Below are 104845 nucleotides of genomic sequence, written 5' to 3'. Positions count from 1 at the left end.
TGACCCTCTAATTCCCTTTGCTTTGTGCTAGTACATGGTGCAGAATCCGAACAGTACCAGATTGGGATTTTGAGCAGTATTTTCTCTTTTTCATTTTCAATAAATTTGGAAATGCTATAAGTAGGCAGAGATAGAGACTGTTGGAATCTTGTTTGAACAAGCAGTTCTGTGACTAACAGAATAAGGTCTGGTTTTATCTCCCATCTCCCTTGCATCCCCTCCACCTTCCCCACTGGGGTACTTAAACTGTTCCTGACCTGCACTGGTGTTTTCTTGATGACTGGACAGGGAACCTTGTGCTCTGGAGCTCATGAGGGTCTCCACGCACCTTTTTATATACCGGAATACTGAGCATAAGTGCTTAAAATGAGATTAAGATGAGATTAAAAAATGAACTAGATCCTCACCTTAAGCTTCAACTATATTGTTAGATTTTTATATATTTTTAAAAATTTATTTTAAAATGTTGCTTTGACTGAAGTGGTGTTGTTTTCATGTTTCCTTCAGTTACTCATTTAGTTCTGGCAAAATACTCTTTCAGATTCTGGCTGATACTTGTATTTTTAATCTCCCTTGCTTAAATAGTACAAATTCAATTTTTTTGTTAATATTAAAATGATTGGTTTCTATCTGGCAGCTAGATACTTCTCTTGTATACATAGGTAGTATCAATTATTTAAGTTTTAATTCTTTAACTTTAGAGATCAGTTCAAACTTCTTGACATCTGTAGTCTGTCATTTGACTTCCAAATTCGTAAAACTCCTTTTTAATTTTTGCTGTTTTAAGTAATGGCCAGATGGGATTTTAGAATCATATCTAAATTGATAATTGCATTGGTTTAAACAGGCTCAGCTTAATGTCCAATGGCTCAATTTAGTCAAATTGTTTTGGTCTGTTCCTCCCTATCTGAAATCGATATAAACAGACATTTCAGTACAAGAACGAGTTGTCTCCATATTTACAGATAATGATCATATCTTTTGCTGCTTACCTTAGGATTCTGGTGATGGGCTGTCAAGGGTTTCTTGTAATGTCAAATAGACTGTTGTAAAAATGCAAAAGTAAATAGTCTAGTCTAAAAATGTACCCAAGTTATCTTCTTTCAGTACTTCCAAAAATATGTTGAAGCTCAAATCTTGATGGCTGGGTCACGGAACAACTGAATAACTAGAACAGTTTATAATTTTTAGTGGATTTTTTTTTTACCATAGTAACAAATTTTATTATGGGAAATGATGAGAGTATGAAGACCATAAAGCAGTTAGATATCCCAGTAAAGGGAAAAAGCTGCAAGGAGTCTCCAGTTAAAGAAAAATTTCTACTTGTTTCCAGAAAACAGCAAAGAAAATATGCTGAAGCTTGCACCTATTTTACTATTTTCTGATGAATTTTATTAAATGCTTCCAACAAGACTGAAGGGATTCCTTGAAACAGAATTGCTGTATAAGGATCAGCTTGGGGAAGGCAATACAATGAGCTGTTAATTAACAATAAAATAAGCATTTTATAAAAGATATTGAAATATAGTGCAAAACTGAAGGGCTGTTATCTTGAGAGAGGAAGGGGAAGAGCCTTTCAACATATTTTAACAAATCAGTAAAATATTCTGTCCAGTATTTTATGTGAGGAAATGGGGGAGGGAGGGGACGGATGCAGCTGGGGCGATGGGAGCTGCTGGGTGCTTCCTTTTCCCTCTTTTCCTCCAGGCCATTTCTGTCTGTGCCTGGCTGCTTGCAGGTGCTGGACCAGCGGCTTCCATCCTCACAGCCCACACAGGAAAGGCAATTAGCTGAAGCACATATTTGAGATCAACAGAGCTTTGTGTTGCCCAGCAGCTCCAGCAGGTTTCCTCCAGCTCCAGGAAGCTTGACCACTGGGCAGGGAATGCAGCAGGGCCAGGGCCAGGGTGAAGGTGAGGGCCCCTGGGAATGGCGGGCAGAGGGGCATTAGCCAGCCTTCCCGTTGGAATGGGCAGCACCAGCAGGAGAAACAGCCCCTGTGAATGATTCCCCCTCCGGCGGCCATAGGAATGATACTGGGTATCATTCTTGTGGATACTTTCAGAAGAAGTGCTGAAGGACAACTCCAGCGCTTGGGATTCAGGGTTTATTTACAGCTTTAGGACTCAGTACAGAAGGGAAAAGTACCCTTCTGGAGGCTTCAGGCTTTTAGCACATGGTCGTGCTTGTGGTGAGGGGCTGCATGTCTGATCTGAACCACTTGTTGCAGCAAATAACTGTGGAATAATCTGAAATCTCTAGAATCCAGAGGTTGTGTGCGGCAATTTGAAATCACTGAAAGATTTTTTTTTCCTGTACACTTCATGCTCAGCTTCTTCAGTATCTTAACAAAATTGCTAGTGCAGGGAAGATCATTTTGATCCAGCAGTGTGACAGTTGTGCTCTGCTTTAAAACAGTGTTAAAATATCTCATCTTAGTATTTTTTTAATTAGGCAATTAATAGTATGCCTACCACATTATGGCATTACTGGCCAATTATGCTTTGGGGAAGCATCTCGGGATACTTGTCTTTTCTGCAGAGGACACAGTGCAGCACAAGTCAGCAGTTATTAATGGGGACAGAAGGAGTCTGTAGGGTAGGACAAGACGTTTGTCTTGGGTTCACCATGCGTTGTGAGACTGCAACACATAAGCAGTGGTACTGCCATCTGACTGTGCTAAATACTAACCAGGGATCAGCCTTAAAATTATACAATTTTAAGAGAGAGAAATACTGCTTTTTGAGTCTGTGGTTCACCTGATTCTGTGTCCTGTCAGACATTGCTGGTTACAGGAAGTGACCTTGAGGTTCTCTGAAGAAGGTTGCAGAGGGGCCTCCATGTGCCCACATTTCAAAATCAGCATGTTGTAGATGTTGAACTACTGATATGTGCAAACAATTGTTTCTAGAGAATTGGCTTTATGGAGGACCACAGTGCTTTGCCAAATTACATTGTGTTTGGCTGAACAGTTTGAACAAATTGATTCTTTTGGAATTATGACCAAAATAAATGGCATATTTAACAAAAGAGTTAAAGACACAATTTGTGCAAGACAAAGCACGTGACCAATTTCTGTGCTTTGCTTTAAACAAAAAAGTCTATATCATGTTGCTAAGAGACAAGTTGGAATCTGATAGCCAACGACAAAATATTATGTTTTATCCACCTAATATGTCTTAGTAGGTATCTGATTGTTCATTTTATTCAAGAATCATGTTCTCTGAGTGTTACATTCTGTGGGGTTTTTTTCTGAAAAGATCTGTTTAGGATAGTTATAGCCTAATAAGTCCAATTATAAATAGTAAATCGGCACAAATATATGTTATAAAAAGCAATAATATTTAATTTTCTATGTGTTCAGTACTATTTCTTATCTAAATTTTTTTGATAATAAGTCTAGTGTCACAACATTTTCCCTTTTCTCCCTTTTTTTTCCAAGTGCATCTGGGTTACAAAAACATAAGCATTGCTTTGAAGCCCAATTGTGGTTCATTAATGTTAACATGAAGTTCTAATTGTGGAAAACTGGCATAGTTACAGCTTGTGAAGAAAGTTCCAATTGCTAGCAGCACTCACGTTACTGGTGAAGTTCTCTCCATAGTTCCTGACCTTGAGACATAATTAGATGTTTTATTTTAGTTTGTAATACATTCTAACTGTACCCGGTTCCTGAAGGCATTACAGCTAACTGATAGACATGGGAAAGTGGTGTTAGGAGTATTAATACCCCTCACCATTAACACAGAGGCAGGAGAGCCCAGATGCCACCTCTGCCTCATGCTCACAGAATGTACTTCCACTGTGGGGAAAACCATCCTTGAAAGAAAGGGCGTGTGGAAAAAGGTGCTCAAATTGTGACCTCTGCAACACAAAAAGTGATCATTTGCTATTTGTAATTTTAACAAAGTATGCTTTCTTCTACTGACTTTATATTGCATCTTTATTCAACAATTAGGGTTTTTTTAATTTTAAAAGCTTGAGTAAGTTCTGTTAATCATACAAAAGATAAAATGTCTTTTTGATATGTTTGTATAAATTTTGAAATTCTTACTTGTACTGCTAGACTTTTCTGTTCCAGAGCTTTATCTTCTTCTCTTTTCTCTTTTTGCAATCTTCAACAAATATCCTTGCATAGTTTTTATCTAATCTGGGTTTCCGTCTATGTGAATTACAGTTTACAGAAAATAGGAACCTTTCTGATTAGGGTTCTTCTCCTCCCCTGAGAAATATGTTTCTATTCTGTTACAAAGAAATCCTGGAAAATCTTTAAAGATTTGGTGTCAGTCCATTCCTGCATTAGGTGGTAATAGGGATAAGGGGTAAGTATTATAGTGGAGAGTTGGTTTACAGCAAGTATTATTTATTTAGGCGGCTAATCAATATTCAGACTTGAAACCACACAATCAAAGGATGGAAGAAGTAGATGTTTGGCTTTGCAACAATCTAGGTTAGTAAAGACCTAAATAGAAGTTTGCAATCTTAGAAACCCAAATCTATCGAAGACCTTCCTGTCAATGCATTCCTCCCGAAACAGCAGGAAGTGATGCCCAGGGCGTTTTCCTGAACATCCTAGGTCACCATTCTAAATGCAGACACCGGAGAGCTCTGTGGACTAGGGGAGTGCTGCATTGCCTACCAGGATTTCAGTTAGAAGGGAGTAATGAGAGAGAAGCAAGGAAGTTGCAGACATCAGAGTAAGTGCAAATTTTCTCAGGCTGGATGGTAACCTATGTGTTCACTCAAAGTCAGAAAAAACCTGTCTAAGACCTTGGCCACCTTGGCTTTGAAAGAAATCACACACACAGCAGTGTTAGGCACTAACTTGCAAGCAAGTAATGGAATATATTGCCAGAAAACTTATTCCTACTACTAGACTTTGGATAAGGGAAGGGCCAAGATGGTATATTGTACAAATAAACTTGTTTTGTATACACTAGATCTTTACACAATATTCTAGAACATGAGACTAGGAAAAGTGAAAATGCTGTTTCCAGAGAAAAGACAGAGAATGTAAGGATTAGGGTTAAGTTAACCTAGCAATCTGGGCAAAGAAAACCCAAGTATCCTCTTGTGTGGTATCTACAATAGTAATTCATAATGTTAGAGGCTTGACACTTTTATCTAGTTCGTCAGATTTTTCCTGGTCTCTGCAAAATGATGAAATTCTACCCCTGAGGTTTGTAATTTTTTTTTTTTTTTTAAGTAAACTATGGAGGGTTTTTTTAATACAAAGAGCAAGAATCTTTGTAAGTTCCATCTTGGCCCATTCAGATGAAATGTTTTGTTTTCCGTGAATAATGAACTTTGTATATTATTATATGTATTTGTGTTTTCCTAGTTTAAAAGCTTGAACTGTAATTCTCACAGTTATTCTGTGTTTTCAATGCAAGGCTACTGTTCTTCTTGCTAGGCAATTCTGAACATTATTATAAAATCTCAGTTCAGTCTGTTTTATTTTTATAAAGGAAAGTACCACCTTTTTTTTCAGCAGCACAAACACATGCAATGTAAAATGTTATAGAAGAAATAGCCCTTCATAGATAGAGATGTTTTGTTCACAGATTCCAAACAGTTTAATGAAAAATATTCTGAGTTGAACTGGCTTTTTTAGTCCTCTTTTGTAGAATTTACTGTAGATCTCTCAGAAAACTGGGCACAACCCAATGAAATGTTTTTCATGCAAATGTAAGCCATCTTTTCAGTTTTCTCTAGATGGAAGTTTTGTTCCTTCTTACAAAACACCATGGTGAGATTATTAAATGATAAGTGCAGGATAAATTACTCTTTCCTGACTTCAGTCCAGACATTTAAACAGAGATGGTTACTGATACTGTTCAGGAAATTTTTCCAATGCAATCAGGTCAGTGCTGTGCACTCTGCTTTTGGTGGGACCAGGCCATTCAAAGGCAGGGCTATTATGGAACAGAAATGTTCTTTCAAGACTCAGTGCTTTATTAAGATATTAGTGAGGACTAATGATAGGCATTTAAGCTTTTTATTTCTTCCATAATGTAATATATTTTAAATTTTCACTAGCCCATTTATTTCACTGTGAGGTTTTCAGGCTGTGAGATCAGTTAGACGTAAAAAAGGGAAGTTGATAGCATTTAAGAAGTACACCACTCATTCTTTTCAGCTTAAAACTCTCAGGACAAGGCAACCACCCTACCTTAAGGAACAACACCCACTGCCATAGTTTGTGGTTTACTGCAATCTCTCTCCAGTAACTCTTTATATGTGTCACGTCTACCTCAAGCCTTTATAGTTCAGAAGCCATTAGCAACATACAAGGTGACTTGTAAGGTCCCTGCTAACCCAACCCGTTCTATGATTCTATGAACCTAATTTTTTGCATCGTGTTTCTTGAGCTTGTCTCTTTTTACAGATTACAGAGATACCAAGATAGAGAGGCTTGTTCTGGAGTGACGTGGAATCTTTCAGTATTGAATGATCACAGACACTAATTCCAGGGGAAGAGGAACACTGCTGGTGTTAGCACAGACAATCCCCCTAGGAACACATCTTAGGAACCAAATACTCTTCTGAGACTCTCTTTAGTCATTTTAGTTCTGAAGATATTCTCTGAAATTGCTTCTGTGTAAACATGAAGGCAGATGCTAAAACATTAGAAAAAGTTTACCCATTGCTACTGGATGTGCATTCCAGCTCCTTCATGCTGTGAGCAGTTACCTGTATGGGTGTTTTCTAGTTATATCAGTAAGGCCTAAAAGGTATTTTTATTCCTGTGTCCCAAGAACATGAATAAAGAAGGCATCAGGGGCACTGTTAATTGGTCATTTCCTAATGGACAAGAGACAGAAGATACTCTCTCTCTTTTTCCTGAAAGTTGATTTGCCTCTCCTCTCCATGTTTGAAAAGCTTCAGATCTTAGACACTTATTTTAGTAAGAAATTAACAACCTGAAGTTCCCACTACTCTCTATTGATTCTAAAGGGGTTAAGAGTTGACTTTCTCTGATTTAGACTTTTAGTTGAGCCCTTCTCCACATTTCCTATTAACTACCATGAACAGTTTAGAAAGAACTGCTCAAACTCATTAAGTAGAAGATAAAAAATATGACCTGTCCCATACAAGTCATATCAGAAAACTGACAAACTTCACTGAATGCAGAACTTTTTTGTCCCACCCTAACCAAAACTGTCACAATTTCATAATGAAGGCAGATAAAGAAATAAAAAAAAAGTCCAGATCCAAGGAAGATCATGAAAACTTGTTCAACTCCAGTGTTCAAAAGGAAGCTTAGCACATTGCACACAACCTTGGAAGTACCACAACCTGCAAAACAAGCAAGAAAAAAATTAACTATGTGTACTCTTTCTGAAAATGTAAGCCATGGATGAAATTTTACTCTTTTTTTATTTTTGTGAGAAATACAGCTGTTTGTACTAAGTCATAACACCAGAAGCCCAAGGTTGTGTTCTGACAGTAGGAAAATGGCCTGTATCCAATGACCTTGTGACTGAGGATGTGGTCTCCGATGCTTTCTCTCTATTACCCAACTCAAAACATATAAAAATTGAGGCAAAGACAATATACCTGTTACTTGATTTTTTTCAGTAGTGGTTTCCATGTCTCCTTCAACTTTCTAGGTAACTTGAGACCAGCTTTCTGTGCCTCTGCAGAATGATCTTATTTATCAGATTCTGTGTCACTCACAGTACCTGGCAGTGGAATGCCACAGATCTGAAGAGCTCCTGTTTACAGGATGTGCAACTTGGCTGCAGAAATTCCAGGAAACAGTCTGCTTGCTGTGACCTCAGAGCAGCCATTTCAATTTGCCACAAACCATCTGACAATAGAATTGTATTTACATGATACACATGTTCACTAGGCTTTTTATTACCCTCTGTTAGTCACAGATCATGAGAATATAATCTCCCATTCACCGAAGCTCTGGCCTCTGATTGAGTGATTGCTCATTCCACTTTTCAATCAACAGCTTCTAAAACTATCAAAACCACACTTGAAGTAAAAGCTTTTGCCACTTTCTTCTTGCTTCTTCAGAAGGTCATAAATAGTCTTTGTTCTCATCCCGAATATTGTCTTAAAGGGACAAATAATTTCCATTATAAATAATTAATCTGACAGCATTTTTCTGACCATGCTCATTCAGGTAAAGAGCAGCTCTATATATTATGAATTAAGCCTTTATTTAGACAATAAAAATATTCTGAAAGTTACTACTCACATTATTTTTAATGCAACAGTTACTTTATAGACACTGAGAAGATTAAAACTGATCCCCAGAATGCCTCTACCAGCCTGAATAGGCAGACTCCATCCTGACAGGTCCTGTTACAAGTGAGTAGGAACTATTTTCTCTGAGAGAAAACATACCCAAACATGTCCCAGGAGGCACTCTTCAATACTTGCTGCATGCACAAGAATGTGCTAAATTACTCTGTCCAAATTATACTTTTTAAATTGTGGGGTTTATTCTATTTTTTTTTCACACTGTTGATCAGTATGCTTGTTATAAGATAAAAAATAGTCATGTGCAGTAGTGACTCTCACCACCTCCTGATTGTGCTTTTCCTTGTTTCCTGTCTAGCAGGAAGGGAGGGAATGAGACACAAAGCACTGACTGTCTCTGGTTAGGTAATGGTGGATTTAGAGATTTGCTGAGATTCAGGGAAAGTGAAAGAAAGATTATGTACATACTGGGACCTTTTTTTTTCATTTGGTGGTAAAATGCTCTGTTCTCCATTCCCTCTAGGATAGCCTTTTTTGGTGAGTCACGTTTATAGCTCTCAATTCTGTGTTGAAATAGGTTGAATTCTCACCTTGCTTGAAAACTGAAAAAGATAGCCAGCAATTTAACATTGCTGTTCATGAAACATTGGGGATAGTTACACTGATCATTTAAAGACAGTTTGAACTACAAATGAACACATTATGATTTTACTGTGAATGCAAAATTACCACAATAAAAGTCTTCTTGAAATTTAATAAGATGTCTGGACTTTTACAGTCTGGCAATCAATTTTGGCAAAACCAGTTGTAGTGTTGTATGTTCTGAGTAGACCAGATTATGAACTCTGTCACATCACGATCTCCAGGTCTGTCCCTTGGTAGTTTTTAACATATTTCTTATCACCTAAATCTGTAATGTAATTCATTTCTACAACCATTTTTCTGTTGTTCCAAATGGTCTTTAGCTGTCAAAATATGTAACAACCCATCACTTTGTTGTAATCTGACAAGCCAAAATATTCAAGATAGCAAAATCCTTCCCTACTCCTGCACCACCAGTAAGATTGTGTCCTGGCAAGCTGTTTGGCTTCTACTACAGATTCCAGAAATCAAAGTGCTGCCTGAAATATTTTATTCACTCATTCTGCTATTGTTTTCCTTCAGACTTGGTATCTCCGGATGTGCCTCCAGATCTTGTGTAAACAGATTGAGTCTTTGTTTATTTTTGATATAAACAGAATCCAACCACAGTCTGCCTAGCCAACATCTTCTAACTGGAATGGCATCTTTGTTCTCATAAAGAACTCAACAATTTGAGAAAAGGATAAGCAAAGTTTCCATGCAAATACAAGACTCAGCTGCAATGAACACTTGCTGAACATTGAGTGTTCCAAAACTTCTTTTATATTTGTCTTTACTCTGTAAGTGTTAAAGAAAAAAAAATCCTCTGCATTGCCTGTGACAATGCTGACTGAAAAGAATCTCTCATATTAGGAAACTTAATAAAAAAGTTCTTTGCAGATCTGCACCTCTGGTTTGCCCTTAATGACTGCCTCTTCTTTCTTATTGAAAGAGATTTTGTCCTTTTTGCAGCATTTTAGCCTATTACCAGGTAATTTGCTCATTTGAGGGATATCTAGACTCGTGGTCTTTGATAAGAAGATCCTAAGGGCTAATACTCCCATCAGATAAGGAAGATGTTTCCCTGACTTCCATTCTCTAAGTTCCAATTTTCTTATTGGACTGAGATAACATCTAAGATCCATAGTCTCTGAGTCCATTAACAGCTGGAAATACAGGACCACTTAAAATACTTCATATAGTTTCCTCTTGAACTAACTATTTTCCCTCCCCAAAATACACACTTCAGTAATCCAGAAACAACTGAGAAGGGGTTCCTGAACTCTCATCTTGGCAAATACAAATCTTATAAAATTCCACCTTCATTTGATATTTTATCAGCACATGAAATCTGAGAACTAGAGAGTTTTATGATTTGGGTGCATATAGGAGTAACTTCTCTAGTCAAGAAAAGATATTTGAATTTTAATCTCAAGCCTGTTCAAAAAGGAATGTTTCTTTTCACAGCACTAATAGAATCAAATGTTTCTTGGACAATTTACCAATAATCTGATGGTCATTATCTTATCTGAATTTGAACTTATTGTAAGTTTGTGTTTGCATTGTTTTTTAATTAAAAAAAAAAAAGTTATTGTATTAATTTCTGAGTCTTCTTTCCTGTAAGGTGACCTTGTAGCATTTTTTTGAGCTTGTGCTTTGTTTCTGTTTTCCCTACCAGGTTTCTTTCTCATCTGTTATTATTAGTCCGGTTCATTTTTCCTCATCAGTCGTCTCATCTACCCAAAGCATTCACAGCTTGTAGTTTGGAGAGACTGAAAATAGCACCAAAGAGCAGAAAAACCCCCTTTTTCCCTTTATTCTACTGTTCAAACCTGCTTCAGGGTTATTACAGGGCTGGCTGAATGTATGTATTGGAAAGAACTGTTGGCATTAAACAATTCTGAAGATTATTTCCTCTCCCTTTTTCTGTTCAGATAAATTGATGTGGTGATTAAGGCTAGGTGAATGATAAAATTGCTAACAGAAAAGGCAACTCAAAGCAGTTAATAAACACTAATAAAAAGGAAAAAAAGCTTTCTGCTCTGAAGATCAATGGAAGAATGCAGGTCAGGACTCAAAAAAAAAACCTCTCAGGTTATCTATACAGCAAAGACCACTCACAAAATTCGACCAAGACTGTAGGAGTCCATTAATACTCACCTGGATTCGTGAGAGAAGGTAACATAAATAGCTGAACCCTTAGGCTTCGAGACCAGTTTGCTCCCTGCAAAAAAATAAACGTAGGCAGTTGTGGGAAATGCTGTTGCAACATTCTATCAACAACGTAGCACATGCCAGTGCCAGACCTTCTTCGGGAAATGTGGTTGTATTTAGAGCAGACCTTGAAACAAAGCAACTTTATAACTCTTGCTCACACTCTCAGGGTGTTCCCACGCTCCAGAGCACCGGGAACATGCGCCCCTGTGAAGCCCATACAGTGGCCGTGGTGACCAGGCTGCCCATCCGCCACAGTGGTGCCTCTGTCCAGACATTGTTGGGTCCAGCATCCATGGCAATTACACAGGAGAGAAGTGATAGCAGCTGTGAAGTTCTCATCATGTCTCCTGGGTTTCTCTAAGCTGGCAACAAGGCACAGATTTTGGATATGCCTCTTTGTAGCCTTTAGCAGCTGACAGTGATCAGCATCTCCATCCTATCTCACCTCTGTGAGTCATCAGGATTTCTTCATTGCTCTTTTTCTCCAGAACTGGGTATCTTGTAAAACTGCACACAGATGTGCTGGGTTGGGTAATTTGGATGCCGTTAGCATAGTCCATGCTGAGAACTCTTTTGCTGCTGTGTGCTTCATCCAGCGACCCCATGCCCAGACATTACCATTCATTCTCCATTCACAACAAATTCCAGCCTTTCTCTTACAACTGTCCACAACTAGAGGCAGAGAAAACATTCTAAATTGCAAGCATACCCAAGAACCACACAGCTCTGCTGATGAATGGAGCAAATCACAAGTGATGAAGAACTGTGAAAAGGCTGAGACACTCAAAGCCCTCTTTCCCTTGTTCTTTACTAGCAAGGTCAGCCCTCAGAGCTCACAGAGCTCTATGCCTAGTTTGGCAAGGTTTGGAGGAGGAGACTTCGACTAACTGTAGAGGAAGGTTGAACTGAGGATTCTTTAGCAAATTAGATGTTTCCAAGTCCTTAGGGCTGGACAGGAGCTGCTTGTAAAGGTGCTGAGGAAGTTAAGTAACACCATTGTGCTGCTTCCTATCACCTTCTAAAGGCTGTAGCAATCAGATGGGATTTCCAGTTAGTGTAAAAAAGCAAATGTCACATCCAACATCAAAGCAAGGTGCAGGAAACTGCAGAACAGTCATCCTCACCAAGTATCTCTCTCAGGGGAGATCATGAAGCAAATCTTTCTGGAAGCCATTTCTGGGATGACAAAGGACAAGTCAATTCAGAAAAACCAGCCCAGTTCCACCAACACAATTGCCTTCAGTCATGAGATAGTTGGCTCTATGACTGAAGTGATAAGAGCAGCACACATTGACTTTAGCTAGGGTCTTGCTGTGACATCCACAGCATCTCTGTAGTCCAGTGGGGGCTGGGTAAGTGGATGAGGTGGATGGCAGTCTGAACCACTCTACCTAAAAAGTAGTGGTCACCAGTCTGAAATGAAACTGGCATGTGCTTATGAGTGATGTTCATTAGGGTTGAGTAGGGGGGTTAGACTACATGAACTCTAGAGGTCAGACATTTTTCTCTGATTCTGTGATGAAGCCTTGCAGGGCACTCTGTAGAATTTGGGTCCTCATATTGAAACCACAAATTATTTAGGTTTCAGTGGATTAATGGGTTAGGCTGCAGCCTTTCCTTGATTCTGAGCTCATGCAGCTGATTCTGCATGATATGAAGTGGCAGTGCTTTATGAGGCATTTCCAGCTAAGAAGCTTCTCACTGCGAGATCTTCTGCTATGGTGTGCTGACCAGCAGTAATGTCCCCCGAACTCCAGAACATTGCTTTGAAACACTGCTTGAAAACAATCCATTCCGTGCTTCGTGATTTGGAGACTTGTAGTTGAAAGCAGGAGGTGAAAATGAACCAGTATTGAAAAAGGATTTTTAGTAAGGATCGTGTCTCTTTTAGGCCCATAGCGTTTTCTTGGACTGTCCCCATCTCACAGCTATTCTAATGCAGAATAGGCTTTTCTTTACAGTACTTGTGCAGTCCTGTGCAGTCTGGATCTTTTGACTCCAGTAATTCTCAGTTAAAACAGTTCCCACTTGTCCAGAAAACTTGCCTCTTTCATGTACCCTTTATGCATTCCTCTCTCTTTGTAATGTAACATTAACTAATTAATTAAATTAACAGCTGGTTTCTTTGTTTCCATCTGGGAAATTTACTCTGCTCCAGCTCCCCTCCCTAAAGTTAAACAACACTGAACAAGCTTTCTTAGGATACAGGCTTTTCATTGTTTTCTTTGCACAAGATCTGGTCAGATACTGTTGGTCTTTAAAGGCTGTTGTATTCACCAGCAGAAATGATAAGGCTATGCACAGACTTCACAATTCAGAGTTCATTAGGTTTAGACACATTTTCCAAATCTTCATATGCTATACGAGTACTTTAAAGTTTTGGGGTTTTTTTCAATAAAAGTACGTTTCATCTGGGATGGAGTTTGCATGCCAACTATGTCACTAGGGAAATTGTTTCCTGCTGCATTTAATAGTACTGTAATGATTTCACAGTTAGCTTTCCAGTTAGCTTTCTGCTGACCCGCAGAAGCAGCTTGTACAACTCCATTTTGTGCTCCTGTCTCCTGTAGGGTCTACAGAGCAGGCAAAGGCTTTTCTCAAGACTCTTTCAACCCCTCTTCTGTTATTTCTTAGGTAACTACAATAGTTAATAGGAAAGGTAATATTTATATAGCTTTTAGCATCCGTGCTGCATTATTTTCTCATGTGTTGTGTATCTAAGATAGATTGAATTTGGTCTTTAAAGGCTGTGTTATTTTCGTTAGATGGCTCTAAACAGAATGCTGGAACATACCACAGGTTTGGACAGGACAAAGCACAGACTTTACTGCCATTCAGTGGCTTGATGGAAACATCATAAGCAAAAGTGGTTTTTTTTGGTCAAGAATTGAAGCATAATGAAATCGCGGTTCCGTCTTTGTTAAGACTTAGTGTTCCTGGTTTCAGTTGTGTGAGATCAGACTTGAAACTCTTCCTTTTCTCGTTTTGTTTATGTTTTGAGAGGGCTGTAGTACACACCGAGCCGAAACTTCAGAAAGCTCTCCTCAGGTGTCTGCATTAGTGGTGCGATAGGGGCAAGTGTAACAAAGTCCGAGGTCTCGGGGTTTTGCCCTGTAGCTAAAATATCTTATTTTCACGTTGTCCCTTTCCTGAATCCGGCTCAGCCGGTCTGGATCTAAGGGGTTCTGGGACACGCCTGGCGGCCCGGGAGAGCCGGCGCTCCGCAGGTGCCGGCATGGGCTGGCGGGGAGCAGGGCGGAGAGCCGGGCGGGCCCCCCGAGGGCCGCCGCGGGACTGCTGCTGCCCGCACCGGACAGAAGCTCCCCGGTAGGAGCGGCTGGGCTGGGCTGGGCTGGGCTGGGCCGGGCCGCGCTGCGGGGGGATGGGGATGGGGATGGGGATCGGGATCGGGATCGGGATCGGGACCGGGGCCGGGGCCGCGCGGCACTCACCGCCCCTCCCGGTGACGTCACCGCGCGGTGACGTGTCGCCCGGCCGCGCGGGGGCCGCCGGAAGCGCCGGGAGGCGGCGCGGGGCCGGTGCGGGGCCGGTGCGGAGTGGGTTCGTGCCGCCGGAGCGGCAGCGGCGCAGAGCTCAGCCCCTGCCTTCCTTCCTTTCTTCCGTCCTTGTGTTCCTGCCTTTGCTCCGCGGCAGCGTCGGTACCGATGAGCGGGCTCCGAGCACCCGGCGTGCGGCCGGTGCCAACCTGCCTGCTTCTGCTGGGGCTGCTCCTGCCCGCCGCGGGCGCGGGGTGCGAGCTGGAGGCTGCGGACGGCGGCGGCGGCCGGCGGGGAGGACGGGGAGGCGCGGCCGCCTCTGCGGCGGAGCCGGTGACAGGTAACGGCCCCCGCGTGTCGGTGCAGGGGTGGGACGCTGTTCTCCCGGGGTCCGCGGCACTCCCGGGCGCCTCCGTCCGCCTCCCGCCGCCGCGGGGCCGGGCGCGGTGCGGCTCTGCAGAGGGCGCCGGGCCGGTCTGCAGGGGGTCCAGCTGCGGCGGCGGCACTGCGGTACTGCCCGGCGCGGCCCTTCCCGGGAAGGAGCCCGCCGCAGGATGTGTGCAGGATCCTGTTGAATAGCGATATTGTTGAGATCCGGAGCCGCCGCTTCCGCGTCGACTCCCGCGGTGCCGCCCGTGCGAGTGTCCGGGGCGCCGCCAGCCGCGGCCGAGAACCCCCGAGCGCGCCCGCCCCGGCGCCGCACCCGCGGGCGGCCTCCGGCGGGGACGGGGCTGCGGCGGGGACGGGCGAGGGACCCGCCACAGCCAACTCGCGGGTCCTGCTGCATCGCAGCACAGCTCCTGCAAAGGCAGAGGTGTCCATCCCTGCCCCCAGGGGGGTTTAATTCTCCAGGAAAGTGGAAAGCATTCCAGCCTTCACTTAATTCTTCAAAGAAAAGTCGCATTACTGTACTTAGGGCAATTGGTAGTTCCTGCAATTAAAACCAGCGGTTTTACCGAAACATTTAAAATAATCTAATTTAAGCAGGCTTTGATGGCTCTGAATTGCTTATACGTATTCTGAATCTATCTTGTAAGGAGCAGGAGGAAGCATTATCGCCTTTAGACAGTTCACTTAAGAAAATGGGATTTGTATCTTAGGAAATTCTCGGAAACATTTAGAAGTTTGTCCTGTCTCATAATGTGCTTTTCAGAAAGCTCTGTAATTGGAAGGAAGAACATGGAAGGTGGACGAAACAAGAAAAACCCATATCTCTTTCGAATCAAAGTAGTGTGCTTTTCTTATCAGAGAAAAATTTCTGATGATGTTTGGAATACTATTGACACCCTGAGCTGAAAGTACTGAACTTCAGCTGATGACACATACCTGGGTTTCTGCTCAGCCCAACACCTTAAAGACATGAATTTTAATTATAATTAATGAAATGTCAGCAGTGGTCAAGAAATAACTCCAAGATAGAGATGCAAGGCTACGTGATCTAGCGGTCCTGTTAGAGGACACGACATTTCTGAAATCTGAATTGTCCAATCTGTTGGCTTGCTGTGTAAACTGAGGAAGTTGGAACATCCGCAGTCTGTGAAGCAGCAGTTGTACCTCCCAAGGGTGTTGTGGAAATGCTGTATCAGAACAGCTTTCTCTTTTTTTTTTGATTGTGATTAATCTGGTTGTAGGTGGTATTAAACAATTCTTACTATGAATAGTACTGACACTGTCTACATTTTGTGCTTAATCAATTTGGATGTGTCAGTCTGTATGGAAAAAAACAAATTTTTTAAATGTTTTATGGACTGTAAAGGTACCGAGATGCCTATCAACTGTGTTCTCTCCCTCATAGCAGTGACTCTGGTGAAGAAGAAATACAATTATTTGAGAAATCTAATGTGCTATGAGTGGATTTATTGTGTTACATGACAGTATGGTCTGGAAAATACATATGGTTGAAAGCCACCTTGGAAACAGTGTTAAATTTTCGGGGGTTTCAACGTAGTTCCATGTTCATCCAGTTAATAAATACGTGTTTCAATTTGTCATGGAAGTTGTTTGCCTATCTAACTAACTCCCAAGTAGTTTTAAGTTACTTTTTGCGGAGCTGGAATAACTCCTGAAGGTTTGGAAAGAACCAGATGACTTTTTCAGGGGGTGATTTTAGCTATATTATCTATCATTTTCCTAAAAGATAAAAGTTGCAAATGTCCTGTTGAGTTAGGAGAGAGTGCCAACACTCGTCTGGAGAAGAATAGAATAAACTTTTAATTCAGTAGTTTTGACAGGTTTGAGAAGTACAACGCAGAAGATAAAAAGCTGCTAAATATAAAATGCTGTGCTAGGAAGAGGCTATGGGATGCTCAAATTGAGATGTTCGGGAAACAGAGCTGTAGGAAATAATTCATGACTCCTAGTCACAAATTGGTCCGAATGAGCAACATGCAGCTGGCAAAAGTAGATGCCATCCTTGGATATGCTGATCCAGTGTAAATTACAGAAGGCTTTTATTTTTTCTTTTTGATTGCACTTTTGTCTCTAGTTTTGAGTATTAAATCAAAAAAATACAGAGGACTGTAGCGATGTGGCTTGAGAGGCTCAGAACCTATGAATTAATTTTTTTTTTTTTCATCAAAGTATTGCATTATTTTGATGTGGTGGAAAAGGCTGTGCGATGGGTATGTATGCAAGAAATGGTTCACAGAAGCATTGGGGGTTTTTTTAAGCTTTTTTTTTCTTTTTTTTTTTTTCCTGTGGTTGAGATGTAGGCAAAGAGGAAGTAAATTTTAGGGGGTGTGATTTAGATTAAGTAAAGGCTGGAAAGTTTTTACCTATAACAGTCAAATTATGTAGATTGTTAAACAGGTTCCCATTATTAGAGGTCTTTATTGGTTTAGAGAAGAAACTGGCAAAGATAATCTAGACACTTGACAGAAGAGGGATGTACGATGAGTTTTAGGACTAGGGAAGTGCCTAAGATTCTATTTTTGCCATATTTCATCAGATATTCAGGTATTTACTTAATTTTTTATATAGATTATCATTACTGTTGTCTGTGTATATGTGCCTTTTTAACAGTATTTTTGAATGACAGCTGAATAGGTAACATATGACACTGTGCTTGAAGGTTTTTAGTCATGATTATGAAAATTGGACCAATAAAACTGTGTCTCCATTGGAGGGAACATTATGAGGCTGTTTGCTATTCACTCCAGCTCTGCTTGTTTACTACTTAGTTTGGTAGAAGGTTTTAAGGAACCTTCTGTTCTAAGCTTAAAGATAACACTTTTTCGCATTTTCATAGTCACCCAATTTTAAGTTGCTTTGTAATTCTGGATAATTGTGGATTCTTTTCCTGTTTCAATTATCCATGATCATGGATTAACATGTCTGCCTTTGGATGTGACAGAGAACCTGCACCTGTAGTTGGCTAATAAATTTCTCTCAAATTATGTCTTATAATATTTGAGACCAGTTTTAACTACAGCACTACACTGTATTTACTGAAGAAACAATAGGCAACATAATGTAACCTTTTTCTTAGTAATTCAAAGATTTTTCTTTTAATTGCACTCTGTTCTGGAACTTAGCCATCATCTTAACACTCTGAGCTCTTAAAATTAATCAGACTTTGGCATTTCAGAAGTGAAGGTTTCTGGAAAATGTGTTCTTAGCTGCAATTTTACAATTGGCTTAAGCTGTTCTAATGTGGGTGGCTGTTTAAGTGGGGCTTTTTTCTCTGGAGTTGTCTCCAGCTGGCCATGCACACAATATTGTTACCACAAGAGAGCTAGTAGGAGTAGGCATGCTCATCCCACTGCTGGAAAACCACAAGGAGGGAAGGAGTTTCATGCTCCCTTTCTGCTTTGTACCACTGGACTTGCCCTAATGTTGTGATGGGCACTGTCTGTTGCTTTGGCTTGCAGGAACGTGACAAGAAACACAGGGACCAGGAAAAACTTTAAAGTTCTTACCAGACTCTTTCCTGACTTGCTTTAAGCCTAGCACCAGTGCAGAGAAGAGGGAGAACCATGGGGTCAAGAGAGGGGAACAAGGATGGTCTGCTTCCTGTGATGGCACCTAGAGATAGTCAGAACAGAGCTGTTCATAGAGTTTCATCACTAAGGTGACTGTGAAACTGCATCAGTGAGTTTTTTGGGTCTTGAATAATGTATTTGGACTTTGGTGGTTGTGCGTGAGACTTTGTGTATGGTGAACTAATACAAAGAGGATGGTGAATTTGGTCACATAGCAAAATGCTTTTGCATGGCTATTTTGGCATGCACTGGTCTTAAAAGTTTGTGAGCTATGAGACTTCTGTTGCCTTCTTAGTAAACTGCTAGTAGATTTCTCTAGTGATGAAGACTCAGCATTACAGGTTTGCTTTTTTTTTTTTTTTTTTGCAATTCCATTACTTCTGGTTGTCTTTAGTAAAGCTCCTTGTAATCTGGTTTTACCATTGCTGGTAGGAGGACAGAAATTTCAAGTCCTGTCTCCTCTAAAGCATGTTGACTTCGAGCTGTTGTTTATTTTTTGATAGCATCTCAATGCAGTTGTTTGTCTCTGTAATAGAATTAGTTTCTCAGTTGAATTAAGTTTTTAATTTCTTAGCATGTTTTTTATTTTTAGTGATGAAGAATAGGAGAAATGCAGGTGTGATCTCTGTTTTGATAGCTCAGTCAGCAGTTGCATTGTCATAACTATGAGATACAGTTAAAAAAGCTGTGAATGGCTGGATTTGTAGACAGTTTTGAAACAAATATTAAAAAACAATTAACCAGGAAAAATCATGGCCTTTATGTAGCTGAGTGGGTTTGGACTCCCACTCAGAGATAAGATATCAAGCATTTGTAACTTCCTCTGCCTTTAGCTGAGTTTTTTTACCTTACAGCATTCCAGGGTTTGGATTGTAACTCTTCAGTTCTTCTGCTAGTGTGTTCTGCACCTTCTGGTGTTCTGTGAGCTTTTTACCTTCACCTCTTCTGAAGATTCAGTCTTAGTGTTGTGATTTAGAAAGGTTATTTAGCTGGTTTTTTTTTTTTTTTTTTGTGTTAAGAGTAGTAGTGTGTAGCGGACCCTTTGTTAAAACCCCTAGTGTTGGTCCCTGAAATGTTTGAACTCTGTCATCTCTCCTTCAGCAGGTTTTTGCGTTGCCCTTTCAGCTATAAGCTTTCTGAAGACAGCTCTGCTTTTCTGAGGACCTCCTACCAGATTCTGACAAGCTGGTCCCACGCAACTTGGGCATGACTCATTTTCTTCTGCTTAACTCCAGGGATACTGATCTATCATAACTAGATTGAGCTGCCATATATTTGTCAAAAGAGGACTGTACCCAATGACAGGAGCTGTTGATCATGATTAGATTTCCCATGATGATACTATTACTATGAAAATCACCTAAAAATACATATTTTTTTTAGCATTTGTATGAAGTAAGCAGTTTGATAGCTTTCTAATTGGTTTTTAGTTTGTGTTCTCTAACTTGTACATCTTTTTTGTATTTAGTATTCATTCTCAATCAGCATTTAGGGAGAGGAGTGTACAGCAAAGAGCTGTGATGTGGGAAAGCTAAGAAAATTACTGGTGCTCTTTTTTTTTTTTTTTTTTTTGAGTTTTTAGTGCATGGTCAAAGACTCTTCAGAAGTCAAAAGTGTATTATTTTACATAAGCATTGACTAATTTACTGCAGAAATCCTGCTGTATGGGAAGACTTCATTGGGATTAGTCTGTTAAATCCTGTCTGTGAAACTGGCGTTTTAAAATACAGGAACTTGAGATGTTTATCTTGAGCACATAAGAGAGTGTGAAAAAATAAATAACCACAATGTTTGTTGTCCTAAAATAAGCACATATACATTTTTAGAAACCAAGGTGAGTTTCAAGTTATTACATAAGTTATAGTTATTCTGCCTTTGGTTACTACTAAGTATCTTCAGTTACTATGGAAACTGTCTGCATATCTGAAAGGGGAGGACTGAATAAAATTATAATGCATTGTTAAAATTTAGGATCAGCACAGAGTATGATGATTGTCAGAAAATTTGCACTTGTTTACTTGATTTCTCTGAGCAATTCAAACTTAACTGAAGAGAGTTTATCTATACCTTTCTTCCCCTTGCCCCTTTTTTCTGGATCTTGCTCATTTTCCTTCAAATCCAAAAAATCCATGGTATTTTTCGAAGACCTGGTAGAGGCGGGTGTCTTTAAATCTGTATAATGAGATGTATTCTAGAATTTTAACTAAAATTCATCTTGGAAATTGAAGATAATGTGCTTGTCAGAACAATTCAGAATTTGAGCGTACAGCACTCAGAGCTGTTGACTCATTTGATTAAACAGAATTCAAATTAACAGGTAAGAACCACTGACCTTTTTAATCTCGTTCCTGTGGTCTCTTGCCAAGATTTTAAGTATATCAGGAGATTTTCTCTCTATGCAGACAGTGTTACGCTACTGCAGGTGAATCTTGCTTCTCTAGTGATTCCTAGATGTTGGGATGGGAAGGGAACCCATCACTGAGTTACTGCAGCTTGTATTGCAAACCACAAGCAGCACCACAGAAGCTTGTGTAAATTGGAATTGTTGTTGAGGCTACTTGGATTGTGTGAAGCTTTAACTTCTGCAGTAGCTCGGAATTTATAGGAATTCAAAGATAGCTTTGATCCTTTTCTTCCAGGCAGCACTTTCTGTTTCCTACCTTTTCTTGTACCTCATGAATGATTTAAAAATTGTCAGCAGCCCAGCCCTCTGATACTGTCTCCACCTAAAATTTTAATACCTGATTGATTTTTTTTTTTTTGGTGTATACTGTGTTTCTGTAGTTATTGTAAGAAATGGTCATGTGCTCAGCTTCTAGAATTGAGATGAGTAGTTTACTAAAAACAGTAGTTTAGCTGAACCTATTTAAAGCTGTGTTTAAAAGCAAGCAAACCTTGTGTAGAGTATGAATTTAAGTAAGGTTTTGTTGAATAAAAATTTGCTGAAGACATTTTGGTTTTCTTGGCTCTGTGTACTTTCTCCTTAAAAGGAGAAACTTTCCACACATGAAGGTGTGGTCTGAATGCTCCTTTGGAAGGGGTTAATTGTATGCTATTATTAAACATGTAATAGTGTTACAGATAAAGGAACAGTTTTTTTCAGTTCCATCTAGTGTCTCTGTGAACTGAATTACTTAAATTCAGAGTTTTCTGCAGGTTAAATATATTACTTAGAAAGGAAATTTTCACACAAATGTTATTTTATTTCTAATAGTAAATAACTCGTTGTGGCTCCTCTGGAGGTGTGTCAAGAATATCAAGAATAACTCCTGAATGTGTTGTTTTTTTTTTTTTTTTTTAATAGTTGTAGCATTTGACAAATGAGTGAATGGCTCAATAAACGATTATTTTTTAGATTTACTCTGTTTTCATGTACAAGTATGTTCAGTGAGCTTTGCTAGGAAATTATAAGCTTTGACTAATAACTTTTGTCAATCTGCTGAATTTTTTTTTGTACCAGACACAGGCTTTTACTTGAAATGCCTTCCCCCCTCCTGCCCTCACTAGATGCATTTAGCAGGTGGGTCTTCTGTTTTTATGCCTAGATCTAAAGCATATAAAAAGAATCGTATGTTGTTTCTCTCTAGCAGTCTGGAAACGACAAGCTTGATCAGTTTTTCCTCATTTTGAAATTCTACACAGTATTTTCATTTGAAGAACAGCAAGCAAGAAACATTATACTGTTAACAAATAAAAAGCTTAAGCAAATCAGATGTTCTGTGATGATTTTGAAACAAATATGAAAGGTAGTTTTTCTGAGTAGGAGTCTTCCTTCTACCGTAGTTTTAATTCTAGATTGCTATATATAGAAGGTTGCAAGGTAACTTCTTGCTGTAACATTGTATTTCTATGTGAAAATACCGCTGGCTTTAGTTATTTTCATTGCCTGAAGTATTAAAAATTGTTTGGAAGCGAAAATGAAATTGCCTTTTTTTTAGTGCCAAATACTTTTTACTGTTTTGCTAAATATGAAGATTAGATTATATAATATCATATAGTTCCAAAATTTGTATTGTTATGTGTCAAGAAGGACAAATATAAATATATCTTTTCCTACTTGTGGTTTTTAGTTGCAAATGAAATGCATAGAGACAGTTCTGTCTTTCCCACAGTACATTTTAAATTTTTATTTGAAGAACTTAACTCTGCCAGTATTTTTTTGGAACCTGGCTGCCTCAGTCTCTTGTTCATACCTGGTTCAAGTTCCCTGAATATGGTTATCAGTGCCGTAGAGGGTATTCTAGTTACTTTGGAAACAGCACGGTAATATGTCAGTCTAAAATACAGATAAGAGCCACTGAAAAGGATTCCATTGACTTCAGTGTATGAACCTGTATTATGTATTCACTGGGATTTCATTCTAAGACTGCATTTAAAGTAAAGTAGTATTTTGGCTTTGGTCTTGTATACCTCCGCTGCCAGTAACTGGTTTTACAGTGATAGTGTTGCAGGCAAGGGTTGGGGACCTGTAGCTCTGCAGCTTTAGAAGATGTTAACCTTGTGACTGGTTTAACTTGACCTTGAAATGGGCTGTTTCTGCAGGAAAGTGTGCTCCTCCTTTGTGCTTGTTGCTTTCTCTCCCTCCCCGTCTATTTTGTGTGTTCCAGCTGCTCACTTATCATGTCTGGAGGTGGACTGCTTGGGGGAATTGATTGAGCTGAAATCTCGGGGTTCTTTTCGTGAGGATCAGGTCTTTGCTTCAGTTCAGTGCACAGCTGCACTACAGTGTCTTGTGAAGAGATAAAAGTGCTGGAGGAAAGTATTATTAACCATTTTAGTGTAAGCCCACACATGCCAGGTAAATAGAAATTGAGAGAGTTGGGTAAAGGGAGACTTAGGTACTCACAAAAAGCTACGTTTTACCCAGATGTTACCAACTGTGAATCTGAAAAATGACATTCAAAATTGGTAAGGAAATACTTCAGCTATCCATAGCACTTGTGGAGAGGGGCTTTTAGATTAGCAGTAGAGCCATGATTTTAGCAGAGCTTCTTAAAGCGATCAGTTACTGTAGAGTATAGTAGCTTATAGAAAAATGGATGGTTTGGAGTGAAACCTTTGTTTTGGGAGTTAATTTGGTTTTTGCCTATTGGTTTATTGTAAGAGAGTTTATTTCTCAAAATTGAAATTGCTCGCCCAGGCATAATTATTTACTTCTATAAATTAAAACTGATGAAATATGATTTTATTAATACAGGATAATAAGAACATGTCCCATTCTGATTTGGCTGTGGATGTTTGAAAGCTAAAAAACCCACCTATCTGAACTCTAAATACATCCAATTGACTACTTTTAAACACTGTTATAAAAGAATCCAAGTAAAATTAGTTTGTTTTGCTTATTAAGTAAACATCCTAAGAAACTATGCATCTGTGATGTGTTATTCTTTTGTCTCTGAAGCACTCGGAAGCTTGTTTTATGTTGCCTCATGTCTGTTTATAGTATCCTATGAACAGTAGTCAAGGCTCTAATTTCTCTTGATGTTGATGACTGGTAAGATTTCCTTATTCCAACAAAGTGGAAGCTCTGTATGCAACCTGGTCTGTGATCAGGTTCACAGAAATCACTGTTTTCTTACAAAACAGTGATGAACAATCACTGGTATCGTGTCTTAATGGAAGGAAAAGGGATGCATTTGCGCAGTACTAGATGGTTACAAATGGAGGATCAGAAATAAATGGAAGTTTGGTGTGTGGTGGGGTGATGAGCTGGGACTCATTAATGTAAGCTGCTGTTGCATGCAGAAGTCTCTGAAAGTATTTCATGATATTGTGTGACAGGGAGATGAGATGGTAGTGTTGACATGCAAAAGAGTGGTGCAGGGAGAAAAAAGAGGAAGGAGCTTGCTTTAATGAGTACGTTCGTACCATTAAGTGTATTCTCAGAATTGATTTAACTGATTAAATGGATCTCTGATTAGCTGTTATAGTTGAGATTTTTGGGAATAATAGTGGATTCTTCTTTGGAAAAAGCCTGCTTGTTGGTCAGGAGGAAATACTACAAAGTATGAAGACAGAGAAATAGAATACTGATCACTGTCACTTGAAAGGATGTGTAAAACTAGAAAATACACAGAAACACACAGAGAATATTCTGAGTTAGAAGGGATCTGCAGGGATCATCGAGTCCTACTCCTATGTAAATGGCCCATGCTTCGACTGAGCCCACAACCTCAGCGTTACTAGAGCCATGCTCCAACCGAGCTAAGATGCTTGAATCAAGCTTGCCAGTGCTTTTATATGCATATTTTTGTGTAAGATAAGCAAGTAGGACTTCTTGGTGTTAAAAGACCTGCCCTGTGGCTGTAGTTCTTCAGAAGCTAAAGGCAGTTGTGGTTTAGGCCTTCAGCCTGTCTTCTTCCTCATGCTGAGCTGTTTCAATTTAATAGGTTCATTTTTTGCTGGAATAATATGCTGAAATTATCTAAGCAAAGGTTGAATGAACACTGGGCTGGAAGCAAGGAAGGCCAAGAAGGTGGAGGGAGGGATGGAAAAGCACCGTGTCAGCCAGATGGGTTTCGAGTCTTAGGAGGGAGATAGCAAGGGTGTGGTAGGCCTCTTTGAAATAATGACTATTATAAAGCAGGTAACTGAAGGAAGACTGGTACTTATTTTCATGCTATGAGGCCTGGAGGCATTAATCGCAAAATCAGCAGAATGTTTGAAAATAGATATATCCCTGCCCCCTTTCCCAGTTTCTAGGGTGAAGTGGGAGAACATGTCTGCATGAACAGGTACAATTGAGCTAGAAATCTCATTACAGTGGACTGTTCTGTAAAAGAAAAATGTGTTGTTTTGGGGAAAAATTTTTGTTGCCATCAGCCTCTGTGCTGCACCATTTGCTGCTAGATGGTCCTTGGCAAGATTGAATTGGGTGGACACCTTTGAGTAAGTGTGGCCATTTCATATGTTTTTGCTAATCTTCTGTGAAACTGCAAGGTTTGGTTGTGTCACTTGAGACTAAACAATTTGACCATATAGTTGCCACTTCCATTAGCATTTCATTTTTTCTTTTTGTAAAAATGTTTAAAGTGATTGCTAAAGTAGAAAGAATAAGAGTAAAATGCTTAAAGGAGAATGTCATAATGATGTAGTAAGCTGCACCATAATTTGTGTGGTTAGTTTTTGGGAGGCGTAACTAATTGGGTGTTTTCAGTTTGAAGACTGGCAAAATTTTTGCTGGCCTTGACTCACTTTTAAAATTGATTTTATTGAACTGTGTTTCTGCTCTTGATTTGTATTGGTTTGCAGTCTCCTAACACTGAAATTTCTTTCATGCCAGAAGTTAGCAGAATTACAATGATTTTTTTGGTTTTGATTTTCTTTTATCATACTTAGTTTTCTGTGCCCAAAAGGTTGTCAGCAGCAGATTAACATTCTTACAAAAGCCAAAGAACAAGACAGCCATTGCTTTGTTGCCCAAATAATTCTTTTTATTCTTTAAATATGAATATATTAGTTGATTATTCATTCAAATAGGTGCTTTTTATGCTTTAGTAGAAATGTTTTAAGAAGTGCTTCTTTAATTCTGGTCATATGTTGTTTTGATGCTGCGTTTTTGGGGTCTGTGAAGTGTTGGAGAAGACTTGAGGCAGAGGACTAAGCATAACAACCGAATATACAGAGTTTTCAGAATACAGTAATAGTGTAACTGCTTAAAGACTAGATATTGTCTTGCTGTCTGTCTTTGGTCTTTTACCTTCAGATCTGACTGTGGGTGGAGATTTTAGGCAGCTGTAGGGTTTTAGGTGATAGTGAAGATTTTGCAGGTTAATCAACTAATTTTTGAAGATCATTCATCCAAATTGCTTTGGAAAGTGGGCATTTACTCTGTAGTTACTACAAGGCCACTCTTATTTGTAGGATATTGAGGGAAAATAACTAACTTCTTGGACTTTGTGGCCTCCTGTATTTTTTTTTCAGTCCACCACCTGCCCCACCCCCAAAGATTTATAAGGGTTGTTGGAATGAAAAGAATTGTTTCACTCCTTCTCATGTGATTGTGAGTACTTGAAGTGAAACTATCTGGTCTTGTCTTGGGTTCTGCTCTGAAAACTGACCTCAGAAATGTTTCATGTATGTGTCTAGTTCAGGTTGCCTTCTTCAAAATTTTGTTGGTGTACACAATTAAAACAAAAGTGGAAGTGAAACACTGCTGGTAACAAGGACTTTTTGCGCATGAAAATTAAGGGAAATATGGTGTTGAAAGGAGTGAAAATTGAGTTTGCTTTTTCAGGTCTGTGCTGTAGTTTCAATGACCATAAAGGATGAACTTAATTCTCCTATGTTAATTGGGAATGTAGTAAGAGACTAGTTAGAAGCTGGAAAGGAGCATGTATTTAACTATCAAGACAGAGCTATAGTTATTTTTCTTGGCAAGTTTTGCATTCAGAATTTTGAAGAAGACTGACTTAAATATGAAATTCTGTATTGCTTACTGCACACAGTTGAGAATTGGAAAAATCAACAGTATACTGCTATGGAAAACAACATCTTATGTCCCGGGATCAACACAGAGGCTGCCATTTATACAACTGCTTGTATATTTCAAAGAGCTCCTTTTGTTTGGCTAGGTAGTGAATTTGACATCAGCACTTAACTACAGAACAGTCTGTATTGTGTGGAGCTAAAGCGTATAAGACATTTCCCTAAAGTATTCTGCTTAACCCCAGGGTTGTTTGATACCTAGTGGAGAGGATAGTTCCTGAGTCTTTTCTTAGTGTTGGCATGTGAAGCAGGTGTAAATTAGAGACATAGGAAAGGGTGAATTACGGTGTTCATAGTGGTGGTGTCAAGTACCAACACCAATAACGAGGTTCTCTATTGCAGACGTGCTAGGGCAAGGTAAGTGCTGTTCTTCTCCTGTGCATCTTGCCCAGGAGCTTTAAGTAGCCTGTAATATTTGCATGAAAAATGAGCCATTGGCTCTGACATGTTCACGTATTTTATGAAGTAGCCTCACCTGATGGTTTTGGATTTCTCACTTAGAAATATTTTGAAACCTGCTACTTCTTTGGTCTATCTCAAACTGCTGCTAAACAGAGAATACTTCAAAGTAGAAGTTGGAGCTGGTTTGTTTGTTTAATAGGCAAAATCCCTTGATTTTACAGATTGTCATTTTCTGTTAGCAATTGAAATGGATATGAGGTTTAATTGTAATGAAAACAAGTTCAATATTTCATTCCTAACCTAGAAGATTTTAAAGACAATGGGTATAACTAAATATATATGAATATAGTTTAAATATTTCTATCAGAAATTATATTTTATTTTTGTTAAGGTATCACCATCCAAAGGATGGCTTTCAGGCATCTTCCGGTTCTTACTCGGTTGTTGTTCCTTTCAGAGGAAATAGGGAAATAATGATTTGCATTTGGCAGGGCAGGCAGAAAGCTTTGTTTTTGCAGTGCTGGGTGAAGCATTTGTGATGGTTGCTGGTGGGGTACAGGGCCCAGAGCAGAGGAAAGCAGCCAGACCAGTAGCAGCTGTTACTTCCCACACTGGAAACATCCAGCAGTGAGACTGCTTCCTTCTTGGCTTTTCTGAATGGCTGTTGCTCATGCCAAGGCTGTTGTTGTTATACCAGACTTAGAGAATGCAGCGTCATCTGGAAGCTGGTGTTTCAGACCATGCAAACTTCAAGGATGTAGTTGGAAAAGCATATTTGGGTAGCATTTACTATGCAGTTTCCTGCTTCACCTATTCATATTATTTTAATTTGTTGTTTAACATTGTTGAGTTTGTAGGGCGCAGAGGTGTTGAAGTGGATACACACGGTGTTACTGATCTGAATCTTTGAGGATAGGATTCATTTCACATCTCTTGAGGTGTCAGCATCTGGGCTCCTTCTATAATAGACTAAACTTGTTTTGTCATGACATAGAAAATGCTGTTTGGACATATGGACCTTGCCACTAAGTGCTCACTGTGTCAGATTTCTGTTGAGTGTGAAGAGGACACTTAGTTCAGATACAGGGGAAAAAACATTGCTCTCCTTGCTTTATATGAGGACTGTTCTAAAAGCAGTGCTTTATTCTGTTTAAGGATATATGTTTATATGTAAACTTAAATGCTTTTTGAGTCAGGTATTTTTGCCATATTTCTTTAATGTCTTTAAGTTTTTTGAATGCTACAGAATTAATTATTAATTTGATATTTATGTTTGCAGTGCACTTGCTTACTAAGTGCACTTAAGTTTTGTTTTCTATTTATTTAGCTTTAAAATGTTGCAGGATAAGGTGTCAGCCAATCAGTAACACTACCTAGGAAGCTATAATTAATATGTTATCCAGGGGAAGGGAGGTGGTGTTAACTCCTTCTCCTCATCTTTGATAGCCTTGTTAGCAATAATTTATTACTTTCAGAAGGTTTGAGACTTCCTAGTAGATGGTTTATTTACTAGAGAAGATCTATGCTTGAATTCACTTCAGCTTTTAACTGTTTTACAAACTTCATCTGAGTGTAACAGAATTTTTTAGGATGCAATGTTTCATATGATATTTGGTAAATTCTTTTTAAAATGTCTTACCTGTTGCATTTGTCTTGCCTTGCCTTCTTCACCCCAACAAATCCTGTACATATTTTATATGTTCTGATTGTGTACCTCAAGCATCCTTAACAGACCTTCTCAACTCATTTGATTTACCACTTATTTTTTGCACCAAGTTTAGAATGGAACAGGAATACTGAAAAGGTAAAGACGACATTTCTCTAATGCTAAACTTTTGATGCAGGAATTGTGTAGGTCTTGTAACATGCTAGGTGCAAGAGTACATAAGTGAAAATGTGCAGATTCTAGAAAGAATTTCAGTGCTTTACTAGATCTTTTTTTGGGGGGGATATAAGATGCATAGCTGGTTTTAGACCCTTCTGCCTATGTTCATAAAGAATATCAGAAGTAAAGAGTAGTCTGCCATCAGCTAAAGTGGTTCTGAAAACTCTTAGTAGATAAGCTTGAAGCAGAGCTATGGAAAAAAGAAAGAACAATTCCACCTCTGCGTTAATTGCATCAGAGAACTTAAAGTTACACTTTGTGCTTCATAGCAGAATGTTGTGCTAAATTAGAAATTGTGATATGCTCGCCCACAATTGTTCAGTATCATGCAACTGTGACTGGTTTAGTCACAGGCAGAATGCTGGGCTGCCTACTCTGCCTTTGAAGCTACCATACCCCTGGAGTTGCTCTGAGTGGTTTATTGCTGTTCATGTGTGTTTTGCAGTCAGAAGGATGAGAGTTGTGGGCAGTGCCTTTTTTTTCTGATGGCATAGCCTTGTCTTTGAAAGGTATCAGAGAGACAGAAAAAACTCAGAATCTTTGGTAACATAATTTACAGCTTGTTAGGAGGCTACATTTGTCCTGTGTTTGAGTATCTTTTAGAAGTTGTTGGGAATATCTGACAGGATTCTCCTGAGTGTCTGTTCACTTTTTTGGAACATTGGAATCTTCAGGAACTCTTGCCTGTTATCTCTGACTAATGCAAGTTGTAATAGATGAACATTTATGCCTAAGTTCTGCACTGGAATTCAGAGCACAGCGAATGTGTTTCATGTAATCAGGGCTTCTAGAAGTCTTCAGGGCAACTCTTTATATGCAAATCTTTTAATAACTAAATGTTTTTAGAAGTAATGATTTTTCTAGTATAGAATGACCTATTTCTAGGTAATGTACCTATGTCTTTTTGGTTTTGTTTGGGGAAAACTCTGACTTTGGTTGCTTATCTAACATTGCCTTCACTTTTGGTCTTTTCCTCAGTTGAATGGCCAATGGAACTTGCTAAGCTTTTATGGGTTAAAAAAATTTCAGAAGTAGATTTCTGTGCAGATTTTCCTTCTATATTGTTTATAAAGTAGTTCGGTTCAGATAGAGGGTAATTGATGTGAGAAATCTGGAGCTTGTTCTTAATAAATATGATGCAAAGCCATTTAAATTAGTTAAGGCCTTACTACTGTCTGAATTTCTTTTACTTATTGTGATTTCTGCCCGATTATTGAATGCCTGTATTGAATATATGCAAAAAGACTGTTATATGTAGTGTGACAGTGTTAACATCTCTGAACTGGGACCTTGCTTATGTATAATGATGCTAGTAAATAACTGAATGTTCCATGGATATGAAATATTCCATATTTAAAAGTAGCATAGTCAACTTTCAGCAGAAGGTATGTCAAAGTTAACTCTTCCATTCTCTCCATGCACCTGCTTGCTGCAATATGTGATCTCTCAAAGAGCTGTCTCTGGTGCCCAACCAGATTGTAGAAAGAAGAGAGTAACTAAGTAGAGGTTGCCAGTCTGGCCTTACGATTCTTCAACGGAAGATGGATATGGACTGAACACCGATAGAGCAACTAAGTAGAAGTTGCCAGTGGACTAAGGCATGGGTTGGGAAAAGCTCTGTCAAGGGAGGGTAGCAAAGATTGTTCATGCTGCACAGTCCACTGTAAAAATTTTTGAGTAATTTTTGCATTTGTTTAGGGAAAAAACCCCTGGCCATTAATGGCATACTATCCTAAAGACATGCAGGCGACAGATTTCTTTTGGGTAGGGCTTAAATGGTTGCATGTGCTGTTCCCAGCAGTAAGCAAGTCTCTGAAATGTTGCTTTGGATTATTCCTTGTCTCCCATTCTTTTGGTGTATTTGTTCATGTAAGTAAATAATATTTTTTTAGCTGTATAAATTTTATAACTGTATAAGAAACAGTTACAAAGCAAACCAGAAATGCTAAATTGAGAAACATCTTTAATTATGTGGTTTATTTTTATAGGAGAAATGTGGTGATTTTGAAATTTTCCACTCTGAGGGTGCCTGGCAGGTTACATTGTGTATTTTTTATTCCACTCATGGCATATTCTTGCATACTTTTGTTACATGCCTGGAAGTTCTTAGCTAATTCACTGACAAAGCACCTTTGTGTTTAGAGTAGGTTTACTTTTTTAAAAAACTTGGTTTAGCAGAATTTGTTTTAGTGTACACATGAGAACAGATTGTCCAAAAATCAGTAGTACTGAAAATATGCCACTAGAAACCCTAAAGGTTTTTCACTTTGCTGTACGTAATTTAGCCTTACTTACAATTATTTGTTTTCTTCTGAAGACTTGGATAACAGACAAGGAGGACACATACATCATATTCTTCTGTTAGCCCATTTAAAAATGTGAATTAATGGAATCAAATTTTGGGTGTAACTGTAGATCTTCACAGACTATCAAAATATCATATTCGGAAAAACGTGGTCTTGGGCAATATTTTTACTGCTTTCATAAAAGAATGAACTTGCATTTCTACAGAGCATCTCTCACTGTTGTCTGTTATTCAGAAACATATTGCTAAAATTTCACTTCCTGATAGAAGATTCAGTTCCTGTGGGATAAAAGCTAACTAAAACTTTGGTGTCTGCTTTTGTAAGCAAAAAACCATGTTTATTATCCATGCTGGTGTAATGTAGAGCTCCACAAAGACTCTTTAGGGAGTTGTATTTTTTCCAGAGATGGCTCTTTCAGACAAAAGCCGATGCTACTCACAAATAGGATTTTAGGCATGTTATTGTGTGCTTCTCTCCCTGCACTGGTCCAGAAGTAACTGGTTAAAACCTTGTTTAACAGCCTAATCATTACCTTACAAATTCAGAGAAATAAATAGTTTATCTAATATCTTGAAATAACTATCTGCCTGGGCCTTGAGAAGGGGTATTACAAGAAGTCTAGCAGCACAGCAATTTAATATAATTCTTCCTAACAAAAAACATTTACTAATTGCCTTGTGTCCTGAATGTGAAGATGTGTTCCAGACTGCTTGATTTTTATCTTACCTAATATAAACACGGCTTTATATTCCATCATGTAGATCTCACTTGGAAAAAAATTGGTGTCTTGGACATGATGATCAATAGAACTCATTATCGTAACTGTGTATTAAGGCATTTCTGTAAAGGCAGTTTCTATCTAGTTTTGTTTTTTTTTTTTTTTTTTTTTTTAGCTAGTAGCTTTTCAAAATACTGTCAGTTGGAGAAAAGCTCCTATTTGGTTAACTTTTCTTTATTTTCTATTGTATGCTTTTGGATTATTTTTCTTCACTTTGTTTTCTATCCTATGCTTTTTGCATATGAAGACCTCCCCATTCTTCCTTTGAAGTTATGCTCATTCTGTTTAGAGATGAGCAGAACAGTACACAATACTCAAACAAGGAAGGTATAATTTCCTCTGCTTTTCTCTGTTTAGCAACTTTTAATAGCTGCTTATCAAGCAAATAATTTCATGGAGTTAACACCAATTAGCAACCTTTCTGGTAAGAAGTTCTCCTCTAAAACATTCCAATATATTTAATTGCCTCAGTTGACTAATTACCTAGTGTGCCAGTCAGCAATGGTCAGCTGTTCTGCCTCTTCCCCTCCACATCTCCCTCTGCAGCTCAGACTTGAATTTCTCTGTAAATTGTCATAGATGGTGTTTTCTGCTAACACATTTTCCTTTGCCAACAGCAAAATCCAGTAGGAAGGAAGAACATTGTTATGCTCAGTGTCATTTCTGCAATTGAACTTGTAGCTCTCCAGCAGGAAAAAAGGAAGTCAGTGTTTGTTTCAGGCATAAACTGGTTATAAGCCTCTCAGTGCAAAAGAAGTGCTCAATACATTGTGTTTAATATTTCTCTGATGCATTTGTATCCTGTCTCTGAAAATTGTCTTTTGTTTGGTTTTGCATGTTGTACTGTCTCTTCTATTGAGTACAACAGCTTATGAAAAGGATTTTGTATGATTTACTGGCTGTTGAATTTGTCTACAGGTAAAATACTAGCTTACCTTCAATAAAAACAGTGAACATTTTTCAGACAGAATTGAATGTGGCTATTTTCTCCTAGAACATATTTATACAATATTTATTATATTGTTGAGGGAAGAGAAAACTCAAGGCAGTCTGGTAGGCTGAATTAAAAAAAGGCCCATTATGGGGAGGGGTAATTTTCCCATATTTGGTAAACATGTTATATTAAATAACAAGCAATTGGAGGACATTGTATCAGGAATCTGTTGGCTTCATGTGACCAAGCATTCCTGTGGATCCGAACAAGGCAAAATTTTCCTGATTTCTGCTAAAACATTTTGCATACCAAATGATGAATGGTATCACATTTTTTTTTTGGAGTAACTCCTATTAAGAAGCAACATTTTATTTATGTGTGTGTATTTTATTTATTTATGTGTGTTTATGCACAAAGCTTTTGTAGAGTTGCTTAGATTCTAGTGAGTTACAGTATCTCCAATTGAATATGTAATTATGGAGATATTATTTCCTTTAGTTTCAACACATTTCCTGTCTCTCTTGTCCCCTAACAGAAGGGAAAGTATTTTCCTGGCTGTGAATTGAGCGTGCAAAACCACAGTCTGGTGGTTCTCCTTGTAGACCACTCAGCGAGGTGCTAAAAGTGATTATGTTCACTTTGCACGTGCCTCAGGCAGGACTTGCAAGCTGTGTTAAATATTTGCACCCATACAAAATCTCAAGACTGACTTAAGAAATCATCTTTGTTATCTTCCTGATTAGCTAATGTCTCACCAAAGGCTGCAGCTTCAGCTTGACATGTGCTGCAGTTTGTTCTCCTGTCTTGTGCTTGTGCAAGGGACCGGGGGGGGGGGGGGGTGGGCAGGGAAGCTTTGGTTGGAGTAGGGAAGATGCTCATGAAAAGAGAGAGGTTTTCAAGTTAGTTTGCAGTCTCAGAGGTGACAAGAAGACACAATGCAGCAGACATGGCTGTATGTTCGACCTGATTTCCTTGTTTTTGCTTGTAGCCTCTCTGAGGTGTGGCTTCTATCAGCCACATCTTCATGTGGGTGGGTAATTCGCTGCACTGTAGAAACAGATTAATCAGGCTAATGTACAGTGCGAAGGCAGAGCAGCGTGCAGGTGGCACTCTTAGGTTTGGATCAAGATAATGGGCATCACTGAACAAATCCTAACTGGCATTTTTGAAGGAAAAATGTAACATGAAACTGTTGCCCAGGTTTGTTCTTTCTAAGTTGCCATCTGACCTAGTTTCGACAAGGTAGAAAATGGTTCTCAAAAACTCTTCCTCCCTTCTGGGTTTTACTGGGCTACTGCAGGTGTTTTTCATATGTAGGTTAATGGGCCTGTGCTCAGTTATTGTTATATGAACTCAGCATTTACTGATGTGGTTTATTGTGTAGCAATACATATGGGATAAAAAAAATATTGTGAGAAAATGTAAATCTTCAGATCCCATTTGTATCAAGATGTCTGTGTGAAAAATGGAGCTAAAATCCTACTTGTCTTCATTTTAATTTTATGTAGTTGCTTGTGTTTTGTTTCTTTGGATATCTTTTATTTAGCAATTATGTGCACTCTTATTTGTGCTCGTGACTGTACTGGTTTTTTGTGCATACTTAGAAGTATACAATTCTGACAAATGCTGATCTAATTTGAAAAGTGCAAGTGGGTGTTAAAGCATATAAAATATTCTCTCCTTTTTTGACAGCCCTTACCCTCTTGCTCTCTCTTTTTTGGAGTCATTTCAAATAGGCCTGCAGGTAGAAAGCCCTTTCAGGTAAGAAAAGCATGTGCTTGTGTTCATTTAAGGAGTTTTTTTTTATAGTGTATATGAAGTTGGATATGACCGAGAGTCGGCAGGAATTAGTTGTTACTTGTTTATAGAATAAAAGGAATACTAGCTTTTAGAGTAAAAAGCCGTGAGAATTCATGTTCTGGAGCTGGTTATTCATTTGTCATCCCGCTTGTCTGCATTTATGGAATTGCCTATTCTTGTTTGGCCTGGAAAGGCACAAGTAAATGATGGCAAAAGGAATGATTCATTTAAAGGTGGTTCTTTGGTACCATCATAGGATTGTACTTCTAGTAAAGTAGATTTCTCTATTGTCTCTGCATGTATTTGCAGAATTTTATTGTAATTTGAAAAAATGTACTTGGCTCTCAACTTTCCTGTTATTAAAGTTGTTTGTTTTTTTTTAAACTTATTTTACAGTTTCTGTAAGTTGTTGTGTTTCTTTATTTGGAATAGTATATAGTTAATTTTTGCTTTCGTCTAGTGCTCTTGCAGTTCTGTCTTTGGCTTTCAATAGTGGTATAATATTTATTTTAATTGCCAAGCTAAAGGAATTTTATTAATCAGGTTTTACTACAACAGATAAACCTTTGTAAGGGATCAGTAAATCAATAACCATGTGATCTTGTATCAAACAAGGGAATTTAAAGGACCCAAGTGTTTAAGTTTGTTTGTTGTAACTTACTTGTTGTAACCCAAGTGTAAGTAAGTTTGTGTTATTCTGGTGAAAAAAAAAAGAACAAAGAAGCTGTTGCTGAGATTAAATTTTACTGCCAGTAATTTATGTTATCTACTGACTTTTATATTCTCAAAACCTGTAGATTTAAAAGCGCAAAGAAACTTAATTGTTTACACGACTACATTTAGTAAATTTAAGCAATGTTTGTTGCTTTGATTTCTTTGTGTTAATTTGCTGCTTGAGACTGATTAAGTACTGTTACTTAAAAATGTTAACAGTTTTAGTCTGCTTACCAGGTAAGCTACTCCTGGCAAGTGTTAGAGACAAGGTTTTAATTGATTGCATTAAAGCCTACCTTTAGGCAATGCCCATCAGCGTGCAGTTCCATCAGGAACAGCTGATGCCGTTCAGAAGAGGTTGGAATTCTTTTCAGTGTTCTGTTTAAGTCCTGAATTTGCTTCAGAGTTTGAACCTTCTGTGAGGTGTTGCTGTGGGCAGTTACCAACGAGCTTTGGGCTCAGTACTTTCCATATTAAGGTAGAACTTCTTTCAGTTTAAGAATCTATCTTGGGATAGATTTGGGTTTTTCAGGGTGTTCATTGCATTAATTCTGTATATTAATTTCACTTCAGTTAATCTGATTTTGGTTGCTTGTCTTTATTAGTGCATGTCATATATGCAGTCATTTCTACAGCTTTCCAGTCAAAATATGGATAAAGTTGAAGGTATCTAGGGTTGCAAATAATTCTTGCAATACATTGAATATTTTTTTGTAAGGTGCTTTTGTTACACTGCTCTTAAGTAGATCAATAAAACTGATGGTTTACTATCTTGTCTCTTTTTCTACTATTTCCATACCCTTCTCTTTCCCTTTCCCCTGCTCCTGACTGCAAGTTAGCTAATGGCATCTTGAATCTTATTTTTGACAACTGTAGTTGTAGTGCAGTAACTTATGTAACACTTTTTCATTAATTACTTTTTTGGCTTGTAAAAACATTTTGAAAAAAACCCTGTCTTTTCTTCATTCTCCTTCTGCACATGAACATTGATAATTCTTCTCAAAATATTTTAAAACTTGGTTAATGTCATAAAGCCATATAAAACTTTTTAAATGTGTTAATCCCCAGAGAATCTCAGATGTCTCAGTTTTTAAATCACTGAAAGCAAAGGTGAGGCTTCTTACTAAAACAACATGGAATTTTACTGGAGCTTTAGAAAACTAGCAGTGCCAGAAAGTTTCTTTGCTCTGGCTATGGGACAAATGCGTAGACTTTTGCAATAGATCTCACTTAAAAGTGTGGGTTATCATTTCTTTGGGACTAGACATGGCCCTACAGCTAGATGTTTCGTTTTTTGCCTTTATAAGATTGTGCATACAAAATGTCTCCTTGTGTAAAAAACATTTCTTAAAGAACTACAAGATACAGAGCAATTTTATACAACGTAGTGTAGCTTTAAAAACATTCTTTAAAAAAATTCTTGAATGAACATGCCTGTTCTTGTTGAGATGAATTCTTTCTTCTGGATGGTTATTGCCCTATTTTCAAGCTCCGGGCTTCTAAAGGCCTACCAATTCTTGACACCCTGTTCTCTTAGCATGCCTTAAATTCCACTGAAACTCATCTCTTTTCATTATGTACAATGCATTGGTTCTAACTGATGTGATGGTAAAAACATACGGATTTTGCCTTTTGCATTTACAGACATTCTTTACTATTGACACAAGAAATGCATGTTGAAAGAAAGTAAAACCTGTGCACCGATAATCCTGTTTGGGATTTGATCAGGATTTTCCAAGAGTTTCTTCAGCCTTGCCTTGTTTCTTCTGTTTGTTATCATTTACTTTATATACAGTAAATGTGCTGTGTTTGTTATCATTTACTTTACATACAGTAAATGTGCTGTGTCAGCAACTTCTTTGCTACAGAGTGCTTCCTAGGAGCATTCTAGGAAAACAGGGTGAGGATACAAGATTTTGTAAATAAGGATGACATTTTTATTTGTATTTGTGAATTGGAGCCCTCAGTATTGGAGGGGAGGGGAAGGAAATGATGATGACAGTTGTTATTGTAGAATCTGCCTTTCAAAAGAGATGATAGATGCTGATTGAAAAGGGGACCACTAAATGTCGAACTTGTGCTTTGGGCAAGAATGTCACCATTGCAAGAACACATAATTTGGCCACCTCCCAAAAGCTGAGAGAAGTAAATTAGTAGACTTGCTTAAAAGAAAGATTTCAAATTGAAATTCTGACGTGTCTAGATGGAAGACTTTTTCTTCAATGCCTTGACACGTTCTCCTTTAACCGAATCTTAAGAATACCAAATATAAATTTTAAAGAAGAAAGGAAGAACAAATTGAGAACTCAATTGTTACTAAGCTAGTAGGATAGTGGGTCAGTAGCACAGTCTGGTGTAGGCTGTGTGTACTGTTATCATAGGTAAAGGAAGTGAGAAAATAATTCTATGAGACAGTTGTCCTCTTACAATATGGTGAACGTACTAAGCTTTCAATTTGCTGTGATACCGCTTTGAAGTAAACTATTAAAGCTGTGGTTTTCGAAGTTGGGGTCTCTTCTCATGATAGCCTCATCTTTGTCGCATATGCAAATACTGCTGTTCTTTGATCTGTCTCCAGCATGTTTTCTCCAGAGGGAATTTTTAAATAGGAGTGAAATTTTTCTGAGCATATTCTCCTAGTTAGAAAAATTTTGATGCTTTTTTTTTTTTGATAGTGTTAACCAAGTAAGTTTAAAAACATTTTAGAGGCAATGCTATCTGGCTTTGGTTTGACATTGGTAGTAAAATTTCGCTTGCATGAAGAGAACTTCAGCAACCATTTTAAATGTCAGAAGAGGATTTTTTTTTTAATGTTTCTCTGTTGGCATGGTAACTGGAAACTTTTTCAAGTGTTACCTTATATGTGTTAATTAAAATTTCAGTAAAGCAATGAATTTAATGAAGGGAGAAAACTATTTCCTTTGTTTTTTAGTAGAGCAAATAGAGAATGTAGCATTTTGTTATGGGCAGTAAGGCATAAATGTGCTACCCATTTTCTGGTATCAACTTTATGCTGATTGTGCTTGGTATTTTTCATAAATACAGAATAGAAAAACACTGTCCCCCTGCCCCCAGCAGATGACTTGGTATGAAAATTGCTTTAAAATTGTTAAAGACAGAAAAAGATTTAAAGCAAAGATTTATAGCCTACAAATCACTGTGTTGGTATAGAAAATATTAGAACATTTATGCTGGTTGATAGATGTGACTGACATGGAATAGTTGTTTTTTGGATGTCAGCTTTGTCAGGTATTGCATTTAGGGCATGAGAATAGACCTTGGAGATAAAGTCTGGAGTATGTATGTTCCTTGTATTTGATTAAACCAAAGTGAAATTACAAAGCAAAATACTATTACCAAACATGCTTCTCAGAGATGTGAATGAAGAACTTCAGATGTATTTTATTGTCTATGAAGGCCATAACCCGGCAACAGGACATGCAACAAAACAAGACAGAAACCACAACATATTTGAGAACAATTCTGATTTATTAAACTGGTTTTTTTTTCTATATGTTCTATTTGTAGTGTATTTCTGTGGGAAGCAGAATCACATTTCTTGTGAAATTAACTTCCTGTGCTTTTTGAAAATGGAGTCTAATTGAATGTATTGAAGTAGAATTAATCTTTCATGGTTCTGGTTTATTTTTGTTTATGTTTAATGACAGGCAAATGGCTTTTTTAACTTTAGGAAGTTGCTTCCTCTTTGATATTGAAAATGATGGAGTGCCTGTATGTGTTGATACTTGATGCATTAAGATGAGGTAGTGTAGTGGAAACACTTGCCTGTTGCAGTTTGACTTGGTGCCTGTTTTCCTACTACTGTCTGGTGGGGAGAGCAAATAGCAACAGAAGCTTCAGTAATGCTGTGCAAGAGATCCAGCTCCATTTACAGTATGTGTCCAGCAGAGTTTAAAAAACAAATCTAGGATATTATTTTTCATGCTTTAGTATTTTCAAATATGATAGACACAAATCAGTGTTAGTGTTTGAATTCTTACGTGACAAAACTATACACTAAAATGTTATATTTAAATAAATACAGTGTGTAAATGTCATAAAGTACTTGTAATGAATCTCAGAAGTAAAAGTGTCATCATCTGGAAAAAGCATACTGCTCTTCATTTCTTCTTGACTTTTCCCAGTGCATGTCAGGAACATACAATGGGACTTAAATGAGGACTTAAGAGTAGACTATATATCACTTAATGTCACTGGTTACCTTTAAAGATATCTTATATCAATATTCTTTTGCAATTGGTTATAACCTCAATTGTCACAGTCTTAAATTATAAAAGATCTTTATACTTTCTTGCTCTTTCCTTGGAGCTTTCCTTAAGTATGTCTGTTTCGCCTCTTCAGAAAGTGGTCATCTTGTCTGCCAGTAATAAAAATTTTTAAAAGCCCCTAAAGAAAGCAAAACACTCTCAAACACAAACTCATTTGGCTTTGTGTAGCTAAGTGTCATGGTTTGTCAGCTTTGGGACAGATTCTATTATGCTGCTTTTTTTATAGCCTTGTGTATTTAGTTCTTAATGCATGTTCTGGTGCCAAGGTTTTGGAAAAGGGTCAAAAAAAGTGGAGCTTAAATGAAGGCACAACAAAAATTACAGCAGTGTTTGAGGCAGACATGCACTTAGCAGACACCTTGAGCTTGCTGGTGTATGTTTGTAGAGATGTGGTGTCTCTCAAGGTCTGCTGTTTATGATGTGGACTGAGTGCTGCCAAAGTGGGCTATGCCTGGAACTTGTGACTTCTCTACGCTCATGGGGGGAGAGCCTTGGAGAAAGGACAAGTTGTGAGCTTACCGGCAGTGGTGTTTGAAACTCTTCTTTCAAGTGCTGTGGATTGTTTTATCTGAGTTTGCTATTACATCATCTCCTCCTATAGTATTGCAAATGTCTGTTTTAGGTTTTATAAGGCCACAAAATACACCCGAAAAAACTTGAAAAAACACTTGATAGCTATTAATTGCAACAAGTTGTCTAGGATGCATCCTTGTCCTATACCTCCTAGTAGTGAAAGCCAGGATCTAAAAAATGAGGTGGAGTTTTCCACTCAAGTAGCACAGATGTTGTTCCATTCCATTTTTTCAGTGTATTGGTCCCCTGCCGTGTTGCTGACTGGATTCAGTTGTAGAACGGGGCATGTCAGGACCAGGGCTGAGCAGCAGCACTGTGGCTGTACAGGGCATCTCTCTACTTCTGCGTGGGCTTCCTCCTCCTCCTCCCCTGCACCTTTGCTGTCAAAGATGTTTGTGCAGGCACATAGAGAACAAATGCAGACAGAATCAGTTTCCTGATCGTTCCTGCAGTGGGACTGTACAAATGCGCTTGTGTTGGTACCAGGAAGGAGTTAGTACAGGGACAGAAACCAATGGCAGGGGCACGAACAATTAGGAATCTTGTTAGCATTAGTCTTTGGCTTATTCTGCCTTAGAGCATATGTGAAATTATTGACTTGGCTCTTTCTCGTATCTCAAATATGCTCAGCCTGTTGGGGAGCAGCTGACAGTGTTTGAAGCTGTACAAGTAGTATTTGGCAAGGTGCATTGTTCAAGCAAATGTAGTTTCCCTTATTGTTTTCTTCTGTATGCAATGATGTGAGGTTTGTCTAGAGGTGGAATAGTACTACTTTAAAATTGTAAGCAAATTATATCTAACTCGTTATGATGGCAAGAGCCATGTGTTTGTAGTATGAACTTCTTGTTAAACAATCCATCTGAACTAAATCTAACATGGTAGAACTTATTCTAGGTTTTGGAGTTCTTGTTTAATTATTGCTGAGTTTCCTTTTTTCAACTCTGAGTGATTCCATTGCATGACTTTATGCACAGACTGTATGCTCAGTGTGTGCTCATTGTGTAAGAGCTGCCTTCTATTTTATTCACCACTTTAACAGCTATGAAGTACATACTGGAAAAGTACACCATTTGCTACTGTTTTTATGGGCCCAGAAATACATTTGTCAGACTGGTATCAGCCAAGATGTATCTAAGATATGTGCAGCTATGGTTTATTTTAACATTCTGATAATTGTACATCTTACTATCTGTGCTAAGTTTGAGCAAGAGCACAATGATAATATGGTATCTCCAGAGATGCGTGAGTATTTAATTCTTTAATTTTTAAAAATTCTTTAGTTTTTTTTTTCTTCTTTATAAGATTGGGTTTTTTAAAAGGCTCTTTAAATCTAATTGACATCAAATAAGCCAAGGTGAACTGACACACCATAAGTAGATTTGTCAGCCTGGTTTATCACTTGGAGAAACTCATCATGAGAAAAATATTTAGCAGCATATTAGTAGGAGCAAAACTGCCAGTTATGCGATCTGGGGTTGGAGTGCTAACAGCAGAGCAGTTCATGTAAACTTCTGGAAGTAGGATAGTCCTTAACTAGCCAGCAATCTGTGCTACTAAATTTTCACAAAAGCTAATAGGACTATTTAAAGAAACTGATATTCATACATACTTAAAATTACTGATATGCTGAGCGGGGCTAAAAGGAAGTGTTTCATTATGGTGTTATTAAATAAAATGACTCTATGCATTCAGTACCTTTGTATTTCTGGAAGTATAAGCATAGGCTGGCAAATTTAATACTCAAATGATAGAATCATAACAGATTGTGTATTTTGAAAAGTGCCCTGTTGCTTTATTTTAATCTTCCTATATTGTAAGTACTATGTTACATCTTTTTAATATAGGTTTCAGTTGTGTAATTCTGATATGATCTCTTAAAGTATAAATACATCTTGACAACATGTTGTTACAGGAACTGTGAGGGAACTGATGATGCTACAGATGGTGCTTTCAGAGGATTAAATTTGATTCCTTGGTTGGAACAGTTAATAAGATGCGTACAAGATCAGATGGTGTAGAAGAGTGAAGTAATTCAGTAATGCCAGCAATGTCATGCTTACATGCCTGATTCATGGATATAGGATATGATTATGAATCACATGTGAAAACAAATATATCAGAGGAAACACTGACGCGATTAAAACTTCAAGTTTAAAGATATATACATATATATATAATTTTATATGAAAATAATTAATTTGACTTTATTAAACTCCTCTAATTTTAGAAAATTTCAGTTTATATGTCTGAAAGTGTCAGATGGTTTTTAAATTTTAAACCCACATCTGTAAAACTTTCTATGCTTTTTATTACACTTAAAAAAAAAAAAAAAGTGCTAAAGTCCTTTTCTCCAGTGCTTCCCCCACCTTCCCCATTTTCAGTCTTAGAAGTTATGAAGTACCTTTTCAGTATGAAAAAATCTGTAAGTTTTAAAATATCAGCCATATTATCATGGTTGCTATATTTTGCAGACACTGTCTTCCAAAAAGGAATTTATGCTTCATGCTCCTTCTAGCTCGAGTCATACCTGAAAAGAAATGAGTACACTGAATATTGATTATAGGCTTTCACCAGGTGTCTGGAGATCAGCTTCCAGGTCAATGTGTTAATAAGGATGAATTTCTAAGCAGAATCATCAGATATTTGAAAGTCACCTGTATTTAGCACTTTTCTCATTTCCTGATGAAATTTAGAAAGTGGCTTAAATGCTATGTTGCTGCTCTTTCTTAAGAGCTGACAAATTCTTGGGCAGATTATAGTATATAATCAGGGAAATACTGCATCTTTTCCAGCTTCCTGCTGTTAGAAAAGGGAGAGAGTTGTTAGAAGAGCAGTAAAGAACCAATCAGACCTAAAATACACAAAAAGCTTGCAAGTGTGTTGTTATATGCTCTTAGATGCGTGTTATGCCTTGTCACCAAGTACATATGAATACAAATCTGTAACTTTTTTCATCAGCTTAATGAATGTTCTATTGGCCAATGAACTAAAAATTTCACTAAATCCTTTTTCTCAAATAGGTTTAACTTCTAAACATGTATGGAAAACAAGGTTGTCCTTTTTAATTTTGTTTGAGTGAAGGATGTTTATTCCAGGTGAATTCAGGTCATATTTGAAAGTCTGAAAATCTTTTTTTCTTGGAGCTATTATAATTTTAGGTGTTGATAATCACTATAATGTGCAGAGTACATCATACATTTCTGAAGATGCGTTAAACAGTCCTCACTACCAAATCATGAAAACTGAGATTTACACTACTTTAAGTATTTCCCTTCTTGGTCTTGTACTGATAAATATAAGTAAAGTGAGAGAGACTTTTCTATTTCTGAGAGTAAGTATCAGACATTTGGCATCTTTTTTTTACACTGAGTATCCATCCATATGTGTTTGTAGGTTTGTATAGTAAGTATCATAGAAGTACAAGTACGGTTAGAAGGAGGGAAAAACAGGATTTTAGGGGCTTTTGTAAGACGCATCTCCCAGTTTCCTCTCGTCCTGCTTTGTTAGGGTTGGCAGGAGTTCCTCTTCTAAATCAGTCTACTTTGACCATTGTATACAATAATTGTCGAACTTCCTCTTCCCTTCAAACTGTGTAATTGCTCAGGGAGGGTGTGGGAAGGAGATGGAAAAGCCATGAATTCATCTTCTTGATTTATAGTTAGTCAGACAGAGCAGTGTGGTAATTTTAATAATTAATTTCCTATCAGTCTAAATGAAGTATTTATACTGGTATTTTTGTCTTGACAGAATAATCCTTGGCATGATTAACATATTCAACCCCCTTTTTGCAACTTCCTTTTAAAACAAGCATTGCTGATTTGGAATAGTTGCTTTTAATGCAGTTATATTAAAGCAAAATTAATTTGCCGTCACATCTAGTTCTCTAGAGAATTTCTGTCATATCTTTTCCTTTGAGTTACCGTTTATCTGAGTACGAAGTTCTTAAATATTTTTCTAAGGTAGTGTGTGATGTTTTGAATGTCTTAACAAGTGATCAGAAAATTAAGTGCCTGCTCTTTGTTTTGAAGCTTTTTATCTAGGAAAGGTTAGAAGAGCTTTAATAAACCTGTCTTAACACTTGATTTTGTTAATAACATTATGTGACTGAATTTCTACTTTAAATAAAGTGATCTCACTGATACTTTTTTTTTTCCCCTGTACCTAGAGAATGAAGTTCAGAATTAGACAGCTTTTTTGTGGGTGTGGAGAAAGCAGAGATGAGCTAGTGATGATTTAAGAAAAAAATCAAAGCCTTGCTTGCCTCATCAAGTTTCCATGCGGGGGAAAGAATCTAATTGATCTGTATATATGAAAAGATACTGAAATAGCAGAATAAATGAACACTTTTCAATAGTGACAAAATCAGATTTGAATCTCTCATGTGAAAATTGCTTGTTACATATTGAAGTTGTAGTGATTTATTTTAAGGCTGTTTGAAAGGTAATTTTTTACTGAAGGTGTTTAGCGGATTTTAAAAGAATCATGGCAGTTTTCATGGAGCTTATCTGCAAGTAGTTTGGGGCTTTTGTTGATTTTTTTTTTTTTTTTTTTCTGTTAAACTGCAGTGTTACCAGTCAGTAAGCATTGTACATGTATTCGGAAACAAGTGCTCCAGATACCAGACTTTGCAGTCAGGAGTTTAATTTACGGATTTAATCTACTCCTATTGCATGAGTTGGTAGAAGTTACCTAAATTTCTAATACAGAGCAATGGAAAAGCCTAATGGGAAACTTAACATTTTCAAAATCTTTGGGGACAACAATGTTCTGAATTTCCGTTCTGTTGCACCCCTTCCCCTTGCCATGCTGTCATTAGTATTATTGCATTTTCCTCTTCAGGAACTTCATTTAAGTAACATCAGTGTTGTGGTTAGAAGATAAGGTATTCTACACTTTTTGTCAAAATTTTGTCTTTTTTTTAAAAATGCTTTTAGTGAAAAGATGTGCTGCAATCATGAACTTTTATTTAAATAATTACAGTGAAAAATAATGTCACAAATTACTTTGTCAAGTTAACTGTTAGATGCTGCTCAGCCTACTTGCCATATGGAGGAGTTTAATTATTAAGAGTAGGAGTGATTTGCTTTGGGGCTTTTAATTGAAAGATTAAAAGAAGCTCACTCTGAGTCTGTGTCTCAAGCATTTGAATATTTTAGTGACACCTTATGTAAGGATTTAAGATAAAAACATGTTTGCCTTTACTTTGAATAGCTATTTTGAACATCAGGTAAAATTCTTGAAAACACTTGCTTTTCAATATTTTCATTAATCCCTGTTGTATCTATGACACCCTTATTTGTACTCAGGTCTTCAAAAATTGTTGTTCTCTTAAAGGTTTTTTGCCTCAAAAGGTGTCATTGAATTGATTAAGAAACTGCAGTGTATTAAAGTACATGCAAAACAGAAATGTAAGGAAATAAGAATCCTGGTTAGGTGAAGATTCATTTGGCAGGGGGTTGGAGATATTGTGGACACCTCCCTTTTTGTCTGGAAAATGCAAAGAAATCCACTTCTATCACCATGGCATACTGAAACATAGTTATTTTAAGACAAGAGTATGTACTAGGAAGCTGCTGCTTTATAGTGCCTGCCTTTTCTGTGAGGCTTCCCTTTATCCCAGATGGCTTTTTAGGAATGAGGAATTATAAACCTAGCACAACATGGTACACTTCTGAATTCATCAGTAAAAGGCAGGCATGGAAACCCTGCGGGCTTCCATAGGACTGCCATATGTTATTGTAAAAAAAGTGCTTTTCTTTCTTGGTGAGTGCTGAACATCCTCACAGAACAAAAATGGTGTGTAGTAGTCAGTCTCTTCAAATAACTCCCAACTGCTACACTGCTCTGAGTGAACTCATGGGAAAATTTAAAGGCATTTAACTTTTAATTTGGAAGTGTCTACTTGATTCCAGGCACTTGCAGAAAATCATGAAGCTACTGTGTGTCCCTGTATTCTTAAAAAGGCTCTTTCAGGCATTGAAAAGTTCCAGACTGGAGCTGTGAGCACCTGGTTGGAGTCATTCTTTGAGGCTTGGCACAGCCATAGCTTTTGTGCTCCAGTGTCCATATGCAAAAGGACGTGTGTGAGAGAACTGCAGGCTTATTCCCTGTTTGTTGGTCTGTCAGTCCTTTTTATTCTGAAGTCTGTAACATTTGCAGCTGTTTAGGGAGAAGCAAATGCAAGATGGATGAAAGACTATGAGGTGCATATACCTTTTTGCTTTGGAACCACTTCTGACAGTGTATTCCTAATAAATTTCAGGGGCTTTGCTGAGATGAGTGCTTGAAGATAAGGGCAAAATTAATTTTCCTTACTGGCTTGTGTTGACAACGTCACATTTTAACTTCTGTTGTCTTCAGGAAATGGAATAAAGAGCTGTGAATCTAAAGTTGAGGATAATTTCAAACTGAAACTTTTTTTATAGTCTCACCTTATTTTAGTCTCACTGAAGAAGAGAGGAGTGGGGGGAAAGAAGGGGAAGGGGGAAGGGGTGTGAAGTGTTAGTTTCCCTTTATCTACAAATACAAACTTTTCTTTATCTTGGGTTGGATAACTGTGCTTGGTTCGTTATCAGACTGTCTCCTAAGGGAGACTCCAATGGACTGGTGAAAACGTCCCCCCTTGCCTTAGAGCTGGGAGTCAGTTACTGCCTCAAGGCAGGAGGAAGGTTTGTTTCAAAATCCTCTGCCAAGTTTGTTGAGCCACGAGTCTGACATTTAGTTTTTTAGGAAAAAATTCCTTCCATATTATGACCATTAGTTCTGAAACTTCCTGGCTTCTGAGCAACATGAAAAACTGAGGTATAACATAACTTGTGCCTGGAGTGACATCTGCTGTGCTTTTATCCCTCTTGTCCACCTTCTCTCTTTTGTTTCTTTTGCTAATTCTTCTGTGCTTTTCATTAAAGAAATGCTCAAATTCCAAGGTATTGGCTCACTCCCTGAGTGAATTTATCATCTCTGTTCTTTCCTGTGATCATGATTTTGGACTAAGTGCATTTATGACAACACACCAGACTAGGATGGAGAAATTGGTCTAGATGTTAAATTAGGCTTGTCCTTAAAGTACAAGAGAAGGTTTGGAATCCCAGAACATCTTCAATAGTGTCAATTCAAAGAGGAAAAATTATCAACTAGTCTTATGATTTATTGTGGGGCTTCAGGGCTATATTTATAGTGTTTGCTGTGTCTTGAGACCTTTCCTCTTGGCTTTTGTCTTAGAAACTTTCCAGACATCCAGGTAACTAACCATACTTCATCTAGTATTAATTTGAATTGTTTTTGCCATGCAATTGAGGCAAACTACTGCATGATAGTATATTCTGCAGAACTGCAGATGATTAAATTTCCATCAACTATTTTTTGGATTAGGTAGGGCTCCATAGGTATGCTTGTGAAATGCTTTTCACTTATTCTTTAGGTTGTGGCTTTGTAGTTTGTTTTGAGATTGTTCTCTGAGGAAGGGGATGACCAGTGTTGTCAGTCTGTCAGTCTAAATGCTTAATTTTACCAGATGAAAATAAGCTTGAAAGTAAATATGGATTCTCTCTAGAGTGGGTTAATTTTTATTACAGTTGACATGTGGTCCTACTGTGTTTCTCAGTCCCAAAAAGAGCAATTGGCACTCTATCGGCTCTTAACAGAGAGATCAAGTGTTCTTGGAGCCAGCACATGGGACATTTGAAGCACAAGCAGCCTGTTTATTTCTCTCAAGAAAAGCCATAGCTCTCTAAAGTGCCTTCATGCTTAAATATTCTAAAAAGGTGTATTTAAGATAAGTGCCCTGATTAAGGAACTGATCAACCTCAGTTGTGAGAAAATGTACTCTGAGAAAACCTTTTTAATTTGAAAAACTGGGCTTTCAGCTGAATAAAATTGAAAAACATTTGAGTGGGTGCTTGCTAACTGTGAACACGTGTATCTGAAATTTAATTCCATGGCAGGACAGAATTAAGTACAAATGAAACAAGTTGGATGTGTTTGAGCGATCTGTTTATCTGTTCTGACAATTATACTTTCTTCTAACTTAAAATACAGTGTGGATCAAAACTTGTAATACAAAGATTGTTCTTCTGATATGATTGTATTTAAGTAAAATAATATTTTTTGTTCATGGCCATGGGAATGTAATTATTAGAAGAACTTTGAGGTGATTCATTATTATTGCAAGGGAAATCTTTCAACACCAAGCACCCTGCAATTGCAGGGATAGGTCCTTTAACGCCTCCAATGATAGTAATTTTTTCATTGCAAGGCAAAAATCTAAAGGCTGAGTATTGTGCAAATTAAACCTTTTGTAATAAAACAAAGATGGACAAATAAAATGGATTTTTTTTAAATTTAAAAAAAACCCTACTTCATAAAATATCAGTTGCATTCCAAAGCTGAAAATTATATTGTTTGTGATTCGTCTGGTTTAATATTTAGTAATTAGTAGTAATAATAATAATTAGTATTTTATTAATTAAATATTCAGTAATATTTCATATCTAGTAATTCAGTAACTAATAAATACAGAAATCTGTCTTTGAATTATATGAAATAGTTCTAAAAGCAACACCTCTCAGTTCTCAGACAGCGTCAGTGAAGCGTTCGTTTTTTTTCTGCTGACTTCTGTTTATTTGTTTTCGTTTTTTTTAATTGATACATGGGAACAGATAACAGATTTCTGTTAACTCCTGTATAATAAAACTTAAGTATGAAGTAAGAATGCATTGGCTCATGTCTAGCTGTGGAAACCAGTCCTGTTAATTATGTGTCTGAGATTCCAGCTATGTCATGGTTGTTATCTTTGCACTTCCAGCTTTGTAGCCTTATGGATTCCTTTATCTTGATTTTTAGTTATTTTAAAATTTGTATTAGACAGAAAAGCAGAATCATGCTAATCCAGCTGGTATGAAATCATAAAACAAAAAGAATTATTTTTCTCTGAAAACATTTGATTCCTCTCTTTTTCTAGATGTGCTTCCTTTACTTATATAAGCGAGCCTTTTAATAAATTCTATGGCAACATGAAAGCTTAATTCTTTGATAGATTAGAAGAAGCAAAAATTACTCATATGCTCCCTCAATTTTTACTTGCATTGATATGATTTAAGTGTAATGTAACAGTTTATGGAACTAGTCAGTGCATTTTTATAATGGCTATTACAGTGGGAATTCACTACCTTACTGAAGTTCAACTTTGAAAAAATGACTTCTGTATCCTTCTCAACCTTCTGTTCTTTGCTGGTGTTCAGTACATCAGAATTAGTGAAATAGCTGCTATTAGTTAATGCCAAGGTCTATGCAAGGCCAGCGTGATGATGGTTGATCATCATGCATTGCAGAATTTTGGAGCATTTGGCAGGTACCTTGTAGAAGGGAAAGAACACGGATTTAGCAATTTGATGTGCAAGCTGAGCCATCAGATGTGCGCAAATCATGAGCCTTCAGTAATGAATGCAAATGAAAATGTACTATTTTTGACTTGGAATCCTGCTCTACAGTGGCTGCAGTTTGTGATCAGGGTGTACAGAACAAATACGTCATGTACTACTATCAGCTGAATTTTCTTTGCAGTGTGCTTTCTGCTCTTGCAGTCCCTTGAGTATTTTGTGTTCAGTAGTACTACCTATTTAGAATTTGATCTGCAGTGTGATTGCCATCCCTTTGTTATCTGTTTATGAGGCTATGATTGTATGACGTGACAATTCTTTTTCTTTTCCTCCACTGCTCTTTGTTTAGTCCAGACTTTCAGAAGGGAGGTTGTGAAATGCGGTGACTTTATTTGCCACTGCAATGACATAAGCTAAAGGTTGATGATAAAAGAAAAAGTGGAGATAGTAAGTTACTGGGATGGCAAAAATAACTGGAAGAATCAAAAACTATTCTGATCTATTTTTTGGGACTCCTTCCTGGATAAAAAAAAGAGTTGATTTACACACACAAGCCTTTCACTTTTTTGGTAAGAATTACTATTTTATGGTTAGATTTGACATCTGTGACCTGGTGATTATATGTAGTGAAATACATGTACACGATACAGAAATTTAAACCCTTTCTTTTGCTTGGGAACTTTAGATTCTGAGGTGACAGTAAGTAATATTTCTGGTGGTGTTTTTTTTTTTTTTTTGTCCTCCCCCCTTCAGATCCCTGCAGTTCACTCAGCCCGCCGTGCTTTACTGAGGAGGACCGGTTCAGCCTAGAAGCTCTCCGCATGATCCATAAGCAAATGGATGATGACAAAGATGGTGGTATTGAAGTAGATGAAAGTGATGAGGTAGGAGTAAAATAACTTTACTTGTGCTTACATGAAGTCTTTTTTATCCTTTTGTTTTGTCTAGCTGCTCTTTATCTTTCTGCGCTTGAGTAGTTGTTGCTGTTTTTCTTAAGTCAGCCCTTTCCTCAGACAAATATGGAAGGAAAGTCTAATTTCTATATTTGTCTGAAATGGGATGTTACTGTCCATTGTTCTAGCCTGAAGAAAAGTTTTGTGTGACTATGTATAAAAGTTGCTACTTTTACTTTTTTTTTTTTACTTTTTTTTTGGTGTAAGAGGTGGGCAAATGGTGGTAGGTTTAGCTTGCAGTAAGGTTGATGTGATCCATTGCTTAATGTTACAGTTTCTTTGCTCAAAGTTTTCTTGCTTAAGGCATCACTGGGCTGTCCTATTTACCTTAGATCTGTTGCAGGCACTTCATGGTGCAAATCAGTACCTGTTACAGACAGCAGACTAGAAGAAAGATTTCTGGTTTTGCTTACATTTACAGGCAAGTAGTAAGAACATCGTACTTACTAATGGTAAATTAAGTCCTACGACCTAAGGAAGGTTATGCAGACCTGCCTGAAGTTTTTGTGTCTGTCCTTGAATGAGTTTGGTTGGAGGGCTCCTGGTGGACCTGGCAAAGGACTTACCCTTGCATTTACTCAACTTTACCAGTGGGATTCTCAAAATTACTGGGTAGGAATGGAAATGTCTATGTAGTTTCATTGTGCTTGCTTATTTCGCTTTCTGGCCATTGTTAGGCACACGCTTGAGAACCCAGGGGGAGTGAAGATGTCCCCTAAAAATGAGGGTATTGTCACGTGGTTCTGACACCCATTCTCACTGTAGATGAATGTGAGAAGAATCTAGCCCTGTTTTGTCATCCTTTTTTGTAACATTTAGGGGAAGATTGTTCTCCCTGAATAAGTTATGAATTATCATTTTCAAATTTAATGTGATGCTACTTACTTTTCTGTGTGCCTATGTGCAAACAGCATCAACAGGCCCCATCCAACCTGACTCTGAACTCTTCCAGGGACTGCGTCATCCACAACGCCTCTGCGCAACCTGTTCCAGTGCCTCTCTACCCTCCGAGTAAAGAATTTGTTCCTAACATGTAGTCTAAATCTCTCCTGTTTTAGTTTAAAACCATTCTCCCTTGTCCGGTCACTATCTGTCTGCGTAAAAAGTTGCTCCCCCTCTTTTTTATATCCCTCCTATATGTACTGAAGGTTGCAATAGTATCTTCCTGGAACGTTCTCCAGGCTGAACAGCCCAGCTCTCTCAGCCTGTCTTCATAAGAGAGGTGCTCCAGTATTCTGATCATCTTGGTTGCCTTTACTTGTTCTGACAGGTCAATATCTTTCTTGTGCTGAGGAGCTGGAGGCAGCACTCCAGGTGGGATCTCACAAGAGCAGAGTAGACCCTCTGGCCACTCCTCTTTGAATGTAGCCCAGGGTGCCGCTGACTTGCTGGCCTGTGAGCGCACACTGTTGGCTTATATCCAGCTTTTCATCCACCAGCACCCCCAAGTCCTTGTTGGTAGGGCTGCTCTCAGTGACTTCTCTGAGTCTGTGCTCATGTCTTGGATTGCTCCAATGCAGGTACAACACCTTGCACTTGGACTTCATGAGGTTCTCATGGCCCATTTCTTAGGTTTGTCCAGATCCCTCTGGATAACCTCCCTTCCTTCTGTTAGTTCAACTGTGCTGTTCAGTTTCGTGTCATCTGCAAACTTGCTGAGGGTGCACTTGATCTCACTGTTGTTGATGAAGGTATCAAAGAGCCCCTGTCCCGAGAGAGCCCTGATGGGCACCACTCATCACTGGCCTCCACCTGGACATAGAACAATTGACAGCTGTCTGGCTGTGTCTGTTCAGCCAGTTCCTTATCCACCGAATGGTCCACCCTTCTAATCCATCTTTCTCCAATCTGGGGATAAGGATGTTATGTGGGGCTGTGTCAAAGGCCTTTCAGTGGTCTAGGTAGATGACGTTTGTTTGGTCTTCCCTCATCACCTGCTGCAATCACTCCCATCATAGAAGGCCACCAGATCAGTCAGACACCGTTTGTCCTTAGTAAAGCCATGCTGGATTGTCTCAGATCACCTCATCGTATGTGCCTTACCGTTGCTTCCACAAGGATCTGTGCCACGATCTTCCAAAACACAGAGGTGAGGCTCACTGGTCTCTAGGTTCTCAGGTCTTCGTTTCTTCTCTTTTTCAATAGGAGGGATGTTTCCTTTTTCCCAATCACTAGAGACTTCACCTGACTGCCAGGAGTTTTCAAAAATAATGCATATAGGCTACTTTTGTTATTGCAGAATGTTTGGGACAGTCACAGTCCAGTCTGCAAATTGAAACATTAGTGATGGAGTGTGAGCTTCCTGAGGAACTTCCCAGCACTTTGATTATTTCTCTTGATTTGTACTGCATTTTTTATACATGGAAGTCGAGAAAGTTAAAAGAAAATACTGAAATATTTCTACATTGGAAACATTTTATTAGTATTCAGAAGATTTTTCCTGGTTTCCAGTGGACCGTCTTTATATCTGACCTTAAGTTTCTTCCTGTGCCAGAGGAAGCAACAGAAGCTACTCTAAAAACCTGTTTAAATGGCTGAAATTATAATAGTTGATGAGGCATGCTGTTCAGCTGGGGTAATTAGAGATGAGTGAAACTGTATGTTCAAACTACACATTGTGCATAAAATAAGATGACTTAATTGTAGCCCTTGTTTCTGCTAGTTCATTTTTAATTATTGAAGAAATATTTAATAACCCACTCCCTGCAAATTAGCGCTTTTCTACATATAATTTCCATGCAAATCAGTGATGAATATGTATTTGCATGGAGTACTTTCTTCTAAGACATTAAATGCAAACCTGAAATTAATGAGAAATACAGTTTAATTGCAAGTTCAGCTAGTAACCTCCATGTTTTTCTTGTAGTGCTTTTACTAGATCTGTACCATAATTTTAAAAGGTCTACATTTACTCAACATAGTTACATAGTTACCTGATTACAGTAGGTCTGAATATGTACTAAATATGTCCTATTTATATTTCAGAACCAGATTTTTTTTTGTTCTGTCACAGTGGGTAATGCTGCTTATCTTGATTAAGATTGAGGACTGATAATTAAAAAACCCACTTTATTAGAAGTAAAGCTTACCTGAAATACGGGGATTTTACTTAACAGCAGGGAATGGATTTTCTGTTTTATGCTGCATGGTTTTTACTTGCAAGCCTCCTGAAGAGCAGCATATTGAGTATGTTGATCAGATGTTCATTAGCTTTTTATTTGGCAGGAAGAATGTTACAAAGTAGAATAACTTTCTGCTGTTTAACCAGCACTACAACGGTGTTACAAGGGTATATTTACACCAAGGAAGGAAATTATTGTTAATAAGTTATTTTGGGACAGGAAGGTAAAAAGAGCTAAAGATGTTGAACTATTTATTTTAACTATTTTAATTTGCTAGTCCAGTTAACTCCCAACAGTGATTCCAGACATTTCATCTGCATGTGGTTTATTTTTTCCTAGTGTTTTCATGCCCTCATTTAGGTTGTAGCTCGTTTCTCCTCTGTAAAATGAAGGCCCACATAAAACTGTTCGGTAAAGGAGTTTTTCTAGGATATTAGAAAATTTGAACTAAGATATTTCTTATTTCCTCAAAAATTGTCTGATACTGAAAGACCTTTGGATGTACTTTGTATGGACTGGAAAGAAACTTGTATTTGACCTTGATAAAATTGATGTGCAGAAACCTGATCTAAGTTTTTACTATGGGATTTAATAGTCAGCAAAACATGAGGGGTTTTGTTGAAGTCTTCTAAGGAAGTTAGAGGGGCTCTAGTCTGAGCATGGAGTAGTTGTTTTTTTTCCTTATTATTTGGTATGGTACTGCAGAGAAAAGGAAGAAGGAAGGAAAAAAACCCCTATGCTTATTATAAGGGCAGGCTAATACAAATTTTCCTATCAGACCTAGATGCTGATATTATTTCTTTATATGTCAAGGATTGCAATTGTTTAAGCTGGTTTCAAGAGGTCGGCTGTAAACAGGTAGCTGAAAGGGAGAACATAGTATTACTGACTGAGGTTTTAGTCATGTTGTGGGAGGCTATCTGCCTCAGGAAGCATCTGATGCACCATGGGAACGTGTTTTGTTTTAATGATGAGACACAAGCAATAAAACAGACTTATCACATGTTGACTATTTACATTGGTTTTTCCTGTTTATAAAGAACTTCCATATGTAGGTCCTACATCCAGTCATTTCCTCAAGGAATCTCTCTGCAGTACTAGAATAAGTTGATGTTTTTGAAATATTAGTAATTTACTGTGTTGTTATTATTATTAGTAACTTAATGTCTCACCAAGCTAAAGGCACAAATGTACAGTTTTGCATGGAATCTCTGGGTAGATCACTTCATATTTTGTTTAAGTTTTTTTAGGGAGTGAACTGGACTTGTTACTTAATTAAAAAACCCCAAACTGAGCAAGCCCCATAGAAAACCACCAACGCCCTACCCCATGCTGTCCCCTACAACAACAACAGAAAAAACAAACAAAAAAAAAAGAAAAAAAGAAAAACAAAGAAGAGAGACATAAAAGTACAGTAAGGAGAATAAGAGACTGCAGCATTGAAAGCATCAGAGAATAGCTTTTAGCAGTGGCAGGATGGTCAAAGAAGTTGGAACCTCAAAGATGATATGCCGAAGTGCCTGACTTAAAAATGTTGTCTGGAGGCAAGAATCAAACAGAATCTAACTTAAGTGGCCTAAGCCAGGGAAGATGATTTTGTTCTATACAGCAATTAAAGCAGGAATAGTAGCTAGCATGATCTGGAATAGTCATAGTATTATAGCACTTTGGCTGTAGGAAGTTTGACAGGGATAGGGTTCATTCTGTTCTCTGGAAATATACTCTCAGCAAGATGTTGAATGTCCTTTTGAGTTCCCCTAGTATTTTGTTTTTGTTCTTGTCATTTATGTAATAAAAGTCCTTAAACTGGAGTTCATATTTCTGTAAGCAACTTAATATTTTGATGACAGCTGTTTAGACAAAATTCTGCATGTGGAAAAATATGTGCTGCAGTGGTTCAGAAACTGAAGACATTATAACTATTTTGTCATGACATTGGGATGGCTCCTGAGTGTGCTTTACATCTCACTGTGCAAGACATTCTCTTACAAACATCAATCTTTCAAACAAGGATTTTGAGCTTCCTAACCAGTGCAGCAAACATTTCCCCCCAAAGCTATTGGATTACTTTGAATTCCTTAATTTGTTGTGGCTCTCTTAATAGGGGTCTTTTATAATTTTTTTTTTTTTTTGCACTCAACTGCTAATATATTTGTCCCCAGGCAGAATGTGTTTTAGCCTCCTGAAGTTTTGTAAGCAACTCTGAATATGTCTAGTCAGTTTGTTTTTTCAGAGCAGGATGAGGAGCCAGGTCTTGTGTGAAAACATTGATGGTGTTAGTTCACATCTGTGCCTGTGCAAAGAAGCCCTGTAGAGAAATGCATGTGTTATCATGGGTACAGTTGCATAGAAACCTGTTCCAACGTGGTTTGGACTAGACCTACCTCACACTTTGCCTCCTTGGAGGTACTTAAGCTAATATGTAGCTGTCTGCACCTCTTTATTTAGTCCTGCTACAATGAAATGATCCCTTGACTGAAATTCTATCTTGACTTTGAAGAGATTGCAAAGTTTACTTTGCAGCAGATAGCTACAGTTTTGTTTTGAGCTGCAGTAATCTTTTTTCAATAGAATGTGTAGGTTACTTAAGATATACTTGGTAACACTTTCCTGGCCTACAGTTTTCTAGCCATGTTTTGTTATTAATTTTGTTAATAATATTATTAAATATGTTTTCTTATTTTACTTCATAGCATTTCTGTAGGGTAGGCAATCATACCTGAATCCTAGTAAGTTGCCTTTTAAGAGCACATTTGCCATCATAATTTAGTCAGTACATGTGACATTGTAATAGCTGCAACAAGTGTTGTAGCAACAGATGCAGGGAAATGTACTAAGAGGCTGTCTCATAGTGACTGGCTTTATCTGAAGGGTTATAGGAAATCTGAAGTTGTAACTTTTGCAGGTTTCCCTTTGAAGGAATAAAACCAAAGGAAATAACACTGTTTGAGGAATAGATGCTCAAGGGAGAGAATAATACCTAGCCAGAAGATGTTACTAATTGCTCTTGAAGTAAACTTGTCAGTTAAAGGGTCTATTTTAAGTTGATGAAACTGAAAATCATAAACTTGAGCCTTCACCCAGAACAAAATATAAATAGCATGAGAGTGCTTCCTGCTGCAGTTAGTGAGTGTGGTTAATTTTACTTTTCCAGTAGCATTCTCAAAAGTATGCAATTGCTTGTTTGCCCTGCAAGCGTGTCTTGCAGCATTGATGTTTTAACTTTTTAAATTGTTGTATTTGGGTTTAGTTTGCAAGTTCTCTCTCCAGTACCAATCAAACCGGTATTGGATTTTGGGGGAGGTCTTTTGTTTATTTATTTATTTATTTATTTTGGTAGTCTCTCTTCGGGTTGGTCTTTGGTCATTAGTTGACTGGATTTTGGTGAAAGTTACAGTACTAAAGCCTTTCTGAAGAGGAAGGAAGGTGGGGGTGTACCTGATCCTGGGACTTTTCCAGGGCTCCCCAAGTCCTGTCCCCTCCAGGCAGGAGAAGGTTTCCTTTGGAGTTATTGCACTGCTGAACCTTGGACTTTGGGATGTTAATCTTTGTAGAGGTGCAGATATTATAGGACTCTTGGGATCAAAACTGTAGTTTCAATGTCTAGGTGTGGTTGTTTTTTTATTCTCTACTTGTTTTTGAAGTAATTACTTTGACAAATGGTTATTTTTGTTTCATGCAGATTTTTAGGTAACGTATCTTCTGCTTTCTTGGTTTCAGCTTTGTAGTCTTAAAAGAACTTCTCCTTCCTGAGTAATTATGTTGGCTAAGATAATCCTTAGATGTATTTTTCTTAGAGCTTATTCTTTTAACCTCCCATTTAGAGTTATTTTTGTAACCTTTTCTTTGTATACTTAATGACCAGGGCAACAGAAGAGAGATTAGCTGCCATGACAAGGAACAGAAAAATCCTCTTTTTAACTAGAGTCGTTCTGTTTTTCTGTCTTTCTTCAATTTAGGTCTCAGTTCTTTTTCTTAAAGAAGCACTTCCATATTAGACCACTTTTGAAACAAAAAGAAAGATGTTCGATATTGTTATGTCCTCTTCATTGGTGAATGCGCTTATTCCTTGAAACACGATGACCTCTTTCCAGCTGTGTGCACTGTAACTTTAGTGTTGTGGCCTTGCGGTGTTGGAGAACCTCTCTGAGGAAGTCATCGTGGTTATTTTCACAGGACCTGGGAGCAATATGGGTAGTTCAGAACAGAAGAGGGGTTTTTCACTTGGAAGAAGTTCTCATAGATCTACTACCTCTGCCCCAGAGGAGTAACTGTACTGGCTACTAACTGCAGGCTGCTTTCCAGTTTATGTGTTGCCACTCGCTTTTCAAAAAGGCACGTAGTCAAATATTCGAATCGGTGTCTCGGTATACACCGGGTGCACTCTTAGCCTTTCTCCCGGGAAATCTCGTGTGCGGACTTGGATCCGCGCTTCCCGTGCCGCTGTTGGGCCCCCTGCGCCCTCTGCGGGCGGCGCGCCGGAACTGCAGGAGGAGCTGCTGATGCGTGTGCCGAGGAACCCGCGCTGCGTCCCGGTGTTAAATCGGGATGCTTTCCTGCGGGTCCTGGTCGTGCTGAGTCTGGGGACAGGTGTAACCCGTTGAAGCTTTTTGTTTATCAGTTGGCGTCTTCCTTCTTTCTTTACTTCTAACCATGTGAGTAGTATTGTTAACAGCACTTCAGATTTTCCTTGACAGCACTTGAAACTCAGCAGAAGTTTCATCTTTCGGTATTTTACAGCCTTTACTGACAACTATCAGTAAAGGTAGCAAGTTTGTACAAACAAAAGTGGCCTGACCTTTAGCTTAGAAGATGCAAAATTGGCTCAAGCCTCTATATACAACATATTCTGTCCCTCTTCAGAAACTTGATCGCCCTGCAACACTTGTTTTGAAAAAAAAATGTCCATGCCCAACATTAGGATTCTCCAAGGGCAGTGCATCATCAGTCACTAGAAAGTTGAAGAGTGAGTGCTAGCATTTACCTTAACCCCCATGTGAAAAGAGATAATCTTTACAGAGGGGGACATATAATACATGTTTTTGCTGTACTTTTAGTGAGCTTTTTGCAAGTTCCCGAAAGATACACTGGGGGTGTCAGTTGATAGTAGATACTTGCAGTCTGGAGGGAAAAGGTAAGGTGAGAAAACATCAGTTCTTTCCTGCTGTTCCATCTGTAAGACTGGGCTATAATCTGGAAAGGCTTAGAGACATTAGTGGATAAGAAAATTATTTTGTTTTTCTTGTTGTTTAGTTACCGCTGTTCAGTGTCGACTTTATAAACATGGAGTGGGAATGAGTAAGATAATCCATCTTTCATTGCATGTTGTGTGACAGTTGTAGAATTTGCCAGCTTCATGGTAGTATTGCCAATATGGGAAGTATTCATAGTTCCCACTTGGGTGATGGAATATGCAACAGATATTTTTGCATTTGCATACAGTTACAGGATACAGTCCTGTGTTTATTAAACCTTTTTACTGCTGCTGATCCATGGTTTTTCAGAAGTTCTGTAACTGCTTTTGCCCCAACAGGCTGCTATTTTCAGTTCTCATATATTTCATAAGTTTCTCATGTATTTTTCATGTATATGCATGTGTGTGCATATATATATATATTTATATATATATCTCAATTTATGTCATTCTTATATACATGGGCAAGAGGAGTTAAAAATGCTTATGCAGTTTGTATGGGCTAAATGGAGCTATTTTAGGAATCAAAAAGCTTTACAAAGCTAATGTCTGACAATCAGAAAAAGTTTTGAAGTAATAGATAAATAAGAGAGGATTTGCATCCAATCAGTATTTGGACACTATGGCTCTGGGTTCGTTTAAGGAAGGCAGCTAGTATTTTATCCCAAGTCCACCAATTAGAGGAGAAACTTGAATCCATTCACATAGTTTGAGATTCCCTTACATTCTAGTAAAAAGATTTTAGTTAGGGAGAATTGGTAAATGTTAGCTTTTGCTTGCATGTTTCTCCTATTGTATTCTGTCTCTTTTTATTAAGAGTTAATAATACTGTTTAATGCTGGCTACTTTTCAGTATCTCCGGCAGTTTCTGAATAGTATAATCTCTAGATTTGTTAGAAATTGAGCTTTTGTTAGAAATGGAGCCTTTGCAGAATGCTCTGCACTTAAATTATTACCTGGACTGAATTTTAAGAATTGAGCTCTTCCGCAGTGCATCACTAGCTTGGCTTTCTTCCTCACCTCCCTTGAAGTGGTGATGACATATAATCAGCCATATAAAAGACTTTTTTGACTTAGTTCTCATGGCTGTTTGTAGCTGGTTTTGTTTGAGCAGCTTTATCCTTCAGGAACAGAAGAAAGCAAACTATCTACTGTGGAAGATTACTTAGTTTTCTGGTACTGTTAGTACCAGCTACTAGTTTTCTGATACTAATACTAAAGTCTTCACCCACAGAGACTGTTCATACAATGCTTTCAGGGACTGATACTTATGGAAGGTTTCCACTATTAAAGGGAGGTGGTTTGCTAACCAGTATTCCAACTTTTTGAGGCCCGTATGAAATAAAAAATAGAATGGGTTTTACAGTTCCATGGCTTTTCTTGGGTATGTATTTGGAGAACTGTTTGTAGTGACTAGTGGAATACTGATACAATGCTGCCATCAGAAAATTTTATCATAGAATCATGGAATGGTTTGGGTTGGGGGGGACCTTAAAGGTCACCCAGTTCCAATTTCCCTGTTGTAGGCAGGGACACCTTCCACTGGATCAGGCTGTTCAGAGCCCCATCCAACCTGGCCTTGAACACTGCCAGGGATGAGGCATTTACAGCTTCTCCGCACAACCTGTGCCAGTGCCTCACCACCCACTCTGTATGTCATGATTGCATGATCTTCCTTTTTATCTGTTTGCTAAAAGGCTTCCTATTAATTACTGAAAATGAAGCAGCTTTATGTAATGCTTCTGTGCTTGGAGCGTAACCACTGAGGAATGATTAACAAGCAGAAAATTGGCCCTCAGATGACTTCTGTTTTTCAATTTGATGAATAGAAGTCAAATTTTTGTTGTCTAATCAAAAGACTTTACTACTACTTAGTAAACAGCTTACTCTCATCCCTCAGGCAGTTGCATTTAACTGGTATAGCAGGATTCAGGCATTACTCATCCACAAATGACTGGCACACTTTCAAATCTTACATGGTCTTATTTCCAAGGAGGTGAAGTTGGTTAAATGTCATCAGAATAGAGAAATATGCGGTATGAATGTGTGGTGCATTCCTGTAATCACTAAATCTAAGGCATCCTAATAATGTTAAACTTAGTATACTAGAAACTGCATCATCAGTTTTTCTAGGATTTAATAATTGTGAAAAACAAATCTTGTAAGAGTGTTTAACTTGCCTTCTGAGTCTTTGATGGAGAAAACTCAATCAATTCTCTGCTGCTTGCATGGGGAAGCAATAGCAAAGACTCTATCTGATTTCTGTGTAGTTTCTCTTCAGAAATTGTCATTTCGGCATTTAAGATGATGTTTTTTTCCCTTTTCTTCAGTTTCTAAGGGAAGATATGCAATACAAGGATGCCTCTAATAAACATAGTCACCTGCACCGAGAAGACAAACATATCACCATTGAGGATCTGTGGAAACGCTGGAAGACATCTGAAGGTAGGTAAAGAAGTATAGCTAAAAATGATGGTGGTTATTAACATAGATATAATTCAACAATTTTTCCACCAAGTATAGAGTAGTGAATGAAGGACCTCTTGAAGCATCTTCATGAATCTGTTTCAACACTGTTATTTATAGACACAAATAAACCTGACTAAAAACTCATTTAGTCCAGCTAGAGATAATTTCCTCCTCATGTGTTTGGTATATTGCGAGTAAATTAAGATATCTTATGTGCTCATCTGTATGAGGTTCTAGTTTATCAAGGTGACTGGTGCAAGTGCTGAGTTCCAGATTAGCATGTTTTTAATTTAATAAACCCTGAGGGTTTCTCTCAAGCTATTTTAAAATATCTTTATGTTGTATTAAGTGGAAAATTCAATGCTCTTTGATTTAAATTTTATTTGAGCTACAAAGATCTAGAATTCTTAGTCCAAAGCATTTTTGAAAATCTTCTTAAACTTGGGATACAGTAAAAGGTACTGATAAGCCAACACCACCAGCCCTCCCTCACCCTGATTTAAATGAAATAAGTAAGTTGAGCCAACTATTCCAAGTATCAAAGGAGTATTTAATCAACAGTACAGTGTTCACTGCCAAATATGTCCCAGGATACAGTGATTAAAAAAGAGATCTGCAATGTTAGAATTGTTAGGAGAAAAATACTTAAGTTCCCCACCCCAACTCTCCTTCCAAAGGTGTTGTCCTGGTTCCAGCCAGGACAGGATTAATTTTTAGCAGTAGCCAGGAGGGAGCATAGCTAAGGCCCGAGTGTTATTCTATGCCACCTCACATCATGGCTGGGACCCCAGGAAAGGGAGTCTCTCTCTCTCTTCTGGGGAGAAGAGGTTCATTCTGGTCAAGAGACATGGGCAACATACGGGTCTGGTATTTGTTTATTGTCAGGGGCTTTCCATATGAGTAGTTTAATTTTTCTTATACCTTTTGTTACTGTATTGTTGCTGTTATTGTTCGTTTCCTTACCTCATTGCTGTTTCCAGTAAATCGTTCCTATCTCAACCTGTGATCTTTGCCCTTTGTGCCTCCAGTTGGAGCGGGAGGGGAAATGGCACACATGTTTTTAGAAGGAGCACTAAATTTGAAAATACCATTCCTAAACCATGACATGTTCTAATGGCAACCATAGAGAGATCTAAAACTTGGTATGGGTCAAACAATTGAAAGTAGGAACAAGAGAGGAATGAAACCAGGAACATGCCATTGGTTCATTCTGCTAATGTAGGAAGTCACTTAAGGGCATTCTCATGGAATGCATGAAGTGTTTGGTATGTAGTAAATATCTGTTTTAATCAGCAATTTTTAGCCTCATCTCTTCAAATATTCTTTAAATAGTTATTCACTTAAGATCTTGTTCCCTGAAAGTATTGCAACTAAATTATCAGAAAAAATTGTCTCGTAATTGTTGGTCTAAGTCATGAGTAACTCTTCAAAAATTTAGGCTATAGTGATACTAGAAGTATAGTTTGTCTGTTGTGTATATCTTTATTCCAGTTTTCTTGAATGTAGTGAGTAGGGTGAGTAAGACTCAAAAGACTTTGAGACGAAATGTCTCATCTCACTGTGTGTTCTTATAGTGGCTTTACTTGTGCATCCTGCTGAGAGAACTAAAGTTGCACCACAGGGAGACCTTGAGAATGAGACTCCCCAGCAGTGTTAACAGTGGTCTGGTGACTGTTAGAAAGCATGGCGCCCCTCAGAAAATGAACTACTTTAATTTGATTTTAGGTAACATGGAAAATGTTACCATCCCTTCCTATATGTTTTAGGAATTTTGATTTATTTGTTTCTTATGTGCCACTAGTTTATAGCAATTTGAGAACATTAAACAAGAGGATGGAAGGTACTCTAAATGACAGTATTGGTAATTTGAGACCTTTAAGCAATCTGTTGAGGTATCTGTGTGAGAATTACAAACTCTAGTGCTCTTGACAGTATACACAGAAACATCTTCTGGATCTACTTCTGTGTAGTTTATGCTGAGTAGAATTTGCCCATTCTTTGGCATAAAGCTTGATTTATGTGAATGTTTTTCTTAAATATTTGTCGAATAGCTTAAAGGTGTTCTCTGTTTAACATATTGTGGTGCAAGACAGATAAGATTTGAGAGAAGAAAGAGAAAACATGCCATTGCTGTTTGATATTTCCATTTAGGATTAAGGAAAATAGAGGTTGCTTTTATATAATTGATTGAGAAGGATTTTATACACTGAATGTAACACTGAGGATTGACTGCATTCAAAGCTCTAAAAATTGTCTAATAAAAGAAGGGGCTTGAGAATATTGCTTTTTAGTATTTCTGGCACTGGGCAGGCTTTTGGTGTCCCTGCCTGGTGCAGAATCCTTAAGGCATAGTCTAGGCTGGTGCAAATTAAAGGAAGTTCAAGGCTGTTACTATACCTGCGTGAAAGGAGTCATAGCATAGCTTGAATCAGCATCTAGCGTGTTGTTGCTATGTTGCCATTCAGTTTAAATTATTCCTTTGGTACAAAACGACTATAATGTAATTTCGGTTAGTTAGAATATGCTTTTTGTCACCTTTGAATTTTTTTAATCTCATAATCTAATTCTACAGAGAGTGCTCTATTTAGAGGAGTGACTAGGAAATAGCATAGCTGTTTAAAATGTAGAAGACACTGCTCTCTGAAAGTCTTCTGACTTCTGTTACTGTGTGTTACTGTTCTTTAAATGTAAATGCCAGTATATGCTTGTTGTATGCTATTCCTTGACCATCTCCTCTTCTAACTAAGCAGTATTCATACATGTACTACAGACTCTTTCAGCTAGTCAAAAGTAACAAACTTAGTAGCTACTGTTAGGTTAATATCAAAGGAGCATCTTCAGTATTTTTTCTACAAGGTCCTTGAGGAGATAGTAGTTTTGAGTGTGGAAGAGGGGACAGATGAACACTTGGTTTGATGTCTGAATACCAGTCTTTGTACAATTATCTTTGAAAATTCTCCCGCTCAAAGGCACCTGCCTTCTCTTTTTGCCCCTGTAATGGGCTATGGTCATGTGAATTTGCTGTCTGAAGAGAAGGGTGTAGGTATTTAGACTCAGTAGTAAGGGGGCTGTAAGATCAGGGCCTTCAGCTGGGTAGTTCTCTGATCTGTCTCACTCAGTAGGGTTGGATGCTGCATTCTTAGTAATGTAGCACTGCCCCTTGAGACTTGATTTTGTAGCAAAGTAAAAACTGTTGTGGTCAAACCTGGAGTTCATGAATGCTTGGCTGTTGTCAGACTAATTTGAATCCTACCGAAACCTAGTTGTTACAAACTGCCTTTAAAAAAAAAAAAGTAGCTTTTTTTTTACCCTTATGGCATATTTGAGCTTTAATGTATAGTATCTCCTATAGACTACCCTATAATAGAAAAAAACCTTTTCCTTGCCTTGTATTTTCCTTGTGTTCCCTTTCCCCCCCCCCCCTTTAATTCTCTTTCCTTCTCTGGAAAAGAGAATGTGAACTAAGGTCTGATACATTATTTATTAGGGTAAAAAGATACAAAAATGGCTCTATATTTGCATGTGTGATCACCTGTTGTATTCTGATGTACTGCTGCACAAGTGTTCTTGCAGCAACTGGGACTAAACTGCATACCACAAACATGTTGTGGTTGCATTGCACTCTAATCATTTGCTGTCTCAGGTTTTAAATATCTGGAGGTTGGAAATGCATGCAAGCCAGGGCTTGGCTAAGGATGAGTTACATAATGCTCCATACTGCTGATGTTACTGCTGAAGGTCCTAAAAACTAAGTTTTGAATCCTTTTGTGTGCTTGATGCGGAACAGTCTTGTGTGCCTGGCCAGCCTGTTCTCAACTTTAGGCCTAATATATGGCTATTTTTCACTCCTTGCCATGAAATACTCTTACCAAATGTAATTTGATTTCTGGAAGGAGTAGGAGGCCCTTAAGAATGCTGAGGCTGACACTGTAATGTTATTTTACTTCATGCCTCCCTGCCCTGAAGCACCATGCTACATGATAAATTTAACATGAAAAACTGATAAATAGCCTGATCTTCTAATCAGCCATTAGTGTGGGTTAACAATGAGAAACTTTCATACAGGGCCAGTATAAAGCTACTTTTCCTATCTTCACCTTCTGAAAGAAACCCCCAAAAGAAGTAGTAAAATCCCCCTAGAACTCTAACTTGTGGTCTGAAGTAGAATAGCTGATGGAGGTCTAGAGACTGAGTGCTGCTCTGGGGTGTAAACACTGTGCCTTCTATACCTGCCTTCCCAAAGCATGTTGCTGACATCCTCTCTCTGAAGGTAACTCTTTGTGAAAAGAGGTGTGAGAAAGAAGGATGTTATAATTACTCTGTAATGCTATATGCATTTAACTTACAGTAATTGTGACTTGCTGCTCTGCTGTCTGAAGTACTGCTTTCTTTTTTGGTGATTAAGCTAAGGGAAAATTACAACCTCAGCTAATTAGTGGGAGTTGGCACATTCTAATTGGCAGTGTTGATCAAGATGAATTTCAGCTGGACTGCTTGCCCTCCAGTACGCCTGGTGTATCTCATGCTTGCCTCGTGTCATGTTTCAGTGGACTGTAAGTGCTTCTTGTGGAGAAAGGCCAGTTTGCTTTCCAGTACTTTATGCTGTTGGAGAACAAACATGTATGTATGTCATAAAGTCTTATTGGAGACAAGTCAAGTAATACTCCTCACCAACATATGACATATGGAAGATATCAACGAAAAGAAACAGTCTGAATGTTTTCACTGATTGATAGAATAGGAAAGGAAGAACAGTGTAGTTTAGAGTCTGAGTCCACCTGGAAAACTTTGGGATTTGCGGGCACTGGCACTGGACTACTGTGAACGAAGAATTAGTTTACATAATAAATCTAAATTTCTTGTGAAATATGTACATGAGCAGAGGTTCAGATCTTGACATCCCATAATAAGAGATGACAGTATGTATTGGTAGCTTAAATGATTGAGTGGTCAGTTAAAGGGATACAATATAAATAAAGAAGTAATTGATATTATTTTTTCATAAACGGGTAACAGTATAAGAGTACAGAAAGTATGAGTTTCAGTTCTAGTTTAGGATAGACTTTGGTTGCTTCTTTTTGCAGTTTCTAATGGAGGTATCTGATACAGTGATAGATAATGAATAATGAACTGTTTTTTCCAGAATATAACTGATTTGTTTGGGAAAATTTCCTTTATAGTCTATGAAGAAAACATTGCACCAGTCTAAGCAGTACAACAGATATGATTTGCTCTATGGTAAACCACTTAAATGTGTACCTCATTTCTTTCAGGATAGTATGTTTAAAATTACTACTGGATTATAAAAACCTATAAATTTATGTAAAATTTGACAGTGTCTAGAAAATTCTTCCAGCAGTAGAAGTGAAAAGTCTCAATGGTATTTTTAACCCTTCCTGTGCAACTTATAACTCAGTGAATTGTGTGGCTTCTGAAATTGAGTGTTCTGTACTGTCAGTGATAGTCTGTAGGGTGTAGTGGCTATTTTAGGTGGTTTTTTCACATGTCACATCAAAGCAACACTTTTACTTTGAATCAGTCTATGAACATATTTCTAGAATGCAGTTAAGGTGATATTTTTCTGGATGATTTTACCACTCTTGAGACTTGTAATGACCAGTCACATGACTTTGAATAATTTGTAAATCTGATTGCTTATTATTCACAAAACAGTTAAGAATCTTTGCAATGGGAAACCTATCTGTTTATAAATAGAGCCCAGATATTTTGCATAAAATCTTAGAGTAATATGACAAAACCAAGTCTGTTTCAAATCAATACCTGACTGCGGCTCACAAGGAGAGAAAGAAATGGGACAGCATACTGGGAAGGTTCTGTAGGCATTCATATGGTTAGATAAAGAGAGGTTTGTACTGGGAGTTTGTTTCTTGAAGCTGCAAGTGAGTCTGTGGAATGTGTTCTGTCTCTGCCTATATGAAGTGATAATAATCTGAAATGTTTAAACTTATTTTTCAGCTGTGCTAGTGTAGACAAGAGACGTAGAAGTCCTTATTTCAGTTACAGTGTGAACTGAAATATGAATTTGAACTCATAAAAATTTCCATTGCCTGCAGCTTTACCTGTCAAGCTTTCAGCAGCGCTTTCTAAAGGATTATTGTTAAAATTTACCACTGAGAATGTGTCCTAGTGATAAGGTTTCTGCAGAAATCTCTGCCCAGCACTGTCACATGCAAGTAGTTCTAGATAGAGAAATGTTAAAAAAAAAAAAAAAAAAAGTTTTTTATGTGAATACATGTCTGACCAGAAGGAGACTGTCCCTGTTTCTTTCATATACAGACAGACTTTTGCAGACTCATAAATGCAGTGAACAATTTCCCTGCTGTAAACTGTAGCAGCTGGTCTGTAAGGGCCAGAAATGTGATTTTTTTTTTTTTCCCAGTATCTGTGGGTAGCATTTTCTTACCACATCTGTAGCTATGAATGTTTATGTAGTGTTGCTATTATTAAGGAAAATTGTTAATTATTCTCTACATATTAAGTAATTTTTCGTAGTCTCGAAATATTTTTGCATATAATTCCACTTTTCTTGGGTGTGTTTGAGAGATATTTAATAGTTTTCCTGTTAAATTTTTTCTGTCTTTTGGTGTTTTCTTTCAGTCTCCTCTCTCCTTCTCTTGTTGGCTCCCATTTTGTGGTTAGTAGGTATAAGCCTCTAAGAAAATTCTTGTCAAAACAAGTTTTAAGGCATCATCCTGGGAAAGATCTTGGTACATTGCCTCAAATGGTTACAGCACCAGCTGATGTGTGTTTAGTTCTGCAAGGGTAGCAAGAACAAAGGAGTTGAGGCTGGAATCTGTTTAAGTAGATGAAAGTCACAAGATGCTGTCCTGATTTGAACTAAAGCAAAAGACTAAATTGTTCTGTGAAAGTTTTAATAAAGAAATACTTCTATTGGTTCCATGCTTGTTTGTGTATAGTTTGCCTAAGCTTTCACAGGGGAGCATGTAATGAAAAAGGCAAAATGCCAGAAACACCTTGGTAATACTAATTTTTCTGGAATTATATTTGGCTAAACTCTCTTGGTTATTGTAACCTGCTTTTCTACTGCTTGTCTTCTAAGCTGTTGATTTGTAAAGAAAACTTAAGGTCGTTGAATTTTTCTTTCAGTTCATAACTGGACTCAAGAGGACACTCTTCAGTGGCTGTCAGAATTTGTTGAATTGCCTCAATATGAAAAGAATTTTAGAGACAGCAATGTCAATGGAACAACACTTCCCAGGTGAATGTATCTTCTGGATTAGTTTCAAATAATTCCCCATAGATTGCTGCATTAGTCTGTATGGTAGAGACAGCTATGTGAACCTAAAGTCTAACATGATATGGTCAAATGCAAGAAAAGAGAAGTGTCCTGGTGGTTTTGAAGAGGTGGCTGCATTTTTTTTCTGCCAGAATATTTCAAAATATAACTTTCATAAAAGTTTTGTTTCTTTCTGTGGAAGCTCTTACCAAAGGTCACTTAATTCTGTGTGGTAGCAAACTTCCTTTTGAACATCTTCCAGTCTATTGTATGGGTATATATAACAATGTAACTGTAGAATACCTTTCCTGGTGCATAAATACCACACCTGAGTGCTGTGTGTATTTAGGAGTTGGTGTCATGAGTCTGTAAATACGCATTTAACTATGCTACATGGATTTATTTCATTATTTTTTCCAGAAAGAAAAGAATGGGTAAATGGTTTTGTTTTTTTCTTTTGTCACATGCCGATATGCATTTATATAGCGTTACTGTTGTATTTCTCACTCTTAATTGCACAGCTGTAATCTATATAACTGTGGAAAATGCTACTGATGTCTTGTGTTTTTGCATAGACTGATTTTGAATGTATTTATGGAATAGGCAATGTTTTGTGTTATCATTAACAGGATAGCAGTAAATGAACATGCTTTCATGATCTCTCACTTGAAAATAATTGACCGGAGCCATAGACAGAAGCTTCAGCTTAAAGCCTTGGATGTTGTTTTATTTGGACCTCTCACCCGTTAGTAACTTTTTGGAGTTTTTTTTCTTATCTCTTAATTGTAAGAATTCAACAGAGCATGTTTTCCATGACACTTGATACTGTAGATAGGACAGCTTATCTATTTTGTGGATATGCTAATGGATTGCTTGGCATGCATTGTGTAACTCTGCAATGAATTGCAAAAGGTTATTTAGATGCTGTGACCAGGACAAAGGTTCACTTCTGTGTGTAAGATCATGTAGAAATTTTAGTTTAACCCCACTTGATAGATGGATGTTCGCTTTTGTGTCACAAGAAGTTTCCTCTAAATATTTTTGACTGTTTAAATTACATTTATAGCTAAGGTTACATTCACTTCTCAATTAGCTTGGACAGTACAGCTGGGATGCTGAAATGAGAGGGGATGACCTTCCCCAAGAAAAGAAAAGGAGATGGTGGTGCAAATCCAACATCTTGAGTTTAAGTGCAGTTAAATTTAATGCAGGAGTTCCACATCTGACCCATTTTACCATATGCAGCCATGTCCATACCACATCACCAGTGCTCTGCAGTGCTCTGCATGCTTGCTTGCACACAGTTACAGCTCTGCTCCGGTACTGTGCGTGTCAGGGGTTTCTGAACTAGTCAGGCCAGATCTGAGCTGGGGATTTTTAGGGGGGAAAAAGAAGCACTTTGTATTAAACCTTTAATACTCAGAGAAGCTGTCTTTACAAAGGTGCAAGTGACTATAAATGTTGTACTAACAAAGATGTGTTGTGTGAATCTTGGATACAACAATTTGGCAATCCAACTTTTACGAAGTGCTGCTGTTACCATTTTAAAATGTATTTTATTTTCTCCAAGTGCATTTTTAACTCAGCATAGGGTATTTAAGAGGGTGCAAACTGGGGAGAACTTGCTCAAATGTAATCAAAGCTCCTACTGGCCTGATAAAATGCAGTTGTGGAACTCTATTTTAACTTTAAAAAAAGATACAGAGTATGTACTGCAAAGGGGTTTAGTAAGCTTTTCTCAATCTAATGAATGTTTTAGTATAGATTAAGTATTAGCACAGAGCTGGTTATGTTGTATGGAAGATGCTGTGGAATACATTTGGAAGGTAGTTGTTGGAGGTGGTTTGAGGTAAATGAGCTAGAATTCTGTTTAGCATCAGGTTCTGTCACCTTTAGGCCGGGGAGAGGGGGGGGAAGGCCTCAGTCTGTTGTCTGTATCGATGAACTAGTTAATGATGGTGTTGTTCTCCGCACAGGTCCCCCTCACAACTGGATGAAGGATTTTATATTAACAGTTTCTATAGTTATCGGTTTTGGAGGCTGCTGGTTTGCATATACACAGAACAGAACCTCAAGAGAACATATCACAAAAATGATGAAGGACTTAGAAAGTCTCCAAACAGCAGAGCAAAGTCTTCTTGACTTGCAGGAAAGGTATAAAACCTAAAAGAAAAAAAAAAAAAAAGTTGTCCTTTTGTTTTGAGGTTAAACACAAATGCAGATCCTTTGCAGTTCTAATTTTTTTGCATTAACTGCCTTTGGATTTTGCCCGTCTTCCCTTTGCATGGGAATTGTGATTTCAGTGGTGCTGGTTTCTTGGGTAGACATTGCTCCTGTATATTTTAGCGGACAATACAAACTTGTGGATGAAGGTAGAGAATAGAGGCTCAATCTTTTTTCCTACAGATTTACAAGTATGTACTGTTATTTTCATATAATTACAGTTTATTTTGTATAGTTGCGTTCATGGGAATGAGAACATTTCTTTTTAAGCTCTTAAGATTGAAACACACCCGACTGATTAGTTTCTATTGCTTATATAGCAGCATGAGAGTTGATAGTCTGTGGTGCACTTCTAACTCAGTTGTCTATAGAGACTTGTATTTTGATGCTACACTTTTAATGATGGTTCACTTAAAAGTTTGGGTGTTTTGCCTGGCATGGATTTCACGCTGTGTGATGTAATTGCTGCTGATCCATGAAGCTTGCAGAGTCTTTATTATCACAGAGTGGTTGAGGTTGGAAGAGACTTCTGGAGTTCATCTTGTCCATCCCCTCCTGCTCAAGCAGGATCATCTAGAGCAGGTTGCCTAGGACCATGTGCAGGTGGCTTCTGAATATGTCCAAGGATGGAGACTCTACCATCTCTCTGGGCAACCTGTGCCAGTGCTCAGTCACTCTCATGGTGAAAGTGTTTCCTGATGTTCAGATGGAACCTCATGTGCTTTGGTTTGTGCCCATAGCCTCTTGCCCTGTTGCTGCATGCATTTTGTTATCCTGAGGACTGCAACTTTTAACAAATATGCTGTGTATTTTCTCATATATTTTGTTCAATTGTGAAGGCTTGAGAAGGCACAAGAAGAGAATAGAAACGTTGCTGTTGAAAAGCAAAATCTGGAGCGCAAAATGATGGATGAGATCAATGATGCAAAACGTGAAGCTCATCGCTTAAGGGAATTGAGAGAGGGAGCTGAATGTGAACTGAGCAGGCTCAAATATGCAGAGGAAGAGTTAGTACAGGTATCTGCCAGCTGTTTATAATTTTAGTGTTGACTTTAAATCAGTCCTAGTTTTATTACGTCCACGGGAGTGTTTAAAGCATATTCCCCAAATGCTAGATTTGAATGGAAACAGTCTAAGAGTGCTTAGTGATTGTCTGTCAATCATGCCGTTATCTAGTAAAGTAATTCTGAAGCTATTAGAAGCTGTAAACTTTGTATATTAGCTTATCATAATGTTTTTGGATTCACTGAACAAAAATATATACAAAACCTTTTTTTATCTTTTTATCAGATGAGAGAGTAGCTTTGTCTCATCTGAATGGCAATAAATTTGGATTATTGGGCTAAAAAAATTACCATCTTACAAAAATATTTAAACTTCGAATTAGGAACTATATATCATTGGAAAAAGTATGGAAGGTCATATGCTAGATTTCAGAGATGCCAGATCTGCCTACCTGACAACAATTGGCACACACCAAAACTCTGTCAAGCTCTGTCAAGTATGTTGCTGTGGGGTATAAAGGTACTTATAATTCACCTCTCAGTTCTAATGATACTTTTGGTGACACTTTTATTTCTTCTTGGTTGCTAGGTTCGTATGGCTTTAAAAAAGGCTGAGAAGGAGTTTGAGTTGAGAAGTAATTGGTCTGTTCCTGAAGCTTTGCAGAAGTGGCTTCAGTTAACACATGAAGTTGAAGTACAGTATTACAATATCAAAAGACAGCATGCAGAAATGCAACTAGCAATTGCTAAAGATGAGGTAATAAATGATTCTTCAGCTACTTAAAAGATTTTTCTGATCTGTTGCTAGAGATATGAAATAGTAAACACGACGCAGATAAGCATTTGTGTTTTTTTCATCTCTCAATTGTTGTTGTTACCTGTCAATATTGCTAATGTTTTGTCATGTCTTAAGTATGCTACTAGTTTTACACATTTCACTTTGCTTTTTAGGCAGAAAAGATAAAAAAGAAGAGAAGCACTGTATTTGGAACATTACATGTTGCACACAGCTCCTCCCTGGATGAAGTGGACCATAAAATTCTTGAAGCAAAGTAAGAGGGTTACCAGGACTGGATGCATATTCTTTTGTGATTATTTGTTCCCAGAACAAGGGCATTTTTGAGAGTTATGGAATTGAGTGGTTTTGCACTTTAAGTAAAGCAGTTGAAAAAATAATAAAATGTGAATATTTCAAGAGCTGTAATGGATCTTCTGGTATGCTGGAAAGGATGTGTTGCTTTGCTTTATCATTAAGAACAGTGTATATAATTTTAATGTGTGCCTTTCTTCAGGAAAGCACTCTCTGAGCTGACGACATGTTTGCGAGAGCGTCTTTATCGATGGCAACAGATTGAGAAGATTTGCGGGTTTCAAATTGCACACAATTCTGGGCTACCAAGCTTGACCTCCTCTCTCTACTCTGATCACAGCTGGGTAGTTATGCCTCGAGTTTCCATTCCTCCCTACCCAATTGCAGGGGGAGTTGATGACTTAGATGAAGACACTCCTCCAATAGTTTCACAGTTCCATGGTAAGTGATGAGCTCAGTAAAAAGAAAGGGGAAAAGTTGTGGGGACATGGGATTTTCAGGTCAGGTGGGTGGGAGAAGAGTACTAAAATCAAATACAATTAGATCAAAGTCAAAAGGACCAAAATTAGGTAGCATTTCAAATACTAGATCTAGTGGGACTTACATTGAAAACTGGGTTTTGCAATAAAGATAACAAAATAAAGGCTTTTTCTTCATGTTTCAGTGGGAGAGTGGGGCAAATTCAGCTAAGGTTTTGATAGTGCTTGTCAACCTTGGATTGCTGCTTAGACAAAAGATTGTAATGAATAATGCTGTGTTTCTGTTAGCACATTTGTTCTTTCAGATGGAAGGGATGAATTTAGTCCAGGGTTCCTTGATCTACGAGGAAGATCACATCCTTTGGGAGGCCCCATGCTACATAGCCTTGCGAACATTCTTTAGTGGTTGGAACAAAATCCCGTTGTTTTTCAAGGGAAGCTTTCAGGCAGAATGTTTGTGTTTGTATACAGTGGGTTGTTTGAGTGTCAGGCAGAGAGGCCGAGTTCTGGAGGGAGGGAAATCCAGCTTTGGCTAAACTATGATCAGAAGATATACACTGGGGATTCAGACCACCCTTATATCATGAGTCATTGTGTCAGAACAAGAGCCTGTTTCATGGCAGTTGTGATTAACTGGGCTCTAGAGGCAAATCAAAAAGATGAGCTCCCATGCAGCTATTCAAACAAGCTGTTTCAAGCTGAGGAATGAGTAGGAAGGAAAACTGTCATATGGATACATTTTTCTTCCAGGGCTGGGAATCTCAGAAGAAATTCAAACTGTATTTTAAAATAGCATAAGGTCACCACTTTGCTGGCTTCGCTTTGTGTGCCTTGGGCATTTGTTTTTCTTCTAAATGTACCAACCTTTTTTCTTCAGACCATGCTGAAAAGTTCATTAATCCTCTTGCAACACTATTAACTGCAAGTTCTGATCACTTTTAAGGAATGCTGTTTCTCTAGTCATCTTCAGTGCAACGACTTTGATTTAAACCCTAGCAACAAATTTATTTGAGACCCAATAAAATATGGATGCCTGGAGTTAAGCTTCCAATTCTATATAGGGAAACCTGTGGTCTGACTTCAAAATGAAGAGCTCCATTTATTGTCATGATTTTCCAGATGGTCTAAAATGACAACACTTGGATATGTGTAAAAGACTTCAGACTTGTGGTTTTTTTAGTCACTCTTCTCATTTAGCTCTTGCTTAGAAGTGAATCCAGAGAAGGGAATGCAGTTGAATCAAAGGAGCTACAATTAGAAAAGGACTGTACGGTTTGTAAGAGCATAGGTAGGTGAAACTTTACTGTGTGCTTTTGCAGTTATTGTTTAATTTTTTTGACTAAAGATCAGTTCATTTGCAAGTATTTCTTTCTCAGTGATGAAAGGAATCTGAATCTTAGTAACACTACAAAAATCTTAATTTTTTTTTTCCTTTTTTTTCTTTCTGAATTTCGGTAAGGCACAAGAACCTGATGTTGTCAAAGTTATCACATGAAGGAAGTAGCTTGTCCTTAATTTACTAGCTTTTAAAATTTCTGTTCAGTAAATAAAACATGGAAACACTTGGGAGTGGGGAAGGAGAGGAAAAATATGCTAAATGGTCTGTTGTTGAAACTACTTTTGGGGAGTCAAATTATTGCAGGTTAGTTCGGTAACTGCTGAATTATTCCCATCCTTTAGAAAAAAATAACAAATGCACATGAGAAAGGACAGAGGCAAAATAGCTTGTCTTGGTCATGAGGCTTCAGGCAAAAAGCAGTGTGCAGGAGGTCACTTAAGAATGGGGCTATTTCAGTCACTGGATCTAAAGTGGGCTGGGCTACTACATTGCCCCAGCATCCTTTGGACTCATAAGATTGACAAAATTTGAAGTCTGTTGGACAGGCTTTGTGCCAGAGCAATTGGGTTGATAGGCTAATATGGTGTCAAGTAATAGAGCTGTTTGATCAGTCTCAAGCTGGAGAACAAAAACGGATTAAGAAATAGTGCCCAACACTGGAACAAAGTCCTTACAGCAGGAAGATGATAGTGAAACTTCTGCTTTTTCATTGACTGATTAGGATTCAGCTGGTTCCTTGGTTTAGTGAGTTTCATGTGTACTAGAAAATTCCACATGTTAAATTGTCATAGCTGAATTCTTCATATTCCTGTGTATATACACCTACAAAGAATCAAAATGCTTGTTACTTCTCTCAAAATTCACTGATGGTGCAATCTTGGTTTTTGGGTTTTTTTTATACCAGCAAGTAGGATGGCATCTGATTTACCTGGACTGTAGCACAAATTTCCTAAAGATATCCTTAGTCTCTTACCTCAGTTCACATTTGTTCTTTGAGGAATGTTTTTTGTAATGACACGAGATGATTTCTGAGCTCCCAATATGCTTTTAAGGTCAGTAGGGAATTTATCGAAAGTAAAATTAGAAGTTTGAGTTACATGACAACTCTCATGTTGAGACTTGCAAACCTTTCTTTTCTGCTCAGGAGTGGAAGTAAATCTATGTGTTGGCAAAGGTGCAGTTACTTCTTGTTTTGTGAAAGTTGTGATTTCCTGTGCTAAAAGAGAGTGGACAACTTGTCCTTTTCTGAGATTCCCGGAAGGGAAACTGTAATTTATCTGATGATAAACTGGCATTGGAAAAAATGAAATGTATTTTGTCAGGCTAGACATCCTCATCTACAAAAATAATTGAAAGGATTTTTAGCATGTTGTGTTTGTCAAACAATTTTGAACAGCAGTAAGAGTCTGGTGTGTCTTACATAAGCAGTGATGCATTCTGTGGGACACTTTGAGGAGGGGTATGAAATATCCTGAGACTTGTAACAGCTAGCCTGAAAACAGGTCTGTAGATATATTTCTGTACAAGTATCCCTGCCTAATAATCTTTTGAAGAAGGAATTGGGTTAGGAATGTTTATCACTTCCTGTTGGGTACTTTGCTGATGAAGTCTTGTGTGGATGTCTCCACCCATTCTTAGTATTTTTGCTTCCAGAAATTCAGTTAGCCTGGCAAGAGAAAATTTTATCTAAAAGGAAGTTCTTGAGCTTAAAATGAGGTTGAATTATATATTTCCTATCATGTTACATAAGTGAAATTGGTCTTGTCTAACCTACTTTTCAACTAGTGCAGTGTGTTTCAGTGGGCTGTTTGGTTAGTCATACCTACATTGCAAAAATTTTACATTTTCTTCTAAGCTCCAAATCACCACACAAATAAAATACAGGACATTGTGTAACATACTAATTTTAGCACTACTATTTTTAGTTTAGAAAGGGTTGGGAGTTTCAGTAGAATCTTTCTCTTTGTTCTCAAGAGAGCATAGTGAGCCAGAGCTTTGGTGTACTTGGTCAGGGTAGTATTTGGCAGGCACAAAATCTCTGCAGTTGCATCTTGATTAGCTGCTTCATCTAACTGTGGAATGTATGAGGTGTGCCAGTCTTTCTTCCTCTGAAACAGTCAAGCAATGTCAAAGTTGTTTAAAAGTTACTGTCACTGAAGCAGATACCTGCTACTTAGTCTTCAGAGTAGATACTGTTAACATCAATGTCACTTGGAGGGTTTTGGTTTGCTTTTTCTCTGCCTCAGGGTCCATTGTAAAACCTCCCAGCACACTGGCAAGAAGCAGTAGCTTGTGTAGATCAAGACGCAGTGTTGTGCCATCATCTCCACAGTCTCAGCACGCTTTGCACTCCCCTGACCCTGACATCCTTTCTGTGTCGAGCTGCCCAGCTCTTTATCGAACTGAAGAGGAGGAGGAAGCCATTTACTTCTCTGCTGATAAACAATGGTACGGAGACTAGCAAACAGCACTTGGAACTCTTGATAGGATTATTGAGACTAACAGTTTAGAATTAGAGGTTAAACCAAACCAAAAGTTAAAGTAATCTATAGGATAATATAAATTAATATAGTCTACATGGAACACAGAGTTCTTGTCTGGTATGTGTATGTAAATAGCTAGCATGTCATATACAGTTAAGTAATGTTACAATCCAGGGTGCACTGAACTAACCCTGATTCTCCATTACAATATGTTACTGGCTTTTACATCTGAAACTAGGATCAAAAGCAATGTCAGCTACTGGGCGAAGAGGAGATGGATGGTAACACAATTCTTACAGCATGTTGAGCGTGTACCTACTCTTGTTACATGGCCTCATAGGAAAAGGTTAAATTCCTTTTGGAAGGAGCAAATGAGCTTGTTGAAAGGTAGGGACACTTGTCCTGAAGAAACTTTTTGTATATGATAGGCTTAAATCTCCTTCTTTCGTTTCATAATTTTTCTGACTTCACGTGCCAGAAAGATATTTTTTTTTCTTTGAAGTGATATACAAATGACTGATTCTGGGCAGATGCTGCTGCCCACAAAAGCAAGATTGCACAAACTAATTCCCTTAAGTTTAGATAATAAAATGATGTAATGCAAGTTGTAAATTAAAATGTTTAACTTAATTTTTTTTTGTTTAATTAACTACTAAGGAAAAGTGTGGGTGGTGCTTTTAGACTAATGTTATTGATTCTAAATTAATTTCCTTTTTAACTGCATGAAGGAAATTGTAGTTTCATTATATTTTCTCTTCTCTCTGCTCTGACTCAGGGAAGTACAGGAAACAGGTTCGGAATGTGACTCCTTAAATTCATCCATTGGAAGAAAACAGTCTCCTCCAGCAAGTCTTGAGATGTACCAGACAATTTCTCCTCAGAAAGTATCGCCAGAAGAATTCTCACTTGAGGAATCATCTACGGGAGACTCCTCTTCTCTAACTGCAGATATTTCTAGGGGCTCTCCTGACTGTGTAGGCATGGCAGAAACTAAGAGCATGATCTTTAGTCCTGCAAGCAAAGTTTATAATGGAATCCTGGAGAAGTCTTGCAGCATGAACCAGCTTTCAGCTGGGATCCCAGTCCCAAAGCCTCGTCACACCTCATGTTCTTCAACCGGCAGTGATAGTAAACCCAGCCATGAAGCTGCTTCTGTCCCTAGGATAAGCAGCATCCCACAGGACCTCTACCAGAATGGTGAAAAAAGTAAAAAGCCATCAAAAATAAAAAACCTCTTTAAGAAGAAGTGTAAGTGAGGTGGGCAGAAGAAAACCTATAGTAATGTTATAAGAACTCTATTTTTTAGATCTTTAGGAATGTAATTCCATTTGAGCATTCCAGACTGGATGCCCTAATGGAATACTCTGTAGGTCACCTATATTTAATGACTGTACTGTCAACGGTCGTGCCAGCTGTCAATGAGAAATCATTAAAAAGTTCAGACAGTTTACATAAATTTCTGCCTATTTATTTCTTTATTTTTTTAGTTTGTCTTTTTCAGGTTTGTTTCTTTTTTTTTAATTAGTTTTGTTGGGCTTTTTTAAGTTTATCCATAAACCATTTTTAAGCCACTTTGGACTCCTAAGCTTTAATGGACTAGTAAGCCTTCCTGGGCTTGCCAAAGTTTCTTGTTTACTGGAGCATCTTCCTATCTTTCCATAGAACTAGGACATTTATCTACTGGACTTTAACATAAATAAAAGAAGTAGAACTAAATGAATTGCACTACTGTTTTACAGACTGGAACAGTCTCTGCAAGTGAAACTGAAAGACTTGTATTTGACTGAGAAGATGAATCTTTTCACTTTTAGATCTTTTGGGGTTTTTAAGTAGAATTTAGCATTTCTAATTGACTTGATTTCTGGAAATGGAAATGTCATGCTTTTATTATGGGAAGCTTTGTTAGATGCATTTATTATTAGAATGGTTCAAGTCCTGCTGTAAAGATCATTTTTTTCCCAGGACTTTCACTGTGATTTTAATTCACTGCAGGCTGTATGACAAACAAAAAAAAAAAAAAGAAAAACACAAAAAAAGAAAAACCAGTAATTTACCAAGAGAACAGGCTCTTGATTCCTTATGCAAGATGGTTGTGAAACTTTACTGAAGACTGAAAAAAATTCACCCTTTCAAAATGAGGAGGGGGAATAGTAGCTTTTGTTTACAGATCGACAGATAATGGACATTTGGGTTGTGAAAGTTTGTACTGTGGTAAAGATAATAAATTGGAAACATTATTGTGCTTCGGAATGTTCCAATTTTAGCTGATGCTTGTTTCAGACATGTTTCAGAGGTCCTGTTAATTGAAAGGTGTCGTAGGCTACATTGCTTATGCTTACTGCTGTGTATAAGTTATATTTTTTGAATTAGCTATTATTGTCTTAATGTCCTCCTTTTGTAAGATTTCATACACTTTATTTTTGTATAGTTTGAAGATTTAGCTGTTCAGAGATGTCTGAAGTAAATGGTATAATTTTATAATGCATACTGTTATACTAACTCATAATTTTAGATATAAAGATAGATATAAATGTGAGATGACATACTTCAGATAAAAGCAATTTTTGTGAAGCTTTTATAGGGAAAGATGAAATTACTGTGAGGTAACAAGAAAGCTTTCTTAGGGTAGCAGTAGCTAGTTCATCAAACACATCTTTTTATTTTTTTTAAACAGTTGGAGAAAAGAAATGTACTGCTTAAGCAACAGTGCCTTTTATTCAGTTTGAAAATGTTAATACCGAGCAGGAGTTTCTTCTGAGGTACATTCCAAAGAAATATTTCCTGCTCTAGTCAACACAAGCAATTTACCCAGTGATGACTAAGCAGTCTCAGATCTTCCATAGGGGTGTTCTAGTTGCCTCAGTAGCAGGTGCCAATGCCAGGGACTTGTGATTAGGAGCTCACTTCTTGCCAATATGTCTGTGATGTACTGTATGAAAGAATTATTTCACTGACTGCCTAAATTTTTTCTAGTAAGGAGCCTTCAAAGCCTGTAGCTAATTGAAATCAAGTGATAAGTGTCTTTTCTATAATTTTCTATTTAGGTTCTACTGTACATACCCAATGTGTTAGTTCTCTTCTCAAGAAGTGGTGGTGATTTTAACAGCAGATTTGCTGTGGTTAGTGACACGGTTGAAAGAGAAGGGTTATAAAATCGGGTGGAGACCTTACATGTGCAAGTACTTTAAATGTCCTGGTACATTGGTTAATTCCTTAAGAGAACAGAAGTAATCCAAAGTTTTATTGTCTAACAGAGACTGATTGTAGGCCATCTATGCAGAAAAGCATGGGACAAATCAACTGTTTGATAAAGTCTGGAGAAGAAAAAATTGTTGGAATAGAAAATAATGAGAACATAATATTGTTCCATTATTCTCTGAATCATCAGATTGAACAGCTGTAGCTGTAGTAATCAAAATGGTCTCTTTGAACGAAGATTGTACACTCAGTACGTGGCAGACAACAAAAAGCAGCGATGAAAAAAGACTTGTGCTGAAGAACGACCTCAATGCTGAGCCTTCAAGAGCTGTGGTTTAAAGCCTGATGAAGTACTTGAACATCTACAAAGGGAACAATTACTTTTATGCTAGTAGGGAACTTATTGTGCCTCCCAAACAATGTGGAGAAGACTGCTACCAGAAAAATCTTGATGCACTTGAAGGCTAGAGCAATAATTGAGTTTAAAATAAGATCTGGGACTGGATAGTAGATCTTGGTGTGAGATTTGAGTAACTGTGTCTCTTTCATTACCAAAAAAGGTGAAGTGGCATATTGGTACTGGAGAGTAAATATTTACACATGGAAAAAAATCTGGTACTGAGGAGTGGGAGGGCAGCACTTCTTAATTCTGATATCAAAATTGGGCAAACTCAAATGCTGAGAAGCCAAAACAGACAAATTCAGTTTTCTGTAGTAAGTATAACTAAAAAGTGAAATAGAGGAGCTATTGAACTCTTCACTGGCTGAGAGTTAAAGTGTTTAATATCTTTTAAAATAATATCTTTTAAAAAAAATATAACTATTTTCTGGAAGTAGTATGTCATGATGTTGTACAAACAAATCAGATGAAATTATCATAGTGATCGATTTTGTCTTCAAAATGACAAACCTTTGGAACACAGACTACTCTCAACACTCAGTGTATCACCAGATGTCCTGTAACTTTATAGCTGCTTCTTAATAAGTGTTAGAGAACTAAAAGCTTAAATTAATACAATCAGAAGTGGTGAGTATTACATGTTGGAGCACAAACTAATTTTAAGTTAATTGAGTTTATTTATTATTATTTTGATAGGCCACTTGCATTTCTTGCCGTTTAAATTTGTCCACAGTGTAAGTGGCTTCCACTGCTCCTACTGCAGCTACTGCGGAAATTCCCGTCTTCAAATAGTTCGAGTCATTTTACTGAGGGATGTTCAGAGCACTGGCCCTAAGGTAGATCTTCACTGGCAGTTATCAAATCCAGTCTTAGTGTTGAAGTACCTGGCACATATCCACACCTAAGAAGTGACACAATTTGCCTCAAAAGGTTCTCTGTTCCGTTTCCATTTGCTAACAGCGTAACTTGAACTTGCTGGCAGTCAGTGAGTCCAGCCAGCATTCCAACCACGAGGATTCACAGGACATATCAGTCACTTGAGACAGTCATCTAGTGTCATTAGGGATTGGTTTGTGGATTTTTTGTTTTTGGGTGTTTTTTCGCTTTTATAGCTAAAATCCATGTTCTATTTTTAATTTTCTGGTATTTCACAAGATGAGGCTCTTTGCTTTTTAAATATTTTGTTAGAGTACTTTGTCAGGACAGCAGCTCCTTTGTGGAAATTACCTAAAAGACTTCTCCCTAAAGAGGTTGCTGTTTAAGTCACTTGTAAAATGAAGAAGTGACAAATGTATGGTTCTATATAAAGAAAAAAAAAATCCCAGTTCTTCCAAAACTAAACAAACCCAAACCTTTCCACAATTCTTACTAAAGCTATATGACACTTGATTACTAAAAGCCTAAAAGTTTTAGGAAGGGCATTTTCGTTGCCATGGAGAATGCTTTTGGCCAGTTTACATTGCATTTAGAGATTAAAACAGTTTGGTTGTATTTGGGTTTTTTGGTCTTTCTTTTCGGTCAGTTCCCCTCCATCCCTCATCCCCCGCAGCTCAGTGATGGACCTTAAAATTGTTCATTGACAGTTCCAGGCATATGTCAGCTTTTCTTCCCTCACTGGTACCTAGGTAGCAGATTACCCTCTATTTCCTGAGGGGCAATTTGCTGAAAGAGGAAAAATTCTCAATCATAGTCCAAGTAGTAATGTTATAGTTCCTTGTTTGGAAGCCTAGAAGATGATGAAGCCAAGAATACTTGATTTCAGTTTTCTTATGATATTTATGGATGCCAGCTGGAGTTAGGCAATAATTTACAATTGATTGAAAGCCTAAAAAGATAAATCTAGTTGGAAATCAAAGCTTTCAAGATTTTGCCCTTTTGCTTCCCAGTATATGGGAACATGGCATGCACAGGAGGGAAGTGAGCTAATTAGTATTTCTTATACCACCAGCTCTTAGAGTTTCAGAATAGTTTCATTCCATTTCCATGATACATTGCTGGAGAGGGATTACTACCTCACCTTCATAATGTATACAACGAATTTTTTTTTTTCTCATTTAATTTCAAGCAAATTTACGAGCAGTGGAGAATGTAAATAAAATATTTTTTTAAGCCAAATAGAGGAATTACTAGTTGTTGGACCTCTTGTCTATTTGCTTATCTCCTCGTGCAATATGTTAAGTAGGGAGAACACATTTTTCTGTTCTAGTTGCTCTCACTAAAGGGGTGTGTTACTATCTCATGTTTGAATCACTGCTCCGTATTGCTTGTAGGCATTTTAATCCTGGATGTTGCATCTTCAGTGGTTTGTGGTGAAGCCCACTGTGTCTGATTGAGTCTTAAGTGCTGCTAACATTTTCTGCTAGTGACACAGATGTTGGGATAACTAATAACCAAAAATTGCCTGCAGAGTTTGGCTGCCTGACAGTGTATAAATGTTCAGGTAACCCTTCTTCGAGGTTTCAGTAGCAGTTCAAATGTGTCATACAGGTGTTCAACGGATAGTTTTTGGTTCCAGCCCAGTACAGATGGTGTTTATCTGACTCTCCACTTAGTTCTCTGTTGCATAAATAGAATGCACCAATTCATATAAATGGTAACAATAATAACCTTTAAACTGTTATTCCTGGGTGCTCTTGCATCTGGCATTGCTTAAGCAGATGGCAGTACTTACCAGTCCACTTTAAGCATTCAGAAGTAAAGTAGATTAGTGTTATCTTTTGTTTTTCTTTACAACTTTGAATCTCAAGTTTACCAAATTGTGTGTGTGTGTGTTCTGTGTCTTTAATGCTTCACTGAAATGAAAGTGAGAAGGTTGTTTTCTGCTTAGATGTTAAGGAAAGCACATTCAAGCAAGGTAAAAAAAATGCTGCTTGCTCATTGGAGAGGATGAAAAATATTCAGACGTGTTAAATCTCCTCCTAAGGAGTACTCACGACTTAGATAGCTGGAGATAAAAGGTACATTCAATCTCAAGGCTTTCAAATCAGTAAATTTTTATCCAACAAAACCCCTCACTTTCTTCTTTAGGTGTACTCTTCAGGGCATTACCTTCTTATTTCTAATTTCTATTCTATTTTTCACCCAGCATTAAATTTGGTAGTTACAGTACTAACTGGAGTGATTGCCAGACCTCAGAGCAGTTTCAGATAACTTTCAGTAGCATGTCTTAATGTCAGTTTTGGTTTAATATGTGCTAAAGACGTCTGAATTAAAACTTTGTCCTTCACATTCCTTTTATTTTAATTCAACTCAGTTCTTTGTGATCCCTCTACTGTTAAAAAAATAAGCAGGTACTGATAATTGTTTAGAATACTACATTTTTTTTTTTTTCAGTTGGGGATTGCTAATAAATAAATGGTAAATAGTTGCCTTTTAAAGACTTGGTCTCAGTTGGATATTGTAAAAACACTGCTGTACTTCAGGGGAACTAGGTAGACCACTGGCTGGTGTAATTTGTATATGAGTGGTGAAGTTATCCTTAAATTATCCTTTGATTGTTTATTTGTGTCTTAATGGTGCACAATTATTTTCAGACTTGAATTAATTTAAAATTAAGGTCAGTATGTCCAACCCTACAAAAGTCAGTCTGCAGTTGTCAGCCATCACTCCATTCTTACAGAAATTAATGACAATCTTAAGTATTTATACTAGCTTGTTAGCTTGTTGGGTAGTAGAATGGATTCCTGTAAGTCTTCAGGTGGAAGGCAGAGAACTTCTGAAGTGAACCAGGTGTTCTGTGTTCTTTATCAGCTTTCAAATCCATCTCCCAGTAAGATGGAGTCTCCCCAGGGGAATGTAGATGTACTTACTGCTTGGAACATTGTAGTTAATTATATTTGGCTCTCTAATAACTTGCATGTGTGCTATGCTTGCTTGCTTTTCAATAGCTGACAAAATCTATAGGAGATCTTGGGAGTTTGTCTTAAAAAATTGCTGTTAAAAAAAAAAAGTCTGGCAAGAGAAATCTGTCAGGCTGTGAACTGAATAGAACCAACAAAGAGACCAGCTGTTGTCTAAAAGTATTGTTTAAATAATTCCTAAAGAAATGAATTGGGTAGCACGTCTATTTTCAAATTGCTCTCCTCCAAGCAACAAATATAATTAGAATACCCTAGATTTCAGCAAGGCTGTTTGGGAGATGTCTTGCCCTGTTTTTATTTTTAATTTAAATAACATTGAGTTGTAGTGAGTGTTCAGCATATTAATGCCTGACTTAAAAGATTAGCAGAATTTGAATGACTTGCATTGTTTTGTTTTATTAGCGCTTTATGAAAATGTAGATACTTGCATAAAACCCCTTGGATCTGGGTATGTTTTAATGACATAGCAAGAAGAGGACCAAGGCAAGTAAATATGTGCAAAATTTGAATCTTAAGATGCTTTACTGTTCTGGGAAGAGATGTTCTCCATGCAGATTCTGCTCTTCCTCTGTTTGCTCTTGGCTTCTGTTTGTTTTCGTTAGTTGAACTAAAATAAGAAACAAAGCCCTCAGACTGACTAGTTTCTGTCTCTAATATATACACTGTACTTGCTTTTAACCTCATCTATTGCATGTTGTTAATGCTGTACACAAATGCATTTGGAGTATTTCTTTGGTGTTGTACAGCATGATGCATTTCATTCCCTTTTCTAGTTTACCTCCCATTAGCTATATATTGCTTTACAACTGGAAAAAATCTGAATTTTGGGGAATTTAGTCTTGCATATAAAAATCCTTTTTTTTTTCCTTTTCTGTGAGTCTTATGAGAAATGTCCTCCTTGGAGAGTCTCAGACAGTATTTTCCTGTGTTTATTCATGTTACTTTGCTTTACTTTATAAGTGAAAATTGATTTTATTGATTTCTGATGTGTTGTTGCACTTAATGTTGAATAAATCTGACTTTCATTTTGAAAAGTGAAACTGTGTTAGTGAAAATGTTATGTAATTTTAATTGATCTTAGCCTGTTCCCTGAGTACATAAATTTTGATTTTTTTAAAAAAAATATTTTCTTGAGATAAGTTTTGTTGGTTTTGCTTAGGGTTCTGGCCAGTATTTCTTTTTCATGCTAGTATTAAAGTTTGACAGCAATATTACTGGGAAAGGAAAGGTGGACAGTTTTGTATGGCAACTAGGGTGCTACAGTTAGGCTTGTAAATCCTGAGTCTTACTGCTTTTGCTTCAAAGAGCCTTTCTGAGTTTAAGTTGCGTAACATTTTGAAGATTTGGGATTTTGGGCTTGTGTTGGGGTTTTTATTTTCCCTCTTTTTTTTTTCCTTCTGAGCAAGCTGAAAAGCCTTTCCGAGTGACTGCTGGAATAATATGTAGCCTTGTGATTTTGAGCATGAGGATCAGTTTGAGAGCCTGTGGCTCTCTACCAGCAAAAAAAAAAAAGTCCTTGTTGTTGTTTAATATTGCTTTTAACTTGTAGCAGCTGGGAGAAGGAAGAAGCTCAAGAAGAGCTTTTTCAAAGTGGCTTCTCTTGTAACCAAAAGTCCGACATATGTGGAGATGACAAGATTGTGGTGGGGTAAATGAGTGAGTGACAACACGGGTGAACCACAGGATCAGTGTGAATTATGTTTAGAGAATTTAAATTAGTTTTTTCCAGATAAAACTGGATACTGATAATTGAATCTGTATATAAATTATTTTCAACTCTAGTTGTCTAGTACAGCCCACTTCAGAAGCAATAATGTGGTGTGTGTGTGAGTTGGTCACTGGTTTCACTTCAATTTGTCCTTCCTGTTCTTTGATTAAACAGTGTTAACTGTTCATCAACGGGGAAATCATATAGGCTGGCAAAGCCTAAATCAGTATCTTCTCAGAGCTAAATTATTGGGAACCTGCTGTTAATTTCTCCTGCAAATGTTGATTTGAGCTATTACAGCATAGCTTATAAGAAATGTCTTATTTTACTGCAAGACTTGGCACCCAAGCAAGTGGAGCACAGAGCATTCTAATCCCAAAGGACATTACTGAGCTTTGGTTAATTAACAGCTTCAGCAAGCTGCTATGCAGTCAATGAAGTCAGGGTTTGATTTTTTTTTTTTTTCTGATGAACTGCTTTTGACTACAATTGAATCAAAGTCCATTGCCTTACCCTGCCAAAACTAGGCTTTTAAACTGATAGTTTTTTCAATTCCACTGGGTGATGGAATCACTTGTGAAATTCTATAGCATCGTGCTTTCCCTAAGTGAGATGGAATGTGAAATAGGGTTGAACTGGGACAGGTAATCTCCTGTAAGGTCCTTTGGGCATTTCGCTTTTCCTAGGCATAGAGTGTTCCTGGTTCAGTTGGTTCTGGAACAGTTTCAGAAAGGTCTACCATATACTCCCTGATACTTTGAGTGCCTTGTAAGGATGTGCTAGGTATCCACAAACATAGCTGTACAGTGGAAAATATTTCTTTATGCAATGAATTTATCTGTATTCAAAGAGAAGTTTAGCTGAATTTTCTGTCAGCTTAATGCTGCAGTACTTTTCTGTTTCAATTCTTCCTCTTCCAAGTTTCAAAGAGCAAGTTAAGTAGTTAAGTTCCAAAGGCCAGGTTTTGTCTTTATTCTTAGAGGTCTTATATTTCAGCCTGTGGCTGATCATATTCTGCAAGGCATTTCTGAACCTCATGCTAGATTTCCTGTTGTTATCTATACTACTAAACGACTCATCCTCCAGTTTTTCTCATCAGTTTTATACAGGAGATACTTAGCAATGAAGAAGTATTCCAGAAATTGTCACAATTACAGCCTGGGTGTGAAGGCAAGTGAACGCAAGTGTGGGTGAAGAAAGAGACAGGGGACAGGGGCACAGGAGAAGAAGGGGTATACCATGAATTGTTTGTACTCTGGAATGCAGGAGTCTGGAAGAATGATTGAAGGTACAAATTATGTATGAGGGAAGCTCAAACACAGACTATGTAATTGATACTATTTTGGAATTTTTTCTCCTCCCTTACTCCTGCTCTCATGAAACACATCCTTTTTTAAGGTGTAGATATAAGATTCTAAAGGGGTTGTCAATGGAAATACAGCTTTGTGGTAAAAAAAAAAAAAAGGTCAATTCTGCTTTCTGCTCAATCTGTAGTTGCATAAATTTTTTGTAGCAATTTTAGATATAGTTTGAGAAAGATAAATATCAGAAATAATATCTGATAGACCTCTGGAGATAAAATGTCATCTACCAGGAACACTCCAAGATAACTACCCTAAATATCTACAATGACAAAAACTCCCAGCAAACAAACCAACCAACCTCCCCCTCCTGACCCCCAAATTCCCCCAACCCTGTTGTGTTTAAAGTATTTTCTTTTTTCAGGTTGCTGTTGCCTAGTTGGAGCATACAACAGCCTGGATAACTGCAGTTTACATTGTCAGAGATTTTGAATAATTTGGAAGAAGTAGCAGAGACACAAGAAACACACAGAGTTTTGATAAAGTTGGCAAAGTTAATGTCTCTCCAGTACCTAATAAGCAAAGGGCTTCTGAATGTGGACTTTTTCTAACAAGGTTCCTGTCACTTTGAAGAGTTCTTGCATTCATGCATTTAGACATTACCTGGCCACAGATGTGCTTTAAGTCTGTAGTTTCTGCTTTGATGTATGACTTCTGATTTGTAAACAGTAGAAGTTCCAAAATTAATTTGTAAAAGTTAAATATCAATTTCAAAACCCTCAGTTTAGAAACTTCTCATAGAAAAGAATACACCCTTTAAAGACAAATTTTCTGGTATAGAATAACTAAATATAATAATTGGTTGTGTGTTGGTGATCTTGATTTCTTTCAGTCAGCTGCTCAACCCATCAGTCCCAGCATCTCCTTTGACATGAAGTTATGTTTTGTAGTGAATCTGACTTTTGTCTTGTGTAATGCAATGCAAAGGTTCTGCAGTGCAGTGTATGGTCTTCAATGGACTTCTGCAGCCTCCAGTGCCTAAAGCAGGTCTGGGACAGCTCTGCTGCTTTGCTGTTGGCAATGTATCTCCTCATCCTACAGGCAAATCTAAGGCTTTTAAATTTTTTTCAGGGTTTTTTATTGTAATTTTGCCTTTTTTGAGCCTGGAATACTGCAGTCCAGGCAGGTCTGGCCAGAGCTACTGTGCATTGCTAGTGATTGATCATGTGTCTGAGAGAGCTGCTGTAGCTACTCAGTACCTTTGCTAATATTAGCCAAATATACTAGTTGAGGCTCTGCAGGTAGTGGAGAAAATTCTCTAATTTCTACCTAAATCATGCCAATATAAATTAAGGAAAAGCCTTCAAGGAGCTCTAGTTACTGCAGTCTTGAATCAGGTTATTTTCTTGAAAAGAAAAAAGTTAGTACTATTTTATTCTGCAATGTCCCAAAATAGTGTGAATAAAAGGAAACATAGTAGTTCTTCTTAGAGGTCTGCAAACCCTTTTTTTGTGACAGTGTTCATGACATAGCAGCCAGGAATTAAGAAACTAAAAGGAGTGATGTGTTTGCATGCCTGATAGGAACAGTGAAGGCACTTTGTTAGATTTTTCAGTCTTTAATTTCATTAAAGATGGAATGTGCATAAAAAAATGTACAAGAGCAATTAGATGATTAATTTTGATAATATCAACTACTTTATCCTGTAGAATGCTCTAGATGTAGTTTAGATGTCAGGAGAGAGACTTGGCAGTCTTAAGTAGAATTTGGTGTTGAGCTGCTAATCAACTTGAATTTGCACAACTTTGGGATTGGATGGGTGCAAACACAGTGATAAAGACACTTACAGTGTGGCCTGTTGTGCAAAGTAATCATTAGCTGCTTGTAATAGTAATTTCGCTTGTAAGAGCTAACTTTGCTCTTTTTGAGTCATCATATTGAGAGAGGTAATATACTCTTCAGCATTAAAGCAAGTTAAGAATAACACAAATGGGGCTCCTCCATGTTTCTGATGAGACTCCTGCCGTTCAGAGCCTCATTAGTAACATTGTATGGTAATAATTTGAGAATTATTTGGAGATTCTGTGTTTTAAAAATAAAGATCCTGCCCGGAGCACTGTGAAAGGGAGCTCCACAAAAGCAGAAACTCCAGCTGGCATTTTCAGTTAAAGGCTACAGACTTCCCCATGCCTTGTTCCTGGGTGTGTAGCAGAGAATACAGTTTTGCTACTCATGGTCCCCATTTTATCTAGAGCTATTGAAATCAAGCGTAGGATCCCCAATAACACATATTCATTCCTTTCTCTAGATTATCTTAAATATGCCCTTGGCCAAAATTGTGAATAATATTTGCCCCATGCTACTTACTTGCCATACACATCTGTAGGTAAATGTGGTGTCTTTTAGTTCCAGTGATCATCTTTTCTTTTTGGCTTCTGCCAAAACTGAACTATTCTGAGATTTGTATGGAAATAATTCAGCCTTCCTTGGCACTAATTTGCTGTAACAGCAAAGGCCATTTTGGATTTGTTATCTACTGTAGTTAAGAATTCTCAAGTGTCCTATTTTCCAGGGGATCTCAGACAAACCTGTTATCAAAGAGCTAAGATTGATTTTTTTGTTGCATTACAACTAAACATTAATTTTCTTCTTTTGTTCCAGAGGGAGGAGGGGGTGTATGTTTTCCATGTCTTTAAAGACACTCTCCATCTCCAAGCACTGTGTAAATTGGCATATGTTAGATTTTGAACATCAGTGGAGAAAGCAGCACTGTAATTCACACATTTTGGTTTGACAGGTTGCAAATATGCTAACATTCAACTTGTTGGTTACTATTGCTGCTCCTTTTCACAAAGGAAAATTAGTATTCACATTAGAGGATGACTTCTCTGCAAAGAATTACATAAACTAGGCAGACAGCTCCATTTCTTAGCTTTTTGTGAAAAAAACCTTTTACTTTTTACTCTATTCCCTGTCTGGGAGAAGTCAGACATTGATTTGAATGGAAAGGCTTGGAAAATAAACAACTAGTTCCCTCACTTTAGGTGCAGCCTGAACGCTGCCGAAACATTGGCGGTTTCCTGTTTTTTTTCTTCAGGGTCTTGCACGAGTGAGTGACTGTTTCAGCGCTGTGCTTATGACACAGTACATTCACAATTTTCCTAATGAAGATTTAGGGAAATCTGTGTGTCCTACTGGGATGCTTTTCTATATAAGAAGAGAGGGGATTGCAGCAGAAAGGGACACCTGCTTTGATCTGTACTGTAGTGTAGGGTGTAATTGGAGCAATGGACAATTTGGGGGACAGAGAATAATAGAAATGGCAAGAATTCAAAGATCACATTGGTATTACTTTTCAGGAAAATACTGTTGGATTGTGGATCTATAGTTGGAAGCCTCCTTGCTCCTTGAATTTTATAGCTTACTGGTATGGACACCAGAAAGATATATCAACACCTGTGGGTTTTAAGTTGGCTTAAAATACCATCCCATAAACTGGAAACACTTAAATTGTGCTCTATCAACTCACCACCATGAAATTATAGCTCATGCAAGTTAGCTTGGGAGTTTCTTCCAAATAATATTTTCCAATTAGATTATTACTAATGTTTCTGTTGCACTTCCGCCCCCCATCTCTGTTAGTATGATATGGTCAGCTTCTTGCTAAGTCCTGCTGGAAGTGCAACTAAAACCTTAATTATTGAATCTTTAACTGCACTTTCTTTCCACAACACTGTAGAACTGGGTTGTAGAAATATACAGAAAATGTCTATTGTGTATGAAAACACAAGCTGCAGTCTCACTGTGGAAGAACATAATTTATTATTACTTATATTCTGCGCTATTGCAAGTAATTTACCTGTCTTTAGAGGAAATGAGGTTGTGTGGTGTTTATTTCTCTGTTTTTTTTAGTGATAACACATAACAACAATGTCTTGCTCTGAACTGGGAAGAAGTTTGGTTCATGAACCTTACACAACTTTTTACAGCCCTCTTCATCTTATGTGGCTCTGGAAATAGGTGACAAAACTATAGGACTTTCAAAGCTGCTTTTAATGAACTGGTAGGACTTTGTTCTTCCTGTTTCAGGAGCCAGATAGAGCAGTCCCAGCTGAGGTTTCCCACTGCACCCCAGCTTTGTATTTGATCTGCCTAGGCTGCTGCTGGCTGTGCTTTGTGTGATTTGAGGGCTGTACCTGATAAGACTCAACCCTGAGCAGCTCAACCAGGTTCTGTCTCGATGAAGTAGCTACTGCCTAGCATGGCAATCTTCACAGTAGTGTGACAGGGGAAAAACACACCCAACAACTCCAAACCCCAAAAGCTTCCATAAAAGAAAATTGACATTGACTACTTCAAGCTCAACTTCAGCTAGTGTGTGTGTGTGTGTTTTTATATGTGTATACATACGTATGTATGTGTAAAATAAATAGATGGCTAAGTATTTATATAATTTCCTGCTAATACCTTAGAGCAATGAATCTTTCAAGTGAAAAATTCTGTTGTTTTGTCTATTGTCACTTTGAAATGAAAGATTTCTTTTGTCTTCTGGCTCTTCAAAGGTGAGTATCAGCAAAGGTAGTGCCTTTAGATCTTTGCTCTAATGAATGTAAGTAGATAACATAATACATTTAGCTAAGCTTCAGAAGCTGAAATCTAGTTCTCATTGTCACTTACTTGTTTTGTGACTTTTCATTAGACTGTTCAATTGTTTGGTAAAATAAAGGCAATAGTGACTGGCTTCTTGCGAGGGGTTGAATGAATGTTAAGCTTCTGTTAATTAAAAATACTATTTTGAATTCTAGATATTAGTAATTCACCAGATTAAGGGATAAATCTTCTGAGAGCTAAGCATTTTTTATTGCAAAGAGAAATGTTGATTTTCAAATCTACATTAAACTCTCCTCTGCTGCTCAAGATTCATATTTTGGACCTATTAATATTTTGGAGGGTGGGGGGTGCAGGGAGGAGTGAATGGAAAGTAAAATGAAAATCCAGGAAGGAGTATATTATAAAAAGCAGGTTTCACTTTCCTTCATCTTAAACAGGGACTTTCATAAAGTGACATGATGGGGGAATGGAAAACACAGAAGTACTGAGAATGTAAAACATAAGTAGTATGAAAACATCAAAAATACTTTCAGGAGTGTGCTCTATGTATTTCACATCTGTGTTCTAGTTATTCTAAAATCCTGTATATGTTAATGGAGTACCCACAAATAGGAGAGAGGAATGTTCAAGCTTATGCCCTCATTTCTGCTCATTAGCTGACAACATTAACATAAGTATTCTGCTAAAGCATAGTTCCTGTTTCTGTAGTTTGTATTTCCATTCTTGAAGAAGCCGTGCAGCTTGTCTTAATTGGAATTCAGTGTGCTCATTGAGCCCACCTAGTGTTTCAAAAGTGTTCTGGGCTCTTACTGTGGGTGAGATGTCTGCAGGTTTAACCTGCTGGTGGATCGCAGTAGTGTGTGCGAGTGTCTGACAATCTCTGATCTCTTGCTGTATGATGAGTTTGAAACATATTGGGGGAAAGTCAGTTTCTTTTTTTAAAAAAACCATTTTATTTTATTTACATCTTATTCAGTCACCGGAACATGGATCAGAGTCACAGAACCTTTAGGATCAGAAGGAATCACGGGAGGCTGTCCAATCTAACACCGCTGCTCAGTGCAGGGTTACCTACAGCAGGTTGTCCAGGACTATATTCAGATTGGTTTTGTATATCTCCACAGATGGAGATTCCACAGTATCTCTGTGCCGGAATTGCTCCACTTTGTGCTGAATGTCTGTGCTGGGGAGTGCAGAAGGGTCACAGCACCTATGATGTGTATCAACACTGGAAGTATCATTTCCTCTGGCTGCTGGCTTGGCTCTGCCTAGTACTTCCTGAATGTTTCAAGGGTGCAGAGTGATTCAATTTTTATTCCTTGTCCACGAGGATCCCCTAGCCCTGCTCTGCAGGGCTGCTTTCCTTCCATTTACCCCTCACAGCCTGTGCTGATGCATGGGGTTATTTCTTTCCAAATACATGGCTTTAAATTTGATTTCCCGGAACTTTGTGAGGTTTCTGTTTGTTTATTTCTCCAGACTGTTGCAGTCCCTTGGAATGGCAGCAAAGCAACATAGCCATCTGGTGTATCAGCCACTCCTCCCCAACATTCGTCATCTGCAAGCTTGCTATTGGCATGCTCTATTCCATCTTTCAGTTCATTAATGAAGATGTTAAACACTACTGGCCCCAGTATCAACCTTGGATACATTAGTGATTGTCCCTCAGCCAGGCTTTGTACTGCTGATCACAGCAACCATCTGAGCCTGGCAGATCAATCAGTTTTCAACCTACTTTATTGTACATTTATCTAGTCTGTATTTTGTCACTTATCTATAAGAAAGTTATGTGAGACTGTCAAAAGCCTTTATGAAGCAAAGATAAAACACATCCATGACTCTCTTCTCATCTGCTGAGCTCATCACTTTATTGTGGAAGGTTACCAGGCTGTTCAGGCGTGATTCCTGCTCTGTAAGTTTATGCTGACTCATAACCTTTTGTGTGCTTGGAAATAGCTTCCAGCATTATTTGGTGCACCACCTTGCCAGGGTTTGAAGTGAGGCCAGTTGGCCTGTAGTTTCTCAGATCTTCCTCCTTGCCCTTCTGGAAGATGACACTTGCTGTCTTCCAGTCCTCAGGAACCTTCTTCAATCGTTATGACCTTTCAAAGATCATTGATTGTGGTCTCACAATGACATTGGCCAGCTCCCTCAGCACTTGTGGGTGCATCCCTTCTCTACTGACACTGCTTTCCCCGCTCCAGACTTTTCCACTGATTTCAAGAACCTGAGATTTCTGAAAGGCAGATCTTCCTAGGAAGGACCATCATGTAGAGGGCATTGAGTACCTCAGCCTTATCTGTGTTGACTGCCACTATAGAGCCCATTCAGCAGGGCCACACTGCCCCTGATCTTCCTTAAACTGCTGATATGCCTGTACAAGCCTTTTATATTGCCTTTTGTGTCCCTCACTGGGTTCAGCTTCAGATGGGCTTTGATGTATCGAACTCCATTACTACAAATTAGGACAGTGTCTCTGTGTTCTTCCTGGGCCACTTGTCCTTGCTATCTCTTTTTTCCTTTTGATAGATGAGTTTTGTCAGGAACTCCCTGTTCATGTGTGTAGGAGCTCTTTCTGCACACTGGGAGAGACACATCTTGAGCTTGATCCTTGAACAAAAATCGAACAGCTGCCCCATTCTTTTCTCCGGAACTGTGCTCCATGTGGCTTCTCCAAGCAGATCCCTGAGGAAACCAAAAGTACTCTTTCCTGGAGTGCAGGGTCTTGCTATTTGCCTTGTCCCCTCCTTTTTTGATCCTGAACTCCACAACTCATTATTGTCCCCAGCCTTCACACTCCCCATACTAAGTCTGCCTGGCATGGAGTTAATTTCTGTACCTGTGCAGAAAATACCTGTTAAGTGCTGTGTTTTGGACTGGTGATCAAAGTGATGCTGATCACACACCAATATTTTCACTATTGCTGAACAGCGCTAACACAGTATCAAGGCCTTCTCTGTTTCTCACTCTGACTGCTGCAGTGAGGAAGTTGGAGGTGGACACAAGGCTGGAACAGCACACAGCTGGGACAACTGACCCCAGCTGACCAAAGGGAGATTCCATAACATTGTTCTCAGCAATAAAACTGGGAATGAGCTTTCCAGGGGTTGCTGTTGCTCAGGGACTTAGTTGGACATTAGTTGGCTGGTGCTGAATAATTGCTTTTGCAAATTTTTTCTTTTTGTTGTTCTCCCTTCCCTTTCCCCCCTCCCTGTTTTTACCTCAACCTACAATTTTTCTCACTTTTGCTCCTCTTTTAATTCTTTCCCTCAGAGCTCTGCAGAGGGTAGTGAGTGAGCAGCTGTATGGGGTGGAGATGCCTGTGAGGATTAAATCACAACACCCCTGACTAGTTGTTCTTTCTTTGCAAGGATAAAATCCAGCAGAGCATCTCCCCTTTTTGGCTGGTTGATCACTTACTTGTGCTCTGCTGTATTGTCCCTCCACCAGATATTGGAGTGATCAAAGCCTGCATGAGCAGGTGCTTGGTAGCAGACATTCACTACAGCATTACCAGTTTTGGTCTGACCAGTGATTCTGGGCAGCTGTCAGCTGACTCATCACTCATCCCTAGGTGGGACTCTTGTCTGCTCCTGGCAGTGCTCTTGCTTCAAGGGCAACTTCACCTCTTCACCATCACATCCACCCCTTGCAGAAGCTGTGTAAGTTACCCCACCATGTTTCATGGTCCCAGTGTGCTCTCAGCCCTGCCAACTGTGTGCAGGCCTCGTAGTCCTCGTGTCTGCACACTGAGTGTTGATGCACAGGCACTTCAGAGAGGCACTCAGTCATCCTGGTTGCTTGTTGATGACATGACATAACATGACTGATGCTATAAAGACCTATCACAACACACCAGTTATTGAACCTCAGAACGTGTCCTTCAGTGTGTTCCTGCTGTAAGGGAGACGAGCTGAAAGGATGTGGTGGTGGACAGCGAATGCTTACTTCTCTCAGCTCCCAAGATCTACTCTGCCTATTTACTCCTGGCTCCTAGCAATAGAAAATGATTTGCTCCCCAGGGAGTCAGCAATGATCAGTGCAGTATTGAAAAATGTGCTAAAGGTTGAGAGAGAAAAAAATGTTCTCTGACTTCTGGAAGGAAATGTCAAGTGAAAGAACTTGAGGGATAGGGTGTTTGGAGGAAATGTGATACTCAAAGGTCAAATGATTGGAAATAGGTCGAGACTAGCAGATTTGAAAAGAAAGGTGAATGTATTCAAGGTTAGGAAGATAACAGAATATACAGAAATAATAGTAGGACTGGGAAATGCTAATAATATATAATCCTGTAAATGACAAGAAAAGGAAGAAAGGTCAGAAGAAACCAGTACTTTTTAAAAGTATCTATGCTTCATAAATCACATAAAAATCAACTGCTCTGTTCTGAGTAATCCTTGACTTTATTTGCTTTGTCCTGGGATGTATGCAGGTTGACGTGATCTGAAATGGAACCGAAGTCATTGTGCTTTCAAGGGCTTGCTTCCCTATACTTTGCTTCAATGGCTTTCTTTCCTGCATCCCCTGGGTGTGATAATGCCATTCTGTGAATCATAATAGCAGTGCAGAGCTTAATTAATGTTTGCAAAACACTTAGATCCTCAGATGAAGTGTGCTATGTGCATTCGGTGCAACATATTATTGCCAATAAGCAGAGGCTATTTTTAATTCCAGCAACAGCTAATTTTTGGTGCTTTTTTTTTATCACAAGAGCAGCCACATGAGAATGGCCAGGAAGGGTCGTGCCAAGGTTCCGTTATCTCACTATCTCAGCTTGAAGAGTAGCAGGTGTTTAAGGAACAGATCTGCACAAAAGACAGAGGCTTTATCTGGGAAACTCTCCTGGCTTCTAGAAACAAATTTTTAAAGACTTTGTAATCTGAAGGTTACATCCAGTACCTGCCCCTGAAGGGAATTCTTGTCCCTGCCTTTTCAGCCAATGCTTGGTGAGCCAAGGGATTAACCTTGCATACCCTTTATAGGGTGTTCTCCCCGAGAGAGAGAAAATAGAGGAAGAAAATAATATTTTTAGTCTTTTTAGTTGCAAGCAAATCTCCATCTACCATGGTGACAAATGTATTTGAGTCACTAGAGGAAAAATTGTGATATTTGGTACTTTGACATAACTGCTCATGGGAGAGCTCAGCATATGTCCTTTCAGCCCCCAGAAAAGGATGATTTATTGCTTTAAATTTATCAGAATCTTTAAAACCACAGATTCTGATTTGAGGAGACATAAGTTCTTCATTCTTGTGAGTGCGACAACTGGATGTAGATGCATTAGTTCATACTAAAGAGATGTTAAAATCCTGGCTTTTATATAAATTAAACCAAAGATCATCAGCTCTATGTAAGGAATTGCTTTGCCTTGCCATTGCCTTACTTTTCCCCTCCCAGCTAACAGACAGTGTTTTATGTATCAACTGGCAGCAGTTTTTGGCCTCCAAAATAGATATATGTGGAAATATAACATATATATATATACACATATATATATGAATGAACCATTTTTATGCTCAATTGGATTATAATTTTCTTAATTTTCTGATTTGCCCAAATAGACTAATTCCTAATTTAAAAACCTTGCTAAGGGAATTCTCTTCCATTTATATGGGGAAAAATAACTATATGAAGTTGTGAAAATATTTGGAGAAGTGTGTAATGAAAGGGCCAATAAAAATGTAAATTATCTCAACTGCATTTATTATATATTTTACCTGGTTCTCTGGCAATGCTGCTGATTTTGATAGCAAGCAGCCTACCAAATATTTTGTAGTGTGCTTTAAAAAAATAAATGAATAAACCCATAATATTTGCATTTAATTATCTGCCAGAGAAGGTATCTCTTCCATTTCAAATTAGTCAAGCAGACGGTCTATGTTCACCAAAATCTTTTTATCTTGGACCTGGATTCTACTCTAGGTGGCAGAATTGCTCTATCTACAGCACACAAAGAACAGATTAAGAAACAAAAAATGGTTAATGATATATATCTCCCTAGTGTGACTAATTCTTGCTTCCTAAATCAACTACCTTATTTTTCCAATAGTGTCAAATGTATCAGTAAGCAGGTAGAATTCATAAGCGGTGTTTTTTAAAGGGGAAAAAATAATAAAGTGTTTTCCTTTATGAAAAGTGCCTGGCTCAATTAGAAGCTACAGAATTTTTTGTAAAGTATAATTGCTACAAAATGCTGATACTTGAAGCGACTTTGAGGTAGCATGTATAAACTGCTGCATATGTATAGTTTCCTAGGAGGGGTTGGGGTTGGGGTAAGAGCTAATCTTTCCAACAGTGCTAGGTCAAATTCTTTGTATATGAAGGAATTAAATTCTAACACAAAATGCATGTTAAACAGGGAGATGGGACGCTTTAGACATGTTTGTAAAGAAGCTGTTCTTTCAGGCTGAAATGCATAAGCGTAAACTGCTCCGTGCATTGTAAGAGCTTAGAAGGATTGAGCCCCTCTGATGGTTACCAAGATAAACACTTTGGCAAAAGCTCCACCCTAGATCCTGTAATTCCAAGAATTTTGAAACATTGGATACAATTTCTTTGTTGGCCAGTGTAATATATTTTAAGCATAATTTCTTGTGTCCTTCTGACACTGTTTCCAAACTTTAGATTACAGGGGGGAAAAAAGGGGGCAATGAAAGCTTTCAGGAGGAGGGAGGATTAAATTACACTCTTTAGGAGGCCAGACATTTTAAGTCTAGAAATTCTTGTTGGAGCTGTGGAGAGGGGTGGAGAATTCCAAGGATGTTTGTGTTCTTCCTTCCCCAGATTCAGTGACGCTACTTCTTATGTTTAGGATGTGTTTTCATTGCCCACATTGTTAGGCTTCCTCTCCACCCATGGTGAATATGTTATTGCTACTCCTAAATGAAAACTACTTACAAAAAAATCTTCTCAGTACTTACCATTTTTTCTGGATTTTGTAGCAGGGTTGGTGTTGTGGGAGTTGTAACATTATTTTGTAGTGCTACTCCCTCCCGAGACTGATGGTGGGGAGTGTAAACTGGGCACATAAATGTAAATATTGAAACATGAGGGAAAGAAACATTACCCTTTCTTTCAAAGCTTTGCTACATTTTACCAAAAGCTTTCTACATTTTCAGTGGATTAAAAAGACAGTAAAGCAATTATAGCATTGGCTTGCAAGACTCTCCTTAAAGTTGGAGAGAGTGTAATTTTTTTTCCTCCTTCTCATAGAAAGTAGAATTGTTGACTACATGCTGTCTTCGGTTTGTGGACCATCTAGACTTTTTTTTCTTCTCTCTTCTTGGCTTGTTGCAGTATAATATGCTTTGTGTTTTGAGTTGAAAGCACCCTTTATTCGTGCTGAGTATAACTTTCCTTCCGGGAGGATCCATTGAAACAAAATGGAGCTGCTTTGTAAATGCAGAGAAGATAAGTTCTCTATAAGAGTATGAATGCAGTCTTCGCCTGAGAACACCAGAAGCAAGAAAAGAAGGTGGAAGTCTCCCATGGCAATTTATCTATGGATACTTCTGAAGTGTATTTTTTACTTGATTTCACTTCAATCAGCAGTTTGTAAGGCTATGTGGGAGTATGTAGAGGTATGTCAGACTAACTGATAGTGTGGGGAACATGGGAACACTTACTTCTGTAAGATCATCTGGTCAAGGACCTTGTCAAATGCGATGAAAAGAAGAGGGAAGCAATAACTGAAATACAGAGACAGGCCTGGCAGACAAACATAACAGGACAGAGACAAGAAACAAACAAAAAATAACGAGCTATCTGCAAACAAACTGGCATTTAAAAACTGATAAGGTTGTAAATCTGAGGGTCCAGGATGTTGGAAAGGGCCAGTGGTACTGCCCAGACTGGTGGGGGAAATGTGCAGGGGGAGTCAAAGAGGACCAATGTGGATACAGACAGAAAGGGTTTAAAAAGGTGTTGGTCACTTGCAAAACAAAGCTGGTCAGTATGTTTGCCTGACTGAACCCTATGCTGATCACCACAGCCTGTCTGATTTTCTGATTAGATTGTGTCTTAAAGATTCTCTGTTAAATCCCTGTGTGTGAGTGCTGCAAAGACCGGGTGCCAGCTGCTGGGGTGCAGTGTGAATGGATTTGGAGCAGCTGGAGTCAGACTGAGCTTGTGGGCTCCCCTGGCCTCTGGTGTCACCCACTGAGCCAGTGCCATCTTTTTGCCACCCATGGGAGTGGGCAGGGAGGTCTTGTCCCCACCACTGTGGCAGGAGCAGCGAGTGGGGGCTCAGTGCCCACAGCTGGAGGGGGAGGGTGGGTCAGAGCCTCTGTGCCTGGCACCTGCCACTGCTGTTGGGGTGAGTGTCCCCCCCAGAGCAGGTGTGCCTGGGTGTGTTCATTGCAAACCCCATGCAGGACCAGCCGGCCAGGAGGGGACCTGTGGGGAAGGCAGGAGGGCCCAGGATGTGGGCAGGGGTGTTGGGCTGACAGATGGGCTGTGCTGGTACTTGGGGGATGCACAAAAACATGTGTGCTCTCACCAGTGACCTCCTGTTGGCACCAGCTGAAGAGGAGGAGGGCACTTGGTTGTCTGGTTTGTGTTTTATGAGCTCTGTAGGTGTTGAAGGCAGCACTTTGTCTGTGGCAGCCTGTATGACCTGCCCTGTCAGTGTCTCTGGATGTGTGCGCAGCTTTGCCGGTGGTTGAATCTGCAACTGGAAAAGAAGGAGCCACATCCCTTGGGCTGGGCATGGACATGGGTTCCCATCACTGGGCTGGGCCCCAGGGACCAGGACTGAGTCCTGGGCTGGAGATGCTGGTCCCAACATCCCTTAACAATGCTTCTTTTTTTGAAAGGAAAAATTAGGAGAACCATCCTGTTGAGGTTTTTTTTCCTTTTTTTTTTTAACAGTGGAAAGCAAAAGTATGTATAAATAACTAAAAATTTTAATGTAAAAGTTTCAGGAAATATGAGTACTTGAATTTGTGAAAAATCCATCATTCAGCTTGGTTCAAAGACTCCTAAATATTTTTAAACAGGAGTGAAAGAATGCTGTGCCTATTTCTGAGCTTCATCTTTATTTATGTATAAATCCTCAAAGCTTATAAGTTTAGCATTTCTATAGACTATAAAAGCAGCATTTTATTGACTAAAGTTTGTATTAATTTGTATTCTTACTGCTTCTAAAAAAAATAAATCAACCCCATTACCAAATAAAATTGAAGACTGCCTTTGACTGCTCGATTTGTTTGTAGGAAATCTGTTGTGTTTACTTTTCAAAACTTTCCAAATTTGGTGATATAGATTTTTGGGAATATTTTGACTCTAGAGGGATTCTGGCACTCTGCATGCTAACTAGTGCTACCACAATGCAACCATTTATCATTAGGGAGTCTTGAAGGTCTTCAGCATTAATGCTGCTATGCACTGCTTGATATGACAAGACTGGTGTTTCTATAGATTACTCATACCTTGTTGTCAATGGGAAAGGTCATACAAAACTGAATTTTTCCTAGTGTAATCATATTTCTTAATTTGTAGTTTCTTAAATTTAAACAAAACACTTTCTCCTTGCTATAGGAGAATTGAAGTAATCCTCCTTAGGTAGTAACTGCAATTCGTGTGCTGTTCTATTTTGGGAGAAGAGGTTTATATTATCACCTCTCTATAAAACTATTCAGAGGTCACCTTTCGTGGCATCATTTTTCTTCTACTTGCTCTAGTCACCGTGAGGAGATTCTGTTCTCTGTGAAGCAGGAAGCTCTATGCTAATATTGTTTAATGTGCTTTCCACAGGGGTTTGCTATCAAGTAACAGAAAGTGGTGTTCAGGTGGTGAGGGTTACTACCTTTGTAGCTGTTCCCTGTACAAGAGAAATGTCATATTCTTACATGTTTTTAATGTTGATGAAGCTATTTTAAAAAAGGATTTTTACTGTGTGTTATGAAGCTATTGTACAAAAGGTTTTTTGGCCGTGTTTTATGAAGCTGTCATACAAAAGTTTTTGACTTTGCGTTTTCTCCTGGAGAAAGCATAAGTGAAACCTTAACACCCACCACCTTACCAAGTACTATGCATAATTTTATTTATGTAAGCTGCAAACAGTATGGGTATCTATTCCACCGTTATTAACATAGCGTTAGGTAAAATTGTCTTAGCTTCTCTCTGAGATGTCAATTTGTGTGCTTTGACATTTTTATCAATGTTCCCCATATTTTCCTTCAACAATATCCCTTCAGTGTTTTACTACTCAAACACAGTGATTGAAATGATTTGCCTGCCCTCTTGAAACCAATGTGCTGTGCTGGTCACTGCCCACCTCGGTGAGCTGCTGTGCTGCTGCAGAACCTGTCAGGGAAAAACCTGTGCAGGCATGTTGCCAGAAGCTAAAGCTGGCTGCCTGCTGGGGCTGCTGTAGTTTCACTGAGAAAACCTGGAGACAAAGTAGTAGTAAATATTTGCTCAAATATTTTGCCTTTTAATCAAAAGAGAGAAGTCAGTTTTCAGAGGTTTTTTTTATTATTCTGAATTTGGAGCTTTTCTCTGTGGAAAACACATTTTAACAGAAGGACGAGCCATTTTAGGGAATGGTTGTAACACTGTACGTGTATGACCTGCAGAGAAAAGAGAGGTGTGAGAAATCTGTGATTTCAGAAAAATGCAATATAATGATTTATAGGTCTGATGATTTTAGACTTCCAAAGAGCCCCGACAGGCAGAAAAAATAATTTGAAGTTGAGTGGTTTTCAAAATAGTCTGAAAATATATAGTCTATGCTGCATCTCAAATGCGATTATTAAAGGAGAATATTACAACACAGTAAATTCTGAAAATGAAGTAAATACTGAACTCCCCCTGCATTAATAGGGCTTCATCAGAATAAAGATAAAGATTTTGGTATTAAAAGGTGTTTCAATGGAGTTTGATGCATGCTGGAACAGTGCTTGGGTATTAATTGTAATATCACTGTTGGAGTACCTAAAACATGTCCCTAGCTAAAGTTACCTTATAGTCTCGCCCTTAAAATGTGCTGTTTATGAGACATAACTCTCCTTACATTTTGAAGGAGGAGAGGGTCTGGTGTTTTTCCTGCAGCCACTGGCAATCTGACAAGTCTTTTCTTCTTTTGAGCACTCCTGAGAGTCAGACAGTTATTCTGCTAGCATTGCCTGTCCTTCTCCCATACAATGGACATACTGCCTAGACCCTAATACCTGGTTTGCTGGAGTGTTTTTGGCCTGGAGTATTTCACTATCTGGAAGAAAAGGGAACAGGTGCTTGTGTCATTACATGCATTTTAAGGAACAGTTTTGTTTTAAAGGGAAGTGCAACGAGGATTTATCATGTTACAGGGACATATCAATTTACAACTTTTGTAAGGAAGGTAAAGCTGAGAAAACCAGCTTCCAGGAGCTAATAATGAACAGAGTCTTAGGGGATAGCTGATTTATTCTTATCCTTATAAGAGGGAGAGGAGCCAAGGGATTTACTGTAATAGTGCTAGCCGTGATTCCTTGCCTGTTGAAAGACATTATCTAACTCAGCCTAGGACCAATAAGGTGACAGGTTTTGGGAGAGGAGGAATCACCTTGCAGCTATTAGAGATTCAAACTTCTTCAAAATCCATGCAGATGCATCACTCATCTATTGTCAAAGAATGATTAATACTAGAACATTATTAATGATTAAAAATGGCAAAGATGAGATTGGATAGGTGGCACATGTTGGAAATTGAAGGATCATGAAGGATTATTTTGTCCACAGGGGCTTGGAGATCCTTGAACAAAGTGGATCCATTTATAGGCTGGATTTTCAGCAGTTATGAAATTTTTGTTTAGTGGTGGGGGCTTTTTTTGGTAGTTTTTTTAAAACCTAAGCAAACTTGCTACCTGAAAACTAAGCAACTTTAAAATTTTACTTGTCACAAGACATTTTTCCTGACTAAGACGAGTATTTGTGCTTGCAGTCTTACTTAACAGAATTGTAATGATGAGTAGTTAAAATCCAATTCAAGGGAAAACTACTTCTAAAAAATGAAGTTATGGGATAGGCAGAGAATGGGGAGAAACATCAAATTATATGGAGAAAAAAGAAGACTATTCCATTTTAAATCATGCTT

The 104845-nt window shown here is 38.1% G+C and overlaps 1 protein-coding gene across 2 annotated transcripts; it reads left to right on the top strand.

The window, feature by feature from the left end:
* The first annotated feature begins 14569 nt into the window (after positions 1 to 14569).
* Positions 14570 to 86189, top strand: STIM2 (stromal interaction molecule 2). Of its 2 annotated transcripts, XM_042053597.1 has the most exons (13): positions 14570 to 14892; positions 50831 to 50961; positions 61677 to 61791; positions 68944 to 69055; positions 69703 to 69818; positions 71050 to 71227; positions 72136 to 72313; positions 72890 to 73057; positions 73252 to 73352; positions 73593 to 73831; positions 77455 to 77656; positions 77930 to 78078; positions 78467 to 78775. In XM_042053597.1, exons 1-13 carry the CDS (start codon positions 14721 to 14723, stop codon positions 78502 to 78504), a joined length of 1899 nt encoding a protein of 632 aa, XP_041909531.1. In that variant the 5' UTR covers positions 14570 to 14720; the 3' UTR covers positions 78505 to 78775. The 2 variants fall into 2 exon arrangements, with proteins under 2 accessions (XP_041909531.1, XP_041909530.1); XM_042053596.1 differs by lacking the exon at positions 77930 to 78078 and having other exon boundaries at positions 14573 to 14892; positions 78467 to 86189.
* The last annotated feature ends 18656 nt before the right edge of the window (positions 86190 to 104845 follow it).

Source organism: Corvus kubaryi, unplaced genomic scaffold, assembly GCF_017639235.1.
Source record: "Corvus kubaryi isolate FWS band 111438036 unplaced genomic scaffold, C.kubaryi_AGA036_p1.0 split1-131, whole genome shotgun sequence".
NCBI classification, from domain to species: Eukaryota; Metazoa; Chordata; class Aves; order Passeriformes; family Corvidae; genus Corvus; species Corvus kubaryi.
The sequence above is the reverse complement of the archived record's forward strand: the minus strand, read 5'-3'. Positions and strand labels throughout refer to the sequence as shown.

Excerpts from the sequence above, each read along its gene's own strand:
- STIM2 (XM_042053596.1), top strand. The coding sequence starts at position 14,721 with ATGAGCGGGCTCCGAGCACCCGGCGTGCGGCCGGTGCCAACCTGCCTG. Across the intron at positions 73,353-73,592 it reads CATAAAATTCTTGAAGCAAA|GAAAGCACTCTCTGAGCTGA; the intron begins GTAAGAGGGTTA and ends GCCTTTCTTCAG. Across the intron at positions 77,657-78,466 it reads TTCTCTGCTGATAAACAATG|GGAAGTACAGGAAACAGGTT; the intron begins GTACGGAGACTA and ends GCTCTGACTCAG.